Source organism: Eptesicus fuscus, chromosome 6 (assembly GCF_027574615.1).
Source record: "Eptesicus fuscus isolate TK198812 chromosome 6, DD_ASM_mEF_20220401, whole genome shotgun sequence".
Classification (NCBI taxonomy): Eukaryota; Metazoa; Chordata; class Mammalia; order Chiroptera; family Vespertilionidae; genus Eptesicus; species Eptesicus fuscus.
The window spans coordinates 107,726-248,782 of NC_072478.1; the positions used below are offsets into that span (position 1 = coordinate 107,726).

At 55.9% G+C, this 141,057-nt stretch overlaps 3 protein-coding genes across 3 annotated transcripts in view; 1 reads left to right on the forward strand and 2 right to left on the reverse strand.

The window, feature by feature from the left end:
* Window positions 1-15,837: 15,837 nt before the first annotated feature.
* ALPK1 (alpha kinase 1) lies at window positions 15,838-83,232 on the forward strand. The gene is made up of 14 exons (XM_028130211.2): window positions 15,838-15,949; window positions 45,977-46,148; window positions 49,024-49,178; window positions 58,127-58,325; window positions 67,356-67,415; window positions 69,161-69,247; window positions 71,055-71,131; window positions 71,849-71,944; window positions 73,318-73,422; window positions 75,110-77,114; window positions 78,767-78,920; window positions 79,459-79,621; window positions 80,179-80,365; window positions 82,446-83,232. The coding sequence occupies exons 2-14, from the start codon at window positions 46,025-46,027 to the stop codon at window positions 82,643-82,645; spliced, it is 3,612 nt and encodes a 1,203-aa protein (XP_027986012.2). The 5' UTR covers window positions 15,838-15,949; window positions 45,977-46,024; the 3' UTR covers window positions 82,646-83,232.
* Window positions 83,233-103,920: 20,688 nt separating this feature from the next.
* On the reverse strand, window positions 103,921-104,667 carry NEUROG2 (neurogenin 2). Its single transcript, XM_054718295.1, has one exon. The coding sequence runs from the start codon at window positions 104,665-104,667 to the stop codon at window positions 103,921-103,923; it is 747 nt and encodes a 248-aa protein (XP_054574270.1).
* A 13,013-nt stretch (window positions 104,668-117,680) lies between these two features.
* ZGRF1 (zinc finger GRF-type containing 1) overlaps window positions 117,681-141,057 on the reverse strand; it is a 59,795-nt gene continuing 36,418 nt past the window's right edge. The window contains exons 15-26 of the mRNA XM_054718296.1: window positions 136,051-136,194; window positions 134,662-134,776; window positions 133,190-133,452; window positions 130,577-130,736; window positions 128,754-128,831; window positions 128,406-128,553; window positions 125,066-125,193; window positions 122,877-123,000; window positions 119,629-119,805; window positions 119,368-119,502; window positions 118,447-118,708; window positions 117,681-118,301 (exon numbers count right to left, since the gene is read on the reverse strand). Of these exons, the coding sequence (XP_054574271.1) occupies window positions 118,126-118,301; window positions 118,447-118,708; window positions 119,368-119,502; window positions 119,629-119,805; window positions 122,877-123,000; window positions 125,066-125,193; window positions 128,406-128,553; window positions 128,754-128,831; window positions 130,577-130,736; window positions 133,190-133,452; window positions 134,662-134,776; window positions 136,051-136,194 (1,910 nt within the window). The 3' untranslated portion in view covers window positions 117,681-118,125. The remainder of the gene's footprint in view (window positions 118,302-118,446; window positions 118,709-119,367; window positions 119,503-119,628; window positions 119,806-122,876; window positions 123,001-125,065; window positions 125,194-128,405; window positions 128,554-128,753; window positions 128,832-130,576; window positions 130,737-133,189; window positions 133,453-134,661; window positions 134,777-136,050; window positions 136,195-141,057) is intronic.

Below are 141,057 nucleotides of genomic sequence, written 5' to 3' on the forward strand. Positions count from 1 at the left end.
AGAGAACCCAGTCTTTCCACCTGAGGGCGCCCCCATACCGCCCGCAACCGGGGTCGCCTGGCACCGGAGGGGAGGTGGGAGCTGAACTGCGCAGCCAGGTGCCGGGGCGCCCCTCCTCCTGGGTCATGGGAGGGGGAGCGGGTGCCCTGACAGATGGGTAAACTGAGACCCGGAGAGCGCTACCTCTCCTGACCTCTCACCTGACCCCCGCGGTCTGCGTGCCCGCGGTCCCTTCCCCTGGAGTGAGCCCTCCTGCAGCGCCCAGGGCCTGGGGTTCCGGGGCAAGGCGGGAGGGTGCCGGGGAGCCGCTCACCTGCAGGGAACGCACCTGTCTCCACGGAGAAGGTTGGGAAGACGGGGAGGGCTGAGGACGTGCGGAGAAGGGGACCGAGAGCCCGGGAGGTCGCCGCTCCACTCACCACGAGGGAACCTCTCCCGTTCAGGGAAAGGTCGGGGGGCCCTGCTGCTGGGGGCTGTGCTGGCTCCGGCCGGACAGCAGGGACAGGGCATGGAGCGGGGCCACTGGGCAAAGGGGTTCTGAACTCTCAGTCCATATCGTGGACATGGACTTGGGTCCTATCAATAAACTCGTACAATAAAAAAGTGTCAGAACTGGAGTTTCTGATCTCTAACCTTTAAAATGCAATATGTGACAATGCTCTATACGCTGCAAAGAACTGGTTAGTAGGTATGGATCTATATAGAAACCTAAGAGTTACCACCAGAAAGACCAGAACAACCCGTCTACCAGTTACTGTGATGGGCACTCACCACCAGGGGGCAGACACTCACTGCAGGAGCTGCCCCCGGGGTCAGTGCGCTCCCACAGCGGGAGTGCGGCTCAGCCAGAAGCCAGGCTCATGGCAGGCAAGCACAGCTGTGGCGGCAGCGGGGTCCTGCAGTCTGACTTCCCACAAGGGATCCTGGGTGGTGAGAGGGTGCGGGCCAGGCTGAGGGGCGCCACCTGTGCACGAATCCATGCACCAGGCCTCTAGTTAGTACCAACAGAGCAGGTGCTACAATTGCTAAAATGCCTGATGCTGTGGTTTTGTTTCCCTTGAGTGACCCGAAATGAGACTTGAATGAGCCTTCGATTCTAGATCGGAATCTAACCTCCCTCTGCGTCTCCTCTGGCAGCGGGGTAAACATCACGGGCCTCACTGAGAGCGCTCGGTGGCAGTTGAGAAACACCCAAGTGTGCAGAGCGGAGTTTCTGTTCCCTAAAGCCTTGAGTGACACTTGACAGGGTCTGAAGCTACTTGACCCTCTAGTCCCTCCCCCTTTTATCCTCACCCGAAGATATATTTTACTCATTTTAGAGAGAAGAGAGAAAGAGAGAAAAACATCCATTGGGGCTGCCTCCCACATGCGCCCCCACTGGGGATCGAGCCCGCCACCCAGGTATGTGCCCTGACAGGAGTCCATGCACAGGGTAATGCTCCAACCAATGAGCCACACGGCCAGGGCTTGTGTTCCCCTTTAAAACTCTGAGGCACAGACGTTCGCAGCCGTGGCTTCCCCAGCTTCCTGAAATGTAGCGGAAGGCCGAGGGCTTCTAACAGCTTGGAAGAGCCTGAGCCGAAGAGATGCGTGCCCGTTTCTTTCTGGTGATTTCTCTTTGTGAGTTTTCTGAAGATAATCAGGAAATATTTTTAAAAGAAGTGATTTTTAAATCCCTAATATCGAAACCAGGCAAAGTAATTTGTAACATGTGCTTTATTTTATTACTGTTTCATTTTGTGTAAAACCACTAAAAATATTTCAGCCTGGCTGGTGCGGCTCAGTGGTGGAGCATCAACCCAGGAACCAAGATCTTGCCAGTTCAATTCCCATCAGGCCACATGCCCGGGCTGTGGGCTCCATCCTCCATCCCTCGTTGATGTTTCTATCTCTCTCTCCCTCTGCCTTCCTCTCTCTCTAAAAATCAATAAAAATATATTTAAATAAATACATAATAAAAAGATTTTAAAATAAGATTATTTTGCAGTTTACTCACATTTTACTTGTTTTATTCAAGGTCGAAGTGTGAACATCTAGAGTGATGATGGCATCTGTAGGAGAACGTGCCCAGCAGCCTTGGGAATTGTGAATGTCTGCTGGTGCAGCAGCTCGTCGGACTTGGTTAGCAGGAAGTTCCTGGATGTGGCAGCCTTCCAGATCTGTTACCATCCCAGACCTGCTGAGGCCACAGGCTGCGGACACCCATTATGAAGCCCTATTTGCAAGTTTCCTTTTTGAAAAGGAACAACAACAACAAACCCTCCCCCCACCTGCCCCGGGTGGTGTGTGGTTGTATCATTTGACAAATCCATCCTTTGACCTGAAGTGGCAAAAGCTTTTGCACTCAGAGCTGCTCACGGGCCACCAGCATCTCAATCAGACAGCGCGCTCCGCCCTTTCCTGAGCTTTAACCAAGGCTCTGGGTGCTGTTGAACTTGGCTGCCTGCCTTTGAGACGGCCAGATGCTGTGAGGGTTGCGGGGACTATACGAAATCAGCTACATGCTTTCTCAGAGGTGTAAGTATTCCTAGGCTGCCAATTCAGGAAAAAGAAACCTTCAGAAAAATGCACCCCAAAAGTCCGGCGAGAACAGTTATCAAAGCGAAACAGAAGGAAACACCAGGCATATATGTTGTCGATACAAAAACAGGGGAATAAACTGTTTGAATTATCACTGATGAATCATTTAATTTGAAATTAACAAAATGCCCTCCTGCTGCCTCACGCCCACCACCCACGTGGATTTTAGGAAGTCAGCTTCCCAGGGTGCGGCCCGCAGAGTCCCATGGGCCCCGCACTTGGCCCCGTGCGTGGCTCCGCTGCTAATGTCTTGAAATTCTGAATGATTTTTGGACAAGAGACCCCACAAATTATGTAGCTGGTTCTGTTTTTGTTTTTCTTTTTAATATATTTGTATTGATTTCAGAGAGGAGGGAGAGAGAGAGATATTGAAACATCAGTGATGAGAGAGAATCATGGATTGGCTGCTTCCTGCACGCCCCCTACTGGGGATCAAGCCCGAAACCCAGGCATGTGCTCTGACCAGGAATCAAACCATGACCTCCTGGTTCCTAGGTCAATACTCAACCCCTGAGCCTTGCCAGCCGGGCCATCCCATTTTTTTACAAATAAATCTTTATTGTTCAGATTATTACAATTGCTCCTCCTTTTTCCCCCCATAGCTCCCCTCCACCCAGTTCCTACCCCACCCTCGGCCCTTACCCCCCCACACTGTCCTCATCCATAGGTGTGCGATCTTTGTCCAGTCTCTTCCCGCAGAGACGTTGTCCACCCCTTCCTCCCCGCCCCCGAGGATTGTCAGTCCGCTCCCTTTCTATGCCCCTGATTCTATTATGTTCACCAGTTTATTCTGTTCATCAGATTTTTTATTCACTTGATTTTTAGATTCACTTGTTGATATGTATTTGTTGTTCATAATTTTTATCTTTACCTTTTTTTTCTTCCTCCTATTCTTAAAGAATACCTTTCAGCATTTCATATAATCCTGGTTTGGTGGTGATGAACTCCTTTAGCTTTTTCTTATCTGTGAAGCTCTTTATCTGACCTTCAATTCTAAATGATAGCTTTGCTGGGTAGAGTAATCTTGGTTGTAGGTTCTTGCTGTTCATCACTTTGAATATTTCTTGCCACTCCCATCTGGCCTGCATAATTTCTGTTGAGAAATCAGCTGACAATCGTATGGGTGCTCCCTTGTAGGTAACTAACTGTTTTTCTCTTGCTGCTTTTAATATTCTCTCTTTGTCTTTTGCTCTTGGCATTTTAATTATGCTGTGCCTTGGTGTGGTCCTCTTTGGATTCCCCTTGTTTGGGGTTCTCTGTGCTTCCTGGACTTGTAGGTCTATTTCTTTCACCAGGTGGGGGAAGTTTTCTGTCATTATTTCTTCAAATAGGTTCTTCTGGCACCCCCATAATTCAGATGTTGGTACACTTGAAGTTGTCCCAGAGGCTTCTTACACGATCTTCAACTTGTTGGATTCTTTTTTCTTTTCCGGTTGGGTGTTTTTTGCTTCTTTGTATTTCAAATCTTTGACTTGATTCTTGCGATCCTCTAGTCTGCTGTTGGATCTCTGTATATTATTTTTTATTTCAGTCAGTGTATGCTTAATTTCTAGTTGGTTCTTTTTCATATCCTCGAGAGTCTCACTAAATTTATTGGCCTTTTCTAGAAAATTCTTGAAAAACCTTATAACCGTGGTTTTGAATTCTATATCTTCCATTTCTTTCATTTGTGACCTGTTTCTTTGTCTCTGCATTTTGGCTGCTTCCTGTGTTGATAGAGTGGCTTTGTGTGCTAGGTGTCCTATAAGGCCCCGTGGCTCAGCCTCCCCAGTTACCTGAGGTGGACACTCTTAGTGACCCCTTTGTGGGCTGTGTGCACAGTCTTGTTGTAGTTAAGCCTTGATTGTTGTTGGTATCACTGGTAGGAATTGACCTCCAGGCCAACTGGCTGTAAGGATCAGCTGTGTCTACACTGGGAGAACTTCTGTGCTGGAGACACCCTTATGAGACAAGACTTGAAAAAAGCCACTGCGCTCAGCTTGGATGGGGCTCAGTCTCAGGGAGGAGCAAACAACGATGGCTTCCCATCAGCCCTGCCTTAAGAGGCCCCTGGGTCTCAGTGTCCCACAGTAATCGCTGCAGGCACCTCTGAGAGAAAGCCGCCCTCAAGTTTCGCCTGCTGCCAGTTTCTCCCCGATTGAGTCTGGGTCCCCAGAGTCTCGCCCAGAACTGGAGTTCAGAGCAGTTGGGAGCTTTTGTCTTCCTCCCGGTTGAGAAAGCCAGCCGCATACTCAGTTGACAGCCCTCTCCGTGCGTGCGCCTCCATATCTTCCGCAGTTCCTCTGAGTGTCAGTGTGCTTTTCTATTTCCTGAAAGTCCCAGTTTCTCCCCAATGAGTCTGGGTCCCCAGAGTCTCGCCCGGAACTGGAGTTCAGAGCAGTCGGGAGCTTTTGTCTCCCTCCCGATTGAGAAAGTCAGCCGCGTACTCAGTTGCCAGCCCTCTCCACGCACACGCCTTTGTACCTCTGCCTTCTGCAGCTCCTCTGAGTCTCAGTGTGCTTTTCTCTTTCCTTCTAGTTGTAGAATGTCCACTCAGCCAGCCTCCTGTGGTTCTGGATGATGTCCGTTTTGTCTTTTAGTTGTAGTTTTGAAATTGTTGTGCGAGGCAGCAGTTCAGGTGTTTACCTATGCTGCCATCTTGGTTTTTCCTCAGGCCATCCCATTTTTAAAGCGTTGTTTTCTCTTGGTTTCTCTACTCCTGTCCTGGGTATTGTTTCCGCACCTCCTCTGTGGGTCTCTCTTTTTCTGCCTGAACCCTGGAATCCCACATTTGCTCTCTGTGGCCTTCCTTTCACACTCTGCCTTGGTCATCTCTCCTACAGGGATCGTCGTGTTACTGCCTCTCTGTCTCCCACCAGACACTGGTGAGAGATGTGCCTCTGCCGCCTACATAGTTCTCCCCTTCCCTTTATTTCTGACGTTTCTCGCACTAATTAAGCCTGGTCATTACTTCTGTCTAAATGATCGCAGAGTTTTCTCTCTCATTTTCCTAACTCCCCTCTTTTCTTCTAATCCATCCACCACCGTGATCTCTCCCAATACAAACCTTGTTCCATAATCCAACCTTCCTACCACAATGATCTCTTTCTAAAATAGTTATATGGTTTTATTATCATTGTTAGGGTTCGGCGGGTGATGCGGGCTGTGAAAGAAGTCACAACTAAAAGAAGGAAAGCAGCCGAAACCGGTTTGGCTCAGTGGATAGAGCGTCGGCCTGCGGACTGAAGGGTCCCGGGTTCGATTCCGGTCAAGGGCATGTACCTTGGTTGCGGGTACATCTCCAGTAGGGGGTGTGCAGGAGGCAGCTGATCGATGTTTCTCTCTCATCGATGTTTCTAGCCCTCTATCCCTCTTCCTTCCTCTCTGTAAAAAATCAATAAAACATATTAATATGTATATATATATATATATATATACATATATATATGTATTCTTTAAAAAAATAATAATAAAATAAAAAATAAAAGAAGGGAAGCAGCGAGGAACTTTATTTACAGGGCTGGCAATAAAGAGCAACCTGTCCTGACCGGTGTGGCTCAGTGGATAGAGCGTCGGCCTGCAGACTGAAGGGTCCCAGGTTCGATTCCGGTCAAGGGCATGTACCTTGGTTGCGGGCACATCCCCAGTGGGGAGGGTGCAGGAGGCAGCTGATCGATGTTTCTCTCTCATCGATGTTTCTGACTCTCTATCCCACTCCCTTCCTCTCTGTAAAAAAAAAAAAAAAAATCAATAAAAGAGCAACCTATTCTTTAAGTCGAGGCTGTTGCTAAGCAACAAGGAAGGGAAGGGAATTCTGTTAAAGTGGAACAGATATCTGGGGCTGCCTTGAAAAGTTACAGTTTGTTTGCTTTCCAGGGAACAATCTGGCAGATGTCCTAAGGACCTGTCTTATCAGTATTTTTTCCCAAGGCTATAAATCATGCTTAGAGCAAAAGAGTTTGAAAGGGGGGCTTGGATTTGAAAGGGAGGGGAAAGGGCACTTTTTGCTAATGAGAGATTCCTTGGTGTGAGTTAGCCCTGAGTCGTGAAAACAGCAGGGAGGGGAGGAGGCGGGTGCAAGAATGCGGCCTTGAGAGTAGCTGACCTTGCAGTTGGAACAGAGGGCTGTTGGAATCAGAGGAGCCAACAATCTTGGGGTTTAATTACCAGGAGCTTCTCATGAATTGTGGAAGGCTACAGCAAGGAAAAAGAAAGGCCCTTTTTCCTGTCCTTACAATCATATTCCTTCATATTTTCTATTTCCCCAGTGTTTTCAAGATAAAAGCCTCAAATCCTAAATCCTTCGAGTGAAACACAAAGCCCTGATATTATGAGCTCACGCCATTTTCTAGCTAATTTCTAGCTGTGTCTCCATGACCCACCCGTCACTGTGGTTTCTTCAAAAGTATTGCTTTTGTGGTCAGTCTGAATCCATGTAGCACTTGGCACAAAATAAATGCTCTCAACAGGAATGAATAATATCAGCTTGTTTCAGCAATTTATATTTGAGATGATAAAGCCTAGGAAATAAAAATGAATATGATGATGCAACCATGTTTTATTTTTTATTTAAATATATTTTTATTGATTTCTGAAAGAGGAAGGGAGAGGGAGAGATAGAAACATCAATGTTGAAAGACAATCATTGATCAGCTGCCTCCTGCACGCCCCCTACTGGGGATGGAGCCTGAAACCTGGGCATGTGCCCTGACTGGGAATGAAACCATGACCTTCTGGTTCATAGGTCGATGCTCAACCACTGAGCCACACTGGTCGGGCATGCAACCATGTTTTCTCAGTGGTCACAATGTACTTCTTTTATGCATGTGCATCTCAATTACTTATTCCAGCATGGCTTTGAGATATGTCTAGAGCTCAGCATTGTGATTCTAAGGGAGACATTCTTTCTTTGGGTTTCCATGAGTCTGGGGGCTCTCCCAGGCTGCTCTGCTGGAAGAGGCTCGACCGCCCATTGTCCAGATGGTAAGAAAGGTAACCGTCTCCTTATTGCATTTCCCAGTAAGGACAATGGCAGTACCAGCGCTCTTTCCCCTCCCTTCCCAGGATCCTCTGTGAGGCCATAGAACATTCAGCCCCACTCCAAAACCCTGAATGTCTAACGTTTTTGCTCACCAAACAGAATTTTACAAAACCAATAACTCACACATTTTTAAAGTTATTATTTACCTTTTATCATGTTTAAATAGTTGCAAAGGATCTAATTCAGTTGCTTAGTAACTTTTAAATGTATCCAAAGGAAGTTATATATGATAGTGATTTGCTGCCCAGTCATACAATATCTGTACAAATTCTTGTACACGTAAAAGTTTAACAATTGGGCCTATTATTTCTTTATCTCCTTAAACTTCTATTTTCATTCCACTTTCACCATAGAATTTTCTCATGATATTATGTAGATTAAATGCTTGTAAGTTGCTGTTTTTTTTACCATATTTTTAAAAATATTTTATTGATTTTTTACAGAGAGGAAGGAAGAGGGATAGAGTTAGAAACATAGATGAGAGAGAAACATCGATCAGCTGCCTCCTGCACACCTCCTACTGGGGATGTGCCCGCAACCAAGGTACATGCCCTTGACCGGAATTGAACCTGGGACCCTTCAGTCCACAGGCCAACGCTCTATCCACTGAGCCAAACCGGTTAGGGCATTTACCATATATATATATATTTTTTTAATTTCTTTATTGATTAAGGTGTCACATATTTGTCCTCATCCCCCCATTCCCATCCCACACCCCTCCCCACAGATGCCCCAACTCCCTGTTGAACTTAACCATTGGTTAGGCTCATATGCATGCACACAAGTCCTTTGGTTGATCTCTTCCCCCTCCCCCCACTCTCCCTTATCCTCCCTCTGAGGCCCGATAGTCTGATCGATGCCTCCTTGTTTCTGGTTCTGTTCTTGTTCATCAGTCTATGTTGTTCATCATTTCCCCTAGATGAACGAGATCATGTGTCACTAGAGATATACTTATAAGAACTGAATGTGAGACGAGCAATAATAGTTATGCTGACAGGCAAATGAATCAGTCTGTAGTGAGTTTCTTTCTGGACCAACAGTTCTTTTGAGACCCAATTTCAATGTCCACCAGTTCCTTATGTGTACATGTCAGCACTGACCCCTCAGCTCTGGATGGTGGACAAATGGTGGTAACGGAGGTCCGACTCCCTCTGGTTTGGTCTCAGCCGGACCCAGGGGTAGGGCTTCACCCGGACTCAGGGGCACGTGGCCTCACCCAGACCCAGGGGGCGCGTGGCCTCACCCGGGCCCGGGACCCAGCCTCACCCGGATCCAGGGGCACACGGCCTCACCCGGACCCAGGGGCACATGGCCTTTCCCAGACCCAGGGGCGCGTGGCCTCACCCAGACCTAGGTGCGTGCAGCCTCACCCGGACCTGGGACCCAGCCTAACCCGAATCCAGGGGCACAGGGCCTCGCCCGGACCCAGGATTCAGCTTCACCCGGACCCAGAGGCGCATGGCCTCACCCGGACCAAGGGGCGAGTGGCCTCTCCCAGACCCAGGGGCGCATGGCCTCACCCGGACCTGGGACCCAGCCTCACCCAGATCCAGGGGCACACGGCCTCACCCGGACACAGGATCCAGCTTCACCCGGACCCAGAGGAGCGTGGCCTCACCCGGACCCAGGGGCATGTGGCCTCACCCGGATCCAGGGGCACACGGCCTCACCTGGACCCAGGGGCGCGTGGCCTCACCTGGGCCCGGGACCCAGCCTCACCCGGATCCAGGGGCACATGGCCTCACCCGGACCCGGGATCCGGCTTCACCCGGACCCAGAGGCGCGTGGCCTCACCCGGACCCAGGGGTGCATGACCTCTCCCAGACCCAGGGGCGCGTGGCCTCACCCGGACCAAGGGGCGCGTGGCCTCTCCCAGACCCAGGGGCGTGTGGCCTCACCCGGACCTAGGTGCGCACAGCCTCACCCGGATCCAGGGGCACACGGCCACACCTGGACCCGGGATCCAGCTTCACCCAGACCCAGGGGCGCATGGCCTCACCCGGACCCAGGGGCGCGTGGCCTCACCCGGACCCGCGGCCTCACCCGGACCCAGGGGCGCGTCCTCACCCGGACCCGGGATCCGGCTTCACCCGGACCCAGAGGCGCGTGGCCTCACCCGGACCCAGGGGTGCGTGGCCTCTCCCAGACCCAGGGGCACGTGGCCTCACCCGGACCAAGGAACGCGTGGCCTCTCCCAGACCCAGGGGCGTGTGGCCTCACCCGGACCTAGGTGCGCGCGGCCTCACCCGGATCCAGGGGCACATGGCCTTTCCCAGACCCAGGGGCACGTGGCCTCTCCCAGACCCAGGGGCGCATGGCTTCACCCGGACCTGGGACCCAGCCTCACCCGAATCCAGGGGCACACGGCCACACCTGGACCCGGGATCCAGCTTCACCCAGACCCAGGGGCGCATGGCCTCATCCGGACCCGGGACCCAGCCTCACCCGGATCCAGGGGCACATGGCCTCTCCCAGACCCGGGGCGCGTGGCCTCACCCGGACCTAGATGCGCGAGGCCTCAACTGGACCCAGGACACAGCCTCACCCGGATCCAGGGGCACATGGCCTCACCCGGATCCAGGGGCACACGGCCACACCTGGACCCGGGATCCAGCTTCACCCAGACCCAGGGGCGCATGGCCTCACCCAGACCCAGGGGTGCGTGGCCTCACCCGGGCCTGGGACCCAGCCTCACCCAGATCCAGGGGCACACGGCCTCACCCAGACCCAGGGGCGCGTGGCCTCACCCGGACCCAGGGGCACGTGGCCTCTCCCAGACCCAGGACACAGCCTCACCCGGATCCAGGGGCACACGGCCACACCCAGACCCGGGATCCAGCTTCACCCAGACCCAGGGGCGCGTGGCCTCACCCGGGCCCGGGACCCAGACTCACCCGGATCCAGGGGCACACGGCTTCACCCGAACCCAGAGGCGCGTGGCCTCACCTGGACCCAGGGGCGTGCGGCCTCACCTAGATCCAGGGGCACATGGCCTCACCCGGACCCAGGGGCGTGCGGCCTCACCTGGATCCAGGGTCACACGGCCTCACCCGGACCCGGGATCTGGCTTCACCTGGACCCAGAGGAGCGTGGCCTCACCCGGACCCAGGGGCGTGTGGCCTCACCCAGATCCAGGGGAACACGGCCTCACCCGGACCCAGGGGCGCGTGGCCTCACCCGGACCCGGGGGCGCGTGGCCTCTCCCAGACCCAGGGGTGCGTGGCCTCACCCGGATCCAGGGGAACACGGCCTCACCTGGACCCAGGGGCGCGTGGCCTCACCCGGACCCGGGGGCGCGTGGCCTCTCCCAGACCCAGGGGCGCGTGGCCTCACCCGGACCTAGGTGCACAAGGCCTCACCCGGACCCGGGACCCAGCCTCACACGGATCCAGGGACACATGGCCTCACCTGGACCCGGGGGTGCATGGCCTCTCCCAGACCCAGGGGCGCGTGGCCTCACCCGGACCTGGATCCAGCTTCACCCGGACGCAGGGGCACGTGGCCTCATCCGGACCCAGGGGCGTGTGGCCTCTCCCAGACCCAGGGGCGCGTGGCCTCACCCGGACCCAGGACCCAGCCTCACCCGGATCCAGGGGCACACGGCCTCACCCGGACCCGGGATCTAGCTTCACCTAGACCCAGGGGCACGTGGCCTCACCCGGATCCAGGGGCGCGTGACCTCTCCCAGACCCAGGGTCGCGTGGCCTCACCCGGATCCAGGGGCGCACGGCCTCACCCAGACCCGGGACCCAGCCTTACCCGGATCCAGGGGCACACGGCCTCACCCGGACCCAGGATTCGGCTTCACCCAGACCCAGGGGCTCATGGCCTCACCCGAACCCGGAATCCGGCTTCACTTGGACCCAGGGGCGCGTGGCCTCACCCAGACCCAAGGGCGTGTGACCACACCCGAGCCCAGAGGCTCGCAGCCTCGCCCGGACCCGGGTCCCAGCGGGGTTTTGTCTTCTTGATCCCAATTCCTGTTGGTCAATTCCCTCTCAGCAATTCCTTCGGCCATTTTCTCAGAGCTCCAGGACGGCTGCCTCAGAACTCATTGGGCGGCGGCTCGGCGAAGCTCCGGTGTGCCTGGTGCACGGCAGCGGGCTGGTCTGGTGTCGCTGCGTCGGCCCTTGGGTCTGCAGCGGTGGCCGGTTGCCGAGCGTGCGCACCTGGCCGCTTCCGGGGCTTTGAGATTCTTAAAGGACTCGGAGGTCAGCAAGCGCGGAGTCTCCCACCCCATGTCTCTCAGGGGCTTGTCTGTCCGTGCTTGGCAGCGAGTGGAGCCGTCCCCTCAGCCGGAGACCGCCGGGGGAACTGCGCCGAGCACGTTCCAGGCCGCCATTGTGTCGCCTGAGCCGTAGTTCTTAAAGTGTGGTCTTTGGGTCACCGGCATCAGCATCATCCCGCGTACCCCTCTCTTTTATTCTAGTTGTAGAGCATCTACTCAGCCAGCCCTCCGGTGGTTCTGGATCGTGTCTGCTCTGCTCTCCCGTCGTAGTCTCAAAATTGTGGTAGGCAACAATCAGGCTTCCGCCCTATGCCTCCATCTTGGTCCTCCTTTGTATAGTTAAGTCTTGATTGTTGTTGGTGTCACTGGGAGGAATTGTCCTCCAGGCCAATTGGCCGTGAGGACCCTCTTTGTCTATATAGGAAGAGTTGCTGTGCAGGAGACATGTTTATGGGCCGGGTCTTGGTGCAGCAAGGCTTTGGCGCTCACTGAGTCTGCCTCTTGAATGTATCCCTTATGCGAGTGGTTGAAATCTGGTGTCATCTCACACCGACCACTAGATGCCCTCGTTTCTGGGTCTCCAATGTAGTGTAGGTCAGCTACTGCCTGAGGCACTCAGCAGGGAAAAGCCTCTGCTTGGATGGGGCGGAGTTTCAGGGTGGAGCCTACAACCTTGGCTTCCTGTCAGCCCGCCCTATGAGGTTCCTGTGTCTGAGTCCCTCTGCACTCCCTGCAAACACCTCTGAGAGAAACGCGCCCTGGAGTTTCGCCCGCTGCCAAACAGTCTAGTCTCTCCCCTAATGAATCTGGATTCCCAGATTCTCGCCTGGAACTGGGTTTCAGTGTAGTTGGAACTGGGTCTCAGCGCAGTCTGGCGCTTTTGTCTCCTTCCCAGCAGGGCAATTCAGCGGCACAGGCAACCGTCCCTCCTCTGCGCCCCTTCCCGTGCGCGCCTCTGGAGCTCTGCCTTCCGCCGCTCCTCTGTGCCTGTGCCCCACAGCCCAGATTCATTCCCCCAGCGTGCGCCTGGCTTCCCAGGGTTTCATCCAGAACTGGGGTTCAGTGCAGTTGGAGCTGGGGTTCAGCGCAATCTGAAGCTTTTATCTCCTTCCTGCTAGTGAACGCCGGCCAGGCCGTCAGCCGCCCCTTCCTCTCCGGCTCCGTCCTCCCCGCACGGGCGCGTGCTCGTGTCTCTGCCCGTGTCTCCATACCTCAGGCTTTTACGGCTCCTCTGATTATCCTTGTGGTTTTCTCTTTCCTTCTAGTTGTGGGCATTTCAGTCCGCCAGCTTTCCTGTGGTTCTGGATGATGTCCGTTTTGACTTTTAGTTGTATTTTTGAAATTATTGTGCCCGGCTGTAGGTTAGGTGTTTAACCTATGCCGCCATCTTGGTTTCTCTCTACCATATTTTTTTTACATTAAAAACATGTGGACATTGAAATGAAACATTTTTATTTCCACTAGCCATAGACTTTAAGTATTAAAATTTTTAAATACTGACTTATACAAGTATTATAAATTTGTAATTGAAAGACAGAAATAAATTACATATTTTTATGAATAACTATTTATGAAAAATGTATTTCTTTTTAAAAAAATATATTTTATTGATTTTTACAGAGAGGAAGGGAGAGGGATAGAGAGTTAGAAACATCGATAAGAGAGAAACATCCATCAACTGCCTCCTGCACGCCCCCTACTGGGGATGTGCCTACAACCAAGGTACATGGCCTTGACTGGAATTGAACCTGGGACCCTGCAGTCCCCAGGCCGAGGCTCTATCCACTGAGCCAAACCGGTTAGGGCTGTATTTCTTTCTTAATGAGATTTAGGGGGTTTAAAGAAATTACTTCCTGGGTGAATGTTATTGGTAGCTAAAATAAAACACCATCCACAGACACACATACAGACTTCACATAAATTGATGGAGAGAGTTTTGTTACAGCAATGCCATTTGGTTATTTTAACTTCTAAGGACATGTGTTAAGAATTACAAAGTGCCCAGCCTGTGTGGCTCAGTGGTTGAGCATCGACCTATGAACCAGGAGGTCACGGTTTGATTCCCGGTCAGGACACATGCCTGGGTTGTGGGCTTGATCCCCAGTGCAGGAGGCAGCCAATCCATGATTCTCTCTCATGATTAATGTTTCTTCTCTCTCTTCCTTCCTCTTTGAAATCAATAACGAATATATATTTTTTAAAGAGTTACAAAGTGCACTATTATAAAAAAAGTAGAGGCTGTAGTACTTCAGTGTTTATCCGTCCGCTCGCATACTTCCTTCTTTCTTTTGTTTGGAGGCAGAATTGGAAACCATCGGAATTGCCATAGGATCCGTCCCCGTTCTTAGAGTCGCTGGGGGAAATGTACCACAAAGCTTTCCCAAGACGTATCCCGTTTCCACAGAGCAACCCTCCTCCTCCACCAGAGCCCTTCTCCACCGGAGGCTCCACGGAAAACACTGTGGACGTCAATAACTCTTCCGTGGAGTGAAGACCCTGGAGGGGGTGTGGTGGGCAGTTAGCCACAGGCGAGCAGAGCAAGAGCGTGGACCAGGTACAGCCGTCACCAGGTGGAGAGCCCGGTGCCTAGCAACAGGCAAAACTGGGAAAACAAGGACCTCACCCCCATGTGACCTTCCCTCCCCTGACCTTTCACATCACTGTCATGGGGTTAGACCCTCCCCTGGCCTTTCACATCACTGTCACGGGGCTAGACCCTCCCCTGACCTTTCACATCACTGTCACGGGGTTAGACCCTCCCCTGACCTTTCACATCACTGTCACGGGGTTAGACCCTCCCCTGACCTTTCACATCACTGGTTACGGGGTTCAGATCCTGCCCTGACCTTTCCTCCCTGGCTTGTTGCTAGTCCTGTGGGTGAGACCCCTTAGGGTGGAACAAACAAGGGGGTGGAGGGTAGTCCTTAATCATCAAGCCCCAGGACATGAGGTTCTGACCCACATCAAACCCATCCGGGCCTCAGTTGTGTCTCAGCTCCAGGCCCAGAAAAGCAGCGAAGCCAGACGAGGGACGGCTGACCTCAGAACTGGTGATCCTGCCCTGGCGCCGACCAATCCGTCGAGACGCACCCTGAAAGGCACCCCTGAAGCTGCTGATGTTCTGCCTGAGGCCTCCAGGTAGATTCTCTCTCGATGGGGACCTGGAGCGGCTCTCTGTGGAGTAAGCCTGCCCCCTAATAACAAACAACTTTTCCAATAAAATGTGTTAAACTTATAAAAATATTTCCATGCACTTCTCCTTTTTTTGTCAAAATGTGGAGCTGCAGATTCAGACGGTTGGACTGGGGACCACGCCCACCATGTAACCCCGTCAGTCCTCCCCGTCTAGTCAGTTCAGTGAGATTTTTCATAAGAAAAATCCTGGCTTCATCGTTCAGTTCAGACACACCCGGTAGCTCGTGTGCCCTGTGCCATCGCGCTCCGGCCTGCACGCTGACTCCATTGTGTTCTGAAGCCGGGAGGCCCGACGAGCCTGCTCAGGGTCTGTCTTTTGTTTTTGTTTTTCGGTTAACGCTCACCCTCGGACATGTCCCATTGATTTTTGGAGAGAATGGAAGAGAGAGGGAAAGACAGAGAGAAACATTCATGTGAGAGAGACACATCGACTGGTTGCCTCCTGCACGAGCCCTGACCAGGACCCAGGCCGGGTAGAGACTGGAACTGAGGTACATGCGCTTGACCGGAATCGAACCCAGGACCCTTTAGTCCGCAGGCCAACGCTCTATCCACTGAGCACACGGGCCAGGGCCGCATGGCTCCGTCTTCTGATGATGCATCAGAACATGGTTCCTCACTGACACTCCGGGGCTCCCAGGGGACGGTTCTCTAGCCTAAGTCCAAATAAGGAGTTTTCTTGCACTTTTCTTTACCAGAAGGGATTTCTGTGGTAATACAACTCCCAGAATGCCCTGCACTGAGGGCTTCCACAGGGTGTCCAAGGGTGCCAAAGGCCGAGCGTTGCACAACCCAGAGACTGTGGCCGGCTTTGCTTTCTTTCCGTTTCCTCTTCCTGAAACGGAGGCCGTTTCTGAGAAACAGCGTTTCCCCGAGGCCGGGCCGGGCTGAACGTGCGGAGTCTCCGTCTCCTGCGAGGGCGGACGGTGAGTACCGGCCTTCGGCAAACGGAGCTGGGCAGAGGTGGGTGCCGAGAAGGAGGCACGAGTGTGTGACACACAAACACTGATGGCAGGCGGCTCCCTCCAGCCTGAAACGTTGCATTATGTGCTTGGTTTCATGTGACCTGAGTTACACTCCGTGCATAGCATCGGGGCGTCCTGGGTGTGGCCGCCCTGAAGGCCGCTGTCCCTGTGCCGGGAACGGAGTGATGCCGGCGGGGACGTGCGGCGGGGCGGCTGGGAGGGCGCCCGGGGGGGCTGAGGTGTGGGCACTGGTGTGGGAGGCGGTGTCTCTGGCCAGGGCGGTGGGGTCTTGAGTTCCGCTGTCCTGGGTTACAGAGCTTAGTTGATAACACAGTCTGTTGGGTTTCTTGATCATAGACATGCGACGTATTTGTAGATAACTGTTTTAGCAAACGGTCACTAGGCTGTGCTGCTTTGTATTTCATTACGAAATGTCACAAAATCGGAGGTGCAGACGCCGCCAACACTGTGAAATGAGGCACAGAGCAGGCGCTTGTCCCAGGTGACCCCACTCCTTCCTGCCGGTCGGCCGGCTCTCTGGACCTCAGGGAGCACCGAGGTCAAGGCCATCACGATCATGCTACGTGCCAACGGCCGCCAACACGCTCGTGCTCCTCTCGGGAACCCGTTCTAGGGAGGAGATGGTTGTGGGTCTGGAGAAAATCAGTCTCGTCACGAGGTGTGTGAGGAGAAAGAACTGCAGGCCTGACAGAGAGGAAAGGTGAGCAAACAGCGGCTCCCATGGGCGCGGCGGGAGTGAGACAGCATCGACACAAAAGGCGCTCACAGACCCAGCTGCCACTCTTTTTAAAATACATTGTCATTGATTCAGAGAGGAAGGGAGGGGAGAGAGAGACACCAGTGATGAGAGAGAATCATTGATTGGCTGCCTTCCGCATGCCCCACACTGGGGATCAAGCCCGCAACCGGAATCAAACCTGGGACCCTTCAGTCTGCAGGCCGGTGCTCTATCCACTGAGCAAAACTGGCCAGAGCTTCAGCTAGGATTCTTACAGCTACTCACGTGAAACGGGAAAGGTGTCACTCACAGATCTTCTGAAGTGGATGGCACGTTACAGTGGCAGGCTATTTCTCTCCCTCTGCTTCTCTCTCTCTCTCTCTCTCTCTCTCTCTCTCTCTCTCTCGTTACTATCTCTCTCTCTCATTTCTATCTCTCTCTCCCCCCATCTCTCTCTCCTCTATCACCTATGTCTATGTCGGTATGTGAACCTGAACCCAGGTCTTTGTCTATATACTGTGATTGGCTGTTTATATCACTACTAGAGGCCTAGTGCATGAAATTTGTGTACTGGGGGGGTGGGTGTTCCTCAGCCCAGCCTACACCCTCTCCAATCTGGGACCCCTCGGGGGATGTCCGACTGACGGTTTAGGCCCGATCCCTCTCATACTCTGGGACTGCTGGCTCCCAACCCGCTCGCCTACCTGCCAGCCTGATCACCCCTAACCACTCCCCTGCCAGCATGATCAATGCCTAACTGCTCCCCTGCCGGCCCGGTCGCCCCCAACTGTCCTCCCTGCCAGCCCGATTGCCCCTACCTGCCCTCCCCTGCCAGCCTGATCGACGCCTAGCTGCTCCCCTGCCAGCCCAGTCGCCCCCAACTGTCCTCCCCTCTCGGGCAGATGGGCGGAGTCCCTCTCCTTCCTCACTCTCCTTGGGGCACATTCTTTAAATATATTTCCACTCGGGAAAGTGACCTCTGCTCACCTTATCTAAACCAAAGGCTACTTTGTGGACTTCACCTCTCTCTCTTTCTGCAGTCTTCATGCTGGACGGGTCTCTGTCCCACTACACACCCTGACGTCCCCCTGCGTCTGGCTGCCGACCCTTCAGACCCTCTTCCTGTCTGTGGAACACAACACCTGTTCCAGGTGCCCTATCCCGTGTGGGGGAGCCCGGGGCGTGTGCTCTGCTGCCCTGTCTGAATCACCTCTGCTCCTTGGCACCCCTGAGCTCAGTGTTCACACCCCAACAGGAGGGTCAGAAGGTAACTATCCCGTGTGGCTTCTACAAAAATCAAATGAGCTTTCGCATGGAGGACCTCGTGCCAGGACTTGGTCATAACAAATGCTGCTGTTTTTAAGTCCTGCGGCATCTATGCAGATCACATGAGGCTGACCCGGTCCTTGGTACGTCCCACTGAATTTCAAGAGGGTGGAAGAGAGTGTCATAGACTCTGTGTGTCGGAAGGTACTCTAGAGACCTTCCCGTGTGGTTGGGAATGAATTGGGAATGAATAGGTCACGGGCAGGAGATTCACGGACGGGCAGGACTTAAAGGTTGAATTCATTGTGGTACTGATTTGGGTAGCGAACATGCCATAGACGGCCACGTGTAATTTTTATCATTGTTACATGGAAACATCACCGATTTTGAGATAATAGATTAGTGAATTTTTTTTCTAGAGTGAATTCCAAAAAGATTCATGTATTTTTACTGAAACAGAGTTCAATTTACTGGTCAGGCAAATAATATGCATCACTATTTCAATGTGTTTTTGTTTTGTTTTATTTTATTTTTTTTAATCCTCACCTGAGGGTATGTTTTGTTTATTGTCAATTTCAACGTTTCACAGAAGTTCTACATTTCCTTTGGTCATTACTAAGTCTTGTAATTTATTTAGATCTTTCTTCTGAAAACAAAACACTTGTTTTCCCTAATAAGTACCTTAAGCATATACAGCAAGGGTTTTCTCTTTGGCCTGTGCTGCTATGAGCCACCAGGAGAGGGCGGCAGAGAGGCGCTGGGAAGAAGGACAGATCACAGGCTCTTAGGTTGCAGGAAAGGGAGGAAGACCCTGATGAGAATGACGCAAACATTTGTCGGGCTGACACCCTATTTAACTCACTCACTTTCTGAGCCAGAGACTATGACGTAATCACAGTCACAGGGCTTCCAGAAGATCCGACGATGTCCTTGTAATGCAATCAGGTAATCAATGTGTGGAAATGTCTGCTAAGATAGAGGAGGACTGAAAACTTTGCATCAGTTTGAAGGTAAAAGATGAGAGGATGCAATTGTCACTTAGACCGAGAGCTTACTGCTTCGGAGACAATGAAGGCACCTCCTCCGTGGACAGTAGAGATACTGCTGGAGTGAAAGGAAGTGCTCCAGCTTATCAAACAGACGGTGAACAGTGCGAATGCGGAGGATGAAGCAATAAGAGAGGGCGTCCAGGTTCAGCCAGTGTCTCCTCCGTGTGCATCGAACAACAAATGCTTTTAGAGCTCAGCTGTGCTAGGAACGGCTCCAGATCCCAAACACTCCAGGTTTAGAAAAGGGAGCAAGGCAGACGCAGTCCCTGGCCTACTGCTGTTTATACGATAGCCCGAGAGACACACATTTAAAAAAACTCACCATCGCCCTAACCGGTGTGGCTCAGTGGATAGAGCGTCGGCCTGCGGACTGAAAGGTCCCAGGTTCGATTCCGGTCAAGGGCATGTACCTTGGTTGCGGGCACATCCCCAGTGGGGGGTGTGCAGGAGGCAGCTGATCGATGTTTCTCTCTCATCGATGTTTCTAACTCTCTATCCCACTCCCTTCCTCTCTGTAAAAAATCAATAAAATACATTAAAAAAAACGCACAAAACTCACCATTAATCCATTACCTTCAACTGAGGGGAAAATGGAAAGCAGTCTACTTCAGGGCCCCCAATAAATCAGTTTGGGTTCAACCCTAAAGTTGGAAATTCGGTGAAATTGAAAATAGGACTCAACTGACAATAAACAAATCACCTCCAAAAAGAACACTTGATGGTCTTCTCTTTTTATCTTTTTTTAAATCGTTGCCCGAGGACATTTTCCCATCGATGTTTAGAGAGAGTGGAAGGGGGAGGAGAAGAGAGAGAGAAATGGATGTGAGAGACACACATCGGTTGGTTGCTGAGGATGGAGCCTGCAGTGCCCTTGACCGGGAATGGGACCCGTGACCCGTCAGTCTGCCGGCTGATGCTCTCACCACTGAACCAACTGGCCAGGGCTTGATAGTCTTCTGGAAAGGCAGGCTCTGGAGTAAACAGGACAAACTCCAACCTGGAGACCCTCTGGGGAGAGGGCGGCCTGGGCGTTGCTGGTGGAACATGGCTGTACTTAAAAGGCACGGAGGGTCCGCGGTGGCAGGAGACACTTCCAAGCTCAGCGCTCGACGAGGAGGCGCCGTCAGCTCCACTGGACTCTGAGCTCGGCGGACACGGAGCTGCGGGGGCTCCGGGCTCTGGGGCCGCCGTGCCGTGTGCGGGGCCTGAGGGGAAAGGCCGTTCCCTCCCAGGGCAGCAGCGGGTCAGGTAGCAACTTCACAGGTGGGCGGGCGGTCAGGGAACGGCCACGGGCAAGCATCCAGGTTTGAAGATGAGGAAAGGAAACACTGGGAGGCAGTGGTGGGTCTGTCCGAGCACAGTCTGAGGGAGACAGAGCTGCCAGACCCAAACCCCGCCTGACGCTCCGACGCGTCCTGGCTGAGCTGCTGGCCCTGAGCCTCCGGTGCCGCAGGTACAGCGTGAGGGTGCCCAGCCTGACCCCAGCTGAGGACTCAGTTAGCACCAGGCCAGCGGCACATGAGATTAAGACTGCTCGTCCTGCCCTGGGCAGTGTGGCTCAGTGGATAGAGCATCGGCCTGGGGACTGAAGGGTCCCAGGTTTGATCTGGTCAAGGGCATACACCTAGGTTTCGGGCTGAATCCTCAGCTGAGGGCGTGCAGGAGGCAGGCGATCCATGATTGTCTCTCATCATTGATGTTTTTCTCTCTCTCTCTCCCTCTCTCTCTGAAATCAATTTACACACACACACACACACACACACACACACACAACTCTGCGTGGCTTTCAGACCTTAGATTATTAAATTAATGTAAATGCAGACGTGAGTTGTCTTGTAACCAGCAATGACCTTTGGGAGTGGAGACACAAGTTACCCTGTGACGTCAGCAAGGCGCCGGGAGAGGGTCTCGGCATCCCCCCAAGCACCCCCACCTTTCAATCTACATAAATAATCACCTCCCCGCGCTCACCCATCGCCACTGTGGCGTTTGCTGTGCGCAACCCAGACGCGCTCTAGGGACGGGTTCCCCTGCACCCACTGCGCTTCCCTGGCTGACGGCTTCTGGGCACCGCGCAGGCGCTCGGGATCCTGGGGATCTCTGTCCTCCTTGGAAAAACGTGTTTTTTCTTAAAATGCTACTTGGGGTGGGAGTTTCACTCCCAGACCACAGCCTCCCGCAGCATGGGGCGTGGGAAATCAGGGCTACGGCTGGGCTGCGCGTGGTTCCTTCTGTCCTGGAGACCGGCGAGGGGCTGCGGCCCTGCGGACCTGCTCGCTGCGCTGTCCAGCAGGTCGCTGTCCCCGGGCTCCCGGCCGCGCTCAGGCGAGGGCCACCTGGGCCGGCTGTGCCCCGTTCAGCTCCGGGCTGGGCCCCCTCCGCACAGCGGGCTCCGGACTCCGGGGGCTCAGCTGCTGCTCCTTCAGCGGAGCGTGTCCGGCACAGACTAGCTGCTCCCGCGGCGCGGAGCGGTACAGACTCAACACACGTGCTGGGGGGACAGCAGGCAGGACGGGGGGCAGACCAGGCTGGGGGAAGAAGAAGAAAAGCCGAGCACGAGTGAGGGCAGCACCTGACTCACACAAACCTCCTGGGAGGAGGAGAGGACGGGCCGCGTGGACAAGCCCGAAGGGGACCGTGGCCGCACGCTCACTCCCGCCCCGGCCTCGGCGCCCTGGCGTGGGCTGGCCTCGGGCGCGCCGCCCTGCCGGGCCTCGTCCTCATCGTGGCACCACGTCCAGCTCGAGGACGGGCAGCTCTGCCTTCGGGGGAGAGGCCACCTGAGATGTGGCCACTGGAGACGTTACCAGGAGTGTAAGATCGTCAGGTCTCAGCTGAGCGTGCGCTTGGACTCAAAGGGCCCCGCCCGTGAAGGGTGGCCGGAGGGCGGGAGGAAGAGCAGCTCCGGCCGCCGGAGGAGCGGACGGGGCACGGCAGCCCCTTGCAGGGACGGCCGGACAGCGGCAACAGGAGGCGGGGACGGCTCGGGGAAACCGGGGAGGGAGTGGGTCCTGTGGCCGAGCTGCTGGGCTACAGGCAGGTGTGTTTCCTCCACTCACAGGGGAACCTCAGTGCGTGTGGAAGGGCGTCGAGTAACACGCGTGATGAAAACGAGGCGGGAGGAAAGCTGCCGTGAGCAGCACTGACCAGGAGCCGCTCAGAAGGCAGCTGAGCGGCAGGACGGTCAGAGCCCGAGCTCCCTGGCGGCCGGTCCCCTGCAGCAGGGGCGCCCGCCCGGGGATGCGCCCTGGTCCCGCAGCTTCATCCTGGAAAGAAGCTGTTGCTCGGACACTTACCTGAGAGAAAGGAGAGACTCCATCACAGTTTTGTACAAGCTGCACACAGGGCGGGGCGGGGCGGGGCAGGCTTACAGGAGTGAGTACGCAGAATGGCGTTTACACTTTTCTTATGTATTTTCATTGATTTCAGAGAGGAAGGGAGAGGGAGAGAGAGAGAAACGTCAGTGATGAGACAATCATGGATCGCTGCCTCCTGCACGATCCATACGCCCAGACCGGGCATCGAACCGTGACCTCCAAGTCCATAGGACGCTCACCACTGAGTGTTACTATTTGTTGGTTGTTGTGTTCTTCTCCGTGGGAACCACTGTAACCTACTGTGCCCCGCCCTGTGCATGTCACTCACGGACTAGACTGTAAGGGCACCACCACCCAACAGCCTACGTGGCGCAGAGGGACAGGGAGGCGGGACGACTGGGGCCGTGCGTGCGGGCTGTGAGGCTGTGCTCTCAGGAAGGGGGGGGGCCCATCTTTCCTGCGATGTGTCCTTGGTGGAAACAACGCCAGGCTTTGGTTACTGATTTGGCGCAGATACTTTTCTCTGGGCCAGGACCGCCTTCGCGCACCCCCAGCGGCTCCGGGCTGCGGTGCGAACCGTGAGAGTGCCCAGCGCACCCTCAGGGCAAGGCCGTGTGCTGCTGCGGGTGAACGGAGCCTTGGGTACGTCCGCAGGAGGAGGCGTTGCCAATAGAAGCCTGGAAGGCGGCTCAGGCCTCCGGCTCAGGCCATCTCCCACAGAGACACCGGTCTCTCCCAGGGCCCAACACAAAAGCAGGGGCTTTTCTCAAGGAAGAGGTGTTTGTCCCAGAGGCTGCACTGGGCCGTCTTCCCAGAGCTCAGATCTGCGACCACTGTGCACACAGCACCCTGGGCCACAGCGTCTCCGTGACCACTGTGCACACAGCACCCTGGGCCACAGCGTCTCCGTGACCACTGTGCACACAGCACCCTGGGCCACAGCGTCTCCGTGACCACTGTGCACACAGCACCCTGGGCCATACGGTCTCCGTGACCACTGTGCACACAGCACCCTGGGCCACAGGGTCTCCGTGACCACTGTGCACACAGCACCCTGGGCCACAGGGTCTCCGTGACCACTGTGCACACAGCACCCTGGGCCACAGGGTCTCCGTGACCACTGTGCACACAGCACCCTGGGCCATACGGTCTCCGTGACCACTGTGCACACAGCACCCTGGGCCACAGGGTCTCCGTGACCACTGTGCACACAGCACCCTGGGCCACAGGGTCTCCGTGACCACTGTGCACACAGCACCCTGGGCCACAGCGTCTCCGTGACCACTGTGCACACAGCACCCTGGGCCACAGCGTCTCCGTGACCACTGTGCACACAGCACCCTGGGCCACAGCGTCTCCGTGACCACTGTGCACACAGCACCCTGGGCCACAGCATCTCCGTGACCACTGTGCACACAGCACCCTGGGCCACAGGGTCTCTGTGGCGGGAGAAGCTTATTCTCTAAACAGTTTTGATATATTGTTAAATCGGCTGCATGGCTCCGTGGCTGAGTGTCAACCTATGAGCCAGGAGGTCAGGGTTCGATTCCCAGTCAAGGCACAGGTCCCGGGTTGTAGGCTTAATCCCCCGTGTGGTGTGTGCAGGAGGCATCGGATCCATGATTCTCTCTCATCACTGATGTTTCTCTCTCTCTCTCCCTCTCCTTTCCTCTCTGAAATCAATAAAAATATTTAAAACAAAACCAAGAACTGAAGAAAAGCCTAAGGCCTAATTAAGACAGAATGTGAAAAGATTGCCTATTAATTGTAAGTCATGCTCCCCAAAGTCATCGACACCTTCAATAAGCAGTAAAGATGCCAACAGAATAGGGTTAGAGCTGGTAAATGTTTAACTTGTTTTTTTTAGAAGCAGATACGTAAGGTGGGCTTGTTCATTATAGTCTCACATCTTTCTAAGATCTCACCGGTGATGGCCTTTATCCCATTTTCCGCATTCTTCTCTCTCCTGTCATCCCTTAGATTTTCTTGAAAGCCAGCTCATTGGCCTTTTCAAATAACCACCATTTTGATGTATCTACTGTTTTATAAATCACTATTTTTTTAAAATATATTTTTACTGATTTCAGAGAGAAGGGGAGGAGGAGAGATAGAAACATCAATGATGAGAGAGAATTATTGATTGGCTGCTTCCTGCCCCGGGAATCCGACCGTGACCTCCTGGCTCATAGGTCGATGCTCAGCCACTGAGGCAGGCCTGCTGGGCATAAATCACTATTTTAAACAAGTTTTGCTCGTTTGCTCCTTCTGTTCCCTAAGGCTTGGTTTTTGCTGGTTTCTTCTTGGGAGGAAGTCGAGGCTCACACGTCCTTTTTATTGGTCTTTGCAGGTGGCCGTGGGCTCTGTTTGGGGATGAACTGGAAATGACTTGTGAGCACCGTGGACGTTTCCACGTGGGCTGATTATAAATGCTAACTTCTGGTTAACAGTTCAGAGCTTCTTAAATGTGTCATGGCCAAGTAATTTTCAAGCTATATTATTAATATTTATAAATGCTCAGCAGTAACATACATTTATTTTGGGTACGAGCTGAAGGGCTTGCACTTTTAAATTAATAAGCCATGTTGTGACTTTTTTTATTCTTCAGTATTTTAGCAGTGTGGTGTGTTTTTTTCAAGGAAGACAGATTCTTAGTACAAGTATCATACGTAATTGTAAGTATGTCCCACTCTCTCCATCGTCCCTGTCTTGTTTAAGTTAGAAGTGAGGGAAGAAGGTGTGAGAAGGACATTCACACAGAAGAATCCTATCTAATAATAGAGTAACATGTAAATTACCATCACTCCCCTACGCCCACGATTGGGCGGCGGGAGGCTGGGGGGGTGGGACCCGGGGTGGCCTATTCGGCCATTGAGAGGCACGGATCCGCTGCCACTGAGGGGGGCTACCCTGCTGTTGAGAGGCACAGGGGCGGGGCTCCCGCCCCCTGTGCCTCTCAATGGCCAGATCCCTGGCCACTGAGGGGGGCTGCCGCGGACACCCAGCTGCGCCTCTCAACGGCAGGGTAGCCAGGTGTCCGCGGCAGCCCCCCTCAGTGGCCGTTGAGAGGTGCAGGGGGCGGGAGTCCCGCCCCCTGCGCCTCTCAACAGCAGGATGGCCCCCCTCAGTGGCCGCGGACCATCAAAAGTGGGGGAGCTGGGTGCCTGTCTGCTCCGGCACCAGCGGACAGGCACCCAGCTCCACCGCGAAAAGCGAAAGTGTGGAGGGGACCCTACACGTGCATGATTCAATCATGCACTGGGCCTCTAGTGTTCTAATAACTTTTTTTTTAATCCTGACCTGAGGATATTTTCCCATTGATCTTTTGGAGAGAGTGGGAGAGAGAGGGAAAGACAGAGAGAAACATCGATGTGAGGGAAATACATCAATTGGTGGCCTTCTGCACAAGCCCTGACCAAGGCCCGGGCTGGGGAGGAGCCTGCAGCTGAGGTACCTTCTCTTGACCAGAATCGAACCTGGGACCCTTTTGTCTGCAGGCCGATGCTCTATCCACTGAGCCACACCAGCCAGGACTCTAATAACTTTTAAAGGATGGGGCCTGGGAGAAGCCCCCCCCCACCGGCACTTGCCAGCGCTTGGGCGACCGCATGTTGGCGCTGCTAGGCTGGAAGGGCACAGCAGATCTGACTTAGGGCACGAATGTGCCCGAGTGGCTCCGGCAAGAGAGAGAACTGGCCACCGGCCTCAGAGCCTAGTCCCCAGCCACATAGTAGGCGCCACGAATTCCAGCCTGCACCTGCAGACCCCGAGCTCCCCTCGCAGGCGTGAGGAGAGCGCCGTGCCGAGGGAGGAGCACTGCTGAGGTCTCACCTGGGCACGCCCCCAGAAATGTCTGAAGCGACCCATTGGCGACGCACAGGTGTGTCTAGAACTGTTACTACAGGGGCTTGTGCGGGGCTGGCCAAGCGAAGGCACCGTGGAGCCGACGGCAACATCCGGTTCCGAGTTTCCTGTGGGAACACGCGACGAGGGTCAGATGCTCATGACCTGCTGGCAGCGGGGGTCCGGGAAGAGCGTCTCACCGCAGTGCCACGAAGCAGTGACTTCGGGATTGCAAACCCGTGATGAGCCGGTGCCTTTCGTTACAGATGAATGATGAGGAAATAAAACCGGCTGGAGTCAGTGTGCTCACAGCCGAGCCTGCCTTTGGACACAGAACGTGAGGGGGTGTCTTCAGCAAACGCGGGAGCATTTGGTTTTAACAAAAAAAAGGACAAACGTTTTCCACGCTGCTGTGTAAGTTTTACTGTTTTTGGGTTTTGTTTTGAGTTTTTTGCATTTTATTGAAATTGGATGCTGGCTCGTCCACCTGCTGCTTCGTTGGGTAGGTCCGCGGCGTCTGCAGAAAATGAGCCACCAGAATGGCCGTCCCTAAGGGCCACGCTGTCCCGTGAAGATGCGGGTGAAGGAAGAGTCTGTGACCAGCCTCTGTCCTTGACGAGCGAGGACGCCATGGCGGCCGGCGTGTGGCGAGCGCCTGGCCCTCTTCAACGGAGCCAGGTGCGGGCCGAGCTCCTGGTCACCAACGCCCAGCGCCGGAGGGACACTGAGGAAGAGTGAGACCGGCCGGCTCTCCCTGCACGCGGGGACTCGCCTGGACGCGCGGCCTCCTGGTCCTGCCCCAACGGCAGCGGGAAGCGCCGAGGAGGCACCAGGAGACTCCGTTCCCCGCAAAGGGCGAGCGAGCAGAGCTGTGCGGGGGAGGGGGGTGAGCGGGGCTGGGCTCGGCCGGCTCCCTCCAGGGAGGAGGTATGCGAATGAGGCGGGCCGTCTAGGAACACTGGGAATATCCCCAATCCCCGCCCGCTTTGTCTCGCCCAGCGGGGGCGGCTTTCTCTCTCGGAAGGAGAGCAGAAAAGGAACAAGCACAAACGCAGCCGCCTCGCCTCACGGATCTGCTTCTGTGAAAAGTTCATTTAAATTTATGTTTATATTTTGACTACGTTACATTGCAAAGTTGGCAGCAAAACCAAAGCCCAGTCCTTCAAAAACCCCCGACCAGCTCCAGCCCCGGGTCGCTGCGGGACAGCTCGTCTTTGTGGGAAAGAATGCGCACAGGACAGGCCTTCTGAGCCGTTTTGGTGACAGCGTGGGTTTCCGCCATTTCACCCCAAAATTGCTTATTTGCGGTTTTCACTTTTTTCTGCACAATATGGGAAGCTCTGTGCCTTCATCGTAACGTCTGCCTCCTGTTTTTAACGCCTCACAGGAGGCGAGCGTGAGGCCTGATCCGTTTCTTAAAGCTGCGCGCGTGTTTAGTTCACGGGGGTGCTGTTCTCACACACTCAGAACCGCGTCGACCCGGGGCGGGGCTCACTGTCTGGTGTGTGATTTGCAGTTGGGATCCACACCGTGGCTCCCGAGCACTGAAATCCCCGTCAGATCTCCCTCCGTCGCCCGCAGCCGGCTGCGCAGCGTGTCCAGCATGACCTGCCCTCGGTGACCAGCACGTCAGCGCTCGCCGAGTCGCTCGGGTCCCGGGGTTTTGCTGGTCGGGGTGTGTGTGTCTTGTCTCTGGGATCTGGAGGGCCTGTCTCTTCCTGACAGAATGCACATCCATGACCCAGCGCACGCAGGCCCCGAGCGCGCACAGAGCGGGCGCTGCGGCTGCGGCTGCGGCTCAGGCCCTGCGCACAGCCAGCCCTGGCTGCTCAGGCCCGGCCTCCCCACACGTCCCCGTGTCAGGGTCGGTGTCACCGGGGCGAGGCTCCCGGTGGCCATGTCCAGATAAAGACAGTTGCCTGAACGTGCGTTTATTTGCCGATGGGCTTGCGGGCCGAGGGGAAGTGCCTGGTCGTTGGCGGATTAGGGTTTTGTCACTTCAAAGGCATCTTTGATCTAGAAATATGTGCTGTACCAAATTCATTATGTCTGTCCCTGGAGAGCTCTGAAATTTATGGGTCTTCCCCTCAATTACCCGCCTTTCACAGCCAGTGACGACGGGGGAGCGGGTGGTGTGGGGAGCCCGGGAGAGCGGGGCGCTGCCTGCGGTCACTTCTGAGGCCGCAGAGGGAACAACAGGTGCCTTTGTTCCGCGGCGTCTCCTCGCCCGAAGACAAAGGGCTCTGCCGCCTCGGAGACGCAGTGCCCTGCCGCAGCCTCGGGAAGGCAGGGCCCGCCACTGGTGAGAACGCGGTGCTTGCGCTTGCTTCATCCTCGTCCAGGCCTCGGTGACGGGAGGCTGGGGAGCGGGGCCTGTCTGTGCACCTGCTTCCCGAGAAGCAGCCTCACGCGGCACCAGGCTCCGCTCACTCACCGAGGCTCACACCTGGGTCCTTCGAAAGTCACAGAACCCAGCCTGCGGGGCTCAGGGCTGAGCGTCGACCTTGAACTAGGAGGTCACGGTTCGATTCCCGGTCAGGGCACAGGCCCGGATTGCGGGCTCCATCCCCAGCACGGGGCGTGCAGGAGGCAGCCGATCCATGATTCCCTCTCATCATGGATGTCTCCCTCTCTCTTCCTCTCCCTCTCTCTCTGAAGTCAATAAAAGGACATATTTTTTAAAAGTCACACAGAGCAGAGGATGCGGATGAGCGTCCATGTGGGACACTTGCCTTAACCCGCAGGGTGAGCTCCCACCGCAGGAGGGCCTTGGCGGAAGGCCTGCGCTGCTTCCTGCTGCCGTGGGAGCAGCTGTTGCACGAATTTCAGGACAAAGGCGGAGAAGCTTGCATCCAACCACTGTCTTCCAGAACTTCCATCGAGAGCCCGGCCACTCCCATTCTGCACCACAAAGAGAGGCTAAAAATGTGACTCAGCCCCAGCCGGTATTGCTCACTGGATAGAGCGTCAGCCTGCAGACTGAAGGGTCCCGGGTTCGATTCCGGTCAAGGTCATGTACCTTGGTTGCGGGCACATCCCCAGTGCCCGGGGGGGGGGGGGGTGGTGGTGGTGCAGGAGGCAGCTGATCGATGTTTCTCTCTCATCGATGTTTCTGGCTCTCTGTCCCTCTCCCTTTCCCTTCCTCTCTGTAAAAAAAAAAAAATCAATAAAATATATTTTTAAAATTATATGGCTTGACCCTCTCTTCTTCATCTAAATGTTTTATTAGCCTCTCAGCAGGCGATGGCATAACTTAGCGATACCCAGCTGCTTTTGATCATTAGCAAGTTCATTACAACAAATCAGTTTCATTATAAAAAGAATGTGATTTCTTCTTTAATCGTCACCCAAGGAGTGAGGATATTTTTTCCCATTGATTTCTTTAGAGAGAGTGGGCGGGGGAGAAACATCAATGTGAGAGAGACATTGATTGGTTGCCTCCCGCACGTGCCCCACCTGGGGGCGGGAACAAACCCGAAACCCAGGCACGTGCCCTTGACTGGGAATCAAACCTGAGACCCTGCGGTGCCCAGTCCGGCGCTCTAATCGCTGAGCAATGCTGCCGGGCTGGAAAGCATGTCACTTTAAAATATAGCCTCAGGTTCCCAGAAGCCAAAAAAAAGTTCTTTTGAAAAGTTCGTTTTCTGAATTTCCACGGACGCATGGAGCACAGTGCTGCTCGTTTTAAAAGACTGGGTGAGAGGCTGGGCTCTGCCCGGGGCCTCTGGACCCCTCTCCGCACAGTGAGGTGAGAGTGGCCTCGAAGCCATGCCAGAAGCACTTCCCCTGGGGCCCCGATTCCGGCCTGAGTACGAGGTAGACACTGCTTTGTTCTGGTCCACACCCCGGCACAGGCGCGCGGCCGCCCGCCGCCTCCCCAGCCCGTGGCCAGCAGACATGGGCACTTGAATCCAGAGCCGCGGTTCTTGCTGTCGGGGCTGCAGGCCTGGGAAGCCTTCCCTCCTCCCTCTGGGACTAGAGAGCACATCCTGGACCCCTCGCCTCGCCTCTCAGCATTCGCCCCAGGCCCACCCGTCCTGGTCCCTCACGGAGAGTGGAGAGGGCGTGTGGACGGGATGGGGTCGTGGCCTGGCCAGGCCGGGCCCGCCGCCCTCCTCTTGCCCGCCTCCTCCGTCATCAGGAGCCTCCCTCACCCCGTCAGGTGGCCTCTCAGCGTCGCCGTTGTCATGTCTCTGACTTGGTCTCAACCAGGAAATGGACTGAGACTTCCTCGTGAAGACGGGACGCCCCTTCGAGGAGGAAATACACAGATTTGGAGGAAGAATGTTCCTGGGAAGGGTCTCTGTGTTGTCTTGGCCACGCGTGAACGCACCCCACCAGCCAGCAGACAGCAGCGCCCGCCGCCTCGGGCAGGAGTGAGCCCCTCGCCGAGAGGCTGCCCTGGAAGCCGGTGTCAGCGCCAGGGCCGCTCCCCCGTCACACCAGCGGCATCGTCTCAGCTCGCTGGGTGCACACAGGCACGCACCACACGCTCCATCTGATGGTGACCATAGGGCCGAACCCCGCGGCCACGGCTCCAGCACACATGCACACCCACACCCACGCGTGTGCACTCACACCCACGCACGCACACACATGCACACACACGCACACCCACACACACACGCGCGCGCGCACTCACACCATGTACACACACGCACATACACACGCACTCACACCCACATGTGCGCGCACACACACACACACACACACACACACGCGCATGCACGCTCACCCAGCCCCCGCCCGGCAACCGGCCGCGACCACCAGGAAGTGGAGGCCACAGATGTCGCCGTGGCTTTCCCGGGAGCACATTCAGGCCCATCTGTTGCTGCCTCCGAGGCCCTCGTTCGATTCTCGTCAGAAAGTGATGTAAATCCCGTTACCGCGGGGCGCTGTGTGCCAGGCCCCCCCCCCCCTTTCCCTCTGCGCGGGGATGAAAAGGGCCCTTTCATGTGGCTGCGCGCACAGAGCCCGCCCTCCGCGGGGCTGGGGCCAGGCGGCCCTGATTTCAATGCAGCGACGCCAGTTGGTGCACTGAGCTTCAGAGAGAAAACCCTAATCTTCCAGCTGAAGTTTCCTCTTTGAGGAGAGGAATCCTGGGAAGTGCGTCGCTGAGTTTTTAATTATCTGTAGGAGGCAGACACCCCTCGCTGGAGAGGACAGAGTGGGGGTTCTGGCCCGAGTTACCGCTCAGGGCCCTGGAGACACGGTTGTCACCCACCCTGGGAACAGCGGGGTGCCGGCGGGATTAGCCGGCTCCTGGTCTGCGTGAGGAAATTCAAACGTTCCATTAACTTTCTTTGGCGCAGGCTGGGCAGGAACTGGTTTACTAGTGAAGTGAGAGAGGACATAGGTCATGTATGTGTGTGTTTACAGAATTGCTTTGCTGGAAGCTGAGAGTCCTGGGAACTCCATTCGGCCTGTCTTTGTGTGCACATGGATGTGTTTTGAAATATTCAGGGCTGTGTCGGTAGCTGGAAGGCAATGGTTTTAGAAACCCTGTGGGGTCTGACCCTGGCGCCCTCCTCTCTCCACGGGGAAGCCCAGAGCCTGCCCCTCCGAGTGCCGTGCACAGCCTCAAGCCCCGCAGGTGCTCCCACGGACAGTGCCCCCCCCCCCCCGCCTCCGCCTGCCCTGTGTCTGTGATGATAAACTGGAATTAAAATGTTACGGAGCCCTGGAGCCCTGGCCAGTTGGGCTCAGTCGCCTGTGGACCGAAGGGTCCCGGGTTCAATTCTGGTCAAGAGCGTGGACCTCGGTTGCAGGCTCCTCCCCGCCGGGACCCTGGTCGGTGCACATGCAGGAGGCACCAATGGATGTGTTTCTGTCACCTCTCTCTGTCTTTCCCTCTCTCTTCCACTCTCTCTAAAATCAATGCTAAGATATCCTCGGGTGAGGGTTAAAAAAACACACAAAACATGCAGTTTAACCTCAGTTCTTTAACATTTGGGACGGGGGCCTATTTCTTTAAGCGACTGGAACACATTTCTCTCATGGAACCCACAAGCCACCAAAGGAAAACACCTCTCTTCAGCGTGGCTGTTTGTTTCCTCTCCAAACGCCAGGACCGAGTCGTCTCGCAGAAAACACCGAGGGCAGGAGGTGTGGCGCTGTGTGACCGCCCGCTCCCCCCCCCCCCCCCCCCCCGCCCCGGAGCTGCCAGGGAACGTGGACAAATCACCAAACTTCTGACTTTGCACATCTTCTCCGGGGCCATACCCGTTGCCTCCTGCCTCAGTGTGACCTTGTAAACATAAGACAATCCATCCAATTCCTCCACCGCCTTTGGCCAGGACGGTTGGGCACGGAGGGAATTCTCCAGCTGGTGTCAGTGAGTCTGACGGGGGGCGGGCTGGGCGTTTCTAAGCTGACTTATCTGCTCCTCTTACTTCCCCAGAGAGGCTGTCTTTGAGGAAAGTCTGCTGTTTCCCTGTAGCCTGAAGGCACAGTGCCTGCCGGGTACCCGGGGACGCGAACCCCGCTCAGGAGTCTGCCATTCAGTGCCCAGTGTGTCCTAGTGCAAGCCCCCGCGTGAGCTGTTAAAGCCGAGTGTTAAGGAACCCGTAGAAAACAATGTCCTGTTTGCCGTAATAGATGGTGTAAAAGCAAATGTGTTTCACTTGCTATTTCAATTCACTGTCTTTAAAAAGTATTTCTGTGTCAGTGTTAGTTCTGTGCTGGCAAACGTGCCTCCATTCGCTAAAAGCAAAGAGTAGAATTAACAGCACGTCTCCGATCCCACCTCCTCCTTGGAGAACGGAGACCCGAGAGTCCTTCCGCTCCCGGAGCTCCCTGAGCCGTGCGTGCAGCGGCCCAAAATAACGGTTACCTGCCCAGCAGGCGAGCAACACTGAGCACATTCCCCGCAGCACCTGCCTCAGAAACAGAGCTCAGCAGAAGCACACAGTCCGCTCCTCAGCTCCTCGCTTCCACATCAGCCCCGAGAAACCGGGCCGGGCTCTGCAGTCCCGGAGAGCAGGGTGCCTGGGGGTCTGACAGAGTCTTTCCGGCCAAAGGAGCCAGGTAAGAGCTGGCAGGAGCAGGAGGAGCAGGAGGAGGAGGGAGGAGCAGGGAGGAGCAGGGAGGAGGAGGGAGGAGCAGAGAGGAACAGAGAGGAGCAGGGAGGAGGAGGGAGGAGCAGAGAGGAGGAGGGAGGAGCAGAGAGGAGCAGGAGGAGGAGAGAGGACGAGGGAGGAGGACCAGCGAGGAGGAGGGAGGACTCCGTGTGTGTGTGCACATAGGCTGCTCAGCAGCCAAGAGGTAGGCGAGCAAAACTGTAACCGCACTCTTTTCTTTTGCACACTCCCCCTGCGGTCACACGGGAGAAGCACAGTCCTCCTCGTGGGCAGAGCCTGGCTGTGGGTCTGGGCTTGGTGGTGAGGGTTAAGCGGTTGGCGTGTGGATGTTTGGCCCTAAATGTGTGGGTACTGAGCCGGCGTCCAGCACGGGGCTTCCACTCAAGGAGCCACAAGTCCCCACTTGTTCCCAGGCTGCGGAGGCCCAGCGGCCGGGACCTGCACACGGGACGCTATTGTCCGCCAGGAGTGTGGTCTGCAATCCCCAGCCCAGAGCCCCACCCGGCGCCTCTGGCACTTTAAGTATAAAATAAATAATGAGCTTTGTGTGTGTCTGGGAGCAAAGACGAGGACAAGGGCTGGCGTTTCTGTCTGGGCTGCAATCCCGGGAGCTGCCCTGGCCACTGGGGGGGGGGGGGGGGCGGGGCTCCCCACGCCTGTGGTGCGGCCAGCAGCTGACTAAACCTCGGAGGCTGGGTTCTCAGGTTTCATTTTCATGCAAATAACTCACATCTTTCTTCCTGAAAATGTCTTCCCCGGTCATAAGATTTCAATGCTGGGCTAGGATTTCTGTTCCTTAGTTGCTGTGGATCTGGAGAGTCGATTAGGGGGTGATCCCATTATTACAGGGCGATATGCTGGGAACAATAGCAAGAACCTGAAGACTTTGCACAGCTGAGCAGTTTCCTTTCTCAAACCCATAAATGCCAAAGAAGCCAGCCAGGCACCCAAACCCAAGCAAACTAAAGAAAAAATTGGATGATCTTTTTAAAAAGGAAATTTTATTTTCTGGAAAAAATTAACAATAATATCTGATCCTTACGAAGCTCTTACCGCGTGGTAGGCGCCTGCATTTGCACATGTTAACTCACCTTATAGAACTCTGTGAGCCCTGGCTGTGTTGCTCAGTGGATAGAGCATTGGCCTACGAACCGAAGGGTCCGGTGTTCAATTCCGGTCAAGGTCACATACCTTGGTTGCAGGCTCCTCCCTGTCAGGGCGCGTACAGGAGGCAACCAATCAGTGTTTCTCTCACATCGATGTTTCTCTGTCTTTCCCTCTCTCTTCTACTCTCCCTAAAAATCAAAGGAAAATTATCCTCCGGTGAAAATTTAAAAAATGAAAAAAAAACAACTCTGAGGTTGGAACCATTCATCTGCCTTTCTCCCCTTCCGAGGACACCGGGTCTGGCTGGCCCAAGGCCAGTGGGGAACAGAACCCAAATCCCAGCCCAGGGCCTGAGGGCAGGGCCCTGAGCTGAGCCTGTCCCCTTCGACGACTGACAGTGAAACAACAACTTTCATTTAACGTCATTTCTCTTCTCCTGTGATTCCGGAGCCCCCTCACCCCTTTCTCCAAGGCACACTGGCCCAAGGCAGGTGGCTCTCTGACGTCAAGAAATCCACAGGCTCTGCAAGCCATGGCCGCTGCGGGAGCGGGACAGACTGGAAAGGGTTTTGTTGCAAAATTAACTTTAATCCCCCATCGCTGGCCTCGTGAGAATCATGAGACAGGTCCCTGCCCTGGCGACTTCCCGCCGCAGGGGCTGTGCGCCTCCACGCACCTCCGCGCCGGCACGGCGGGCAGCGGGTCTGCTCCTCACTGTGAACCAGCTTCTTCATCACAGGGAGGCCTCTCTGTTCCTTCTTTTTTTTCTTTTTAAAAATACTTTAAAAAATATTTTTATTGATTTTAAAGAGGAAGAAAGGAGAGAGAGAAACATCGATGATGAGAGAGAATCGGATCTGCTGCCTCCTGCACACCCCACACTGGGGATTGAACCTGTAACCCGGGCCTGTGCCCTGATGGGAATCGAACCCGGGACCCTTCAATCTGCAGGCTGACGCTCTGTCCACTGAGCCACACCAGCCAGGGCTGTTCCTTCTTTTAAGGATGGACAGTTCCTCTTCCAGCAAAGCCCTCCCTGTGTTTTCCACCAGAACCGGCCTCTGTTTAGTAGGAAGCAGAGTGCGTCTGAGGGACAGTCAGACCCGGGATTCTCGTCCTGAGGCTCCGCCCTCTCCCTGGGTCAGGCGCCTGCCGCCCCAGCAGGCCTTCCCGACGGGCCTCCCTCAGAGGCGGCTCCTGCTCCGGCTGCTCCCTGGCTGAGGGCAGCCCTGGACTCGGGGCCACGTCCAGACAGCTGTCTGAGTGGGAGAGCCACCTCTCCTTTGGGGTCAGAGACACAGACAACCTCCCGGAAGAGTCACCGGAGCCTCGAGCGGGGCCAGATGGCAGCCGGGCTCACCTTGACCCGAGGTGTCGCTCTGGGAGCCGGGCCAGGCTGGCGTTCGCAGGTGTCACCGACTGATGGAGAGGTAACCGGAGCCGAGCGAGAGGCGCCGGGACGGAGGCCTTTTCTCCTTCCTCTTCTCCCCGAGGCGGCAGGTGCCCCGCCCGTGACCCGGAACCCTCCCGCCTTCCTGCACCCGCAGGTGTGACAGAGCCCACGGGCAGGGCCTCCGTGCTGGGCACCCGAGAGCCGGGCAAGAACTGCGGCTCACCTGCAGCATTTCCCAAGCCCTGTTTGAGAAATCACAGCACACGCTCTCGTGCTCCCGGCAAACGGACTGAAACGTAAACGGGACTTTGGCAACCAAGCGCAGGTCACAACCATGGCTCCCCACCGCCTCCTCACTGCTCCTACCACGTGTGCTCATCCCGGCTGAGCACGGAGAGGCCCTGATTTCCCGTCCTCACGTCTGTCCCCAGCGATTTCCGTCTGACCCGGGAGGCCCCTGCCCGGCCCCTGCCATGGAATCAGGGGCCACAGCCCTGAGGCAGAAGTTCATGTTTATAACTCAGCCACACTCGCGGGCCCGGTTTCCATTTAATTCTTTTTAAGGAGGTCACGGTTTGATTCCTGGTCAGGGCACATGCCGGGGCTGCGGGCTCGATTCCCAGTAGAGGGCGTGCAGGAGGCAGCGGATCAGTGGTTCTCTCTCTTCATTGATGTGTCTATCTCTCTCTCCCTCTCTGAAATCAATAAAAAATATCTTAAAAAATGAAGTCTAACAGATATCAAACAATTGTGAAATAGGTGTCTATGCACGGAGCACGATGGACACCCACAGGTAGACAATGAATGCACTGTGTGCAGGTCTCCGTGCTCGCCCCTTCCCTCCGGCTCCCCTCTGCGAATCCTCTGATCTGACCTTTCCTAGTTCATGTCCCACTTGACTGAACTCAACATGTTTTTTTCGTTTTATGTTGTTTTTTGTTAATCCTCACCCAAAGATATTTTTCCTATTAATTTTTAGAGAGAGTGGAAGAGAGGGGGAGAGACAGAGAGAGAGAAACATCGATGTGAGAGTGACACATTGGTCGGTTGCCTCCCGCACATGCCCTGACTAGGGCGTGGATTGAGCCTGCAACCGAGGTCCATGCCCTGGTACGTGCCCTTGACTGGAATCGAACCCGGGACCCTTCAGTCCACGGGCCTAAGCTCTACCCACTGAGACACACCGGCCGGGGCTCAACATGTCCTGACACATCAATTACCATTCCATTAGAATAGTTTCTAATTTCCTATTGATGACTTCTTTGGCCTGCAAGTGACTTAGGAGATTATTTCTTAATTTTTTTTATTGCCTTCTCTTGGAATTTTCTTCATTTTTTCTTCTACTAGTTTTAAAGTTATATGTCTTATCACAATTTTCTTAGGGATTATCTTAACACTAGAGGCCCGGTGCACGAAATCCGTGCACTGGGGAGGGTGTCCCTCAGCCCAGCTTGCACCCTCTCTAATATGGGACCCCTCGGGGGATGTCCAACTGCAGGATTAGGCCCGATTCCACAGGAATTGGGCCTAATCCTGCAGTTGGGCATCCCTCTCACAATCCGGGACCACTGGCTCCTAACCGCTCACCTACTTGCCTGATTGCCCCCTAACTGCTTCCTTGCTGGCCTGATTGCCCCCTAACTGCTCCTCTGTGGGCCTGATTGCCCCCAAATACCCTCCCCTGCTGGCCTGATCACCCCCAAGGCTTTTATTAGTATAGATATGACCCTGCACAGAAAATTTTACTAACCCTGCTTTACAATAAGGGCTTGACGATTGAATCATTAGGACCAGACACCAAGATTTCTTTTCTTTGAATAGTGGAGGGAATACTTATCTTGTCTTTAAGTTGCCTGGAAATTAAAATGAGATAATGACTTAGAAAAGTATAAAAGCACCATATAAAGACAACTGTCTTTTTAATGAAGTGGCAAAATGAAAAACACTTTTTATTCTCCCCTTCCTTCCTTTATAGCTTTTATTTAAACTTTGAAATTTATAAAAATTTCACTCCAATTTTCATTTCTTTACATTCAACATTATTTTGTATTGGTTTCAGGTTTTATATTAGTTACAGAATAGAGGTTAGACAATCATATACTTTACAAAGTGTTCCCCCGATATTTCTAGTACCCACCTGGCATCATACCATCAGTACAACACTACTGACTATATTCCCTATTTAAGTGACAATGGGTTTACAGGTTCCTTTCAGTCTTTCTTTTGTGTTTCTCATCCTTCCTTTTCTTTCTCACTTCTTCCCTCATTTTCTTTATATAGTATCTCAATTGGCCATCAAAGCTCAGTGAAGGCACTGGGACACGCTTCATCCATTTTACAGACCAGGAAACTGAGGCCAATTCCAGTTGACTGTGGAACTTGACTCAGCATACAGGAAGCCCTCAGAGCCATGCTCTTTGCGCTTCCTAAGGGGCAGCGGCCCAGCAAACAGAACAAACCTTCCAGTCAGGCTTCCCAGCCTCTTTCTCAAGCACCTCTTCATTGCGGATGCTCCACATTCTTTCCTCTCCCCCAATTCTTTACTGCCCCCCCTTCTCCGAAGCAGGTGGAAGGCTTCCCACTCACTGCCTAGGCATGCTCTGCCATGGGGCAGGGTGTAGCGAGCTTGCTTTTGGGTGAAGGCAGGAGCAGTAGTCACTGCCTCTGAAGTGTGAAGGCTGCCTGAGCGAGGCCCGTTAGCACTGGGAGCTTCTCTGAATCATGTCAGTCAGTCCAGTACCCTGCAGTGCAGCACCCCTTCACTGAGGTGGCTCCACCCCTCAACCCCCGCCTCAGGGGTGAGGGTCCTTGCCCCTCTGCCAGGAGTCCTTCCATGCCCCTTGATCCCTGGCTGGGCCCACCCACGTCTTGGGGGCATTGCAGAACCTCTGTCTCTCTGCAGGTGAGGCAGATCCCTGCCCTAGGTCTCCGCAAAGCTATGAATCTGTGGCCAGAGGCCTGGTCTGGGTCTCAGCAACCACATGCCTGCAATGTTCCCAGGGACCCTGGGAGGGGCTGGGCGAGTCCTGCCACGCCCCCCCAGGGTGGCGATCGCCCCCGGGACCCCCGGTGAGGGTCTGGCTCGGCCCGGCCACGCCCCCCCAGGGTGGCGATCGCCCCCAGGATCCCTGGTGAGCGTCTGGCTCGGCCCAGCCACGCCCCACCAGGGTGGTGATCGGCCCCGGGATCCCCGGGAGCACCCGGTTGGGCCCGGCCACGCCCTCCCAGGGTGGCGATCGCCCCCGGGACCCCCGGTGAGCGTCTGGCTCGGCCCGGCCACGCCCCCCCAGGGTGGCGATCGCCCCGGGACCCCCAGGAGCGGCTGGCTGGACCCACGCCCCCCCAGGGTGGCGATCACCCCTGGGACCCCCGGAACTAAGAGGATTGGGCGCCGCCATCTTGGTCTTCGCAACGGCCGGATAGGCCACCCGGAGTCCCGCCCCCAGCCTCTCGCAGGCCCAATCATGGGCATAGCGGAGGTGCGGTCAATTTGCATGTTTCTCTATTATAAGGTAGGATTTTTGTCGCAGTTCAAAGTTAATGTTTCCCCTCCTCCTAACCAACTCAAAGATCTGAGAACACTTTCCTGCCGCTCTCTCCTCCCGACGTGGATTCTGTTGGTGTTTGTGCATCATCCTTTTTCTTTTTGTTCATCCCACAAGACACTGGGACAGCTTTATGCAATACATGCTGAGAGTTAGCCAATGGCATCGTTTCTGTCTCCCCTTGAATACTGGGCCCTTCATCTGAGATCTCCTTCCTGTTAGCTAAAGTACTATGCTAGCGATTTGTTTAGAAAGGAGCTGTTGAGGTTTGTTTTAAAATATTTTTACTTTGCGGAGTTTGCCCATGTGTTGGAGATATCTGTCGTCTCCTTCCCATGGCTGTTCTGAGGGAACCAGCAGAAAACCATGCTATTTCCTTAAAGGCAGTCTGTCTTTCCTCTCGGCTATTTTAAATGTGTTTTCTGTGTCTTTGATGTTTCACTGTGATGTTTCTAGGCACGGGTTTTATTTATTTGTTTGCTTGTTTGTTTGTTCTGGCTAAGGTTATGGGCATTTTGATTGCTGTCTTTCTTCTGGTCTAAAAGTTTTTAATCATTATTTCTCCAAACACTTATTCTGCTTCCTTTTCTTCTTCCCATTGAGGACTCTGATTAGACATATTCTAGACTTTTTCCATCAATCCTTCCTATTTCTTTATTAAAAATATATTTTTATTGATTTCAGAGAGGAAGGGAGAGGGAGAAAGAGATAGAAACATCAATGATGAGAGAGAATCATGGATCGGCTGCCTCCTGTATGCCCCACACTGGGGATCGAGCCCACACCCCGGGCATGTGCCCTGGCTGGGAATCGAACCGTGACCTCCTGGTTCATAGGTTGACGCTCAACCACTGAGCCACACCAGTCGGGCTCAAATGTTCTCTTTGCACCTCTCTTTCTAGATGAAGTCCTACGGAACGACCCCAGGGATGAGCACCCTCTTCTCATTCTAATTTAGGACTTGAAGAAAAGTGAGGGTGCGAGCCCTCGCCAGTGTGGCTCAGTGGATAGAGCGCTGGCCTGCGGTCTGGGGGTCCCAGGTTCAATTCCGGTCAAGGGCATGTGCCTGGGTTGCGGGCACATCCCCAGTGGGAGGTGTGCAGGAGGCAGCTGATCCATGTTTCTCTCTCATCGATGTTTCTAACTCTCTGTCCCTCTCCCTTCCTCTCTGTAAAAAACCAATAAAATATATTAAAGAAAAGTGAGGGTGCAGCTTGCTCACTGCTCAGTCCTGACCGCTCACCTCCAGCTTATTCCTCAGTCTCCAAACTGACCTCCCAAGGTAGCCATGGCCCCCCGGTCCGGGGAGCACCAATCACCTCAGGCTCGCTCTGCTCCATTGACTGGCTCGCTCTGGACCCGGTGCTTTGCATAGAAAGGCAAGCACACGGCCAGCTTGTCCCACAAAACGCTTGAGCTTAAAGGAACATGGAAAACCACGTAGTCCAACAGCCCAATGCCCTACAGAGAAGAGAGAGGAAACTGACCCTGATCGCAAATGCTCTGGCCACTCCTTCCTCAGGGCCTCCCTGCCGTGGGCACCCTTTCCAATAGCCAGAGTGCTGTCGTCAAGAACTCTGCTTGTTCTTCCACACTTAACTGTTCCTGTCAGTGGACAAGCCCATGGCCCCCTACCCTTGGCTCAGTGCGTGCGTGTGTGTGTGTGTGTGTGTGTGTGTGGCGTGTGTGTATGGTGTGTGTGTGTGTGTGTGTGTGTGTGTGTGTGTGTGTGTGTGGCGTGTGTGTATGGTGTGTGTGTGTGTGGCGTGTGTGTGGCATGTGTGTATGGTGTGTGGCGTGTGTGTATGGCGTGTGTGTGGTGTGTGTGTATGGCGTGTGTGTGTGGCGTGTGTGTATGGCGTGTGTGTGTGGTGTGTGTGTATGGTGTGTGTGTGTGTGGCGTGTATGTATGGTGTGTGTGTGTGGTGTGTGTGTATGGCGTGTGTGTGTGGTGTGTGTGTATGGTGTGTGTGTGTGTGTGTGGTGTGTGTGTGTATGGTGTGTGTGTGTGGCGTGTGTGTGGCATGTGTGTATGGTGTGTGGCGTGTGTGTATTGTGTGTGTGTGTGGCGTGTGTGTATGGTGTGTGTGTGTGGTGTGTGTGTATGGTATGTGTGTGTGTGTGTGTGGCGTGTGTGTGTGTGTGGCGTGTATGTATGGTGTGTGTGTGTGTGGTGTGTGTGTATGGCGTGTGTGTGTGGTGTGTGTGTATGGTGTGTGTGTGGTGTGTGTGTATGGTGTGTGTGTGTGGCATGTGTGTATGGCGTGGCGTGTGTGTATGGTGTGTGTGGCACGCATATGTGTGGCATGTGTGTATGGTGTGTGTGTGTGGCGTGTGTGTATGGTGTGTGTGGCGTGTGTGTATGGTATGTGTGTGGCATGTGTGTAGCGTGTGTGTATGGCGTGTGTGTATGTGGTGTGTGTGTATGGTGTGTGTGTGTGGCGTGTGTGTATGGTGTGTGTGTGTGTGGCATGTGTGTATGGGGTGTGTGTGTGGCGTGTGTGTATGGTGTGTGTGTGTGGCGTGTGTGTATGGCGTGTGTGTGTGTGGCGTGTGTGTATGGTGTGTGTGTGTGTGGCATGTGTGTATGGTGTGTGTGTGTGGCATGTGTGTATGGCGTGTGTGTGTGTGGCATGTGTGTATGGTGTGTGTGTGTGGCGTGTGTGTATGGTGTGTGTGTGTGTGGCGTGTGTGTATGGTGTGTGTGTGGCATGTGTGTATGGTGTGTGTGTGGCATGTGTGTATGGTGTGGCGTGTGTGTGTGGTGTGTGTGTGTGTGGCGTGTGTGTATGGTGTGTGTGGTGTGTGTGTAGCGTGTGTGTATGGCGTGTGTGTGTATGTGGCGTGTGTGTATGGTGTGTGTGTGTGGCATGTGTGTATGGGGTGTGTGTGTGGCGTGTGTGTATGGTGTGTGTGTGTGGTGTGTGTGTATGGTGTGTGTGTGTGTGGCGTGTGTGTGTGTGTGGCGTGTATGTATGGTGTGTGTGTGTGTGGTGTGTGTGTATGGCGTGTGTGTGTGGTGTGTGTGTATGGTGTGTGTGTGTGGTGTGTGTGTATGGTGTGCGTGTGTGGCATGTGTGTATGGCGTGGCGTGTGTGTATGGTGTGTGTGGCACGCATGTGTGTGGCATGTGTGTATGGTGTGTGTGTGTGGCGTGTGTGTATGGTGTGTGTGGCGTGTGTGTATGGTATGTGTGTGGCATGTGTGTAGCGTGTGTGTATGGCGTGTGTGTATGTGGTGTGTGTGTATGGTGTGTGTGTGTGGCGTGTGTGTATGGTGTGTGTGTGTGGTGTGTGTGTATGGTGTGCATGTGTGGTGTGGCGTGTGTGTATGGTGTGTGTGTGTGTGGCACACATGTGTGTGTGGCATGTGTGTATGGTGTGTGTGTGTGGCATGTGTGTATGGTGTGTGTGTGTGGCATGTGTGTATGGTGTGGCGTGTGTGTGTGGTGTGTGTGTGGCGTGTGTGTATGGTGTGTGTGGTGTGTGTGTAGCGTGTGTGTATGGCGTGTGTGTGTATGTGGCGTGTGTGTATGGTGTGTGTGTGTGGCATGTGTGTATGGGGTGTGTGTGTGGCGTGTGTGTGTGTGGTGGGTGTGTGTGTGGTATGTGTGTGGCATGTGTGTGTATGTGGCGTTTGTGTATGGTGTGTGTGTGGCGTGTGTGTATGGTGTGTGTGGCATGTGTGTATGGTGTGTGTGTGGCATGTGTGTATGGGGTGTGTGTGTGTGGCATGTGTGTGTGTGTGGCGTGTGTATGGGGTATGTGTGTGTGGCGTGTGTGTATGGTGTGTGTGTGTGTGTGTGTGTGTGTGTGTGTGTGTGTTGGACATATGTTTTAAAACTCAGAGCAAATGACCTCTCCCATCCAGGTTAGAATGAAAAAGCCAAAATTTAGATTGCACAGTCAGCTCACCCTTCATTTCCTATTCAAAGAATAGAAAAAAGATAGAAAAATTCTTGCTTTCGATTTCAAATTTAAAACCAAGGTTTTTTTTGTTGTTAATCCTCATCTGAGGATATTTTTTTCCATTGATTTTTAGAGAGAGTGGAGGAGAGGGAGAGAGACAGAGAGAGAAACATCATCAATTGGTTGTCTACTGCACAAGCCCAGTGGATCAAGTCTGCAACCTAAGTAGATGCCCTTGACCGGAATCGAACCTGAGACCCTACAGTCTGCAGGTCGATGCTCTATCTACTGAACCAAACCTGCTAGGGCTAAAACCAACTTCTTTTTTAAAAAATATTTTTATTGATTTCAGAGAGGAAGGGAGAGAGATAGAGAGATAGAAACATCAATGATGACAGAGAATCATTGATTGGCTGCCTCCTGCATGCCCCCCACTGGGGAGATCGAGCCTGCAACCTGGGCATGTACCCTTGGCTGGAATTGAACCTGGGACCATTTAGTCCACAGCCGATGCTCTTTCCAATGAGCGAAACCAGCTAGGGCAAAAATCAACTTCTTTTTAAAATATATATATATATTTTGCATTGATTTCAGAGAGGAAGGGAGAGGGAGAAGAGATAGAACCATCCTTGATGAGAGAGAATCATTGATCGGCTGCCTCCTGCACGCCCCCTACTGGGGATTGAGCCCACAACCCGGGCCTGTGCCCTGACCAGGAATCGAACCATGACCTCCTGGTTCCTAGGTTGATGCTCAACCCCTGAGCCACGCCGGCTGGGCTGCGCCCAACTGCTTGCAATGAGACCATTGAGTGTGAGACCGCAGTCTGCCTGGCAGCACACAGTGACCCTGCAGCGCTGTCTCCACGCACGACAAGCTGGGAGGCGGCTGGCCCTCAGGTTTCCTCTCTTCCTTTCATACTCCATTGTCTGGTGATAAGATTCTACCTGCGAGGTGTCTATACCAGACTGCGGCTCACTCTCTTCTGGAAAGTCAGAAAGAGAGCAAGTTCGCTTGTGTTGTTTATAATACACACCAGTGGCCAGGTGCATGAAATTCATGCACGGTGCGGGGGAGGGGGGGTCCTCAGCCTGGCCTGCACCCTCTCCAATCTGGGACCCCTTGAAGGATGTCCTATTGTTGGTTTATAGGAATCGGGCCTAAGCTGGCAGTCAGACATCCCTCTCACAATCTGGGACTGCTGGCTCCAGCCGCTCACCTGCCTGCCTGCCTGCCTGATTGCCCCTAAGCACTCTGCCTGCTGGCCTGCTCGCCCCCAACTGCCCCCCATGCCAGCCTGCTCACCCCAACTTCCCCCCTGCTGGCCTGCTCGCCCCCACCTCCCCTCCTCACTGGCCTGCTCACCCCCAACTACACCCCCAGCTGTCCTGATTACCTCCAACGGACTCCCACTGACAGCCTGCTCACCCCAACTGACCCCCCTGCTGGTCTGCTTACCCCCAACAGCCCCACCCCACAACTGCCTGATCACCCACAACTGCCGTCCCATCCTGGCTTGATCAGTCCCCAGCAACCCAAGTTCCCAGCCCCTGCTTTTTTTCTTTTTTTTTTTTCAGCGCCTCCTTGAGAGGAGGCCAGTCCTGGCTGGAAGCAAGTATCTGGGATTTATTTATCCTCTATAATTGAAACTTTGTAGCCTTGAGCGGAGGCCAGGGCTGGCCAGGGGGGGCGGGAAGCTTGGCTTCCTCCAATGCCGGGGAAACCCAAGCCTCCTGCTCCCTCCAGCTCTGTGTCCACTGCCATCTTGGTTGGGTTAATTTGCATATTTGCTCCTGATTGGCTGGTGGGTGTGGCTTGTGGGTGTAGCAGAGGTACGATCAATTTGCATGTCTCTCTTTTATTAGTGTAGATTCTTCAACAAAGGGAAGATAGACAAAAAGGCTTGTTAATCAGATAACTGGTTGATATTTATTAGTCAGGCCTTTTTGTACTGTCAGTACATTATTTGTTCTTGAATGACCATGACTACAGTAGCTCCGGACAATGTAGTCATGTTGACAGAAGAGGCATGTCAGCCACACGTCTGTTAAGTTTCAGTGAGGGAGACCTGTTCATCATATGACAGAGCTAGAAAGCTAGGTTTTCTGAGCTATCATCCCCTCTTATTTGGGAGTGTGCCCAGCTGGGGAGAACTTTATATTCCACATCTGTCATTGACTATCTTAATGTATTATTGTTATTATTATTTTAAATCCTCACCTGAGGGTATTTTTCCATTGATTTTTAGAGAGAGTGGAAAGACAGACAGAAACATCGATGTGAGAGAAACACATCGATTGGTTGCCTCCTGCACGCGCCCCAGGGAGGAGCCTGCAACTGAGGTCCATGCCCTTGACTGGAATCGAACCTGGGACCCTTTCATTCACAGGGCTGTTGCTCTATCCACTGAGCAACACCGGCCAGGGCTATCATTGCCTATCTTACTCCAAATGCCACGAAGGACACACGTGGGGAATCAGCAGTGGGTTCCCATGGGCTTGTGTCTGTGTAGCAGGCGCGTCAGCCAGAAACTTCCTGGGGACTCCACGGGGGCAGGTGGTGTTGTCCCCGGGACCTGCTCAGAGGGGCTGCCGCCTGACCGGGCCCTGGAGGGAATTCGCACAGACCCCATAGAACCTCCAGGCTGTCTGCATCTTCCTGGTCTCCTTGAGTCTTACAGGTCATGGATGCTCAGCGAATCACCTCAAAGGGCCTCATTTACTGAGAATGGATGTCTTCACCTAGGTGGCTGAGCCTGTGGACCAGGGACGTGCACCCACGTGAGGGAGGGGCATGGACAGACCGGGCGAGGTGGCCGCACAACTGCAGGAGTGCCTGCACCTGCTGCAGCAGCTGGCAGAGGCTCCGGGAGCACCTGCACGGGACCAGCGCAGAGATGAGGACCAGCCGCACGGAGGTGAGGCTCCCCTCCCCCGCCCTCATCTCTCCCCAGGCAGGCAGATGACCCAGGGACCGTGGATCTGGGGCGGGAATGGGGGAGGGGGAAGCGAGGGCAGGAGGAAGGCCACTCTGTCGTAGTGAATCACTGTCAGTTCTCGTTTTAGGCTTCAGTAAACAGGAGGCCACCAGACACAGTGAGGTTCAAGGGGAACAAAGGCTCCAAGTGGGCTGGTGCCCGCACATTTCAATGATGAAGAAACGGAGGCAACTTCTCAATGGTAGCACGTACTTTCTCTCAAAGGGGGCTTTTGTGCCTCATCCGTTTCCATAGATGTCTCTGCTTTCCATAAATGTGTCACCGCATCAGGCCAACCTCTCTTGTCTGGATCATCAATACATTTCTTTCTTTTTTTGAAAATTTTTATTGTTCATAGTTTTACAGATGTCCCCCATTTCCCCCCATTGCCTCCCTCCACCTGGTTCGTGCCACATCCCAGGTCTTCACCACCCTATTGTCTGTGTCCATAGGTAATATAGGACATATAAGTTCTTTGGTTAATCTGTTCCATGTTTCCATGCCTCTGGTTCTATTTTATTCCTCCTCCTTTTCTTCCTCAAGAATATCCTTCAATATTTCATATAATCCTGGTTTGGTGGTGATGAACTCCTTTAGCTTTTTCTTATCTGTGAAGCTCTTTTTCTGACCTTAAATTATAAATGATAGCTTTGCTGGGTAGAGTAATCTTGGTTGTAGGTTCTTGCTATTCATCACTTTGAATATTTCTTGCCACTCCCTTCTGGTCTGCAAGGTTTCTGTTGAGAAATCAGCTGACAATCGTATGGGTGCTCCCTTGTAGGTAACTAACTGTTTTTCTCTTGCTGCTTTTAAGATTCTCTCTTTGTCTTTTGCCCTTGGCATTTTAATTATGATGTGTCTTGGTGTGGGCCTCTTTGGATTCCTTTTGTTTGGGGTTCTGTGTGCTTCCTGGACTTGTAAGTCTATTTCTTTCACCAGGTAGGGGAGGTTTTCTGTCATTATTTCTTCAAATAGGTTGTCAATATTTTGGTCTCTCTCTTCCCCTTCTGGCACCCCCATAATTTGGATGTTGGTACACTTGAAATTGTCCCAGAGGCTCCTTATACTATCTTCATATTTTTGGATTCTTTTTTCTTTTTGCTCTTCTGATTGGATGTTTTTGCTTCATCATATTCCAAATTGTTGACTTGACTATCAGTATCCTCTACTCTACTGTTGATTCCATGTAAATTATTCTTCATTTCAGTTAGTGTATGCTTAATTTCTGACTGGGGTCCTTTTTCATGTCTTTGATGTCCTCACTAATTTCTGTGGAATGTGAGCTGAGAGGGGCATGGCCCAGAGATCTGTGGGTGCTCAGGAGGGCACCTCAGGCATGGGAGGCAGGGGGGCTGACAGGAAGTGGCATGTTTGCCTTAAATGCTGTTGGTGAGCCTGAGCTTGACCTCAGAGGGGTTGGGAGAGAGCAAGCAAAACAGGGCCAGCAGGTGTGAAAACTATTAAAGAACTCGGTGCAGACCCATGCCCAGCCACCTGTGCTTCGGAAAACTAGGATCAACAAGGGGTGGGCGGACAAGACTGGAGGCAGTGAAAGTCATGGGAATTACTCCTAGTGAAGAGGGAAATGGCTTCAGAACCCACAGGATTTGATACCCGTTTAGACTCAGAGAGAAGAGAGAACAGGAAGTCCAGACTGATTCCTGGTGTCCGATCCAGGGATTCGGTGAGTGGGGAGCAGAGGGTAGAAGGAGACGCAGCTGGAGGGAAGGCGACAAGCTCTGTCAGAGGGATGCTGCATCTGCGGTGTCTGCACAGCTCACACCTGGAGAGGCAGAGCTGGTGACACATGGGCTCCAGGATCCAGAGGTTCCCAGATGTCTGGGAGGCACTGCGTGGCATGTGGCCTCTGGACACCCACATGCCAGCAGGAACTGGGCGGCGACCAGAGTCAAACAGGAATGTTTTTGCAGCAAAATTTTTGACTGAGCTCACTCCGTAGGATAAACACAACCACAAGTAGCCTCTCATCACTTTAAGCCGCTTTGGGCATCAAACTTAAAAGAACACTTTCAAATTTCCAGAGCTTTCTGAGTTCACTGCGTTTGGACAGAAGAGTGTAGATGGGTGTGCTAGTTATGTGTGGTGGCCATGGAGAGATTAAATAGCCTTGGCTGGTTTGGCTCAGTGGCTACAGCATTGGCCTGCAGACTGAAGGGTCCTGGGTTCGAATCCGATCAAGGGCGCATGCCCATATTGTGGGCTCGATCACCAGTGTGGGGTGTACAGGAGGCAGCAGATCAATGATTCTCTCTCATCAATGGTGTTTCTATCTCTCTCCCTCTCCCTTCCTCTCTGAAGTCAATAACAATATAAATGTATTTTAAAAGATTAAATAGATCTGCTCCATGAGGCAGGGCATTTCACAGAAGACTGATGCCATTTCACACTCCACTTGGGTTTCCATGTTCTTTTCTGCGTCCAAAGCCCATTGCAGTGAGTGCAGGCGAGGGAGGTGGGAGCCAGGGCCCAGGTGGTGTCGCAGCTGCAGCCCCAGGCGCGCCCGCCCGCACAGTCCCTTTCTCACGTTTCAGGGAAACGGTGTCTCTGCATCCTGTCCCGCTTCACGCAGAGCTGCTCACGGAAGTGCTTCGCTTCCCCCCAACCTTTCCGTGCCCCACTGCCCCATCTGCCCCGAGGGCAGGTCGCCCCTCGCTGTTATTCTGGGGGCCCAACCGCAGCTCCGACTGGCCCGGGGGGCTGGGGCAGTGTCTCTGCCACTGAGGCGCTTCATCACAGCCCAGGGGCACCGCCTTCCTCTGGGAGCCATTCCTCACCTGGGCTCTGACCTTTCCAGCTGCACTCCCCGATGAGCTGCGGACCCTCCTCCAGGAGGCCAAGGGCATGGCGTGGCCCTTCGTGCCTGAGAAGTGGCAGTACAAGCCCGCCGCGGGCCCCGAGGACAAAGCCAACCTGCAGGACCTGGTGGGCGCCGGGCTGCAGCAGCTACTGGTAGGACATCCCACCTGCTCCCCGACCCGCCAGGCATGTGGCCCTAAGCGCTGCCATCGATGGAGATTCTCTGAGGTCTAAGACAGCCCCTCCCCATGGCCCCTCAGCCAGCTGACTCATGGAAAAGAACCTTGAGGCCAGGCACCCACATACCAGGCCAAGCGAGGGGAGGAGGGCACACAGTGAGGCTATGCAGACCCCTGTGTCCTGAACGCTCACCTGCCCGCTGGCCAGAGCTGCGGTTTTGATTGCACCGTGCCGAGTTGCATTCTTGTTTGAAATGCTTCTTACTGAAAGTTGGGGTGCTGAAATGCCCAGCCAGCGAGGCTCAGTGGTTGAGCATCAACCTATATACCAGGAGGTCACAGTTTGATTCCTGGTCAGGGCACATGTCTAGTTTGCAGGCTCGATCCCCAGTGTGGGGCATGCAGGAGGCAGCCAACCAATCATTATCTCTCATCATTGATGTTTCTATCTCTCTCCCCGCTTCCCTTCCTCTCTGAAATCAATAAAAATCTATTATAAATACATAAATAAATAAAAGTTGGAGAGCTTAAATACGGGAGGATGGCAAAAGTAGGTTTGTATGGAAAATAATCCTATATAATAAAAACCTAATATGCAAATTGTCCCCTCAATTGGGAGTTTGACCCGGAGTTAAACCACTCATTATGATGTGTGCTGACCACTAGAGGGCAGCATGGAACAGGAGGGCATCAGCAATATGTGCTGGCAGCAGGTGCCAGTGGAGTCAGAGGAGCCCCTATGAGAGTGGGACTGCACTGGGATGGTAGAGCAGGTGAGCGGGCGGTGCCAGGCCAAGGCGGGTGTGAGTGGGGCCCAATCGCCCCACCGATCGCCCTGCAGATGGCGACCAGCGGCAGCAATGGGGGCTGGACTGCCGCAAGCTCCCAGGCACTGAGGGAGCCCTGGTGGGGCCTGATGACTCAGGTGGAGGGGGGCGTGCAGGGGCCTGAGGGCCCAGGTGCTACTCGGAGCCCAGAGGTCCCCTGGGACCTGCCCTTCCAAGCCAGACGCTCGCGCTGCCGTCACTGGCCAGGCCCAGGGGCCGCACCCACGCATGAAGTCCATGCGCTGGGCCTCTAGTACGTAAACAATAATACAAAGTGAGCTCTGCGTTCCGTGTGCGCACACTGTGGGCTCACGTCTGCCTCCCCGTGCACACACTCCCCACCTGTCATCAGGGCGACGTGCCGTCTGAGCTACTGACCCTGCAGGCTCCCCAGACTGGGGCCGTCTCCTCGGGACCAGGCCGAGGAGGGAGCATCGCACCAACGTCACTGACACGCTTAGTCCCGAGCTCACAGCCCAGGAGCTAATGACACCTCTGCCTCCACGGGGGACGGTCTGGGGTCGGGATTCAGCTGGTGTCGGCTTGCTTTCCAGAAAGTTTCTCACCCACATTGTCTCAGATGAGTGTCAAGGGAGAGACTGTGTGCACTTCTATGCATTTTTTTTCTCAAATAAAATATGTCTGGAGAGCAGGAGTTACAAGCAATGACAATACCCTAAACTTTTTACTTCATAGGCAAATAAATGTATAGACATTGTCTTTTTTTAATATACTTTTTATTGTTGATAGAATTACAGATTCTCCCATTTTCCTCCCTTTTACCCCCACCTCCCAGTCCCTACCTGCCCCCAGGTCTTCCCCACCCTGTGGCCCATGTCCAGGGGCTGTGCCTACCCTATATAATAAAAGCCTAATATGCAAATAGACCGGACAGTGGAACAACCGGTGGAACGACTGGTCACTATGATGTGCACTGACCATCAGGGGGCAGACGCTCAGCACAGGAGTTTCTCCCAGCCCACAGGCCCCAGGCCAGCCAAGGTGGGTGCCAGCAGCCCACCCCACCCCCCGCAACCTGCCCCCTGCCATCACCCCGCAGATCAGCCCTAATTGCCGGCCAAGCCTAGGGACCCCACGTGCATAAATTTCATGCACCGGGCCTTTAGTAAGTATATAAGGTCTTTGGTTTATCTCTTCTTGTCCCTCAGCCCCACACCAAGGATGTCAGTCTGGTCCGTGCCTCCCTGCTTCGGGTCTTATTTTGTTGGTCAATTCATTCTGCTCATTAGATTCCACATATGAGTGAGGTCATGTGATACTTGTCTTTCTCTGACGGGCTTATTTCATTCAGCATGATACTCTCCAGGTCCCTCCATGCTGTCCCAAAGGGTAAGAGATCCTTCTTTTTACTGCTGCCTAGTGTTCCATGGTGTAACTGTACCACCATGGGCCCCGGGAGCTGGAGGAAGCTTCTTTATCCAGTTGTCGGCTGATGGGCACTTGGGCTGTGTCCAGATCTCAGCTATTGTAAACTGTGCTGCCGTGAACATGGGGGTCCATGTATTCTTTCTGGTTGGGGTGGGTTTTTTTAAGGATATATTCCCAGAACTTACATATTGTCTTTGCCTTCAAAACAAAAACCCAGGAAAGATCCTGAGCTACATCACAGCCTCTCTGCAGTGTTAATATAAGCAGTAAATCCCCACCTTCCCACCCACCAAAGCCAGACACACAGACCCCTGGCCTAAGCCGACGGGGGTTGCAGCCCAGGGAAGCAGGTGGCTAAGAAGATGCGGGGAGAGGATTAAAAGCCTTGCCCGTGTCCGTGGCCACGAGGCGTGGAGGAGTGCCTGTCATTCATACATCCCTGTGCAGTTTGCAAAGTGCACAAGCGTCTTCTCATTAATTCTCAGAACTGCCTTTCTCCTCCTTCTCCTCCTCCTCCTCCCATTGTGACAGCGAGGACTTGGAGGACTGGACTCGGTGCAGGGAGCTGACCCGCCCGCCCGGGGACAGACCACTGAGGGGGCGGACTCACAGCCACTCTCGGTCCCCCGGGGGTCTCCCTAGGGCCCCGGGAGCTGGAGGAAGCTGGTCTGGCGGGCCTGGCTGCCCGAGGGGTCAGGGCCAGCACGTGGGGCTGGAGAGCCGGACTTCCTCCTGAGTGTGGCTGCACAACGGGCAGCGTGTCTGGAACTGTGCCCTCTCCCAGGGCGGGTCCCTCCCGAGATGCCGCCACTACTTGTTGCTAAAACATCTGTTCATTAGATTCCACATGGCAGCTGCCCGGGAAGGCCAGGTGCGTCCAGGGGCCGCGGGCTGCGGGGACCTCGGTCCTGCCTCACACCCCCGCTCAGGGGCACCCCCTCCCGATCCCGGGGGACCGCGGTCCAATTGCCCCACCAGCTTTGAAGTGCTCTTCCGTCTTCATGGTGATGCACGTCCCAGGCCCTCTGTGCTGGGGGTGGGGCGTCTGTGCTCGAGGGGATTGCCCCTCGCCTGACACGCTGACCTGTCTGTCGTTAGTGCTGGTCGGAGAAAGGACTCGCTCCCTCTCGCATTTAAACATGGAATTTCAAGGGAAAGGGAGCTCTCCTTCCGCTCCTTTCACTCGCCACCATGTGTGCGCTGCGCGGGGAGAGATGGAGCGCGGGGCGGCGCTGGGGTTCTGGGCGGGCAGCGGCCTGAGAGGCAGCGCGGCGGCGGTTTTCTCTCACACGCCCGCAGCATCTGTGACGGCGTGACCGCGGGCCGGGTCCCGGACCCGCCTGGGCGCGAGGCTTAGGGGACAGGCCAGACTCTGGATGCCACCTTTGCTTCTAGTAACGTTCACTTTTCTGGAAAGAACCATTTCTACACAGTGAGATGAGAATATGAAAATAAAGCTTTTCTGAAAGTATATTTTTTTATTGATTTCAGACAGGAAGGGGGAGAGAGAAACATCCATGATGAGAGAGAATCATGGATCAGCTGCCTCCTGCACGCCCCACACTGGGGATGGAGCCCACAACCCGGGCCTGTGCCCTGACCAGAATTGAACCGTGACCTCCTGGCTCCTAGGTAGACGCTCACCCACGGAGCCACGCCAGCCGGGCAGCTTTGGGGTTTTAATCAGTCGCTTAGATCTTTTCCATCAGGGCACAGAAAGCAAAGGGAATGCAAACTATAGGCCTTCCTCCATTCAGCAAAGCTTTATGGTCAGCGGCGTCCGGCTTTGAGTTCAAGCTCTGACATCAACTCAAAGAACCAGGAGCCTGCTCACCCCCGGACCCGCTCCCCGCGTGGAGACGGGCCGCCTGGTTGCAGACCTGCTTGTTGGAGGCCACCTGACTGTGGCAGGTGCTCCAACATTCCTCAGGCCACCCCGGCGTGGCCACGTGGCCGTCTCAGCTGGTGAAGTGGGCTCAGTGGTGACAGAGTCCTGTCCCCGCAGCTCCAGGAGCCTGGTGAGTCCGGCAATCAGACGCTCCCTCCCTCCACCTGGGCCTGGACCGAGGGTGAGAGACGCCCAATCTCAGAGCCGTGGCCGGCCTGCAGCCGGAGGGGCGGGGTGTTATTAAAGCTCGTTCTTTAGTAACATGACAGCGAGCCTGGCTGGTGGGTCAGGGCTGGAGTGTCATCCCCACACCAAAACGGCTGTGGATCCGACTCCCGGTCAGGACACAGAGGTTGTGGGTTCAATCCCCGGTGATATCTCTCTCTCTCTCTCTCTCTCTCTCTCTCTCTCTCTCTCCCTCTCAAATCAATAAACATATCCTTTGATGAGGAGAAATAAATAAAAAAAGAACATGGCCCTGGCCAGTATGGCTCACTGGATAGAGCATCGACCTACGGACTAAAGGGTCCCGGGTTCGATTCCGGTCAAGGGCACGTGCCTTGTTTGCAGGCTCCTCCCTGGCCCGGGCCCTGGTTGGGGCGGGTGCAGGAGGCAACCAATCGATGTGTTTCTCGCACATTGATATTTCTCTCTCTTTCCCTCTCTCTCCCACTCTCTCTGTAAATCAGTGGGAAATATCCTTTGGTGAGGATTAAACATGACGGCGGAGGGTGAACACTGTCGAGGCAACAAAACCATTTCTTCTGTCCACTCTCCATAGTTTAGTTGTCTGGGGTTTTTTAATGAGGTTTTATTAAAGCGAGGCTAACCCTTATTGATAAAACCTTATTTCTACTATTTGTATGAATGTGACTCTTGAATTAGAAAACTGTAAAGTGACAAAACAGTTTCATTGGTTTCAAGGTGAACCAATAAAAGGAAATGGTTTTAAATGACTGTGCTATGTTTTCAGAATTACCAGGACAGTGGGAAACGCCACAGGTCACGTGACTGGCGGGGTGACCGCCACCCCCAGGTGCTTGGGAGTTTGAGTCAGATGAGGGTCAGTAAGTGTCACTGGGTGGGGAGGTTGCCGGCACCTTAGGGTGGGCTCAGTGGGGATGAGGCAGGAACCTGTCACAACAGCCTTGGCAACTCCAGGGCAGAGGTCCTTCCTCTCCTCCTTCCCCCTCCTCCTCCCTCCTCCTCCTCCCCCTCCTCCTCCTCCCTCCTCCTCCCCTTCCTCCTCCTCCCTCCTCCTTCCTCCTCCTTCCTCCTCCTCCCTCCTCCTCCTCCTTCTCCCTTCCTTCTCCTCCTCCTCCTCCTCCCTTCCTCCTCCTCCTCCTCCACCTCCTCGCAGGCCAGAGCAGGAGGGAGCTAAGTTATGCAGCTGCAGGCCGGCCCTCGAGGGCTCCCTTCGGTTCCCACAAAGCTATTGAAGTGCTTATTTTCCTCCTGAAGAGACACAAACAGATGCAAACTTCTGTAAACACTTTAAAAATGAATCTGGCGCTTTGGCCTCTCAGCGGTGCTCAGTGGCCGACAGAAAAATGTCTAATTAGTGCAAGTGGGAAGAACGGCCCCTGGACCCCTGCCAATGCCGGCTCCCTTCCAAGGAGCTCAAAGGGCCTTTGTCCGCGGGTCGCCCTCTCTCGGGCTTTTGTGCTGGATCTATGGAGAGTGGGGGGCGGGGTGAGAGGAGGCTGTGTTCTCGCTTGGAGCCCCGATGTGTCCAGGAGGAACTGCGGTGTTGCAGCCTGGACCCAGGTGTGGGCCGGCGGGCCCCACGGACGGGCCGCGGGCAGGGACCTCCGCCCTTCTTCTCCCGTGCAGTGACGCGCTCCTCCGAGCGGGTGGACGAACAAGGTGTTAAAGCTGCGGAGGCAGACATTGCCTGAGATGAGCCTCCTGGGTGCCGGCTGCATGGCTTTTACTCCCTCTTTACCCCATTGAAACCCGGACACTCGCCGTTTCCTTACACACGGCATGGGAATGCATGAATTGCCTTTTCCCCCTATTTTCCCCTCGTGTTCCCTGTCATTTGCACGGCCCCACGAGGAGCTGGCTCCGTGCTGAGCATCCCCGCTCTCTCTGAGCCTGAAGCAGCTTGGTGCGTGGCAATGACCCTGAGTCTCAGATGCCAGGAAACCCGGGTGTTCACCCGCGGCCTGGGAAGCCGGCGGGAGGGTCTGCACACCCCTGTTCCTCCTGCATTCGTCACAGCAGCCGGGGCGAGTGGGCACCAGGCGTGGCCCGCCCCGCGGAGCGCGGTCCCAGCACAGACGGGCAGCAGGCCTGGAGGAAGCGCTGTGACCTCAGCCGGCACACGGCCACGGCCCCCGGGACCTCGCTTTTCCGAGGACCGGGAGGCGTCAAATCCGTAGAAACGGAAACAGAATGGTGGTTTCCAGGGCTGGAGAGAGCAGCACTGGGGTCATTAACGAACGTTTAGAGGGGTTTTTGGTTTGTTTGTTTTAAATGGATTTTTATTGATTTCAGAGAGGGAGAGGGAGAGAGAGACGGAAACATCAGTGATGAGTCACTGATCGGCTACCTCCTGCACGTGCACACTGGGGATCGAGCCACAACCCCAGCACGTGCCCCGACCGGAATAGAACCCAGGACCCTTCAGTCCACAGGCCGATGCTCTATCCGCTGAGCCACATGGGCTGGGGCAAGTTTCGAGTTTTGTATTTGCCGGATGAGAAGTTCTGGATCTGATCCACAGCCAGGTGACTGCACGCGACTCCACTGACCTGAAGACTTAAAATGGTCAGGAGGGTAAATATTATGTTCTGACCACAATAATGATAATAATAATAATTAATAATATAAAGAGGAAATATGGACTGAGTTTCTTCCTGACTCTGACCCCTTTGACTTTGTAACTTGGAAAGTCATGGAACCTCTCAGCCCGTTTCCTTATTTTACTTGGCCTTTTTAGTGACAAAATGAAAAGAGATAATAGTGGTAGAAGCCCGAAGTTCTGCAGAAAGTGTTTCTGTGCGCCCCGAGGAGCAAGGTCCCCCCAGAGACAGCTGGGCAGACACAAAACCATCCATTTCTTCTTCATCCTTTTTAACTAATCCTCACCCAAGGATCTGCTTGTTGATTTAGAGAGAGAGGAAGGGAGAGGGTTAGTGAGAGAGAAACATCCATCGGCTGCCTCCTGCACGAGCCCCAACCAGGATTGAACCCGCAACCTAGGCATGTGCCTGACTGGGAATCGACCCTCAACCTTTTGGGTTATGGGGTTGACGCTCCAACCAGCCGAGCCAGGGCTGTTCACCACCTGTGAGCTGACAGTTCACATGTAAACCGGTTCTTCAGACAGACGCTTTCCTGACCTGCCCCAATCTGAGTTCTGAACACCCGTGAGTTTGGTGGTTTCAGTTGGAAGAAAGAGGCTCAAGCAAACGCGTATCCTGGGTGTGTTTTATATGAAGGTACACACGCCGTTTGGATGAGAAGGCGGATTTGTGTGCCGTCCTCATTCCTGGATCTTTGGTCTGCTGTTGCCCATAAATCTGTTTCAGCTATACCCTCCTTCCTGCTCCTCTCCGTCCTGTCACTGGCAAGTTCTCTGTTTCTTAGCTCAGATTAATAGATTTATTGTTTTCAAGCCAGGCCAGAGAGCCGTGAGCCCAGCATTAGGTGGGTCCTCATCGCTTAGACGTGAGCTGCCTGTGGGGGGGAGAGATAGGGTCAAGGTCAGGGAGTCGGGGGTCAAGGTCGGGGAGGTGGGGTCAAGGTCAGGGAGGTGGGGTCAAGGTGTGCAGGCATAGAAACATTAATGATGGAGAGATCATCACTGATTGGGGGCCCCTGGATGGATGGGGGGTCAAGGTCAAGTAGCGACATCACGGCTGCTTCAAAGGGAGCATGTTCTCTCGGGCAGTGGTAACGATGGGGTCCTTGGGGGATCGGACAAATGACACCTCCTTCCCCTCCTGGGTTCCAGAGGCGGAAAGAGGTTCTTCAGCAAAAGGCTTAGGCGGACAAGGAGACTAAGTTTGACCTCTGGTTCTGGTACAGGCTGAGTTGGCAGAGAGAACTTTGTACGTAGTGCAGCACGGGGTCTGCTCCAGGAGCCCGGGGTCCTGTGGGCACCCTGACCCATCACAGGAAGGAGAGGATGGGCGGCTCTCCGGGTGAGACAGGTGCGCGAGAGGAATCCGCGAGAGCCACCAGGTCTCCCCCCACGTGGGGCCAGGGGCGGGGCAGAAAGGAGCGACATGACGGAGAGGAGGGTGGGAAAAGGGGGTGTATTCCATGTTCACCTGTTGTGTGATTTCAGGAATGGAAGGGGAAGGGAGGGAAGAAGTATTGTCATTCCCGCAGCTGAACTGGACTTTGCCTTGTTTTTTCTTCTGGCTCAGTTGCCTAAGACAGTCTTTCTTCCTCCCTTCCTCCCTCCCTCCCTCCCTCCCTCCCTCTCTCCCTCCCTCTCTTCCTTTCTTTTGTTTATTAATCCTCACCCAAGGATATTTTCCCATTGTTTTTTAGAGAGAGTGGAAGGGAGGGTGAGAGACAGAGAGAAACATTGATGTGAGAGGGACACATCCATTGGGTGCCTCCCACACATGCCCGACCACTGGAGCGAGGGATTGAGCCTGCAACCCAGGTACATGCCCTTGACTGGAATTGAACCCAGGATCCTTCAGTCCCTGGGCCGACACTCTATCCACTGAGCCACACCAGCCAGGCACAGTGCTCCTTCTTTGATGAAAACACCCGAAGACCAGGCTTCCTCCCAGCCGCCTTCTCTACAGGCAGGTGCCACGTCTCTCAAGCTCACTGTCCCTGCATGACCTCCAGGTGTCCCTGAAGGCCGCAATCCTCGACGGGGATGGTGCCACGGCAGCAGCCATCCTGTTCCTGAGCGACCGGCTCCTCTATGGGCTCGACGTGTCCCACCAGCTTCTACGGATCGCCAAGGCGCTGCACCGACTGTGGCCCGCCACGCCCATGGCTCCGCAGCTGGTCATCCGTCAGGCCCGCGTGGCACTCAACGCAGGTAGGCGCACCTGCCCGCCCGTCCTGGCTGACCTGACAGCCCTGCCACGCCCTCTCGCCTGTCCCCCTTCGCTCCCCAGGCACAAAGACCGGCTTGCAGGGCCAGAGTGCGGAGAAAATCATGAAAGGGTGGGAAATATACACTGAGTGGCCAGATTATTATGATCTCTGAGCGCATAATAATCTGGCCACTCAGTGTATATCCTATATAATAAAAGGCTAATATGCAAATTGTCCCCTTGATCAGGAGTTCGACCAGCAGGCAGGCCGGCCAACTGCCCATGTCCCCTCCCCTGGCCAGGCTGGCAGGACCCCACCCATGCATGAATTCATGCACTGGGCCTCTAATATTTTATATAATAAAGAGGTAATATGCAAATTGACCATCACTCCAACACACAAGATGGCTGCCCCCATGTGGACACAAGATGGCCGCCAAAGATGGCCAGCAGGGAGGGCAGTTGTGGGTGATCAGGCCAGCAGGGGAGGGCAGTTGGGGGCAACCAGGCCAGCAGGGAAGGGCAGTTAAGGATGACCAGGCCTGCAGGGAAGAGTAGTTGGGGGTGATCAGGCCAGCAGGGGAGGGCAGTTGGGAGTGACCAGGCCAGCAGGGGAGGGCAGTTGGGGGTGACCAGGCCTTCAGGGGAGGGCAGTTGGGGGTGACCAGGCCAGCAGGGGAGGGCAGTTGGGGGTGACCAGGCCTGCAGGGGAGGGAAGTTAGGGGCAATTTGGCCAGCAGGGGAGCAGTTAGGCATCAATCAGGCTGGCAGGGGAGTGGTTAGGGTGTGATCAGGCTGACAGGCAGAAGTGGTTAGGGGCAATCAGGCAGGCAGGCAAGTGGTTGGGAGCCAGCAGTCCTGGATTGTGAGAGGGATGTCCAACTGCCCTCAAGGGATCCCAGATTGGAGAGGGGTGCAATATTATTCTGTACTAGAGGCCCGGTAAACGAAATTTGGGGCGGTGTGCACAAATTTCGTGCACAGGGCCTCTAATATATATACAAACACACTGAGTGGCCAGATTATTATGCATTCAGAGATCACAATAATCTGGCCACTCAATGTAATTGGAGCCTTTGTCTCCTACAAAGCCGTCCCCCTGCTGTCAGACAGAGGGGCCTGCATCGCTGCACTTTGAGCAGCAGCCTGTAAGCATCAGGTTAGAATTCTTCTTCCCTGGGGCCTGGCTCCTTGCTGGAGGGCCCTTGACAAGCACACGGAGTAACCAAGGTTCCCACCACACACACGGGACATGGGACATGGGCACTGCCCCTGATTTGCTTAAAGCGCGTGTTTCCTTCCTGTCCCTGCGAGTGGAATAGAGAGGGAGGCTCGTCTGTAACTTTGGGGTATCAGAGGGCTGAGGGGAGGGGCTGGCCCAGTGGGGTCCCCTCCACAGGCTCTCAGTTAGTCTTTAATTCCCGACGACGTGAGGGTTAGAAACACATGGCCGCTGCTCTCGTGTCCATGAGTGGCTGTGCTGTGGCTGGGGCTGTGGCTGGGGCTATGGCTGTGCTGTGGCTGTGCTGTGGCTGTGCTGTGGCTGGGGCTGGGGCTGGGGCTATGGCTGTGCTGTGGCTGTGCTGTGGCTGTGCTGTGGCTGTGCTGTGGCTGTGTCTGTGTCTGTGTTGTGGCTGTGTCTGTGCTGTGGCTGTGCTGTGGCTGGGTCTGGGGCTATGGCTGTGCTGTGGCTGTGCTGTGGCTGGGGCTGGGGCTATGGCTGTGCTGTGGCTGTGCTGTGGCTGTGCTGTGGCTGGGGCTGGGGCTATGGCTGTGCTGTGGCTGTGCTGTGGCTGTGCTGTGGCTGTGGCTGGGTCTGTGGCTGTGGCTGTGTCTGTGCTGTGGCTGTGCTGTGGCTGTGTCTGTGTCTGTGCTGTGGCTGTGTCTGTGCTGTGGCTGTGCTGTGGCTGTGGCTGTGCTGTGGCTGTGCTGTGTCTGTGCTGTGGCTGTGCTGTGTCTGTGCTGTGGCTGTGCTGTGGCTGTGGCTGTGCTGTGTCTGTGCTGTGGCTGTGGCTGTGGCTGTGCTGTGGCTGTGTCTGTGGCTGTGGCTGTGTCTGTGTGTGTCTGTGCTGTGTCTGTGGCTGTGGCTGTGCTGTGCTGTGTCTGTGCTGTGTCTGTGCTGTGGCTGTGCTGTGGCTGTGGCTGTGCTGTGGCTGTGTCTGTGCTGTGGCTGTGGCTGTGCTGTGTCTGGTCTGTGCTGTGCTGTGGCTGTGCTGTGGCTGTGCTGTGGCTGGGGCTAGGGCTATGGCTGTGCTGTGTCTGTGCTGTGGCTGTGTCTGTGCTGTGTCTGTGCTGTGGCTGTGGCTGTGTCTGTGCTGTGTCTGTGCTGTGTCTGTGCTGTGTCTGTGCTGTGGCTGTGGCTGTGCTGTGTCTGTGCTGTGTCTGTGCTGTGTCTGTGCTGTGGCTGTGCTGTGGCTGTGGCTGTGCTGTGGCTGTGCTGTGGCTGTGGCTGTGCTGTGTCTGTGCTGTGGCTGTGCTGTGGCTGTGGCTGTGGCTGGGGCTGTGCTGTGCTGTGGCTGTGCTGTGTCTGTGTCTGTGCTGTGGCTGTGCTGTGTCTGTGCTGTGGCTGTGGCTGTGCTGTGCTGTGCTGTGCTGTGTCTGTGCTGTGGCTGTGGCTGTGTCTGTGCTGTGTCTGTGCTGTGGCTGTGGCTGTGCTGTGTCTGTGCTGTGCTGTGGCTGTGCTGTGCTGTGTCTGTGCTGTGTCTGTGCTGTGTCTGTGCTGTGTCTGTGCTGTGGCTGTGCTGTGTCTGTGCTGTGTCTGTGCTGTGGCTGTGCTGTGTCTGTGCTGTGTCTGTGCTGTGGCTGTGGCTGTGCTGTGGCTGTGCTGTGGCTGTGCTGTGGCTGTGGCTGTGGCTGTGTCTGTGCTGTGTCTGTGCTGTGGCTGTGGCTGTGCTGTGTCTGTGCTGTGGCTGTGTCTGTGCTGTGGCTGTGCTGTGCTGTGCTGTGCTGTGACTGTGCTGTGGCTGTGCTGTGGCTGTGTCTGTGCTGTGGCTGTGCTGTGTCTGTGCTGTGGCTGTGGCTGTGCTGTGTCTGTGCTGTGTCTGTGCTGTGTCTGTGCTGTGGCTGTGCTGTGCTGTGTCTGTGCTGTGGCTGTGCTGTGCTGTGGCTGTGGCTGTGCTGTGTCTGTGCTGTGGCTGTGCTGTGGCTGTGGCTGTGCTGTGTCTGTGCTGTGGCTGTGCTGTGGCTGTGGCTGTGGCTGTGTCTGTGCTGTGTCTGTGCTGTGTCTGTGGCTGTGGCTGTGCTGTGTCTGTGCTGTGGCTGTGTCTGTGTTGTGCTGTGTCTGTGTTGTGTCTGTGCTGTGCTGTGGCTGTGGCTGTGCTGTGGCTGTGTCTGTGCTGTGTCTGTGCTGTGTCTGTGCTGTGGCTGTGCTGTGGCTGTGGCTGTGCTGTGTCTGTGGCTGTGCTGTGCTGTGTCTGTGCTGTGGCTGTGTCTGTGCTGTGTCTGTGCTGTGTCTGTGCTGTGGCTGTGCTGTGGCTGTGGCTGTGCTGTGTCTGTGGCTGTGCTGTGCTGTGTCTGTGCTGTGGCTGTGGCTGTGCTGTGGCTGTGGCTGTGTCTGTGCTGTGTCTGTGCTGTGTCTGTGGCTGTGTCTGTGCTGTGTCTGTGGCTGTGGCTGTGCTGTGTCTGTGGCTGTGCTGTGCTGTGTCTGTGCTGTGGCTGTGTCTGTGCTGTGGCTGTGGCTGTGCTGTGTCTGTGCTGTGCTGTGGCTGTGCTGTGTCTGTGCTGTGGCTGTGGCTGTGCTGTGGCTGTGGCTGTGGCTGTGCTGTGTCTGTGCTGTGGCTGTGGCTGTGTCTGTGCTGTGTCTGTGGCTGTGGCTGTGCTGTGTCTGTGGCTGTGCTGTGCTGTGTCTGTGCTGTGGCTGTGGCTGTGCTTGTTCTGTGCTGTGGCTGTGTCTGTGCTGTGGCTGTGCTGTGGCTGTGCTGTGTCTGTTCTGTGGCTGTGCTGTGGCTGTGCTGTGGCTGTGCTGTGACTGTGCTGTGCTGTGTCTGTGCTGTGCTGTGTCTGTGCTGTGGCTGTGCTGTGGCTGTGGCTGTCTGTGCTGTGCTGTGCTGTGCTGTGCTGTGTCTGTGCTGTGGCTGTGGCTGTGCTGTGTCTGTGCTGTGTCTGTGCTGTGGCTGTGGCTGTGCTGTGTCTGTGCTGTGTCTGTGCTGTGTCTGTGCTGTGGCTGTGGCTGTGCTGTGTTGTGCTGTGGCTGTGGCTGTGCTGTGTCTGTGCTGTGTCTGTGCTGTGGCTGTGGCTGTGCTGTGTCTGTGCTGTGGCTGTGCTGTGGCTGTGTCTGTGGCTGTGTCTGTGCTGTGTCTGTGCTGTGTCTGTGCTGTGGCTGTGGCTGTGCTGTGTCTGTGCTGTGTCTGTGCTGTGGCTGTGGCTGTGCTGTGGCTGTGGCTGTGGCTGTGGCTGTGCTGTGCTGTGTCTGTGCTGTGTCTGTGCTGTGCTGTGGCTGTGCTGTGTCTGTGCTGGTGCTGTGTCTGTGCTGTGCTGTGTCTGTGTTGTGTCTGTGCTGTGCTGTGTCTGTGTCTGTGCTGTGTCTGTGCTGTGTCTGTGCTGTGGCTGTGTCTGTGCTGTGTCTGTGCTGTGTCTGTGCTGTGGCTGTGCTGTGGCTGTGGCTGTGCTGTGTCTGTGGCTGTGCTGTGCTGTGTCTGTGCTGTGTCTGTGTCTGTGCTGTGTCTGTGCTGTGTCTGTGCTGTGGCTGTGGCTGTGCTGTGTCTGTGGCTGTGCTGTGCTGTGTCTGTGCTGTGGCTGTGGCTGTGCTGTGGCTGTGGCTGTGTCTGTGCTGTGGCTGTGCTGTGGCTGTGCTGTGGCTGTGCTGTGCTGTGCTGTGTCTGTGCTGTGTCTGTGCTGTGGCTGTGCTGTGGCTGTGGCTGTGCTGTGCTGTGCTGTGGCTGTGCTGTGGCTGTGCTGTGGCTGTGCTGTGTCTGTGCTGTGGCTGTGCTGTGGCTGTGTCTGTGCTGTGTCTGTGCTGTGGCTGTGCTGTGCTGTGTCTGTGCTGTGGCTGTGCTGTGGCTGTGTCTGTGCTGTGTCTGTGCTGTGTCTGTGCTGTGGCTGTGCTGTGGCTGTGTCTGTGCTGTGCTGTGTCTGTGCTGTGGCTGTGCTGTGGCTGTGCTGTGCTGTGCTGTGCTGTGGCTGTGGCTGTGGCTGTGCTGTGGCTGTGTCTGTGCTGTGGCTGTGCTGTGGCTGTGGCTGTGCTGTGTCTGTGCTGTGGCTGTGCTGTGGCTGTGCTGTGGCTGTGGCTGTGCTGTGGCTGTGGCTGTGCTGTGCTGTGGCTGTGCTGTGTCTGTGCTGTGCTGTGCTGTGGCTGTGCTGTGGCTGTGGCTGTGCTGTGGCTGTGGCTGTGCTGTGCTGTGGCTGTGCTGTGGCTGTGCTGTGGCTGTGCTGTGGCTGTGTCTGTCTGTGCTGTGCTGTGCTGTGCTGTGGCTGTGCTGTGGCTGTGCTGTGGCTGTGCTGTGTCTGTGCTGTGGCTGTGGCTGTGCTGTGGCTGTGGCTGTGCTGTGCTGTGGCTGTGCTGTGTCTGTGCTGTGGCTGTGCTGTGGCTGTGTCTGTGCTGTGTCTGTGCTGTGCTGTGGCTGTGCTGTGGCTGTGCTGTGGCTGTGTCTGTCTGTGCTGTGCTGTGCTGTGCTGTGGCTGTGCTGTGGCTGTGTCTGTGCTGTGTCTGTGCTGTGGCTGTGCTGTGGCTGTGCTGTGCTGTGCTGTGGCTGTGGCTGTGCTGTGGCTGTGCTGTGCTGTGCTGTGCTGTGGCTGTGCTGTGGCTGTGTCTGTGCTGTGGCTGTGGTCTGGATAACCCTGATCTTTGGGAGGTTGATGCCTTCATTTCATTGTCTTGGACAAGGAGCTGCACTCACCACTGCCCCAGGCAGTGCTGGCTGCAGAGAGGGCTGAGCTGCTGGGACAGGCCACGGGCTTTCCACGCGCCAGGCCCTCAGTCCCCGTGCATGCAGCTGGACCTCCATGTGCCCATGTCTCCTTATTGACTCTGCTAGAGGGATGGCGGGGACAGCATTGACCTTAGGAAAAGCCCCTTTCTTTCCATGTCCCTGATCTGCAGCACTTTATAGCTTGTGGGGTCTGAGGGACCCCCATGGACCAAAGTCCCTGCTGATGGCAGCAGGTGGCCGTGCCGCGTGCGGAGAGCCCTGTAGGAACACAGATGGTGTGGCACCTTTGTGGTGCATGGCGCTGCTGTGGGGTGGTGTAAGGATGGGGGTGGGACTCATGGGGGTGGAGTCTTGTGGAATGGGGTCCAGTGGGGGTGGGGTCCGAGGGGTGGGCTCCCGTGGGGGTGGGCTCCCGTGGGGGTGGGGTCCCATGGGGGTGGGGCCCCGTGGGGGTGGGCTCCCGTGGGGGTGGGGTCCCGTGGGGGTGGGGTCCCGTGGGGGTGGGGTCCCGTGGGGTGGGGGTGGGGTCCTGTGGAGAGTAGATGTGCTGACAGCTTTGCTTTACGCGACCTAACTTTTGCCTTTTTAAAGGTTATTGTTATTGATCTCAGAGAGGAAGGGAGAGGGAGAGAGAGACACCAATGATGAGAGAGAATCATTGATCGGCTGCCTCCTGCACACCCCCACTGGGGATGGAGCCTGCAACCCAGGCCTGTGCCTGACACCTGATTGAGAATTGAACCCTGACCTCCTGGTTCAGAGGTCGATACTCAACCACTGAGCCACACCGGCCGGGCTGACTTTGGGCTTTTGTTTGTTATTTGGTTTTGCTATTTCTGTCCTGTCTCTGTAGAGCTGTGATCCATGGAGATTGTCTGGTGACGGCCAGCGTGGGGCCCCAGGAGCCATGCCCACAGGCCGTGTCCCAGCATGGGGGCCTCAGGGCAGGGCCCACAGGCCATGTCTGGGATGAGAATCCCATCTTCCTCCCCGACAGTTGGGCTGTTTTGCCTCGAGGACACTCAGAGGTGCCTGAGACCTCACAGCCCAGCGTTTGGTGCTTATGTCAACGTCTGCCCCTAACGTCCCTGGGGCCGTACCTGCCTGGGCGTCCCGCAAGGACCGAGGAGGCGCTGTCCTGGCTGCAGGCTCCATCCTGGGCCTCGGGAACCCGTGCAGAGGCAGGGTTATGCATTGTCACAGGGGGACAGGGATGGTGTGATGAGAGGAAGGCACGTCCCCCTGTTGTCCCCGGACCCTCCCTTCCTGGCATCCGCCCGAAACACACCCCAGAGGCCCAGTGGTCAGTGTGGTGGGGGTCGGGCCAGAGGGGCTGCCCTGGGCCCGCCCCGCTCCCAGAACCTCGGAGTCACGCCTCTCCCACCAGGTAAAGGGCCCGCTCAGCTCCCTCCACATGGAGGCTTGCACATGTGCACCTTCCCCGGCCACGGACACAGTGACTTAGCCGTCCAAGCGCCTGAGACACCGGGTTCAGTCAGAGCAGCAGACGCTGAGACACGAGGTCTAGTCCCAGGGAGGCCGGCCGCTCTCTGTGCGGGACAGAGACAGACCCGGGGGCCCACGAGGCGTGAAACACCTGCAGAAGCTGGGATCCTTCGAGGTCTGCACAGCCCCCCGCCGCCCGCCACGTGACAGGGAGGCGTGCAGGCTGCCCCTGCGTTGGGTGGAAGCCAAAAAAACCCCCCAAAAGAAGTGAAACCACCACGTCTGTGCCAGATGTGGATGTGGAGTCTGAGTCTGCCCTGAGCCCGCCCTGAGCCCGCCCTGAGCGAGTCCTGAGCCGGCCCTGAGTCCGCCCTGAGTCCGCCCTCTCCATGGGAACCCCCAGCAGCTGAGGAAAAACTACATCAGGACTGAAAGGTCCAGGGCCCAGCAGGGTGCGTGCAAACCTGGGCTCCAGAGACGTGTGCACAGGGCTGGGGGCAGGCGGGGGGGGGGGGAGGGGACCGCCTGCCAGAGGCACCTGAGGTCACAATTCACAAGCAGCACGCAAGGGCACAGCACAGACAGCAATCAGGGAACGCGGCGCCCCCAAACCGGAAAGGACAGAAATAAACACGAGAAACAAGTGGCTTATGAGTAGTCTGCCCGGCCGGCGTGGCTCAGTGGCTGAGCGTCGGCCTGTGAACCAGGAGGTCACGGTTCGATTCCTGTCAGGGCACAGGCCCGGGTTGCGGACTCCATCCCCAGTGTGGGGCGTGCAGGAGGCAGCCGATCCATGCTTCCCTCTCATCACTGACGTTTCTCTCTCTCCCTCTCCCTTCCTCTCTGAAGTCAATAAAAATATACATTTTAAAAATTAGTCTGCTTAAAGCACAGGGCAGAGCAGGGAAGGAGCATGAGTTTACTGGACTGGTCACAGCAGGTCCCGGGGACAGCTTAGCCAGAGGAGAAGGAAGGCACGCGAGTCCCAGCCCTTGGTGAGAGCTGGCAGGCCCCGCCCAGAACGGCGTGTGTGACCTGCTTCGGGGACACAGCGTAGCGCCTGGGGCACGGTGTGCAATGGAACTGAGGCGGGGAGGCCTTAGCGACCGTCACAGCCAGCCGGGGCTGAGGCGGGGCGGGGCCTCACCGAGGAGCGATGCGAGCACACAGAGAGGGCAGACTGCCAGACTGCTCCAGGGCCGGTCAGGAGGCCGCTGTGCCCGGGCAGACGGAGCCAAAGTCACTTCGATGACATCCGAGACGTCCCAGGGGCCGGATGAGGGGCCGGTGAGGTGGTGAATGGGCACGTTTCTGCTGACGGAGAAACAGCCGCGGGAGGTGAGGCCCCCACGTGGCAGCACCAACACCGGTGGGGAGTTTAGAAAGAAGCTCCCAGGCCCCTGGGAACCCTTCCTGACAGTGAGCCCTGCAGCCGCCCTGCGCGCCCGCGACGCTGTCCCACGGAGGTCGGCCACGCTCACACAGGTCGGGACCGGATCTGTCCTTACGCACGAGCCTGACCGTCATGTCAGACATGACGTCCCACCTCCCCAACTCCTGAGAGCCCGTCCTGCGCCCTGTGGGATGTGATGACGGCGTTGATGTTAGACGGACACGGAGCGTCCCCGCGGCCGTGGCCCTGCTGTGACGTGTTCAGGGTAGACTATGTAAAGCGTGTGCTCAGAGCTGACTGCGTGGCATCCGTGTGCTTCTTTTCAGGGAAACTTTTAAAAGCCGAGTACATCCTGAGCAGTTTGATCAGCAACGAGGGAGCAACAGGTGAGAGCGTCCACATGCCCGCCTCTACCCTCCGGCCTGCAGGGCTCCAGCTTCAAGCCGGTGGTTTTAATGTATGTTTTTATCCTTACCCGAGGATCAGTTTTTTTTTCATTGATTTTAAAGAGAGAGGAAGGGAGAGAAAAAAACATCAACCTGGGAGAAACATCAATCAGGTTGCCTCCTGTACGCACCCAGACTGGGGATCGAACCCACAACCTGGGCATGTCTCCTGACCAGGAATCCAACCCACAACCTCCTGGGGATACAGGACGGCACTCCAACCAACGGAGCGTGGGCCAGGGCGGACACTGCCTCCCCCATGAAGGACAGCAGTCCCGGGGCTGGGGCGCAGGAGCCTGAGGCCTGCGGGTGCGCGTCTGAACTCCTGGGCGGCGAGTGTGCAGCGAGGCGACGGCGATTCCCAGCAGCCTGCGCTCCGTCTGCTCAGCCGGGAGGCCCCGGGCCTTCCAACTGGCAGACGTTCCCAGCGGGGGGCAGTTTGAAGTACAAATACTGACCCCACACCCCTCCATGTGGCCACCGCCGCCAGCACATGGCCTGCACGTTTCTCATCTACTCACTGCACGCACACGTGTACATACGCATGCGTGCCCACACACATGCCTGCACAGACACACGTACACATGTGCATGTGCCCACAGAGAGACACATGAGTACACATGCATGCATGCATGCGCACAGAGAGACACATGTGTGCACCTGCACACATGTCCACACATACGCATGTCTGAACACAGAGACCCATCTGAACACATGCACATGTGCCCACACACATGCTTGCACACACAGAGACACACGTGTCCACACATGTCCACATGCACCCAGAGGTGTGTGCATGTGCACCCATGTACACGTGCATATATGTGTGCCCACACACATATGCCTGTGCAGGCACATGTGTATACATGCACATGCACGCACACATGCACACACGGGCATTAGAAGCTGGATGAACACAGAGGTGACATGACAGGCTAGTGAGGAGAGTGTCCCAGTGGGTCTGAGCTGGCGGCTTTCACGCCTGCCTCCCTCCTACTCTGCTCGTCCGGGAGCCTCAGGGGCCTCTCCCCAGCCCGTGCTCCGCAGAGAGAAGCCAGTCTCTCGCCCTGTCCCGCTCAAGCCCCGGGCGGTCCGCGTCCTGGCCCTTCCCTGCCTCCGGTGCGTGTCTGGGTGGACGGAACTAGCCCCACCTCGCTCAGGACACCCCACAGCCATGGTGTCGCTGTGGGTGAGCTCCCCAGGCAGCCCTGCAGTAACAGGATTGCACTGAGGCCCGGGGCGGGAAGCAGCCAGTCCCCTCGGAGCCAGGGAAGTGGTTCCCGCAGAGGACACGCCACTCTCAGAGGGGACGGAGGGGGAGGGGTGAAGGGGAGGAGGGGGAGGGGTGAAGGGGTGGAGGGGGAGGGGTGAAGGGGCGGAGGGGGAGGGGTGAAGGGGCGGAGGGGGAGGGGTGAAGGGGAGGAGGGGGAGGGGTGAAGGGGAGGAGGGGGAGGGGTGAAGGGGTGGAGGGGGAGGGGTGAAGGGGTAGAGGGGGAGGGGTGAAGGGGCGGAGGGGGAGGGGTGAAGGAGCCTAGGGGGGCGGGTGAAGGGACAGATGAGGGGGTGGCAAGGGAGCAGTGGTTCTGGTCGTGCACACAGGTGCCTCTCCATCGGTCCCAGGCCTCCTGGCCTCCATGGCAGTGGCTCCCCGGGTCCCTGTGCTGATCGAGGCTCTCTTATCGCAGGCTCCTGGCTGTACAGACACGAGAGCGACAGGGTCCTGGTGCAGTCCGTGTGCGTGCAGGTCCGAGGGCAGATCCTGCAGAAGCTGGGTGCGCCCCCTCCTCCCCCTACCTGCCCCGCGCCCCCACCGCGCCCCGCCTGGCCAGGGAGGGGTCTCACGCTGTGTCCGGTTAACCTGCCCCCCTTCCCTCGGGCCCGTTGGCAATCCCGGGCGCGGGGGGGCGGGGGGGCAGCCCTGCTGAGCCTGAGGCGACAGTGAGTTGTGAGCACTGGCCTGGGTTCTCAGTGTCATCCTGGGTCTGACCTCAGGCAGCAGGGCTCCCCGCCCCTGGCGACACCTCATTCCTAACCCCTGACCCTGACCCGTCCACCCCTCCAAACGCTCACAGAACCGGGTCGAACTTTAGAAGCCAGCGAAGTGCTTGTCAGTGTGGCAGCAGGAGGGCTGTTCCTGCGTGTGCCGGGGCTTCTCCGGGGGCTGTGTCCACCTCGCGCTCTGGTCACCCTGCTGCTCCCGGGGTGCGAACCGACCAGGGGCGGTGCTGTCTGCCAACCCCTGTTCACCCGATGACCCCTGTCCACCCGACCCCTGTCCACCTGACCCCGTCCACCCGACCCCTGTCCACCCGATGACCCCTGTCCACCCGACCCCTGTCCACCCGATGACCCCTGTCCACCCGACCCCTGTCCACCCGATGACCCCTGTCCACCCGACCCCTGTCCACCCGATGACCCCTGTCCACCCGACCCCTGTCCACCCGATGACCCCTGTCCACCCGACCCCTGTCCACCTGACCCCGTCCACCCGACCCCTGTCCACCCGATGACCCCTGTCCACCCGACCCCTGTCCACCCGATGACCCCTGTCCACCCGATGACCCCTGTCCACCCGACCCCTGTCCACCCAACAACCCCTGTCCACCCGATGACCCCTGTCCACCTGACCCCGTCCACCTGATGACTCCCGTCCACCCGATGACCCCTGTTCACCCGATGACCCCTGTCCACCTGACCCCGTCCACCTAATGACCCCTGTCCACCCGATGACCCCTGTCCACCTGACCCCGTCCACCTGATGACTCCCGTCCACCCGATGACCCCTGTCCACCTGACCCCGTCCACCTGATGACTCCCGTCCACCCGATGACCCCTGTTCACCCGATGACCCCTGTCCACCCAATGACCCCTGTCCACCTGACCCCGGTCCACCTGATGACCCCTGTCCACCCAACTCCTGTCCACCCGATGACCCCTGTCCACCTGACCCCCATCCACCTGATGACCCCTGTCCACCCGATGACCCCTGTTCACCTGATGACCCCTGTCCACCCGATGACCCCTGTTCACCTGATGACCCCTGTCCACCCAATGACCCTTGTCCACCTGACCCCGTCCACCCAACAACCCCTGTCCACCCAATGACCCCTGTCCACCCAATGACCCCTGTCCACCTGACCCCCATCCACCTGATGACCCCTGTCCACCCAATGACCCCTGTCCACCCGATGACCCCTGTCCACCTGACCCCGTCCACCTGATGACTCCCGTCCACCCGATGACCCCTGTTCACCCGATGACCCCTGTCCACCCAATGACCCCTGTCCACCTGACCCCGGTCCACCTGATGACCCCTGTCCACCCAACTCCTGTCCACCCGATGACCCCTGTCCACCTGACCCCCATCCACCTGATGACCCCTGTCCACCCGATGACCCCTGTTCACCTGATGACCCCTGTCCACCCAATGACCCCTGTCCACCCGATGACCCCTGTCCACCCGCTGACCCCTGTCCACCCGGCGCCTGTCCATCTGACTGGCCCTGAGGAAGCTCCTTTCTGTGGTTTTCAAGGTGTTCTCTGTCTCAGGGCACAGACTAGCCGGTCCCCCTCTTACAGGGATGTGGCATGAAGCAGCGGAGCTCATTCGGGCCTCGATTGTGGGGTTTCTGACGCTTCCTCAGCCAGACAAGAAGGTGGCGTGCCCGCGTCTCCGGTCCTGTGTCCTGCGTGTTCTCTCCTGAGCACAATCCCGGGGTCGCCGCTCAGGTTACGTGTGGCTGCGGACCCGCGGGCAAGCGCGGGGCATGGGCGCCCTCACGCAGGCTCCTGGCTCAGAGCCGGTCTCTGTGCTCACGTGCGACTCCCCACCCGTGTGTCACTCCTGCCAGCCGTCCTCGTCCTCCTCCGCCCTGGCTCCGTGACTCGGCACGAGCGGAGCCCCGTGCTCGGTGGGAGCGTCCGAGTCGAGGGCAGAGACGGGAGCTCACTGATTCCATCGCGTCGTCACTGGGGACACGAGAGCAGGGCTGCGTCCCTGCCCGAGGCCTCGTGTCTGTGACGCTCGTTCTCCTCGGATGTGGTCACACGCCCCGAGCTGCCCGCAAGCCCACCACCTCGGCAGGCACGGACCTGGCCCGTCAGGCCTGGGCAGGCCTCCCACGGACACGCTGGCTGCACACACACACACACACACACACACACACACACACACACACGCCGAGCCCAGCGAGCACACCGTGTGCTCCCATGGGCTCCTGGCCTCGGGTCGCAGCTCGGCGTCCCAGCCTCTGGCATCCGATCAAAAGCGTTTCCGGGTCGCGGCCGTCACACTGACATTAGCCGTGGTGGTGTGGGGGGCGGGAGGCCGGCCGGTCGGGAGCCCGCGCTGACGGGAACCTGTTTCCTCCCAGGGCATCTCCGCCTCGCTGGGGATACTGGCCGACATCTGTGTGTCCATGAGCGAGCAAGACTACGAGAAGTTCAAAACCCACCCCCACGTGGCCTTGGTAACTGTCATCTGACTCTCACTGGCAATCCCGGTGCCAAGTGGCAGCCCCTATAGCCGGTCCGCCCACGCTCCACCTGGGCGCCGGAGGGAGGTGGGGGAGCACAGTGCCGCCCCGTGGCGGGCCTCGGGGCTCCCAGTTCCCCCGCGACCTGGCGCTCTGGTATCCCAGCCCTGGCACTCTGTCTGCGCTCGGACAGTGACGGGCGAGGGAACCGTGGCCTCACCGCAGTGATACACGCCGGGAGCCCGCTCCGAGCCCTCACTTTCCAACCTCACCAAATGCAGCGCCCACACCGGGCCGTCTCAGGACCAAGTAAAGGGGCCACAGGTTTAAAGCTCATCATCGTCTGTTCACATGTGGAGCCCTGCCCTTAGCGAGAATGACTCCTAATAGTTACACGTGGTCACAGCTCAGAAAGGCTGTCTGCCTATGTGATCCCCAGGAGATCCTACGAGCAAAACGCGCCGTCCCCGTTAGAGAGGAGCGCGGCCGAGGCCCCCAGGAGGCAGGGCCGGGTCCCCGGGCTGAGCAGGCCCCGTGGGGACAGTGACCTGCTCCGTCCTGCATGGAAGTGGAGATTTTTAAAAATATTTTTATTGACTTCAGAGAGGGAGAGAGAGAAACATCCATGATGAGAGAATCATGGATATTCCACCTCCTGCACGCCCCACACTGGGGATCAAATCCACAACCTGGGCCTGTGCCCTGACCGGGAATCGAACCCTGACCTCCTGGTTCATAGGTCAACACTCAGCCATTGAGCCACGCCAGCCGGGTGGAAAGTGAGATCTGTATAGGATCGGCAGTCACAGCGCTCAGCGCTATGCCGCGTGAGGACACAGCTGTTGGCAGCAATCAGATCGGAATCGGAATCTAGCTGCCGCTCTTGCTGTCGGACAAACAGCACAGGGCTCTGTCCCTCCTCCCCGGCCCCTTGCTACAAGCACCTTTCCTTCGATGGTGTCTGATCCCCTCCCTCAGCAGGAAGGCAGCCCCTGTGTGTCCCTGAGCCTGACACAGTGCCTGACGCCCAGAGGCAAGCAGCACGTGTTTCCAGAACAAATGGGGACCCTGATTGCCATGAGTCCATAAACTGAAGGGCTCTCGGCCTAGATGCCTCGGAAACCGGCCATTAACATGGCTGTGAAGTGACCTAGTCCCTCCAGGGGGTCTGTGGGGACGAAGCCTCTGGTACCTGAGCCCCGCCCACATGGCCTGGATGGGAGGCTGGGCGTGGGGGGGGCGGGGGATACAGCCCCTCTCTGGGCACAGCTCTGAAACAGTTTGCTGGCGGCTGGGGCATCCCCGGGAATCTTTGGCTGATGGATGAACAACTGTGGGCACGGCCCGTGGCCCCCGCTCTCTTCCAGGGCCTGACGAGGGACTGTGCCCATCGCCTGCTGTTGGCCGCTGAAGCCTGCAAGCTGGCCGCCGCCTTCAGCCCCTACACGCCCCTCTTCGTGCTCACGGCCATGGTGAGGAGGGGGGGGCGGGGCGGGCCTGGTCAGACAACAGGGTCAGATGCCGTGTGGGAGGTGCATGGGGCGGGTGGTGCCATCCTGTGGGGGCTCCCTTCGTCCAGCCGGAGGCCCCGGGGCCACCTGCTCCGGAGCAGTGACCCCAGCACCCGGAACTGCCCTCGCAGCCTGTTGTTTGATTGATTGATTGATTGATTGATTGATTGTTTGTTGGTTTGTTAATCCTCACCTGAGGACATTCTTCCCATTGATTTTTAGAGAGGGAAGGGAGAGAGTGAGGGAAACATCGATGTGAGAGAGACACATGGATTGGTTGCCTCCTGCATGTGCCCCGAATGGGGTTGGGGATCAAACCTGCAACCCAGGTACATGCTCCCGAGACCCTTCAGTGTGCGGGCAGACGCTCTAACCACCAAGTGCGCCGGCCAGGCCATAGGAGCCTTTTTAAAACACACCTTCCCGGGCCCCTCCCTCAACCCTGCATATGCAAATTTCTGGGATTCCCAAAACCCTTCTTGAAACACTGCTCAGGTGACTGAAATGCACAGCGGGTGTGGAAGCACTAGCCTATCGTGTTATTATTGGATAAAGCATGTTGAAACACAGCAACTTTATTTGCATAGAGAAGCTTTCATGTCCATGTCCCTCGTATAGACTCTGCTAAAACCAACAGCAGCGACAAACGTAAGTGACACCTTTAATCAAAGAGTCTGGGGCTCTGGGAGCAGTGGTTCATAGGCAGCTCTGAGCAGCCACTCGGACCTCCTGGCCCTCCTCCCCATCACCAGAAAGACCTCAGGTTCTTTTTTAAGTATAAACTAGTGGCCCGGTGCACAAAATTCGTGCACATTAAAAGGGAATTAATTAGAGGGAATATTTTAATATTGCTATTTGCCCTTTATCTATAATAGAAGTGTCAGAAATGAAAGAAAATTAGTAAAATGTATATGAAAATCTTCCTCCTGTCAGAGTCTGGGGTACGCTGCAGGACCCAGAGTCAAGTCCCCACCCGCCCACGTGCACCTCGAAATAGCGAGAGCCCCAGACCTGGCTGGCCCCACCCATCGGACTTGATCTAGACCTGGCCGGCCCCATCCCTGTCAAGCCCTGCCGGGTAGGGGGTGCAGACTAAGGTCCCCTGCCCTGGCCCAGTGCCAAACAGCCTCAGGTCCCTGCTGATTGCTTGTTAAGGCTCCTTAAGGGAACTCAGCCTCTGCTGTGAGTGCAGCCATCTTGTGTTACGGGATCCCCACCTTTACTGCAGGTGCAGCCATTTTATTAGGGCATGGTGGTCAATTTGCATATTCCCTCTTTATCAGATAGGAAATAATGTTATGGATTTCAGAGAGGAAGGAGAGAGAGAGCGAAACATCAATGATGAGAGTCATTGATCGGCTGCCTCCTGCACTCTCCCCCTCCCCCCCGCCCGCCCCTGGAGATGGAGCCTGCAGCCTGGGCCTGGGCCCTGACTGGGAATAAACCTGACCTCCTGGTTCACAGGCCGACACTTACCGCTGGGCCACGCCGGCCGGACAAGACCTCGGCTCTTCAGTGTTCGATGGTGGCCCACACTCAGTGCTCATTTTTCCACATTTCTCACGCTGTCCTCCAGGAGTGAGAGGTTTTCCCGCTCCGCCTGCAGTTTCCAACTCCACGTCTATCTTTGTGTTTGGTGTTTTCCCAGAACGTCCGGGGCGCGTGCCTGCTGTCCTACGCCGGTGCCGGCGCCTGTCCCTCCGAGATGCGGACGCTGTATCTGCAGGACGCCAGAGAGGCCTTTGAGATCGGCCTCCTCACCCAGCGCGGGGACGAGCCGGTGCCCGGGAGGCAGGGCCTGCACAGCTTCCTCAGGGCCGCGCTCGGCCTCTGCACGGCGCACCGCAGGCTCCACGGGGACACGGGGCCGAGCCGCGCCGCCCGCCGGCTCTGCCGGGAGGCCGTGGGGAAGCTGTATGCCGTCACGGCGGCCGCAGCCCCGGAGCGGGCAGCGCTGTCTCGGGAGATCATGCGTGGGATCACGCAGGTGAAGGACCTGCTGCCGGTTCGGAGCTTCCCAGGTTGGGAAGACGGGGCGTACGTCCCTGCGGGCTTCATGCGAGGTCTGGACAGGCCCCTCCTGCTGGGGCGCGTGGCCTTCCCGACGGTCCTGCAGGCCCACGCCCGGCACCACACCGCGGTGTGTGGGGCGTTTGAAAGCATCTGTGGAAACAAGAAAAATGAACAGAAGGATCCAGACCCGGGCGTCTGCATCACGGCACTGAGAACGGACACACGGGGCCCGGACGCCGCGAGTGCTGAGGACGGGCCGTGCCTCCAAACAGGAGGGGGGCCGTCTCCCTGCCGGGCAGCTGAGAGGAGTCCGGAGGCGCCCCCGCGGGCGGGGAGGAGGGACTGGATCCGTTCGGACACACTCCGCGTCTCCCTGGACCCAGACGTGGAGACCGAGGCTGCGTCGCCAGTCCATGGCAGCGGGGTCGCTGCTCCGAGTGGCAGCCGGAGTCCCAGTCCCTGGAGCAGGCTGTCCGGACGCAGCTTCTCCTCCAGCTGGGAGGAGGTGGACACCCACGTGGACAGCAGGTCCCCCGGTCACTCGCCCGGCCGGGGACGCCCTGTGGACACTCGGGGGCCCACGGCCGGGGCGGGCAGCCCTGGGAACCGCGCAGCTGTGCGTGCTCTGTCCTCGGAGCTTCAAGGTCTCTCTTTCCCGGCGCCCGAGGACGGCCCTTCCGAGTCCTCTCGGAGCCACGCACCCTCGGCTGCCTGCCCTCCTGGGAGCACCGCGGGCGCTCCCGTGCCCTCCGGGACAGGGCTGGCGGAGGGAGGCCCAGAGGCAAGGCGGGCAGGCAGAGCCACGGGCCCCAGGGGCGCCTCTGCTCAGGCCAGGCCCTCACTGGGGTCTGCGTTTGGGTCTTCTGGTTCCCGTTGGCCCCAGAGTGTGGCCGCACAGCCTTCGTTCCAAGAGGAAGAAACCTCTGAGGTAATGGATGAGCTCCCAGCAGTCGGTGACGATGCCAAACGCGGGTCTGCAGAGGGGCCGGGGGCAGGACGCACTCGAGGAGCAGGCCCTGCATTTCAAGGGAGCCCCTCTCGGGGGACCCCAGAAGAAGCCGCTGAATCCCACAGAGTCCTGGGCGATTCTCTGGGCGCAAGCTCCGCAATGGCACGTCACTCTGCCACGTCACCGTGGCCCGTTCAACATCTGCAATCAGGACACAGCGGGGGCCCCGTCCAAGAGCAGGAGGCGGACCCCGATGCCTCCACTGTGGACGAGCGGGGGCAGCTGCTGGACCCCACCGGGCCGCGTGGCTGCCCCAGGCCATGTGCTCCGAGGCCGCCCCCTGCCTCCAGGAGCCACGAGGCCTGCACCACCACAGAGGAGGGGAACGAGCCCGCCCAAGTGCTCAGCCTCAGCGGCAGCGGGAGCTCCGGCTCCTCCTGGGGTAGCTGGTGGAGGACGCCCACTGCGTCCAGCGGGTCCTCCGAGGGGAGCAGGCCCTGGTCCTTCCTGAACTCCAGCGCGAGTTCCTTCATGTCGTTGGCGGGAGAGACGCGGCAAGAGATGCTCGAGGCTCGCACACTGCAGCCCCATGACCTGGAACGGCTCCTGGCGGGTGTGACACATGACTGGCTGCTCCAGAGGCTGGAGGGCACAGGGGTGTTTAGGCCCAGCCGGCTGCACCAGGCGTACGGTAAGTACACAGCCTGTGGCAGGTGCATGGCTGCGGAGGTGGGTACATGGCCCTGGAGGTGAGTACATGGCCCCGGAGGTGAGTACATGCCCGCGGAGGTGGGTACATGCCCGCGGAGGTGAGTACATGCCCGCGGAGGTGGGTACATGCCCGCGGAGGTGGGTACATGCCCGCGGAGGTGGGTACATGACCCCGGAGGTGAGTACATGGCCCCGGAGGTGGGTACATGGACCCGGAGGTGAGTACATGGCCCCGGAGGTGAGCGCATGGCCCCGGAGGTGAGTGCATGGACCCGGAGGTGAGTGCATGGACCCGGAGGTGACCGGTGATCAGGGGAAGGCAACGCCCCCATCACACCTCTGCTGCTGCCACTGCCGGCAGTGCAAGCCTCGGCCGGCCCTGGGTGGCAGGGGGCTTAAGGGACTGGGGGACTCTGGAGGCAGGCACCCTGGCAGGGCTGAGGGGACTGGGCACCGCCATCTTGTGGCTGTGGGTGCTGCCATCTTTGAGGGCAGGGCAATCAATTAGCATATTCCCTCCTTATTGGCTGTGGGTGCCACCATCTTTGCAAAGGTGTTAGGGTCAATTAGTATATTCCCTCTTTATTAGATAGGATTTATTGATTTCAGAGAGGAAGAGAGAGGGAGAAAGAAATAGAAACATCAATGATGAGAGAGAATCATGGCTGCCTCCTACAGGCCCCACACTGGGGATGGAGCCCAAAACCCAGGCATGTGCCCTGACGGAATTGAACCATGACCTCCTGGTTCATAGGTCGACACTCAACTACTGAGCCAGGTTGGCCGGGCTGTTCTTCATTCTTTAAGGTGAAGACGGTCCTTATTTCTTCATATCTTTCCCTTTTCCAGCTGAGTTCATATCTTTGTACAGTAGCTATATTTTCTCAAGTAAGTTTTGGGCTTTTCCAAATTAAACAAAACAAGGAAGAGAAGGTGAGGCTGTGCTACAACATGTAATCTAGGATCTCGGGAATGCCAGGACTCTGAGGTAAAGCGTTATGTATTCCTGTCCATAGCACCTGGCATAGGAGGAGCTGTTACCTGGAGCCCCCAGGTCATCCAAAGAAGATAGGTCTGTAGCACATGCTCCAGGGTGTCTCTGAGGTGTCCCCGTTTAGCCCGACCGGCGTGGCTCACTGTGTGAGGGTCGAACTATGAACCCGGAGGTCATGGTTCGATTCCCAGTCAGGGCACATGCCTGAGTTTCGGGCTCAGTCCCTAGTAGAGGGCGTGCAGGGAGCAGCTGATCAGTGATTCTCTCTCATCATTGATGTTTCTCTCTCTCCCTCTTTGAAATCAATAAAAATATATTTAAAAATAAATAAATAGCCCTTTATTCTCCTCTCCTTTCATCCTGAAACCCTGGCCTTATCTTCATGTTGTCGCCACAAACAAGATTCTGTGGATCAAAGGCTAGTCTTTTTCTTATTTGTGAAGCTCTGCTTGTTTATTGTACTTCCCTAACTTGTATTAGTCTCCGTGGCAGAGGCTAACCTTGAGAGACGTATACAGAAGCTGAAGATTTCAGATCAGCTGAATGAGGCCCTGAGCCATTTCAGCTGTACTCGTAACTGTGCCGTCCTGGCATAGGGGGGAGCCCAGATCCGTTTTCACCTGCTCTGTTTTTCACAGATGCTCTTTTGTTGAAATATTCCAAGAAATCGGAGCTGTGGACGGCCCAGGAGACTGCTGTATACCTGGGGGACTACCTGAAGGTGACGAAGATGGGCAGGCAGAGAAACGCCTTTTGGGTTCATTATCTCCATCAAGAAGAAACTCTGGGAAGGTACTGATCGACATCATTCATGTAAAAGGGCTGGTTATCCGGCTGGCGTGGCTCAGTGGTTGAGCATCGACTATGACCTAAGAGGTCAGGGCACAGGCCCAGGTTACAGGCTCGATCCCCAGTGTGGGGGATGCAGGAGGTAGCTGATCAGTGATTCTCTCTCATAATCGATGTTTCTATTTCTCTCCCTCTCCCTTCCTCTCTGAAATTAATAAAAATATCAACTTTTTTAAACATCCTTGAGCGAGGATTTAGAAAGAATATTTAAATGCTGGTAAAAGTCTAGTTCAACTCTGAAAGCCACACTCTGAGTAAACGAGTGAGCCTGCGAAAAAGGCAGGACAACCATCTTAGGCCGGAGACGAGACAGCCCAGGTGTGGACCTGAGCACGAACCCTGGACACCTGCCCAGAGGGCGGGGCGGGGACAGCGGCGAGGACGGTGCGTGGGAAGGGGACAGGTTCGGAGGCCCTGCGTGGAGCCGGACGCGGGGAGGCCGCCTCCTCGGGGACGTCACCTGTGGTTCGGTTTAATGCAGGTACGTTGGGAAGGCGTACAAGGAGCCGAAGGCGCTGTGGCTGCACTTCTCTGACGTGGAGCGCCAGGGGACCGCCCAGCACTACGTGACGGAATTCAACAAGCGACTCTATGAGCAGAAGATCCCCACCCAGCTCTTCTACGTGCCCGCCGCAGCGCTGCTGGTGAGAGGAGAAGCCAGGGCTGGGGACGTCCAGAGACCCCCATCAGGCTAGGTTTCCTTTTCTAAAGCTATTTTTATTGATTTCAGAGAGGAAGGGAGAGGGAGAGAGAGACATCAGTGATGAGCCCTGGCTGGTGTGGCTCAGTAGACAGAGGTCCGCCTGCACACTGAAAGGTCTCGGGTTCGATTCCAGTCAAGGGCACAGGCCCAGGTTTCTGGCTTGATCCCCAGGAGGGGGCGTGCAGGAGGCAGCTTATCCATGATTCTCTCTCATCATTGATGTTTCTCTCTCTTCCCCTCTCCCTTTCTCTCTGAAATCAATAAAAATATTTTTTTAAAAAAATAAAAAAGAAACATCACGGCCCAAGTTTGACACGAGCATTTCGGTGAAAGAAGAATAACTGTAGGTTCTATGGTGTTCCATCGATGTGACACACTTCACATGCAAATAAGGGAGCCAGGTCTGGTCGCCACTCTCCTGAGCGGCAAAGCCGAGGTTCACAGAGCCACGCCCGTGCCCTCACCGTAGGTCACGCGGCCTCCACTTCTGTTTTTCAGATTTTAGAGGACGAGATGATAAAAGGATGTGTCAGTGTGGAGCCTTACATACGGGGGGAGTTTGTAAAATTATCCAATAACACGAAAGTGGTGAAGACAGAGTACAAAGCCACCCAATGCGGCTTAGCTTTCGGCCACTTTTCCTACGAGTTTTCCAACCACCAGGATGTCGTCGTAGATTTACAAGGTGCGTGCACAGGAGCGTCCTCTTCCCTTGCAGTGCTGTTTACGTGCAAGTGGGAGGCTTTGCAGCTACAGATTGTGCAGTGCCTGCTTGGAATTAAATCAATCGATTTGAGCCCTGGCCGGTTTGGCTCAGTGGCTAGAGTGTCGACCTGCAGACAGAAGGCTCCCGGGTTCAATTCCCGGTCAGGGCACAGGCCTGGGTTTTGGACTCAATCCCCAGTGCGGGGCGTGCAGGAGGCAGCCGATCAATGATTCTCTGATCATTGATGTTTCTCTCTCTTCCTCGCCCTTCCTCTCTGACATCAATTTTTAAAAAATATTTAAAATAAATAAACAAATGTGCATCACCGACTTAAAAAAACACACACAAATGAAACGTGACTTGGCTTTAAAAATGTTAATTAATTGATCGATTTGACTCTAGGGAGCAAATGCTGCCTGAAAAGGGGCCTCGAGGTTCTGCAAGTCTCTAAGATGTCGACTCATCCGTGAAGAGATGCGGCTCCCCTTCTGTGAGGCTGAGTCCCCTGCCACACACCCCCACTTTCTAAGTTTCCGAGTGAAAACCCTCCCACTGTCCTCCCTCCGCCTTTGCCTCCCGCGCTGTGCGTGGCTGAGGCACCCTGAGGTGGGAGCTGTGGGGCAGAGCGGGAGCCCGGGACCTGCGTGGCCTCCTCAGGGGACAGAGCTGCGTGTACTTCAATCTGGCTTCCTTTATGTTCTCTGCATTCAGATCGTGAATTTTTTTTAAATATATTTTATTGATTTTTTACAGAGAGGAAGAGAGAGGGATAGAGAGTTAGAAACATCGATGAGAGAGAGAGACATCGACCAGTTGCCTCCTGCACACCCCCACTGGGGATGTGCCCACAACCAAGGTACATGCCCTTGACCGGAATCGAACCTGGGACCTTCCAGTCCGCAGGCCGACGCTCTATCCACTGAGCCACACCGGTCTTGGCTATTTTATTGATTTTTTACAGAGAGGAAGGGAGAGGGATAGAGAGCTAGAAACATCGATGAGAGGGAAACATGGACCAGCTGCCTCCTGCACACTCCCCACTGGGGATGTGCCCGCAACCAATGTACATGCCCTTGACCGGAATCGAACCCGGGACCCCTCAGTCCACAGACCGACGCTCCATCCAGAGCCAAACCGGTTTCGGCTGCATTCATGTCTTAATTCTGTTTCTGTTCATCCCTATATTATTTATCAGAATTTATTAGCCAATACTCTGCACTTGCTTTTTAAAAATGTTTTTATTGATTTCAGAGAGAAAGGGAGAGGAAGAGAGAGATAGGACCATCAATGATGAGAAAGAATCATTGATCGGCTGCCTCCTGATGAGGATCGAGCCCGCAACCCGGGCATGTGCCCTGACTGGGAATCGAACCCAGGACCCTTCAGTCCGCAGGCTGACGCTCTATCCACTGAGCACACTGGCTCGGGCTCAAGTTTGTTTCACTGATACATGAGATTTATTATCATTATTCCTATGACCACCCCTGGTCCTCTCTGTCTCCCACAGTGCCTGTCCTCACGCTCTGTCCCTCAGGTGGTATAAATGTTAATTAATTGATCGATTTGACTCTAGGGAGCAAATGCTGCCTGAAAAGGTCGCTTAGCCACCTGCCCGTCCGCAGCGTTAGCCCCGCGAGCACTCCGTGGCCACAAGCTTGTCCATCGCAGGCCGGCCGAGGCTGTGCTCTCAGGGTCTGCGCCCGCTGACTGTCCTCACACACATGAAGATGCGCGTGAATGACGGAGGCGCCAAACAAACGTGTGAGCCACGGAAGAGTCAGTCCTGTGCTTTAGTCGTGATGCGGGTGCATTTTACTGCTCTCCGGGGCCTCGGACACCGCTCCTTCGGGTGTGCGACAGGAGACAGGGTTAATCATCCAATACCAACTCTCCTCAAGCCACCATTGGCGCGTAACACCCAGTCGCCCAGCAGAACTTGGTTACACGTGAAGCCCCGGACGGCAGGGCTTTCCGTGTTTTGCTAAGCATGTAACTCTTTTTCTGGGACGCGTCGCGGACGCCCCAGCGGCCTGGTCCTCAGACTTGTGCTTCTCCGCAGGCTGGGTGACCGACGACGGGAAGGGGCTGCTCTACCTGACGGACCCCCAGATCCACTCGCTGGGCCGCAGAGGGGTCACCACCAACTTCGGGGAAAGGGGCATCTCCTACTTCTTCAACCACCAGCACGCGCAGTGCAACGACATCTGCAGGCGCCTCTCTCTGACAAGACCGCCCACTGAGACACGAGACAACCTGTAGGCTTTCTGGGGATGCAGCAGCCACGAGCCACCCTTGGGGGCGGGTCCCCCTCAGGTGCGCAGGGTCAGCACAGCCTGGGCCCAGGGCCGGGGGCTGGGGCTGGGCTGGCCAAAGATTGCGAGAGGAGCTGATGAGTCCATTTCAGGCTCACACTTAGACCCGTGCCAGACCTGGGGTCTCTCTCCCTCTTCCACTTACCCCTCACCGCCATCTCCCCCAAGGAATGTCTGCACGTCTACCCCCTTCTTGGTATTTGCTTCTTAAGAACACAAACTAACACGTTTATTAAAGAAATGGGCCCTAACCATTTTGGCTCAGTGGACAGAGCGCCAGCCTGCAGACTCAGGGGTCCCAGGTTCGATTCCTGTCAAGGGCATGTGCCTTGGTTGTGGGCACATCTCCAGCAGGAGGCAGCTGATTGATGTTTCTAACTCTCTATCCCTCTCCCTTTCTCACTGTAAAAAAACTCAATAAAATAAAATACATTTTTTTAAAAAAAGAAATGGGAAAAAATAACCTTATTAACAAAATAAAGGGGGAAATCATATTATAATATCAAATGATACAGAAAAAATACTTATAATTGAAAATGGATTCATAGTAAAAAAACAAATTTAAAAAAAGCTCTTTGTGCCTGGCTGGTGTGGCTCAGTGGTTGAGTGTTGACCTATGAACCAGGAGGTCAGGGTTCGATTCCCAGTCAGGGCACCCGGGGTGCGGGCTCAACCCCCAGTGTAGTGCATGCAGGAGGCAGCCAGTCCACGATTCTCTCTCATCGTTGATGTTTCTCTCCCTCCTCCCTCTCCCTTCCTCTCTGAAGTCAATAAAAGTATGTCTTTTTTAAAAAGCGAGGTGTGAAGGGCGGGAGGTCAGGGAGAGCGGAGGAAAGGAAAGCTCGTGGTGCAGAACCGCAGGAGAGCGAGCTCTGCAGCTGCGCGGAGCACGGCTGTGGCCGCCTCAGGCGAGTGTGGCTAATCCTCTCGGCGAGGCTTTGTCCGGGGCTCAGGCACGGCCCTCAGGGCGCCCGTTCCCAGCGCCTCCGTCTGTCCCCAGGGCACTCCCCGTCCTGACTGCTGTTCAGCGGGAACAAGCCATCCATCACCGGACTGGGGGCCGCTTCCCCATAGAAACGTCACATCAGCATGGGACACGCCACAGCCGCGTTCCGCCGATTATCAGACGTGTGGGCGCTCGCGTGCTCCGAGGGAGAGGAAGTGGGGGAGCTCCCTGTGTGGCCCAGACAAAGGGCGCCCTCGCCGCCCGTGGGGACGTCACAGAAGCTGAAAGATGGAAGCAGAGACTGACAGGAAAGCAGCCCTGGACTGTCACTTCCGTCCACACGGCTGCCCTGGAGACGACCGGCGACACAGTCCACCTGGAGAGGGGCCAGTGTGTCGCCGGCGATGGACACTGACTTATTGTCTCCGGCCACCGACGAGCAGCTCACCCCTGGGGCCGGTCGGAAGCCCTGCAACTGCTGAGAGCTGTTTCCGTGGCTCTTCGGGGCGCCCTCGCAGGGATCCGTGTTCCTGACTTGCACACAGAAATGAGCTCACCGCGGAGCCGGAGCAAATGGTATATTACACAGAATCGTGTTTGTGCTACGTTTGTTTTTAGAAGTGAATTTCAAAAGCAAGAAGAAAACGAAGTCCACTGGGTTCCACTTTATGTTGAGTAAGTGCACTGATTAAAATGAATGGAAGAAAAATGCCTTCATAATCACATTTTTAAAAGGTAAAGTAACTTCTGGGCTTGATGTGTGCTGTGCCTGGGAGCCGCGCTGCGCCCCGTCCTGGTGAGCTGCAGGCGGCGCGCAGTTCCTGGCATTGCCGTCACCGGGTGCCTCTGGGCGTATTTTGACAGGCCGCCGTCTCAGAGGACAGACCGTTTTCCACTCCCAGGGACTGAGGAGCAAAGAATGCCGTTTTGTTCCTTGTAACCACATCGCCAGCCCTCGGTCACTGTCCCTCGCTATCAGTTCTCCACTGTTCTGTGGCCGTGACGGGAGGGGAGTGTGTTCTCGGCCGGACTGAGCCGGCACCTGCCTCCTCGCCCTGCACAGACCCCCGCCTGCCCCCCAGCACAGGGGCCGGGAGCCCTTTTGTGAGCTTTTGACATGGTCTTCTCCAAGTGACAGCGGGCCCACGTGGCTGCTGGCGGGCACGTCCTCTCCGGCAGCACCTGGGCGTGCGGCGCTCCCTTGGGCTGGACCGCAGCCCGAGCACCTGCACGGCGGCCGGGGCGGGACAGCCCGGCAGCTGCGCCTTCCGGCTCCAGGGCGTGTGTGCGCTGGAGCTGCCGGCCTGGCGGACACAGGCCCTCCCAGCAGCCGACGCCGTAGGAACGCTCTTCAGTGGTATGAAGGCTCGGCGCAGTGGAGGCCAGGAGCCTTGTGCAGACTCAGAGCCATAAATTATTCCGACAAAGGAAGTTTAAGACATCAAAGTCCGCCCGTCCGGCGTGGCTCCGTGGTTGAGCGTCCACCTGTGAACCAGGAGGTCAGGGCACAGGCCTGGGTTGCGGGCTCGATCCCCAGTGTGGGCCGTGCAGGAGGCAGCTGATCCAGGATTCTCTCTCATCACTGATGATTCTCTCTCCCTCTCCCTGACTCTCTGAAATCAATAAAAGTATATGTTTTTTTTTAGAAGATGAACTGAAAAGACCCTTGAAGAAAATTAGCGTTTTATAAATTCTAAAACTCAACCCAGCTTTCAGGGAAGGACTGTTTTCAGGAAGCATCCACAGCCGGTCCGACCGCAGGAAGAGGGCGCTGACGCCTCCGCGGTTAGGGGTGTGACTAACTGCAGTCCCCTCTGCTGGAGAGGAGCCCCCTCTTCCCCAATGAAACAACTCCACTTGTTTCTCTTTCAACAAAATTATGTTTCCTTTTTTAAATATGTTTTTATTGATTCCAGAGAGGGAGAGGGAGAGAGAAACATCCATGATGAGAGAGAATCATCATCTGGAGGACCGGCTGCCTCCTGCACGCCCCGCACTGGGGATGGAGCCCGCAGCCCGGGAATCGCACCCTGACCTCCTGCTTCATAGGGCGACCCTCAACCACGGAGCCACGCCGGCCCGGTGACGTTGTATTTCTTGATCACACATTCCTTCCTGTGCTCATTTGAGGGGAACCAAGAGACTGTCTTCATCGTGAGCTGTTACCCAGCTTTACGCAGCCACGGACGGGAAGTAGTTCCCAAGCGCCTGCGGCGGGGCCCAGGGGGCGCTGTGGAGCCGGTGGGGCAGAGAGGAGAGGTCACCCCAACCTGCTTCTTGGCTACCCCCTCCCTCCCTCAGGCCAAAACACTGACGTGGAAAAGCAAGGACTTCTGGTGCACTCACAGACCCGGAAACGGCGGGCGGGTCTCTTCCCTCTGCGCCATCGCCATCGTCAAAATGAGGTTCAGTCCCTTCGTGACTTCTGACCGGAGCAAGGACCGCAGGAGGCATCTCAGTGCACCTTCCCACATTCGCGGGAAGATTATGTCGTCTCCTCTTTCCAAAGAGCTGAGACAGAATACCATGTTGGATCCATGCCCATCCGAAAGGATGATGAAGCTCAGGTTGTCCGAGGACATTACAAAGGGCAGCAAATGGGCAAAGTAGCCCGGTTAACAGGAAGACATCTGCCGGGTACACTGAACACGTGCACCGGGAAAGCTAACGGTGCCACCGTCCAGGCGGCAACCGCCCCAGCAAGGCGGTGATCACTAGACTAAAGCGGGACAAAGACCACAAAGAGATCCTCGAACGTAGAGCCAAATCTCGCCAAGTAGGAAAGGAAAAGGGGAATACAAGGAGGACACAGCTGAGCAGATGCAGGAATAAAGCGATCTTACATACAACTTCCATTACAAACTTAAAATGGAAAAGCAGCAAGGACTTCTGGCCCGGAAGTGACTCCTGGGGCCACCCCCAGTTTCTGGCCCCACCTCTCCTCTCTAGGCCAGGGTCACCAGGCCCCCGAGAGCCCAGGAATGCGCCAGGCGCTGCTGCCACAGAAGGTGGCCCTCCCCCTGCGCTCCCAGGCGGCAACGGGAAGGACAGCCACCCGGGGCTCCCAGGCTCAGCACAGGCGGCACGTGGGCTCAGGGAAGGACAGGGCTTTCCCTTCACTGCCATCCAACCGCGTTCCCCCGCGTGACCCTGCAGAGCGAGCTCCCGCGCCCACTCGCAAGACTCCGGTCCTGCCTGTGTCCTCAGAGTGTCCCCGGAGGTGCTTTCTGAGCAGCGGGGAGTGGGGACGCGAATGGTACGACAATAAGGATGCCGCCGTGTCCCAGGACTCCCTCATGACCATGTCACCTGGAGACATTGTGGACACCCGAGCAATTCACCGTTTTCTGAGTCAAACCAGTCTAACGTTGGCAAGTTCATGTGGATCAGCCTACGTAGCATCCAGCATGGCTCCCCGTTCTCTGTCGCTCCGGCCTCACCTCCAGGTGCCCCCACCCTCGCAGCCTCCCTGAGCGCAGTCTCCCAGGGGACATGTTTGCCACGGCTGCTTCCTGGCCTGGAGTGCCCTCCCCTCTCCTGGAGCTCCCACGGCCCTTCAGGACTCAGCCCAAGTCCCACCCCTTGGGCCCTCTGCTCCTATTTTACTCCAGTAACACACACACGCACACTCACATGCATGCATATACTTGCTCACACACTCACAACACATGCTCTCACACATGTATATATACTTGTATGCACACATGTTCACACATGCACATGTGCTCACACAAGTGCACGCAGATACCTACCCACGTGTGCTCAGAGAACTCACATGCTCACGCATACACAGTCATGCACTCATGCACATCTATGTGGATGGTCATGCACACATGCACACACACTCATACACACATAGCCACACACATGTACATACGTACATGTATACATGTGCTCATGCACCCTGGTGCACACAGACACACGCATGCACGCACACACAAGCTCATGCACACACCTTGGTGGTGGGACTCAGTTGCACAGTAATCACTTGTCTATGTCTCTCCCCACTCGACTGTGAGCTGGAGAGCAGAGCTGAGCTCAGTGCGTCACCCCTGGGGCAGCCCAGCACTTGGTTGTTAATAAGGCCTCGTTGAATGAAAGAATTAAATCATTAAAAACCACAAGATTAATTAAGAGTGGGTTTTATGAGCGGCCCAGTGTGCGCGGCTCCTGTGTAATGCAGTGCTCAGCGCACGCGTTCCATGGATGTCGGAGGCCTGAATGAGTGGCGACGGCAGGTGAGAGTCTCTTAATTAGATCCAGAGGGTCCTCTCTGTTTGTAGAATCAAACAAGAAAGGGTCCCGGGCCCTGGGGAGAGCTGGGCCCACGTCTTTGTTTCTCAAAAGGCTCATCTGAATGATAATGAGTGTGGAAACGGATTAGCTCCTGGCTGGACAGGTTTTTTGTTTGTTGTTATTTGTTTTTGGTGTTTTGTCTGGAGAAAGAAGTAAAAATGTTGAGGGCTTCATTGCTTAGGGACATCCAGTCCTCTCTTGTTTTCTGTGATTTTTATTTTAGTGCTTATTTAATTAAGACAATTAAACAATTTGGGGTACCCAGATTAAAATTGGTAAAACACACACACACACACACACACACACACACACACACACACACACACACACTTGTTCCCGGTTCGGTATTGATGTGCAGTTTTATTATTATTTCATGCATCTGCGAATCTGATGACTCTGGCGAAAGTGCCTGCCCTCTGCCCTTGGCCTCCGAGAGGAGGCATTGCTATCCCAGGAGCACTCGCTGCTACGTGGCCAAAATGTGTCAATACCTCATTTTTTAGATGATGGATAAACGTTGCTAACCTACATCATCTGTATCATTTCATCACATGCCCCAGCTAAAGCACCAGCTACTTCAACTATAAGAGCTAAAGGAGGCCTCAGATAGGTCGTGGCTGGGAAAGCAGGTGCTTTTAAGAGCACAAATAAGGGATGTTTTGCAAGTTTCATGAATTAAAGACATGCTCTTTTTAAAATTTACCTTTATTGTTGGAAGTATTACAAATGTCCCCTTTTTCCACCATTGACCGCCTCCTCCCCACTCCCATTCCTCCCACCATTGTCCCTGGGTGATGCATAGATGCACACACGCTCTTTGGTTAATCTCTTCCCTCCCCCGCTTCCCTCCCAGATTCCGCACTCTGTTCCCTGCCTCCATGTCTCTGGGTCCACTCTGTTCACTTTATGTTGTTCCTTAGATTCCATGTATGCGTGAGATCATGTGATACCTGTCTTTCTCTAACTGGCTTATTTCGCTTAGCATGATACTCTCCAGGTCCCTCCATGCTGTTGCAAAGGGTAAGAGATTCTTCTTTTTTACAGCTGAATAGTATTCCATGGTGTAAATGTACCACAGCTTCTTTATCCACTCGTCTACTGATGGGCATTTGGGCTGTTTCCAGATCTTAGCTATTGTAAACTGTGCTGCTATGAACATAGAGGTGCATATATTCTTTCTGATTGGTGTTTCTGGTTTCTTGGGATATATTCCTACAAGTGGGATCACTGGGTCAAATGGGAGTTCCATTTTTAGTTTTTTGAGGAAACTCCATACTGTTCTCCACAGTGGCTGCACCAGTCTGCATTCCCACCAGCAGTGCACGAGGGTTCCTTTTTCTCCGCATCCTCGCCAGCACTTGTCGTTTGTTGATTGGGTGGTGGCAGCCATTCTGGCAGGTGTGAGGGGGGCCGCATTGCCGTTTAATGTGCCTCTCGGGTGACCAGTGACTTTGGGCATGTTTCATGTGTCTCCTGGCATCTGTATGTCCGCTTTGGAAAAGTGTCTAGTTAGGTCTCCTGCACATGTTTTGGTTGGATTGTTTGCCTTTTGCTGAGTTGGATGATACTTTATATTTTTGGAAATTAACCCCTTATCAGGTGTGTCACTGGCAAATACGTTCTCCCGTACAGTGAGCTCCCTTTTCATTTTGATGCTGCTTTCTTTTGCTGAGCAGAAGCTTTTTACTTCAATGTCATCCCATTAGTTTATTTTCTCTCTTTGTTTCTCTTTCCCTGGGAGATATATCCAAAAACGTGTTACTACGAGAGATTTTGCTGCCTATGCTTCTTTCAAGAATTTTTATGGTTTTGTGACTTACATTTAAATATTTTATCCATTTTGGGTTTATTCTTGTGTATCATGTAAGTTGGTGGTCTCGTTTCATTTATTTACATGTATCTGTCCAATTTTCCCAACACCATTTACTAAAGAGACTGTCTTGACTCCATTGTATGCTCTTGCCTCTTTTGTTAAATATTAATTGAGCATAATGCCTTGGATCGATTTCTGGGTTCTCTGTTCCATTCCATAAATCTATATGCCTATTCTTGTGCCAGTACCAGGCTGTTTTGCTTAACAGTGGCTTTGTAGGATAACTTGATATCTGGTTTTGTGATCCCTCCAACTTTCTTCTTATTTCTCAAGATTGTTGCAGCTATGTGGGGTCTTTTTGGGGGATCCATATAAATTTTTAGAGAGTTTGTTCTAGATCTGTAAAATATGCTGTTGGTATTTTAGTAGGGAGTGCATTGAATCTATAGATTGCTTTGGGTAGTATAGATATTTTGATGATGTTAATTCTACCAATCATGAACATGGTATATTCTTAACTTGTTTATGTCTTTCTCTATCTCTTTTTTCAACATTCTATATTTTTCTGAGTACAGGTCTTTTACCTCCTTCGTTAAGTTTATTCCTAAGTATCTTAATTTTCTTGTTGCAATTTTTAAAAATATTTTTATTGATTTCAGAGAGCAAGGGAGAGGGAGAGAGAGATAGAAACATCAATGATAAGTGAGAATTATAATTTGCATCTCTCTGATGATTAGTGACATTGAGCCTTCTGCACACTGCCCACTGGGGATTGAGCCCAAAACCCAGGCATGTGCCCTGACTGGGAATCGAACCATGACCCCCCTGGTTCATAGGTCAAAGCTCAAACACTGAGCCACATTGGTCAGGCTTTTGCTGTTGTTGTTAATCCTCACCATGTTAATCCTCAATATTTTTCCATTGATTTTTTTTAAACAGTATAGGTAGTGACTTTATTTTTTTAATTATTTTGAATCAAAATGTCTTTTTTTTTTTTTATCCTTCATTGTTTAAAGCAGCGGTCGCCAACCTTTCGGACCTCACAAACCACCGGTTGGCAACCGCTGGTTTAAAGTATTACATATAATATTATATATGTCTCCTTCCCCGCCCCCCCCCCATTTCCATTGATTTTTTTAGAGAGAATGGAAGGGAGAGGGAGAGACAGAGAGAGAGAAACATCGATGTGAGAGAGACACATCGATTGGTTGCCTCCTGCATGTGCCCTGACCAGAATCAAACCACGACCCATTAGTCTGCAGGCCAATGCTCTAACCACTGAGAAAACTGGCTAGGATGCAATTTTAAATGGGATTATTCTTTAATTTATCTTTCTGAGAATTCATTATTGGTGTATAAAAATGCCAATGACGTCTGGGTGTTGTTGTGTATCCTGCTACATTACCAAAATCACGTATCAAATCCAGTAGTTTTTGGTGGAGTCTTTAGGGTTTTCTAGGTACAATATCATGTCACCTGCGAATAATGACAGTTTTATATCCTCCTTTCCCATTTGGATGCCTTTTATTTCTTCTTCTTGTCTGATTGCTGTGGCTAGGACTTCCAGGACTATGTCGAACAGGGCAGCTCTGTTCTGTTCCTGTTCTTAGGGGAAAAGGTTTTAGTTTTTGCCCATTGAGTATGATGTTGGCGTAGGTTTGTCATAAATGGCCTTTATCATGTTGAAATATGCTCCCTCTATTCCCTCTTTACTGAGAGCTTTTATCAAAAATGGAGCTGGGCCCTAACCGGTGTGGCGCAGTGGCTAGAGCGGCGGCCTGCGGACTCAAGGGTCCCAGGTTTGATTCCCGTCAAGGGCATGTACCTTGGTTTTGGGCACATCCCCAGTAGGGAGTGTGCAGGAGGCAGCTGATCCATGTTTCTCTCTCATCTATGTTTCTGGTTCTCTATCCCTCTTTTCCTCTCTGTAAAAAATCAATAAAATATATATTTTTAAAAATGGAGCTGGGTTTTGTCAAATGCTTTTTCTGCATCTATTGATATGATCATGTGATTTTTTTGTCTTTCGATTTGTTCTTGTCATGTATCACATTTATTGATTTGTGAATATTGTACCAGCCTTGCAACTGTGTAATAAATCCCACCTGGTCATGGTGTATTATCTTTTTAATATATTGCTGGATCTGATTTGATATATTGTGAAGGATTTTAGCATCTATGTTCATCAGGGATATTGGCCTGTAATTCCCTTTCTTTGTAGTGTCTTTCTCTGGTTTTGGGATTAGGATAATGCTGGGCTCGTGGAAAGAGCTTGGAAGTGTTCCTTCCTCTTGGATGTTGTGGAATAGTCTGAGGAGCGTAGTTGTTAGTGCTTCTTTGAATGTTTGGTCAAACTCCCCTGTGAAGCCGCTGGACCAGGGCGTTTGTTTGCTGGGAGTTTTTAAATTACTGCTTCTATTTCCTCAGTTGTCATTGGCCTGTTCAGGGTTTGATTCTTCCCGGTTCAGTTTTGGGAGGTTGCATTTTTCTAGGCATTTGTCCGTTTCATCCACACTGTCCAGCTTGTTGGCACGCAGTTGTTCATAGTGTTTGCTTCAGTCCTTTGTATTTCTGTGGTGTCAGTGGTTACTTCATCTCCTTTGCTTCAGATTTTATTTATTTGGGTCCTCTCTCTGTTTATTGATGAGTCTGGCTAATGGTTCATCAATCTTGTTTTATCTTTTTAAAGAACCAGGTCTTGGTTTCATTGGTCTTTGTATTGCTTTTTAAGTCTCTATGTAATTTATTTCGGCTCTGATCCTTATTATATCCTTCCTTCTACTCACACTGGGTTCTTGTTGCTCTCTTTCTGGTTCTTTAAGTTATAGGGTTAGTTTATTAGCAATTTTTCTTATTTGTTGAAGTAGGCCTGTAGTGCTATGAACTTCCCTCTCAGGACAGCTTTTGCTGTGTCCATAGTTTTGGGTTGTAACTAAATTAATAATTAAAAAACAAGCCAGCCCAGCCAATGTGGCTCAGAGGTTGAGCATCGACCTATGAACCGGGAGGTCACAGTTCGATTCCTGGTCAGGTCACATGCTCAGGTTTTGGGACCTGATCCCCAATAAGGGGTTTGCAGGTAGCAGCTGATCAATGATTCTCTCTCCTCAATGATATTTCTCTCTCTCTCCCTCTCCTTCCCTCTCTCTAAAAATCAATAAAAACATTTAAAAAAGAGAAATGTTTTAAAAAACAAACAAACCAAAAACCACACACAAGCCACAAGTGTGTAAAGGAAAAAGGTCCTTTTTTCACTCGGCCCCTAAAGCCTCTGGCTCCCGGGACAGCCACAGCTCCTCGGTGAAACGCCAGTGGCTCTGCTCCGGCTGGCTGAGGTTGGTGACAGGACGGCCGGTTGTCCAGCCAGGCATCGCTCAGACCGATGCCAGTTCCCGGGAGGGAAGGAGACTCCACACCCCCGCGCTGGTGCCCGCCCCTCAGCGAAGCAGACCTCACGTTAATGGCGTTGGTTTGTAAACAGCACCTCCCCCCACCCCTCGCTCTGCTCAGTGCACAGATGCAGCTTTGAGCTGACGGGGCGGGCGGGTGGCTGGCCGGCCCAAGGAGGGAATTAACGAAGGGGCGAGGAATAAAAGGGCTCGGGACGGCCTGGCTCCCCCCCTCCCTCCAGCAGTAATTAACTTTTCTGTCTTTCTCTTTTAGCTCAGGAAGATAAACATGCCCGCGGCACTGGCCCAGCCCAGCTCTTCTTTATTGGAAAGGAGCCAGCAGAGGGGTCCCCGGAGCCGAGGCTTAATCCGTTTCCCCCAAGAAGAGCAACTTCCAATTCCTGTGTGCCCTGGGCAGACTGGAGAGCCCAGCGCAGACTCCTCAGCGGACCAACAGCAACAGTCATCCTCAGCCTGAAAGCAACTTAAAAGGTCTTTTAAGGGTTTTTAAATCTTTTTTAAAAGTTTGCTCTTCTTCTTCCCAACACAATGAGCTCCTGTTGCACACGGCACCCAGCACCCAGCACCCAGCGCACAGCACCCAGCACCCAGCGCACAGCACCCAGCGCACAGCACACAGCACACAGCGCACAGCACCCAGCACCCAGCGCACAGCACCCAGCACCCAGCACCCAGCGCACAGTACACAGGGCACAGCGCACAGCTCACAACTCACAGGGCACAGCACCCAGCACCCAGCGCACAGCACCCAGCACCCAGCGCACAGCGCACAGCACCCAGCACCCAGCGCACAGCACCCAGCGCATAGCACCCAGCACCCAGCGCACAGCACCCAGCACCCAGCGCACAGCACCCAGCACCCAGCGCATAGCACCCAGCGCACAGCACCCAGCGCACAGCACCCAGCACCCAGCGCACAGCACCCAGCACCCAGCGCCCAGAACCCAGCACCCAGCAGTGAGTTCCAGCGCACAGCACCCAGCACCCAGCACCCAGCGCCCAGAACCCAGCACCCAGCAGTGAGTTCCAGCGCACAGGCCTCTGACCCCATGTCGGTGGGGCAGGACAGCTCCGCTTTCTCAAGCCGCCGGCTCCCAGGGTTGGAGACTGGGTCATGAAGGCGCCTGACGATGTGGCGCTGCCATCTCTTGTTGACACAGAAAAGGGGGGCAGGGACGCGGCCTGCTTTCAAAATAAAAGCACTGGCCCTGGCAGGTTTGCCTCCGTGGATAGAGGGTCAGCCTGCAGACTGAAAGGTCCCGGGTTCGATTCCTGGTCAGGGCACATGCTTGGGTTGCAGGCTCCATCCCCAGTACAGGAGGCAGCCCATCAATGATATACTCTCATCACTGATGTTTCTGTCTCTCTCTTTCTCTCTCCCTTCCTCTCTGAAATCAATAAAATATATTTTTTAAAAACAAAACAAAAGCCCACCTGTTAGTCTGTGAGGTACATGAGATGGTCAAGTTCACAGGCACAGAGACGCCGCGGCTGCCACGGGCTGGAGGAGGGGCGGTGATGGTTTTATGGGCACAGAGTGTCCGTTTGTGAGATGAAAAGTTACAGAGATTGTGAACATACTTCATACGCCTGGACCGCAAACTTAAAAATAATGCATGGTGACTTCTTCCAAGTCACTTTAGGGTGGCGATAGCCTTCGGGCATGAGGCTTGTGCTGCGTGGCCAAAACATGAAATGGTGCTCATGGCCGAGTCTTCACACTGTTCAGAGGTGAAGCCCTTAGTCAGTTCTAAGACTTTTTCTGCTACAAATACGTTGTGTAATCCTCAGATAAATACGCATCCATATTAATTTGAGTGTGACCTTATGCACTGACAGTCATCAAATCTTAGTGGCTTTTATTTTTTTATTGATTTTTCTGTTTTTAGAGAGAGAGGAAGAGAGAAGGAGAGACAGAAACACTGATGAGAGTATCACCGATCGGCTGCCTCCTGCACTGCTGGGATCGAGCCCACAACCTGGGCCTGTGTCCTGACCGAGAATCAAACTGGAGACCTCATGGTTCCTAGGTCGATGCTCAACCACGGAGCCACGCCAATGGGCTCTGAGTGGCTTTTAACTCACACGTTTGTCCCCCTCGGGCAGCGCCCACGGGAAGCGGGTGTCCCCGGGGCCACTGCTCCTCACAGGGTCACTCAGAAGCCCACGCTGCTTTGATGCTCTGACTGAGGGGCTGGGCATGCCCAGTGGGTGAGAGCCTCTGACAGGGAGACTGGACATCGCACCGGCGGCTGCGAGGCGGTTCCGTGGCGGCTGTGAGGAGCCGCAGAGAAGGTGCAGATGGGAGTGATGAAACATGTCTCCCAGAACACACACGCGTGTTGCCTTGTGTGTGGGGGGGTGCTGTCAGGACAAGGCATGTTCTACTCCCACAGGGATGCAGAGCTGACAACAGCCCCCCACAGCCGCCAACGACACAGGTCCAGGACACAGTGAGACCAGACCCGCCGTGCTCAGTTTTGCTCAGAGACTCCCAACCCTTCCAACATGCTGACAACATTTCTAAAATCCCAAACAGGCCATCTGCGAAGCGCAGGGAGCGCCGCGCGTCGGAGATGCTGTAACAGCCCTGGCCCTTGGCTCAGGGATAGAGGGCTGGCTTGCAGAGGGGCTTCAGTAGAAGTAAATGGTTGTGGCGGGCCGAGTTCAATGCTGGGGGTCTTATCCAGCATCTAGAAGGGTTCAGGAATCTGGAGAAGGCGCTGTCTGTAAATTAATCAAGAGTCCAGAGACTAAACATAATTTTGGAAGGCATTTGGGGGGCCAGAGGAGCTTGGCTAAAGAAACCATATTCTCTCATCTCTCTGGACCCCTTGCTTTTTATTAACACAAATTGTCCTCAGGCCAGGGTTTAGTATACAGAATCCATTGTCAGACTGAAGAAAAACTGCCTTTGGCTGTTCAGGTGTTTGGCCAGAAGGAGGCAATAACATGTAGATTGAAATGCCCTCAGCTGTCTGGCAGCAAGCAATAATTTATGCATTCTTTTCAGATTTGGGGAAATGCCCTCAGCCATTTCCAGATGATTTAGCCCTGCTGACATACTGGAATTGGCTTCCGGCAGGAGTTCCTTGAGCACTGACCTATGAACCAGGAGGTCATAGTTCAATTCCTGGTCAGGGCACATGCCTGGGTTGCAGGCTCCATTCCCAGTGGGGGGCGAGCAGGAGGCAGTTGATCCACGTTTCCCTCTCATCATTGATGTTCCTATCTCTTTCTCCCACTCCCTTCCTCTCTGAAATCAATAAAGATGTATATTTTTTAAAAAGAAGCAAAGGTTGAAAAAACATAAAGTCAAATGATAGTTCTCTCAGGAGCCCTCATTCTTAAACTATTTCCATGCACAGCCAGATCTGTGTGCAGTGGGAAGAAAGCAGTGGTGGCGTCCAGGTCTCCCCCCCCCCCCAGACACTGCACAGGGAGCCACAGACACTGCACAGGGAGCCCACAGACACTGCACAGGGAGCCACAGACACTGCACAGGGAGCCACAGACACTGCACAGGGAGCCCACAGACACTGCACAGGGAGGTACAGACACTGCACAGGGAGCCCACAGACACTGCACAGGGAGCCACAGACACTGCACAGGGAGGTACAGACACTGCACAGGGAGCCCACAGACACTGCACAGGGAGCCACGGACACTGCACAGGGAGCCACAGACACTGCACAGGGAGCCCACAGACACTGCACAGGGAGCTGCAGACACTGCACAGGGAGCCGCAGACACTGCACAGGGAGGTACAGACACTGCACAGGGAGCCACAGACACTGCACAGGGAGCCCACAGACACTGCACAGGGAGCCCACAGACACTGCACAGGGAGGTACAGACACTGCACAGGGAGCCCACAGACACTGCACAGGGAGCCACAGACACTGCACAGGGAGGTACAGACACTGCACAGGGAGGTACAGACACTGCACAGGGAGCCCACAGACACTGCACAGGGAGGTACAGACACTGCACAGGGAGCCCACAGACACTGCACAGGGAGGTACAGACACTGCACAGGGAGCCACAGACACTGCACAGGGAGCCACAGACACTGCACAGGGAGGTACAGACACTGCACAGGGAGGTACAGACACTGCACAGGGAGCCCACAGACACTGCACAGGGAGGTACAGACACTGCACAGGGAGCCACAGACACTGCACAGGGAGCCCACAGACACTGCACAGGGAGCCCACAGACACTGCACAGGGAGGTACAGACACTGCACAGGGAGCCACAGACACTGCACAGGGAGCCACAGACACTGCACAGGGAGGTACAGACACTGCACAGGGAGGTACAGACACTGCACAGGGAGCCCACAGACACTGCACAGGGAGGTACAGACACTGCACAGGGAGCCACAGACACTGCACAGGGAGCCCACAGACACTGCACAGGGAGGTACAGACACTGCACAGGGAGGTACAGACACTGCACAGGGAGCCACAGACACTGCACAGGGAGCCCACAGACACTGCACAGGGAGGTACAGACACTGCACAGGGAGCCCACAGACACTGCACAGGGAGGTACAGACACTGCACAGGGAGGTACAGACACTGCACAGGGAGCCCACAGACACTGCACAGGGAGCTACAGACACTGCACAGGGAGCCACAGACACTGCACAGGGAGCCACAGACACTGCACAGGGAGCCCACAGACACTGCACAGGGAGGTACAGACACTGCACAGGGAGGCCACAGACACTGCACAGGGAGCCACAGACACTGCACAGGGAGGTACAGACACTGCACAGGGAGGTACAGACACTGCACAGGGAGCCCACAGACACTGCACAGGGAGCCCACAGACACTGCACAGGGAGCCCACAGACACTGCACAGGGAGGTACAGACACTGCACAGGGAGCCACAGACACTGCACAGGGAGGTACAGACACTGCACAGGGAGGTACAGACACTGCACAGGGAGCCCACAGACACTGCACAGGGAGGCCACAGACACTGCACAGGGAGCCACAGACACTGCACAGGGAGCCACAGACACTGCACAGGGAGGTACAGACACTGCACAGGGAGCCCACAGACACTGCACAGGGAGCCCACAGACACTGCACAGGGAGCCACAGACACTGCACAGGGAGGTACAGACACTGCACAGGGAGCCACAGACACTGCACAGGGAGCCACAGACACTGCACAGGGAGGTACAGACACAGCACAGGGAGCCACAGACACTGCACAGGGAGCCACCAGACACTGCACAGGGAGGTACAGACACTGCACAGGGAGCCACAGACACTGCACAGGGAGCCACAGACACTGCACAGGGAGGTACAGACACTGCACAGGGAGCCCACAGACACTGCACAGGGAGCCACAGACACTGCACAGGGAGCCCACAGACACTGCACAGGGAGGTACAGACACAGCACAGGGAGCCACAGACACTGCACAGGGAGGTACAGACACTGCACAGGGAGGTACAGACACTGCACAGGGAGCCCACAGACACTGCACAGGGAGGTACAGACACTGCACAGGGAGCCCACAGACACTGCACAGGGAGGTACAGACACTGCACAGGGAGGTACAGACACTGAACAGGGAGGTACAGACACTGCACAGGGAGGTACAGACACTGCACAGGGAGGTACAGACACTGCACAGGGAGCCCACAGACACTGCACAGGGAGCCCACAGACACTGCACAGGGAGGTACAAACACTGCACAGGGAGCCACAGCCACTGCACAGGGAGCCCACAGACACTGCACAGGGAGCCACGGACACTGCACAGGGAGCCCACGGACACTGCACAGGGAGGCACAGACACTGCACAGGGAGCCACAGACACTGCACAGGGAGCCCACAGACACTGCACAGGGAGGCACGGACACTGCACAGGGAGCCACAAGCACTGCACAGGGAGGTACAGACACTGCACAAGGAGCCACAGACACTGCACAGGGAGCCCACAGACACTGCACAGGGAGCCCACAGACACTGCACAGGGAGCCACAGACACTGCACAGGGAGCCCACAGACACTGCACAGGGAGGTACAGACACTGCACAGGGAGCCACAGACACTGCACAGGGAGCCCACAGACACTGCACAGGGAGCCACAGACACTGCACAGGGAGGTACAGACACTGCACAAGGAGCCACAGACACTGCACAGGGAGCCCACAGACACTGCACAGGGAGCCCACAGACACTGCACAGGGAGCCACAGACACTGCACAGGGAGTCCACAGACACTGCACAGGGAGGTACAGACACTGCACAGGGAGCCACAGACACTGCACAGGGAGCCCACAGACACTGCACAGGGAGCCACAGACACTGCACAGGGAGCCACAGACACTGCACAGGGAGGTACAGACACTGCACAGGGAGCCACAGACACTGCACAGGGAGCCCACAGACACTGCACAGGGAGCCCACAGACACTGCACAGGGAGGTACAGACACTGCACAGGGAGGTACAGACACTGCACAGGGAGGTACAGACACTGCACAAGGAGCCACAGACACTGCACAGGGAGCCACAGACACTGCACAGGGAGCCACAGACACTGCACAGGGAGGTACAGACACTGCACAGGGAGGTACAGACACTGCACAGGGAGCCACAGACACTGCACAGGGAGCTACAGACACTGCACAGGGAGCCCACAGACACTGCACAGGGAGCCCACAGACACTGCACAGGGAGCCACAGACACTGCACAGGGAGCCACAAGCACTGCACAGGGAGCCACAGACACTGCACAGGGAGCCACAGACACTGCACAGGGAGGTACAGACACTGCACAGGGAGGTACAGACTCCTCTGAAAGGGAAGGAGGCCCCTTGTGCACAGGAATTAGGCTTTTTGCCAACTGCTGCCGTGGGAACCGCCCTTCCTCCAGGCTGATTTGTAAAGTCCAGTGTCTATTCTGCTTGGATCTCAGCGCTTTTCCTCCCTTGTTTTTCCTCAAATAAACTAGGTGAGAGGTACTGGTTCTTAGGATTTCCCTCGGCGCCCACGTCCCTGGGGACAGGGAGGGAGAGGAGAGGGGGTGTGGTGGGAATCCTGGGAAAGGGCGGAGAAAGAAGACCCTGGAGACGGAGTCTGCCCTGAATCCACCAGGATTGGGAGGCACTGGGCCCTGGGCCCTGAGCCTGAGGCCGGCTGCCCCTGGGCCCTGGCATTCGTGTTCCCGACAGTGACCGCTGGAAACGGGAGTCCAACCAACAGGAACCGGGGAAAGTGTGCTTCCATGGGGGGGGGGGGCGGGGAGTCCTAGACCCCAAGTCCTTCTGTTTCGTAAGAAACGTGGTGACTGGGAGACACTGGACACAAAGAGAACCGAGCGGCAGTTACAGCCTCCAGCAGCGACAGGAAGGTGAGGACAGGGACCCCGCGGGACGGCTTCGGGAGGGAGGGGGAGGCGGAGAGAGAGGGAGGCGGAGGCGGAGGGGGAGGGGAGGGGAGAGGAGAGGGAGGGAAGGGGCGCTGCCGCCTCTCCCGTCCGTCCTCCCAGCGCGTGTCCCGCAGGTGAGCGAGGAGTTGGCCCTCCGCCCGGTCCGCGGAGCCCCAGCGGAGGGCCCAGCGCTGCGCGGCTGTGGGAGCCGCGGTGGGGCGCAGAGGGCCTGCCGCCGCCTCCCGCTCCGCCACCCGGCACCACGCGGACCACAGCCCTTCGCCGCCCGCCCGGTGCCCCACTCGGGCCCCAAACGACCGCCCGCCCCCGTCCTACGGGACCCTGAGCGCTGCGGTGCCTCCCCGGACCCGGACCCCGAGGACCGGACAGAGCAGCGCGCACCTCGGAGCCCACACGCGACAGCCCGTCCGCCGGGAGGACCCAACCGGGAGAGGAGCTGGTGGGGCAAGGGGACGCCGCCTCCGGGCAGCCCCCCAGGATGCGCACCCGCTGGCCTCGGCAGGCCTTGGAGCTTCCGGAAGGGAGGGGACAGCCCGCCTCCGCCGGCTGCCCGCACCCCTTGGGGAACTTTTCTTACATTAAAGCGGGTCCTCGAAGGAAAGGAAGCGGCGCCGACCGCTCCAGGGCCCGCGCTGTGCCCGGCGCCGCCGGAGCCGATGGTGCGAGCACCCGCTTTTTAACCAGAAAGTGGGCGACTGTTTCTCCCAGGAGCCCCCGCGGGGGGCGCGGGGCCGCGGTTTCCTTCCGGGACTCGGACGCCGGACCTTCACGCTCCCCGAGCCGGGCGTGGGCACAGCCAGGGCGCGGGGTTCAGTAATGGGGGGGCGGGGCCGGCCAAGGGGGTGCGCCTGGGCGACGCCGGCCCGGAGCCCGCGGGGGGTGCAGCCGAGCTCCTCCCGTCCCTCGGCGGCAGCCTCCCCCCCCGCCCCGCCCCCGTGGACCCGGTGAGATCCGCCGAGAGAGGGCCGCTCCGGGCCGGCCCGAGACCCGGCACCGCCCGCGCCGCGGGGACACTCGGCGCCGCGTTAGGGGCGAGTCCGCACCGGACAGGCGGGGCGGGGCGCCGGGAAGCGCCACTCCTGCCCGGAGGGACCGGACGGGGCCAGCGCCCGGGGAGGCGGGAGCCTCCTTCGTAGACGCTACCGGTGACCCCAACGGCACCGCCCGGCGTCCGCGGTGCGCTCCCGCGGCGGAAGGTCCGGGCAGGCCACCGGCGCCACCGGCTCAGGTGCGTTTGGGAACCTGCCTGCCTGCACGCTCCCTGGACGTGGGGGTCGGTGGGCCCCCCCCCCCAGGCCTCTCCCTAACCCTCAGGGTCCCCGGAGGCGGTGGCCACAGACCTGGGCCCGGACTTTCTTCCCAAAGGACGGACCGTCGGCGCGCCCGTCGCCGCCGCCTTAGAACCGCGAAGTGTAACGCTCACCCCGCCGCTCTGCGCGCCAGTCTGGCCTCGTCATCCGCCCGGAAATGTGAGGGAAGGACACAGGTCGCCTTCTCCTCTGGCAGCAACAAGACCGCCCACGAATGGGACAACAGGGGCTGAGCTCCGGCCTGGGGACCAGAGGCCACGGTTCGACCCCGCAGGGCACCCGGGTGCGGGCTCCATCCCCGGTGAGGCGCGAGCAGGAGGCAGCCGGTCCGTGACTCTCATCACTGATGTTTCTCTCCCCCTCCTTTCTCTCTGAAATCAATAGAAACATATTAAAAAATAAATTAGAAGTGATTTTTCCAACAGGTCCCTTAGGTCCAGCCATGGAAGCCAAGCAAACCATGGTTGGTTCTTCCTTGGACAAAACGGAGTTGCTCCAGGAGAAACAGGCCTCCACCAGTTTCCCTGCGGGGGGAGGGTTTGCGGAGACGCCCGGGGGGGGGGGGAGGCCCTGGTGCGGAGGAGGGTGGGCCGGGCCGGAGCAGAGAGGAACGCGGGGCAGCGGAGGCCACTCTTCTCTGCAGACGGGATTTACTGCCGCGGTGTTGCCATGGACACCCTCCCCGGAGGGCTCGGACCTCCGATGTGGCCAGCCTTCCTGCACCGGCCATCTCTGACCCACGGCCAGTCAAAGGTCATGTGTTCCTGCTTCGGGACTGCGGTGCCGGGCAGATTCCGTGTCCAGGAGCTTAGGACGCCGTGTCTGCCTTGGAGACACTCCCACTGGCGGTGACCTTCACAAACCGTCCTCCCGGCTCTGAGAGTGGCCTTCCGCCACCGGCCGGCGGAGATGGCGGAGTTACAGAGCGGCAGGTATTGGGGTGCCCTGGGCGCAGGGGCGGTGGGGGGAGCCCAAAGAGGGACGTGAGCAGCCACACCCCCCACACTCCACCAAGAACCTCACCTCCACCAGGTTTAGAGTCGGGCGTTGTGAACTGAAGCTCACTGTGACTTCGGTATTCAAACCGCCCCCTTTCACCGGCTTGTTCACCCCAAATCGCCCCTTAACACCCCCGTGTGTTTGTCAGTTTCCAACGTGACCCAGGCTCTGCAGCCGCCGCCGTGTCACCGCGCACACACGTGGTGCGAACGCAGGACTCGCTCTGACATGGAAACTTCCAGAAAAATATGACGTGCTCTTCTTAAAACCACACGAGCAGGAACAAGTTACCACTCTATAGACAGATTATGAAAATTAGATATTTTATTTATAGTTCAATCGCAAGAACAATATACATACTAGAATAAACTCTGTAGGATATACAAAAAATACATCGTTTTCCATGAACAGTTTCTTTATAATAAATAGAAGGGAACGCGGGTGACGGTCCATCTCCTCAAAGAGCGGAGCCCCCGCCGCTCTCCTCCGCGTCCTGTCCTCCCGGCGGCCGCTCGCAGCGGGCACAAAGCCTGCAACGGCACTGACCGCTCACCTGGCCCCGCACCACGGCCCCCTGTGAACCATCCGGGCAGATGGCGACGCGGGGGAGCAGAAGGGAGGGGACAATGGCGCCGCGACGAATCTGGCCGCAGAACAAAGTGCACGTCAGGGCAAGTGGGTCTGACAGCGACGTTCCCGCCGCCGGCCGAGCGCAGGTGCCGGGCGCCGCTCCGCCCTCGCCATTAACATCTCTATGCGGACCCCGCGCCCCCGGGACGCGCCCGGGGCGGGAGGGGGAACAGCCGCCACAGCCGCCCCCTCCCCGCGCCCACCCTCCTCCGGACGTGGGCTCCGTCTCCGCTGCAGCCACCCGGAGCCCGTCGGGATGAAGGAAGTCCCTCGCTGGGGGCGCCGACAGACCGCCGAGCGGCCGGGCGGACTCGAGCGGGTTTCCCGGGCCGAGACGTGGGGCGGAGAGGGCGCTGCGTGACGGCGGGGTTGGCACCGGGAGCGAGGCCGGGCGCGCGGCCTAAGCGCACCCCCCGATCGCGGGGCGGCGAGGCGCGCAGCAGCGCCGGTCAGGCGGCGCCGGCGGCCAGCGATCCGGGTCCGAGCCGGCGGGGCTGGCGGGGGAGAGGGCGCGGCTGTCCGGGGAGGTGGATGCGGACGGCGCGGAGGAGGGCGGCGCGGGGCTGTCGGTGCCGCTCCACGTGGACGCGGGCGACGGGCTGTCCCCCACGCTGCCCATGGCGCCGCCCGGGCTCGGCAGCGCGGGCTCGGGGCGCAGCGGGCCGGGTGGGCCCCCGCCGCAGTGGTCGGCCAGGCGCAGCGTCTCCGCGAGCGCCCAGATGTAGTTGTGCGCGAAGCGCAGCGTCTCGATCTTGGTGAGCTTGGCGTCCTCGGGGAACGTGGGCAGCACCTCGCGCAGCGCGTCCAGCGCCGCGTTCAGGTGGTGCATGCGGTTGCGCTCGCGGTTGTTGGCCTTCAGCCGGCGCGTCTTCTTGAGGCGCTGCGCCGTCTCGGCGGTCCGGGCGCCGCGGGGAGCGGCCCGTGCCCGGGCGGGACGCCGCCGGCACTCGTGCCCCAGGCCCGGCGGCCGCGTCCCCGGTGCGGCCCGGCGCGGCCGACACGCCCCGCCCGGCGCGCCCGGCTCCCCGCGGTCCTGGTCCGCGCCGGACCGAGGCGGGGTCCGCGCCGCCGCCGGGGAGGCCACGCCGAGCAGCGCCAGCGCGCCCGCCTCCTCTTTCACCTCCGACGCCTCGGACTTGACGAACATCCTGCCGGAGGGGGCGGGAGGGGGCGCCGAACTGTCGGTTACGCGGAAGCCAGGTCACGTGCGTGGGGTCCCCGGGACGCGCGCCCGAGAGAAGCTCGGCTGGGAGGACCCCCGCGCCCCTCGCGAGCACCCGCGGCCAGCCCGCCCGGCCCCGCGTCCGCCCGGGGAGAGGCAGAGTCCCAGCCCCGAAGCTCGGCGCGGGCCCAGGGCGTGTGCGCACCGCGGGCTGCGGAGCCGCACCGCCCTCCGAGCGGGTCACTTACTTGGCTGGGTTTCCAGCGCGTAAGGCGGGTCCCGTGTGTGCTCCGGGGTGCGTCTGTCACTCAGCCCCCGCCCGGCACGCGACCCCCGGGCACTCCAGTTAAAGCGAAGCGGCTTGGGGTTCAGTGGCTGCGTGTCTGGCACACGACCCTCTTTAAACCCCTTATATACGCCCCGGGAAACAATCGGATCGCCCCGGCCTCCCCTCTCCCCCCTCCCGCTTCTCCTTTCACGGCTGCATCCGCATTCAGTCCTTTCTCCCCGCGCCCCTCCCCTCCCCGCCTGCCCTCCGGCCTTTCCCACCCCGCACCCCTCCACCTCATCAGCATAAGATGGTTCCGGAGCTCCCGGCTGCGGCGGGTCCGCGAGCGCAGACCCGGAGGTCGCCCCCGCCGCGCGCCCTCATTGGCGCTCGCTCGCCGGAGCGTGCCGCCGCCACTCCCGGCGCCCGGACCTCGGGAGGCCCGCGAGCCACGCGCGCGGAGCTCGCTCCCTTTCAGCGGCTCCGCGGGGGCCGGGCCCGGGGGCGGCGGGACTCCCCGACCCCTAGGCGAGGGTCCGCACCCCGGGAGAGCGGTCGGCCCTGGTGCCGCCGGGCCCTCTGGGCAGAGCCTCCTGGGAGCCGTTTTAACCATCACTCGGTTCAGGGAGGAGCGGCGTCTGCGTAGCGCTCTGTGGGAACGGGGGGGGGGGGGCGCGCTGTGGGAACGGGGGGGGGCGCTGTGGGAACGGGGGGGGGCGCTGTGGGAACGGGGGGGCGCTGTGGGAACGGGGGGGCGCGCTGTGGGAACGGGGGGGCGCTGTGGGAACGGGGGGGGGCGCTGTGGGAACGGGGGGGGCGCTGTGGGAACGGGGGGGGCGCTGGGGAAGGGGGGGGCGCTGTGGGAACGGGGGGGCGCTCTGTGGGAACGGGGGGGGGCGCTGTGGGAACGGGGGGGCGCTCTGTGGGAACGGGGGGGGCGCTGTGGGAACGGGGGGGGCGCTCTGTGGGAACGGGGGGGGGCGCTGTGGGAACGGGGGGGCGCTCTGTGGGAACGGGGGGGGCGCTGTGGGAACGGGGGGGGGCGCTGTGGGAACGGGGGGGGGCGCTGTGGGAACGGGGAGGGCTGTGGGAACGGGGGGGGCGCTGTGGGAACGGGGGGGGCGCTGTGGGAACGGGGGGGCGCTCTGTGGGAACGGGGGGGGCGCTGTGGGAACGGGGGGGGGCGCTGTGGGAACGGGGGGGCGCTCTGTGGGAACGGGGGGGGCGCTGTGGGAACGGGGGGGGCGCTGTGGGAACGGGGGGGCGCTCTGTGGGAACGGGGGGGGCGCTGTGGGAACGGGGGGGGCGCTGTGGGAACGGGGGGGCGCTCTGTGGGAACGGGGGGCGCTGTGGGAACGGGGGGGGGGACGCTGTGGGTTCATGGGGGCGGCGTGCCCGGCTTCTCAGAGACCAGCGCCAGAGGGTGAGACACGTGGCGGGATTCCCAGGCCCTGGAGAGGGGCGCGCCGGAGGGGCTATCTCAGGGCGCGTGACAAACCGGCTCCGGCCACGACACGGACCCTTTTCAGGGCGACCTCAGTAGCCGGCGGGGGGCGGGGGGCGGGGGGACAGCAGGAGGCAGCAGCCGAGCCCGGGAGCCGCCGCCTCGCCCTCCGAAAGCGCGGCCTGCGCGGACGCTCCGTTGACCCCCGCTCCGCGCTGGGGGCGTGGGGGGCCCGGAGGCCCGTCCTCCCGGCTTTTCAACAGGAAAAAGGGCTCAAGGGCGCCGGGATCCCGGGAACTTGTCCGCAATTGCTCGCCCGCTCCTTGCTGCTCCGCCCGCGCTCACGCCCACCCTCCGGCCGACGGGGCTGACCTCGAGGGACCGGCCAGAGCCCCAGAGGAGCGGGCGGGCGCCGGGCAGCCCGAGGCCCCCCAGACCGAGCGGAGGCGGAGCCCGGGCGGCGGGGGGACAAGGTGTGTGTCCGCAGGCAGAGGGGAGGTTTGATGGGTGTGGCGTTGTCTGCAGGGAGGTGACAGCAGGGCTGGAGGAGCAGAGAAAAAAGTGAAGATTAGAACCACCCGAAGCAGATCTGCAACCTCCAGACTTCCTTCTGTCTTTTTTAAAAATGTTTTATTGATTTCAGAGAGGAAAGAGAGAGAGAGAAACATCACTGATGAGAGAGAATCATGGATCCGCTGCCTCCTGCACGCCCCCCACTTGGGCTGGAGCCTGCAACCCGGGCCTGTGCCCTGACCTCCTGGTCCTGAAATTCTGTGAGAACTGCCAGGATCTCCACTGAGCTCCTCGATATTTGTGTTTCACCTCCCGCACCTTTTAAAACAAATCCCCTGAGTGTGAAAGCACTAGCCCCGCCCCCTCTGTACCTGTCACAGCAGCTGGCTTCCCTGGGAAGGAGACACGCCCAGTGTCCCCTCTCCCTCCCTCCGGCTGCATCGAGAACGTGAGTCAGAATTTCACAAAAGCCTCGGATCCAGGGCGAGACCAGACACCAGAAGGGCCACTGGGCGACACGCACGCGTCCGCACTGCCTTTACCGGGGTGACCCCTCCGGACAGCCCCCCAAGCCCTCCGGGGTCTTGGCTCCCGGGCACAGATGGAAGGAGCACTGGGATTGCACAGGACTTTGTGTTGATTTGAAGTAACAGAAGGAGAAAGCGGCTCGGGAGGACTTGCTGGGAGGAACCGTGCACCTCCGCCTCCCACCGCCCGCAGCACAGAGCACTGGGCCGGACCGGTGGTGTGAGCGGAGCCTGGTCCAGCCGAGGCTCGGGGAACACAGGTTCCCTTACTTGACTGCTAACGCCCTGGGGCTCACCGCCCCGCGGGCTCCCTCCTCTCCGGGCTGTGTGTCTTCAGGGTGCCCTGGAGGGTGCGTGCTGTCCCTCTGAGGTCAGCGGTCACAGTGACGTGTGTCCAGCCATGAACGGTGAAGTATTGTCCGGGTAAATCGCACGTTTCTGATTCCAGAGAGTTCCTTCGAAAGGAACAAGTTTGCCAAGAAACGTGCGACTTCAAACCTTGACGTGAGTCACTGACTATAAAGACGGGGGAGCCTGTGACCTTGTGTGTCAGGAAGGCCTCCTGGGGGCTGCAGGGCAGGTTCCGGGAAGCACGGCCTTAGAGAACCCACCGGACCGCCCCGCTGAGCCTGAGACGGTGGCCCTGTGTGCTGTAGCTCTTAGGAGAAGCCGCACCTCTGATGCCAGGACACTTCGGGGGAGACCTCCTGCGGTGAGGGGTCATGACAGGAGAAACGCCACCCCAACAGGCTGAGAACCTGGTGCTGCGACCCTCAGCCACCCGCGGGTTTTGCTGGAAGGAAGCGATGGGCTTGCCGCCCGCCCGAGGGGCAGGATCCGGCCGTCCAGGCCCCTGAACTGAAGTGAACTCGAGGCGCTTGTGTGGTCCCAGATTGTCTGGGTGCGAAGGGGCTGAACGGGGAGGCGGGGCGGACGGCTGCAGCCAGGGCGGTGACCAGGGCCTCTGTCCACCGCGTGACCTGTCCCAGGGGTCACACTGCTCATGCCCAGCCCCTTGCACGGCGCTCCCCCTTTAAGGGAACAAAGGCTCCGGCGGGGAAGCCGTGATTTACACCCGGCTCGCTCCGGGAGGCCTGCGCGCAGGGGCAGCGAGGACGCCTCGTAAAGTCTTTGTTGCTCTGAGGAGCCCACACTTCACCTCACAGATGGCCAAGGGATCCTCCAGGCTGGCTGTGCAGGGGCGGGGGCGGGGGGGGCTTTACCCAGAAAGTACTGTGGTCCCCGGAGCCAGTCCCCAGCCCCAAACCTGCAGGAATCGCCCTCCCGGGGCTTTGTGGCCTGAGTTCTGGCCCTTCGGAGGGAGGGGAGCAGAGGGGAGCAGAGGGGAGGGAGGGAGCAGAGGGGAGGGAGGGAGCAGAGGGGAGGGAGGGGAGCAGAAGGGAGAGAGGGAGCAGAGGGGAGGGAGGAGAGGGGAGGGAGCAGAGGGGAGGGAGGGAGCAGAGGGGAGGGGAGCAGAGGGGAGGAAGGGAGCAGAGGGGAAGGGGGAGCAGAGGGGAGGGAGGGGAGCAGAGGGGAGGGGAGGGAGCAGAGGGGAGGGGGGAGCAGCAGAGGGGAGGGAGGGGAGGAGAGGGGAGGGAGGGAGCGGAGGGGAGGGAGGGAGCGGAGGGGAGGGGAGGGGAGCGGAGGGGAGGGAGGGAGCGGAGGGGAGGGGGGAGCAGAGGGGAGGGGAGGGCAGCAGAGGGGAGGGAGCAGAGGGGAGGGAGGGAGCAGAGGGGAGGGGAGGGACAGAGGGGAGGGAGGGGAGCAGAGGGGAGGGAGGGAGCGGAGGGGAGGGAGCAGAGGGGAGGGAGCAGAGGGGAGGGAGGGAGCAGAGGGGAGGGAGGGAGCAGAGGGGAGGGGAGGGACAGAGGGGAGGGAGGGGAGCAGAGGGGAGGGAGGGAGCGGAGGGGAGGGAGGGGAGGGAGGGAGCAGAGGGGAGGAAGGGAGGGACAGAGGGGAGGGAGGGGGCGCAGGGGAGACAGAGGCGGAGGCGTGGCGGTGGCTGGGCCCGCTGGTGCTCCCCCACAGGCGGCCTCCCGCTCAGGGGGCAGGTGTGGCTGCCACAGGAGCCCCCTCTGCCGCGGAGGGGACGCCGCCCAGGGAGGCGGGAGACCAGCCCTGGACCCGGGGACCAAGCCGAGGATTTCGGACGCTCATCGGCCTCTCTGCGGCTCACCGGCACCCTGCGGGGTGGAGGGGGTGGGGGGGCTCCCCGAGTCAGGAAGCCCCAACAGGACAGCCGCCCCTCGTGTCCCCGCGGCCCCTCCAGCGCCTTCCCGCCCAGGACCTTCCTGCTGGTGGGGACAGCGCGGTCCGCGGGGAAGGCTGTGACCTGCCCTCGGACACAGGGCGCCGTCACAGGTGCCCCCCCACCGGGATGGGCGCAGTGGCCGCCTCCCCCCGCCCCCCAGCCACGCGCCATGGTGTCCGAGGAGGAGGTGGGACCGGCGGCAACGGGTCCGAACATCCGGGCCCCTGGCAGCGGAGCACGTCTTCCGGAGGCCTGGGCAGTGGGGGAGATGAGCCATCGCTGGCGTCTCCCTGGTGAGATGACGCCCACGGGACGGGGGGCGGTGGTCCAGGGCCGCCAGGGGCTCCCGCACACCAGGACGCCCGTGGGAGTGCCCGCAGCCCAACACGGGGCAGCCCGGACCCCCAGCCCTGGCGGCAGGCGGCCTGGCCCAGACCTTGGCCTGGGGGGTGCCTGCCAGGAGGGTGCCCATTGGCCTGGCATTTCTGTTCTGCGAAGTGGCAGGCGCCGCCGTCTCAGCGTGAGGTCATGCGTGTCAGATGCAGGCCCCCCCCCCCCAGCCCGTTTCCATCGCTTTCCCCCAAAATTTACTCTCCTCCACGTCCTCAGGCAAATTGTGCTTGCTTTCTTTTTCTGTTTTTGTTCATCTCAGAGAGGAAGGGAGAGGGGAAGAGAGAAACATCCATGATGAGAGAGAATCACGGATCGGCTGCCTCTTGTGCACCCCGCTCTGGGGATGGAGCCCGCAACTGGGCATGTGCCCTTGACCCTTCTGTCTACAGGCCGCCGCTCTATCCCCTGAGCCACACTGGCCAGGGCCTGTATTTTACTTTCTTGTCCCAATCTTCCTTTGGCCTTGGTCTCGTGAAATTTGCTTCAGCAATGCTTCCTTTTCCCCATTCAGATGTTTGGAAACAAGTCATTTGTTCAACATAAGCTAAGTAAGGAATAGTGTCTAATTAAAATAACAGCCTCCCCCAACCCAAAAGCTCAGCGCGGTTCCCCTTCCTCAGAGACAGGATGAAGGAAAACACGCCACAAAGAATTCTAAGCCAATAACAACCACAGTGTGAGAGGAAGTCAGTCATGTCCCGGTTCCAGGCATCGGCCCCGGGGCACCTAGCGGTTCCCATCAGCTTGCTGGCCATCGGATCCCTCGAACTCCGTGTGTAGAGGAAGTAAATCCGGAACTCGGACACGGTCGCCTTCATCCCCACAGGGCGGTCAGCACTCAGGCAGCGTGGCCGCTGCCGGGCAGGACCCGGCCGGACCCGGCTCTCCCTGTGCCAAGGACGACAGCACTGCCCGAGGTTGGGCTCCTGCCGGCATGCCTGTGCCTTCTCTGGAGCAGCGTGTCGGCCTTCCGAAAGGGCAGACTCCGTGGCCCCTCCGTGCAGAGGCCACGATGGTTCCCCGAGACCAGACATGAGCCTGTGTGAGCGCCTATGCCTCTCTCTCATGCAGCCACGAGCACCCACAAAACGTACATGGACACAACACACGATGCATGAAGGCAATCCCACCCGAAGTGATACTGACCTGAGTGGCAGGTCATGCGCACACACAGGCACAGCTACTCTAAATACCTGAGACGCTCACGTCTGGGTGCCGCTCCCGGCACTGGGCATGGTGTGATGGCGGCCAGCGCTTTGCTGTCAGATGCTGGGAAATCTAGTGTCACCGGCTGTCATCAAGTGTCAACAAGTGACGTCCATACTAAGTTGCCTTTGTTTCCTTCTTATTGGCTTTTAAGTCACTTTCCATCGTGATCAGAAACATTAAGTGCAAACAGGTCACAAATATCTCCCGTGACCAGTGGCCACGGAGACCCCGTGTCCTCGCAGACCCCTGTGCTCCGGCATGGCTCCACACACTGGGAACACCCTGAAATAATGGAAACACCTCACCCGAGTCCCAGACATTCCGGGAAACGGGCCCCTGAGGGCACAGCGAGGGCGACGGCCCTTCCCCACAGGCCGGGCCCAGCTGTCAGCGGGGTGCCTGCTGCCCAAGGGGAGTGGTCAGCACCCAGTTCTGACGAGGAGGTGGAACAGAAGTGGTCTATGCAATTGCAGTCTTTTTCGTTTGTTTTTAAAATTAAGTATATTAGGGTGGCATTGGTTAATAAAATTATGTAAGTTTCATGTGAACATTTCTGTGATACAGGATCTGTACATTGCATGGTGTGCCCACCGCCCAGTCAGATCATCTGTCACCATAGAGTTGGCCCTCTTCCCCCTCTCCAACTCCCACCTCCTTCCTCTGGTAACCACTGCACTGTTGTCTGTGTCTGGTCACACACATACACTCATACACACACACACACTCACCTACACACACACACACACTAACCTACATTCTTGCACACACACACTCACCTATACATACACTCACGTTCACGCACACATACACACTCACCTACACATACACTCAGTCACACACACACTCACCTACATTCATGCACACACACGCTCACCTATACATACACTCACGTTCACACACACATACACACTATACATACACTCACGTTCACACGCACACTCACCTATACATACACTCACGTTCACACACACATACACACTCACCTACACATACACTCAGTCACACACACACTCACCTATACATACACTCACGTTCACACACACACACACACACACACACTCACGTTCACACACACACACACACACTCGCCTACACACACCTTCATTTGCTGGGAAGTTGGACCAGGCTGCCGGTCAGAAAGGCACGAGCATGGAAATGGGTAATGAAGAGAGCAGAGCTGCCGGATGCCAGCCGCACTGTTTCCAGAGGGGCTCGCGGTGGCGGAGGCGGTGGCGGTGTCCCTTTACTTTGAATGACGGCGAGCTGACATACACCGAAGCACAATACAATTCACTCAGGACTAGCTATAGAGCAGGCATTTCACATCAGCGTTAACGTTTTTAGAACAGTTATTTAATTTTCAGGATCCAATATCTGTCAAGTAAATCACCAATTTCCGTTGAATTCCTGTTGAATGTGGAAGACTGAGTTAGCACCCAGCTATTCACAGCTGCCTTTAACGGGTGCGTCTCCAGCTCACTCTTTTGTTCAAATAGTAAAGAACTCCCAAGCTTACATTTTATTAGGAGTTTAGGTTCCATCTCAGACTTTCGGCTGGTTTTTCACAAGTCACTCCAAAGCTGAAATGCCTGTTCATGAGGAGAGGTTGGCTGGGAGCTGAGAAACATATTTCCTAATGGACTGTTGATGTGAAAAGAATCGCCAGCTTAGCCGTTAACACATTTCTGTTACCAGTTTTCCTCGCAATAACTAGCAAACTGGATCTTCTCATAGAAAACGCAGACCTGCACACACCTCCAAAGGGAAGTCAGTAATGCCACTTCTCTAGTGAAATCCATTTCCAGGAAGGTGGAGGGTCAGGAGCTGAGGACGATGACGGCCCCGCCCCTGTGCCAATGAGTAGACAGGCCCGTTGGGAGGGAAGCTGTGGGAACGTGGGCGGGGTCGGGGGCCCAGGCGTGGGGCTGCGCGCTCACCGCCAGGTGCAGGCGGCAGGCGAGCTGTCAGCTGCTCTCCGGCAAGTCAGGTGGGTCTCGCTTCGATGTCAGACCTTGGCCTCATCGGTCACAGCGGGAAAGTGCTGTCCTCCGCCCTCGGGGAGAAGGCCTGGCCCCACCCTCTCCATCTCCCCTTCACCCATCCACTCGCCTTGGCCTCTTTTCTGCAGGGCCTGATGTGGCCGGCACACCTGGCATTTCAGCCCAGAGCGATCCTGGCCATCAGTGCTGTTCCGTCCATTAGGCTTTGGAACAACATTGGTACATAGATCGCACTCACCAGAAATCACCAGCTAGCGCCCATGTCACCGCGGCGTCCGTCACTCACCATAAATCACACAGCTAACGCCTGTGTCACCGCGGTGTCCGTTACAGTGGCCAGGCGTGAGCACTCCAGGTGTCCGCTGATGGGTGAGTGAATAAAGATGTGCATCTACATCATATATGTACACACACAATGGACTATCACTGAGCTATAAAACAGAATGACTGGGTCTGGGAGAGGCCACGCACCCCTGGGTCCGGGGGAGGCCACGCGCCCCTGGGTCCGGGTGAGGCCACACGCCCCTGGGTCCGGGTGAGGCCACATGCCCCTGGGTCAGGGTGAGGCCACGCGCCCCTGGGTCCGGGTGAGGCCACACGCCCCTGGGTCCGGGTGAGGCCACACGCCCCTGGGTCCGGGTGAGGCCACAAGCCCCTGGGTCCGGGGGAGGCCACGCGCCCCTGGGTCCGGGTGAGGCCACACGCCCCTGGGTCCGGGTGAGGCCACGCTCCTCTGGGTCCGGGTGAAGCCGGATCCTGGGTCCGGGAGAGGCCGTGTGCCCCTGGATCCGGGTGAGGCTGGGTCCCGGGCCCGGGTGAGGCCGTGCACCCCTGGGTCTGGGAGAGGCCACGCGCCCCTGGGTCCGGGTGAGGCCACGCAACCCTGGGTCCGGGTGAGGCCACGCGACCCTGGGTCCAGGTGAAGCTAGATCCCAGGTCTGGGTGAGGCCGTGTGCCCCTGGATCCGGGTGAGGCTAGGTACCTGGTCCGGGTGAGGCCGCGCGCACCTAGGTCCGGGTGAGGCCACACGCCCCTGGGTCTGGGAGAGGCCATGTGCCCCTGGGTCCAGGTGAGGCCTTGCACCCCTGGGTACGGGTGAAGCTGGATCCTGGGTCCGGGTGAGGCCGTGTGCCCCTGGATCCGGGTGAGGCTGGGTCCCGGGCCCGGGTGAGGCCGTGCACCCCTGGGTCTGGGAGAGGCCACGCGCCCCTGGGTCCGGGTGAGGCCACGCAACCCTGGGTCCGGGTGAGGCCACGCGACCCTGGGTCCAGGTGAAGCTAGATCCCAGGTCTGGGTGAGGCCGTGTGCCCCTGGATCCGGGTGAGGCTGGGTACCTGGTCCGGGTGAGGCCGCGCGCACCTAGGTCCGGGTGAGGCCACACGCCCCTGGGTCTGGGAGAGGCCATGTGCCCCTGGGTCCAGGTGAGGCCTTGCACCCCTGGGTACGGGTGAAGCCAGATCCTGGGTCTGGGTGAGGCCGTGTGCCCCTGGATCCGGGTGAGGCTGGGTCCCGGGCCCGGGTGAGGCCACGCGCCCCCTGGGTCTGCGTGAGGCCACGTGCCCCTGAGTCCGGGTGAAGCCGTGCCCCTGGGTCCGGCCGAGACCAATCCAGAGGGAGTCGGACCTCCATTACCACCATTTGTCCACCATCCAGAGCTGAGGGGTCAGTGCTGACATGTACACATAAGGAACTGGTGGACATCGAAATTGGGTCTCTAAAGAACTGTTGGTCCAGAAAGAAACTCACTACAGACTGATTCATTTGCCTGTCAGCATAACTATTATTGCTCGTCTCACATTCAGTTCTTATAAGTATATCTCTAGTGACACATGATCTCGCTCATCTAGGGGAAATGATGAACAACATAGACTGATGAACAAGAACAGACCCAGAAACAAGAAGGCATCGATCGGACTGTCGGGCCTCAGAGGGAGGATAGGGGAGAGTGAGGGGAGGGGGGAGAGATCAACCAAAGGACTTGTGTGCATGCATATGAGCCTATCCAACGGTTAAGTTCAACAGGGGGTTGGGGCATCCGTGGGGAGGGGTGTGGTATGGGAATGGGGGGATGAGGACAAATATGTGACACCTTAATCAATGAAGAAATTACAAAAAATAAAATAAAATAAAATAAATAAAATGAATAAATAAAACCGAATGAAATGTTGCCATTTGCGACATGGATGAGCCGTGAGGGCCTTACACAGTGAAGTACGTCCGAGAAGACAGACCTGTTTGACCTCACTGGTGTGTGGAATCGGAAACAACAGACAAAAACAAGCACAGACACAAAGAACGGGCTGGTGGTTGCCAGGCCTGGGGTAGAAATGGGTGAAGGGGTCAAAGGGTAAAAAGAAAAAAAACACCTGAACGTCAACTTATCAAAAATGAAAAAAAAAGATTTTGCCTTAAAGAAAACAAATATGTACATATACTATAAATAGAAAGAAAAGTAGTCGTGTAAGACAGAGCCACTCCCAGGCAAAATAGTCCTGTCCGCCTCCGAGCGCCTTCCATGCCACCACCTCTGGACCCATGATGTTCTCGGAAAAGCATCACTGAAGACGGGAGTGCTCTCGACGCCCAGGTGTTCCCGCCCCTGCAGCGCCCGAGGCGCACGGGGCGGGAGTGCGGCCGGCTGGCGCCCGGAAGTGGAGGGTCAGGAACTGGGGACGACGGGCCCCCTGCCCCGCGCCCTGTGGGGCCAAACCTCAGCTGGATGCCGACCCCTCTGGGTGCAGCTGCCTCTTTGGAAACAGGTGGGAGGCTGGGCCCAGCTACTCAGGACACGCGGCAACGTCTGGGGACATTTCTGGGTGTCACAACGTGGCAAGCACAATGGCACCAGTGGGCAGAGGCAGAGGGGCTGAGGCCCAGGGCAGCCGCCCAGTGTGGGACGGGACACGGCACCTCCCCTTGCAGCAGAGAGCACTTTTCTTGGAGACGGGGCGATGAGGCGTGTGGGTGAACTGATGACAGCACACCGGTGTCACCAGACTGGACTGCGTCATCCAGCTGCACCTGAGAAGGGGCTCAAGTGTCATCAGATGTCAGGTGTGGCCAGGGACTCCCGGGCGGGCCCTCAGGCTGCTTCCTGTGATGCCACAGAAACACCCCTCCATGCAGCCTCCAACCTGTTGTCCACTCTGCTTGGGACAAAGTCCTGGAGACGCAGGTGCCCCAGGCGGCTCAGAACGGACTCAAAGTTAAGAAGTACATCGGGGAGGGGACTGGGCAGCCGCACTCGGGACCAGGATACACGAGTCCTCTGGACGCCAGCTCGTGGGAGCGGCTGTCAGCCACCCCGCTGCGTGGGCGAGGGCTGCCAGAGCCGTGTCCGTCCCAGCAGACACACGCTTGGGACAAGGAGGGGGTATGAAACAAGTCTTGTTTGTCGGATTTAAGTTGTCTCCAAATATAAAAGATGAGTTTTAGAGGTTGACTGGTCATTTTTATTGCAAAGTAATCCAAGTAGCAATTTTCTGCATCTTTACAATGAACAGAGCCCCAACATCGGCTGGTGGTTAGTGCTGGCGTGCAGCCTGAAGAGCCGCGGGCTGTATCCCCAGCCCGGTCGGGTGTACGCAGCAGCCAACCGATGTCTCCTCACATCCATGTTTCTCTCGTCTCTCCCCCTCCCTTCCACTCTCCCTAAAAACCAATGGAAAACATATTCTTAGGTGAGGATTAACAAAAAATAAAAAGATAAATGGCTCTAGCCGATTTGGCTCCGGGACTGGGTTCGATTCCAGTCAACGGCACGTGCTTCAGTTGCAGGCTCTATCCCTGGCCCTGGTCGGGGTGCATGCAGGAGGCAACCAACCGAAGTGGTCTCTCTCACGTCAATGTTTCTCTCACTCCGTCTCCCTTCCCCTTTCTCTAAAAATCAATACTCTGGTGAGGATTAACATAAACAAGTAAATAAATCATGACAAATGGTTTAATTTACTCACACACACACACACACACATATAGAACATGAGCACAGAAAAAGGATGGAGGCAGTAAGTTAGCAATGGTTTTCTATAAGCAGGTGAATTCTTTTTATAATAAATATTTTTAAAAATCGATTATATATTATATACACCAATAACGATATTGGGCAAATAAATGAAGGAAATAAGCCCAAGGCAGGCATTCCTTCCTTCCTCCACTGTCCACCCAGGGACACGCCTGCCCGGCCTGCGCGCTGCCTCTCCACGAGCGAACTCCACGCTTCTCCTCAGGGACATATCGAGCCTCATCGAGAGCCCTGCTTGCTTCTCGCGTGGCAGGCGACGGGTTCAGGCTGACGGAGCCATCACTCGGGAGGGTGCCGGCAGAACCAGGCACGTGAGAGGTTCGCTCACTTTTTTTTTTTTTTAAATATATTTTATTGATTTTTTTACAGAGAGGAAGAGAGAGGGACAGAGAGTTAGAAACATCGATGAGAGAGAAACATCGACCAGCTGCCTCCTGCACACCCCCCACTGGGGATGTGCCCGCAACCAAGGTACACGCCCCTGACCGGAATCGAACCTGGGACCCTTGAGTCCGCAGGCCGACGCTCTATCCACTGAGCCAAACCGGTTTTGTCAGTTCACTCACTTTTGAAGCAACACTGAAAAGCCATGAAGGCTTCCCCTGCCCCGTGTAAAACTTATTTTTAAGCAAATTCTTAATTTTTAGAAAAAAATGCTCATAAGCTTCTATATCACCATCACCAGCTTATCTCAGTGTAAGCACTGTGGACTCGTGCGGAGTGTTTATGTGCATTTATCCGGTGTGACTCCAATAGCATGAGTCCTTCTGAGAGGGGTCTGGGGTAACAGGAACCGAGTGTGCGGGGGCCTGTGCCCCTAACACAGAGGCCCCACTCCAGGCCCCTTCGCTGGAGAACGAGGCGCATCCTGACGTCTGTCTCTCCCGCTGGCTGTCCTCTGCTTTTCTCCCGCGCGTTTCTCGGCGTGCTCCTCCAGGAGCCGCCGCAGCTGCGGCTCGCACTGGCTGGCCTGCTGCAGCCCGTCCTCCCTCCCTACGAGGCACACGAGAGGCAGGTTACGGCAGCCCCAGCCTCAGCCACTCCCGCGGGGCAGGCGAGCTGCTCCCCCAACCCATCAAGCTCCAACCCCGAGGCGGATTTCATTCCAAGGGCGCAGGTGCCCTGTCCCTGCACCTACCTTGGCAGTGCTGGATCACGCGGCCCCACAGCCGGTTCCTCCGCAGGCAGGCCAGGTGTCCCACGATCAGCAGGTGCCGCCTCCCTCGGGTCAGGGCCACGTTCATGCGCTGCTCTGAGTCGATGAAGCCCACCTGCCTGGTGCGCACGCAGGACAGAACGACCACCTCCTTCTCGGCCCCCTGGAAGGCGTCCACGGTGGACACCTGCACGGCCGCGAGGTGCGGGCGGTCCAGGTCCACGGCCCCGAGCAGGTGGCACAGCTGTGGGGAGAGACGGGTCACGCATGCGGGAGCCGTGGGGAGGCGGCCGAGCCCGCACAGCACGTTTTAGCCCGAGTGGAAAGTTCACTGTCTTCTGTGACGCGCACGCACCTGCCTGGTTCTAAGATAGTACGTAACTCGATGACCACATAAATCGCGAAACAATGAATAATGATTTATCTATTGCGGGGAGCTCATCTGGATATGCTAATTTCGGGTTAATTAATAATGAAACATGGAAAGTACTAAAAAATTAAAAATTAACGAAAATGTTATAAGTAATGGACTCATATGTACATGAATATCTGGTGTCTATCTTTTATTTACTGGTAAAAGGTAACAATAATGAGAGAACAGTTTGGGAAACAGATCCAATCTCATCTGTCCCAAAACACAAAGCACACGCCACATTTCCTTCCCTCTAATTTGTTTATTTGCATTTTTGCCCCAACAGCTGTAAAGGGAATTTCATTAAACCTTGTTAGGTTTACATTTAATTATACAGAAAAAAAGCAGACAGACAAAACTCAGAATGCTTCTTCTGAATGCATTAATTACGGTCCCAAAAGATTTTCAAGCACCAAGTCAAACCCTTACAAATATAACGTCAAACGCTGTGATAGAAAACGATAATATTCGGGACACGATGGGACACAAACCTTGCCCAGCTGGGACTTGTACAGCGTTATCACCCCGATCATGGTGCCTGGGATTCCACCTGCAACCAGAGATCGAATCAGCATCAGGGTAAAAGCGGCTTCCGCCTCATTATGAAAGCTGTTACCTCCTTCCATCTGGAATGAAAAACAGACCCAAAATTACATTTCCCAGAAAGGCGAGGAAGGACCGAGAAAATCACACCACCACCACCACAGATAACAGGACACGGGGCTGTGCTGGCTCCCGCGGACGGCACGCGCCTGCTCCTGCCCCGGGACGTTGTAGAAGCACAGGGTGGGCAGCCAGGCGAGCAGCGGGCCCCTCTCAGCCTGCGAGACGCCGTTCCTGAGGCCGCCGCCGTAGAACAGGTCGTTAGCCACAGCAGCGATGGCCGGGTGGCAGCGGTACTGGGTTCTCAGCAGGACCGGCTTGTGGCCCTAAGAAGTTTAAATGAAGAAAAGTAAAAACTTAAAACAGCACTTTTTTCTTAAGGGAAAAAAATACAATATTTTAAATGTTAAAAGTATTGCCGCCTCTCACTCCAACAAGAATTGTTTGAGTTGTCTTGTACCCATGTTGTGGGGAAGTGGGTTTACAATATCTAAATCCAGCCTACCACCAGGAATGCTCAGGACCTACTCAAGAAGGCAAATAATCCCTTCCACCAATATTTACAGGGTAAAATAAGATTGTTGCTAGAGTAATAAATTTGACAGTAAAATAGTAGTCAAGTTTTCAGGCAAATTTAAATTGGCTAATTGAAACAAGCGAATATTCTAGAAAAATTAATTGTACTGGACAAAAAGGTGTTCCTAAAGTGTCAACTAAAATTTTTATTGGTACTTCATCTCATGACAAAATTGTGCACCATGTAATGAACCTAAAACAGTAATATTATAGTGCAAAAAATTAAAATTTAAAAGCCATCAAGACTACATTATAAAATTTTCAAAAGCCTCTTAACATTTAAATCAAAAAAGGAGAGGATAGTAGAGGAATATCATGTAAGGAAAAATATCCTGTAAGTAAATTACATCTAGAAAATTAATACTTTTGAAAATTAATTGTAAGGCTAAAAGCAAGACACCCATGAAAAACACACAAGGTGACAAAACAAGCCAGAGGAAAATCATTTGGGCAAAAAATGAAAAAGGATCCCCAGTCAAATTTATAGAAAATATTCCTTTATTAACTTTTGGTCGAGAATATGTTTGTATATTTTCAGAAAACAACTCGGAGAGCATGTGGATTCCAGCAACAGAGAGGAATCGACAGGACTACTCCAGCCATGAAGACAGAAGAGAAGCAGTCCAGAGACGGAAGACGCTGATGTGGCCTTCCCATACTAGCAGTCAGCAGCTGTGCATCACTGCAGGTTGCCCAGGACCAAACCAGACAGAGTCGGACCTGCATTACCACCATTTGTCCACCATCCAGAACTGTAATGTCAGTGCCATGTACACATAAGGAACTGTTGACATTGAAATTGGGTCTCAAAAGAACTGTTGGCCCAGAAAGAAACTCACTACACACTGATTCATTTCCTGTCACCATAACCATTATTGCTTGTCTCACTTTCGGTTCTTATAAGTGTATTTCTAATAGCACGTGATCTCACTCATCTGGGGGAAATAATGAACAACATAGACTGATGAACAAGAACAGACCCAGAGACAAGGAGGCATGGATCAGACTGTCAGGCCTCAGAGGGAGGGTAGGGGAGGGTGGGGGTAAAGGGGGAGATCAACCAAAGGACTTGTGTACAAGCATATGAGCCTAACCAGTGGTTAAGGACAACAGGGGGGTGGGGGCATGTGTGGGGAGGGGTGTGGGATGGGAATGGGGGGATGAGGACAAATATGTGATACCTTAATCAATAAAGAAATTAAAAAAAAAGTATTGCCGAATTGTGCTCTTACTAAATGAATTAGAAACATGATAGTGTAGACCAGTGGTCGGCAAACTGCAGCTCGTGAGCCACATGCGGCTCTTTGGCCCCTTGAGTGTGGCTCTTCCACAAAATACCACATGTGGGCGCGCACGTACAGTGCGATTGAAACTTCGTGGCCCATGCGCAGAAGTCGGTTTTCAGCCTGGGTGAGTCTATTTTTAAGAAATGGTGTTAGAAGAAGTTTAAGTTTAAAAAATTCGGCTCTCAAAATAAATTTCAATTGTTGTAACTGTTGATGTTTGGCTCTGTTGACTAATGAGTTTGCCGACCACTGGAGTAGACAGTAAATAACATTTTTTAATTACTAAAAATATTCTCGTGGTAAATAACTACCACACCACAAAATCATAAAATATAAAACACGTCAAACCTTAGACTCATGATCTAACAAGCAGGGTGAGGAAATCTTCACCTCCGATCTGCCCCGCCCGCCATGAACCAGCCCTTCGCTCAGTGGGTCCCCCTGCGGACACCGCCCGCCCAATGGGCTACCATAGTGCCACGGGGCTTGTGCTCATGTCACCCCGATTCCCTAATAATGGCCCCAAAGCACAGGATGCCGGCAATCTGCACATGCCACAGAGGAGCCGTAAAGCGCATGTGTGTGCAGGAAAAACACGGTACGCGTAGGGCTCGGATCGCAGTGGCAGGCATCCCTGGGGACTTGGGGCGTACCCCCTCAGCTAAGGGGAGACCATAATGTAACAGTACGACATGTGCTACAATGTGGAGGAGCCTCAAGGATGTGCTGAGTGGAAGAAGCCAGACGCAGGAGGTCACATGTGTATGGTTCAAGCTGCCCGGTGTGAGGGTGGGGAGCGTGAAACAGGAAGCACCCAGAGTAGACAAGTCCACAGACAGAGCAGACGGTGGGGGGGGTGGGAGGGAGGCGGGAGGGAGGGCATGTGTTTGGGACCAGACAGAGGACTGGGAATGTAGTGAATGCCACTTACGTTAATGTGGCTAATTCTACCTTATGTGAACGTCACCTCAGTTACAAATAGATAAATGATTCATTTGTTAAACTTTTAATGTGAAGTAGAGCTCTAAAACAGGGCATGAATAATAGAGCACAGCTGTTTCTTTTTATTTTAGAGCAAAAGCTATATACTTTCTTCCAACTACTAAAATATACAGGAAAAAGGCTATTTTATAAAGGAGCTCTTAAATTATGGGGTTCTACTTTTCTTTAGGATGAGTGCTTTATTTTTATTTCTAATTTTTTTTAAATTTATTTCAGAGAGGAAGGGAGAGGGAGAGAGAGAGAGATAAAAGCGTCAATGATGAGAGAGAATCATGGATCAGCTGCCTCCTGCACACCCCCTACTGGGGATCAAGCCTGAAACCCGGGCATGTGCCCTGACGGAGAGTCGAACCCTGACCTCCTGGTTCATAGGTCGACGCTCAACCACTGAGCTACGCCAGCTGGGCGAGATGAGCGCTTTCTAAACAACTCCAATCACAATTGTTTTAGGACAGAGCTCGGTCTTCTTTCCTATCAGCCTGCGCAGTTAGACCAGGACGGGATCATGCTGTGAGTCTGGCGGCAGTGCCTACCATTAAGCAGAGTCGATCAAACAGAGTTTGCTCCAACCCGTTTTTATGAGCTGCGTCCGATCCCTGGATGGTGGGGGGAAGCTGCTTGGGATCCCCAACGAGAACCAGCTTTTCACACCCAAACCTAAACACAGATCCAAAAGTTAGATGGAGAGACAGGAAGCGCTGACATATTCTGTTTTCTAAAATGCATTTTAAGGAATCTGAGGTCCATGCCGCTCCAAGAACAAGGCTTCATGGTGCTCAGTGTATTCAGAGGCCCGAGGCTCTGAGTGAAGAAACGCTTATATAACTTTATTTTCCCACATAAGCTGCTTAGTGTCCCCTCCTGTGCACAGAACCAGCCTTTCCTAGAGCGCGCTCTGAGAAACAGTGATTTCAGAGTCTATAACGTAGACTTAGGAGCTTTCCTTGGGAATAATCTGGTTAAACTACTGCAAGAAGATATTAGGCTCTCGGGCTTAATGCCCTTCCAAATAGGAGTAAAGCGGGGAGACGGGAAAGGGGGGGGATGCCCGCGTTTTGTGGAAAACCTGCGGTATTGTAAATTACCAGAACCATGTGTGTGCTCACTCAGAGGACCACAGTCTGTCATACGTGTTTGGTCTTGCCCACAATTCCTGCTCGCGCCCCAGAAACCCTGGAGTTTCCCCAGAGGTGAAAGGGATCAAGGTCCTTTGTTCTGTGTATAAGGCGACCTTAGCACAGCCCCGAAGGTGGGGCTGGTTGCCAGGGGAACCCTGGGATTGGAGGGATGGAGCTTCCAGTCCCAGCCCCACTCCCCCACCCCCAGGGAGCTGACTGTCCCAGTGGTCAGCGAGCTAATCCGTCACGTGCAGGTGAGGAGCCGGCAGGGGAGCAGGAGGGCTGGAGCTGGTGGGGAGCGTGGAGGAATGGGGAGGCGAGAGAGGGTGAACTGGGGATCAGGAGATAACATGTTTCTCTGAGTTCTGCAAATGCTCTGGCAAATTAATGGAACCCCAGAAAATCAAGGGAACCTCTGGTTTATGGCCAGTCGGTCAGAAGTCCAGGGACCAGCCTAGACCTGGGACCGGCACTGAGTTGGAGGTCACTGGAACCTCTATCTGCACCCAGTTGGTCAGCAGCCTAGCCTCGCCCTGGCGTCGGAAGTGGGTCTTGCAGGACAGCCCTCACCCTGCGGCTCTGATGCTGCCTGTGGGTGATCATGTCAGAGCTGAGGGGAGGTTTTGGTCCCCCAGCTGGTGTCGGAGGGCTGCTTGCTGGAGGGATGGGGAACCCTCCCCCGTCCCGCAGCATGTAGGAACTGGGTCTGGGAACCCCTATTTCAAAAACCTACATTCACATCCCAGCTCTATGACCCTCTATGGACACGGCAGGTTATCTAAGGTGAGCATGAGCACTCTTCAGTGACCTGGATGTGACCATGCCTTGTATGGCTGTGGTGAGGACGTAATAAAGCACATGGACAATGTGTTAGTATTCAGTAGGCGCTCCAAAGTGTGACTCCTCCACCCTCTATGCGTGGCCTTAGCGCTCCTCTGTCCCTGGCTCCTGGGTGGGGAGACTAACTCATCCTCCTCCATTCAGGACAGTCCCAGTGCAACAGTGAGAGCCCTGGATGCAGGAACCTGCCAATCCCGGCCAATCGTGATGCAGGAACCTGCCAATCCCGGCCAATCGTGATGCAGGAACCTGCCAATCCTGGCCAACTGTGACAACTGGGGACCAACGTCCCCCTCACCCAGGGACAGGCCTGCTGAGTCCAAGTGCAGGCCTGCTCCCGCCACCGCGGGATTCATGAGTGAGAGATGCTTTAAAAGCACCATGTTTCGGTGGCTGAGATAGTTTAGAAAATGTCAGTCTTCTACATTTTAAGACAAATTGTCATTTTTAATTTATTTTTATCTCCTTGATATCCTTTCATAATCTAAAAGCTATTTTCAGAAACCAAGCATGGGAGTGAGATGCAGGGAGGCACTGAAGCAGAGCCTAGAGCTGGGTCCTCAGATGGCGGCTAGAGGCACCTCCACAGTGAGCTGTCCTCCGGGGCCTACATGCCCCCTAACAAAACATTAACCCCCAAGTCCCCGCCCCCCCCCCCCCCCCCAGTCCCCTCGGTTCTTTAAAACGTCAGTGTAGCACTTGAATTGCCAAGGATTTCCACCAGAGCCTGGAGGGAGTGGTGCTGAGCCGTGCCCTGCGGTTACCTGGCGATGGGGAGGAGGGAGGAGGGCTCTGTCATCTGGCTGCTCTCGTCCAGCACCACCACGGGGAACCGCAGGCCGGCCATGCAGGGGAACGGGCAGGCTGCGCAGGTGGCGCCCACCACGCGGACCTGGGCACAGGGATGTGAGCGTCATCAGCTACTTAGAAAACAAGAGGCGTATCTACCAAAGAGCCTGCAGGTGGAATCAGAACTGAAGGGGGAATCCCTGCACTCAGAGACCACAGGCCACTATGTCCACTCCCCTGTCCCACCTGAGAAATGGGAACACAGCACAGCTCCCAAAGCACAGCCTACGGGCAGAATACAGGCACACGCGGACACTCAGAAGGAAGCTGCTACAATACAGGGTCTTACATGTCAGGACCACACACTTTATCCTCCAGCTGAGGCTGAATACACAGCACAGCCGCGTTCTCCACGGATGCACTGGACATGCGGGCGAACGGACCTGCTCACGGTCAAGCACACTCCTAACCTGACTCGCTAAGAAGGAAAAGGCAGCTGACTCATTCCAACAACAGTACATTCCATGCACTGGTAGTTGTAAGTGTATTTGAGTCTCACAGACTGAGATATTACACCAGAATACCATTATTCCCCAGGCAAAATGCCTGATAAAAGCTGGTATTTAATCTAGGGATATAAACATAAAGGAGAGGAAAACCAATGAATTTTCCAATTGCATGTGGTCACTAGCTTTCATCAGCAGGAATAAGAGGAACCTGAGGTTTCTGGAAACTCAGACCAAAGTGAGGCTGGTTCCCGCCCTCACCCCAGCAGTTCCTCCCCTGCCCAGCAGTCCCCTCACCCGCCCAGCAGGTCCCTCACCCGCCCAGCAGTCCCCTCACCCGCCCAGCAGTCCCCTCACCCGCCCAGCAGGTCCCTCACCCGCCCAGCAGTCCCCTCACCCGCCCAGCAGTCCCCTCACCCGCCCAGCAGTCCCCTCACCCGCCCAGCAGATCCCTCACCCGCCCAGCAGTCCCCTCACCCGCCCAGCAGGTCCCTCACCCGCCCAGCAGGTCCCTCACCCGCCCAGCAGGTCCCTCACCCGCCCAGCAGTCCCCTCACCCGCCCAGCAGGTCCCTCACCCGCCCAGCAGTCCCCTCACCCACCCAGCAGGTCCCTCACCCGCCCAGCAGTCCCCTCACCCGCCCAGCAGGCCCCTCACCCGCCCAGCAGTCCCCTCACCCGCCCAGCAGGTCCCTCACCCGCCCAGCAGGTCCCTCACCCGCCCAGCAGGTCCCTCACCCGCCCAGCAGTCCCCTCACCCGCCCAGCAGGTCCCTCACCCGCCCAGCAGTCCCCTCACCCGCCCAGCAGGTCCCTCACCCGCCCAGCAGTCCCCTCACCCGCCCAGCAGGTCCCTCACCCGCCCAGCAGTCCCCTCACCCGCCCAGCAGGTCCCTCACCCGCCCAGCAGGTCCCTCACCCGCCCAGCAGGTCCCTCACCCGCCCAGCAGGTCCCTCACCCGCCCAGCAGGTCCCTCACCCGCCCAGCAGGTCCCTCACCCGCCCAGCAGTCCCCTCACCCGCCCAGCAGGTCCCTCACCCGCCCAGCAGGTCCCTCACCCGCCCAGCAGGTCCCTCACCCGCCCAGCAGGTCCCTCACCCGCCCAGCAGGCCCAGCAGTCCCCTCACCCGCCCAGCAGTCCCCTCACACGCCCAGCAGTCCCCTCACATGCCCAGCAGGTCCCTCACCCGCCCAGCAGGTCCCTCACCCGCCCAGCAGGCCCAGCAGTCCCCTCACATGCCCAGCAGGTCCCTCACCCGCCCAGCAGGTCCCTCACCCGCCCAGCAGGTCCCTCACCCGCCCAGCAGGTCCCTCACCCGCCCAGCAGGTCCCTCACCCGCCCAGCAGTCCCCTCACACGCCCAGCAGTCCCCTCACATGCCCAGCAGGTCCCTCACCCGCCCAGCAGGTCCCTCACCCGCCCAGCAGGCCCAGCAGTCCCCTCACCCGCCCAGCAGTCCCCTCACCCGCCCAGCAGGTCCCTCACCCGCCCAGCAGGTCCCTCACCCGCCCAGCAGGTCCCTCACCCGCCCCGCAGGTCCCTCACCCGCCCAGCAGGTCCCTCACCCGCCCAGCAGGTCCCCCACCCGCCCAGCAGGTCCCCCACCCGCCCAGCAGGTCCCCACCCGCCCAGCAGGTCCCTCACCCGCCCAGCAGGTCCCTCACCCGCCCAGCAGGTCCCCACCGCCCAGCAGGTCCCTCACCCGCCCAGCAGGCCCAGCAGTTCCCTCACCCGCCCAGCAGGTCCCTCACCCGCCCAGCAGTCCCCTCACCCGCCCAGCAGGTCCCTCACCCGCCCAGCAGGTCCCTCACCTGCCCAGCAGGTCCCTCACCCGTCCAGCAGGTCCCTCACCCGCCCAGCAGGTCCCTCACCCGCCCAGCAGGTCCCTCACCCGCCCAGCAGGTCCCTCACCCGCCCAGCAGGTCCCTCACCCGCCCAGCAGGTCCCTCACCCGCCCAGCAGTCCCCTCACACGCCCAGCAGTCCCCTCACATGCCCAGCAGGTCCCTCACCCGCCCAGCAGGTCCCTCACCCGCCCAGCAGGCCCAGCAGTCCCCTCACCCGCCCAGCAGGTCCCTCACCCGCCCAGCAGGTCCCTCACCCGCCCAGCAGTCCCCTCACCCGCCCAGCAGGTCCCTCACCCGCCCAGCAGGTCCCTCACCTGCCCAGCAGGTCCCTCACCCGTCCAGCAGGTCCCTCACCCGCCCAGCAGGTCCCTCACCCGCCCAGCAGGTCCCTCACCCGCCCAGCAGGTCCCCACCCGCCCAGCAGGTCCCCACCCGCCCAGCAGGTCCCTCACCCGCCCAGCAGGTCCCCACCGCCCAGCAGGTCCCTCACCCGCCCAGCAGGCCCAGCAGTTCCCTCACCCGCCCAGCAGGTCCCTCACCCGCCCAGCAGTCCCTCACCTGCCCAGCAGGCCCAGCAGGTCCCTCACCCGCCCAGCAGGTCCCTCACCCGCCCAGCAGGTCCCTCACCCGCCCAGCAGTCCCTCACCTGCCCAGCAGGCCCAGCAGGTCCCTCACCCGCCCAGCAGGTCCCTCACCCGCCCAGCAGGTCCCTCACCCGCCCAGCAGTCCCCTCACCTGCCCAGCAGGTCCCTCACCCGCCCAGCAGTTCCCTCACCCGCCCAGCAGGTCCCTCACCCGCCCAGTAGGCCCAGCAGTCCCCTCACACGCCCAGCAGTCCCCTCACCCGCCCAGCAGTTCCCTCACCCGCCCAGCAGGTCCCTCACCTGCCCAGCAGGTCCCTCACCCGCCCAGCAGGTCCCTCACCCGCCCAGCAGGTCCCTCACCTGCCCAGCAGTCCCCTCACCTGCCCCAGGAGGGTCCTGTTGGTCCCCAGTTTATGCTGCTCGATGCTTCTCCTCACATAGACTCTTTCCATGGGAGTCAGGTCTTCTTTCATCAGCGCGTGGAGTTCCTTCAATTGCTCACTGGCATTTTCTGAGCCAGCATGCAAGCTAAGCAAGAATGACATAAAATACCCTTCTTCATTCCATTTCCAAAGCATTACAAAACAGTGAGAAACAGATTTCCTAAGTTAACCAAGAAAAAGATAAAGCTTTCTCTCTTCTTCCTCAAAATACATTTAAGGTAAGAGTTATAGAAAATTACTGTGTTTCTGTGAGCACGCTGTGACTTTGGAAGTATGATTTCTTACCTGTAAGGTAGGACCGGCTTGGCAATCTTCCTAACACTCCCCACTCTGACAAACTTTTCAAATCCAAGACTGAGAAGCCTTTAAACAAAACAAGGTAAAAGAGAATCTGGTTGTTTAGAAAGCAGAGTATAAAACAAAAGTTTCATGTAATATTTATTAAAATTAATTTTGTGTAACAGCATCTTTTAGTTTTGTAATTCAATGTGAAATGCTTAAACTCAATGTAAATGCAATATGGCTGAAAGAGTTTTAATATAACACACTCTACAGAGGACTTAAAACATGCACTCTATTACCTTTACTCAGAAAGTCTGGATGAAGTGTAAGCTTGCACAGTATATTCCTATCTTTTATTCTAGGCTGAAGACTTTTTCCTCAGAGAAAATCAGAATCGGAGACAAAGACTTATGTTTGAGGATCTTTGTCACCATGTTATTTATAACTAGAGGCCCGGTGCATGAAATTCGTGCACAGTGTGTGTGTGTGTCCCTCAGCCCAGCCTGCACCCTCTTCCAATCTGGGACCCCTTGAGGGATGTCTGACTGCCCATTTAGGCCCGCCTAAACGGGCAGTCAGACATCCCTCTCACAATCCAGGACTGCTGGCTCCCAACTGCTCTCCTGCCTGCCTTCCTGATTGCCCCTAACCACTTCTGCCTGCCAGCCTGATCACCCCCTAACCACTCCCCTGCCAGCCTGATCGACACCTAACTGCTCCCCTGCCGGCCCAATTGCCCCTAACTGCCCTCCCCTGCCAGCCTGGTCACCCACAACTGCCCTCCCCTGCTGGCCATCTTGTGGGTTGCAGTGACAGTCAATTTGCATATTACCTCTTTATTATATAGGATGGGGAACACTTGGAAAGAAGGACTGACTATTGTTTAACGTGTGATATAAGCAAATCACTGCATATACTAGAGCTATCAAAAGTATGTTTTCTAAGATTTAAAAGCAAGACACAAATATATATTGATCATACCAAGTTTGGAAAACAAAGTATGTATGTATAAAACATTTGTAAAGAAATATAATATCTGTACAAGACAGTATATTTTCACCATAAAGTTGAGTTTTTTAAAAGTCTACATTTATATATAAAGAATTATTTCTCCTAATCAAACTTTTCATTTATGTTGAAATTCAGATCATTAAACATGGGTGAACGCATATGTAATCTTTGTTTGGGTTTTCAATAGAATCTTAAAACAACCACAAGCACTTTGCAGAACAGGCCGTGCTATTGCTTCCTCAGAGCCTCTCGCTGAGTCAGAGGCGTAACTCAAGCTATTCAGCTCTGCACCGTCGTGTTCGTACACCTGCACTTCAGCTCCTTCCGGTCACAGACCCACAGCACAGGCACTGCCTCCGAGTCCTATGAGGGCAGGGTGTCCCGGGGGAGCCCGCACATGCAGCAGCCTGGGCTGTGGGAGGAACAGGAGCGTGGGGAACCCCCAGTTTAGACGTGACAAGCAGTGGGCAGGCTCTGTCCTGGAGGGAAGCCCCAGCTCCTCTGTCAGGGTGCGGACGCCTGGCATGACCCTGAGCCGAGGCCTGCCTGGGGTTAGGAGGTCAGGGCCCCGAGTCCACCTCTCAGCCCCTGTGCTTCCTGCTGTACTCGTTTTGACACGGGCGGACATCCTATCCTTGTGCCAAGGCTGTCAGGTCTGAATCTGATTTCCTGACAAACGAGCAAGGTAGCCTGTGACTGTCTCATGGACATGGCTCGCGTCAGAGACAGAGGTCTCACACCTGGGCCCAAAGTAGATGGCACCTCTCAACAACAGACCCCACCACCAGCTCCTCACGCTCACGTGTCATACCCACCCGAGGAGCACTCTGTCCACAGCTACGTTAGTGGAAGAAGAAACCAGCACTTTCCATGGCCGTGCACTTCCTGCGGTGGGAGCGTCACTCTTTTCAAACAGCTGCACCAAAAACAGAATCACCACTGCCAGCAAGTAGCTCTTTCCTGCTCCAAAAACTCCTACTTGTTTGGAAGGAAGGGAAAAATAAAGGCGGAGTCATAAATAATTTCTGAAAGCACAAGAAATAATGTCACCATCTCCCTCTCTCCTTCATTTAACTAATTCATTAAAAAAACACCATGAACAGAGTGCCCAGGTTGTGCTCAGCACCAGGATAAATAGATGAATAACCCAAAGACCTCTTAGTGAGACCACGGTGTACTTGGAAGACAGCCAGGGAAGGAACAGTAATGACATGACATGTGGGGAAGAAGTGGCCAAAGGGGTCAAATGAGTGTGATGGGAGGAAACTGGACTCAGCACACAGATGTCAAGTGCCAACCTGTACACCTGGACCGTCTGTCCTGCTCTGAGTGTTGCCCATTTATCTAATAAAAAGTAGCTAACCTGGGAAGTAACACCGTGACTGCATCGGAGCGGGAACACCTCTCTAATCTGGTGGAGGTGGGAACGCTTCCCACAAACAAGCAGAACTAAGTCGCCCGGAGTAAGACACGCAGACCCCGGAAGCCAAGGTCCTTCCAGCAGAAGCTGGAGAAGCTCACAGGCCAGAGGCGAGGCTGAGAGGGAGGTGAGGGGCAAGTCCCAGAGCTCTGCTTGCTGTGGGTAAAAAATGAATTTTGTCCTGAAGACAGGGGAGTCCCTGCAGCATCTTAAGCAGGGGACCTGACTTACTCAGAGTGCTTTGGTAAAACTAGTTGAGTGGAAATGTGAAGTGTTAATCCTGAGAAAGAAAACAGCTACTAAGAAGTGCTGCTGGCGGCTAACTGGCTCAAAAAAAGAACAGGGGAAAAAAGAGCTTTGCAGCCATTTCTACAGGGGCTTTCCTGAGCACTGCCCTTCAGGGAGCAGCCTGCCCTGGGCCCTGCATCTGAGCCGGCCCTTAGAAAGTACTTTCTGGTGTCCGATTTCAACCGATAGGACTGAGGCTCTCCCCATCCAATCAGAACTGAGCAGCTCTGACCAACCAGTGTGGCTCTATTCTGACCAATCAGGACAGTACCTTTTGGACCAATCACACTTTGAGGATTTGAGTCCTCATTTGCATGAGAACGAACCAATCAGGAGCTGGGGTGGGGGGGATTCTGTCCAGAGAAGTCGCTTCCCCTCTGGCTCTGGGAGCCCCTTTCCCTGTCCGCCCAGCACAGACCAGCGGCTCCCTGGCTGAGCCAGGACTCTCAGGGAGCAGAGCAGAGCTGCTGAGCCAGAGGGCCGGCCCAGGGCTGCCTCGAGTCACTGTTCTCACAGCCCCGCTGTGTCACCATGGGGCTGTTCTCCCTGAAGGAGGTTTCCTTCCCCACCGCATCCCCAAGTGGGGATTCCTGTTGGCACTGACTTGGTACCAATGACCATGGGCTGACAGAGGGGTAAAACTCAATTAGAGCAGTGTGAGGGGATCATGGTGATAACACATGCCCACTTTACCAGGTGCCTCCCACATGCCAGGACGGGCCCAAGCCTCTACCTAAGTCAACACGTCAATCCTCCAACCCGATGAGAGAGAGGCTCTTACTAACCCGTGTAACTAGCCACACAATAGAGTAGGAATTAAAGCTACGAGGTGAGTAACCTGCCCAAGATCGTAGCGCTAATAGGTGAAGGAGCTGAGACGGAGTCCAGGATTCCAACTCCAGGGCCCGGTCTCACTCACTAGGAACGTGAAGGTAGGTGGAGGCTTGGATTGAGGGGTGCACGTGACCTGATGGGAATTACCATAAAGAAACAACACATCTCAGTGACTCATCTGATGGGGAGGGATGAACAAGAAGGAGGGTTGAGAGAAAGTCACTTCATCAGCGAGAAAGACTCACTGAGGATGGATCCCCGGTGTCCAACTTGGTCCACAGGGTGAATGTGATACAAACCTCAGAACAGGACAGAGAGTCGGACCACTTCGGGGTGCAGGTCTGAGAGGGAAAGGGTTAAGCGGGGACAGAATCCAGATGGAGTGTTAGCTCTGAGGCAGAGAAAGTCAAGCTCCTCATGAGGACGAAGCCCAGAGACAAGAACAGGGCAAAGGTAGGTGCGTAGGAGTCTGCTTTGAGCTGCATGTCCTGTTTCAGGGCTGGGGCAGGGGCCAGCATGGCCAGGAAGGAGGAAGGTTTGGGACAGCTGATGGGAGGATGGGGATGAGCTGACCAGGAGTTCATAACAGCTTTGCTCATCAAAACTGACGCCCACCATGACAGCCACAGGCTGGCATCGCTGTGACGGCTCCAGGCCGATGTCTGGGTCAAATCTGAACACACCAGTGATGGGCAGTGCTACTCCTGCCCATGCTGCTCTTACAGCTTCTAACGTGGGTCCAAACACCTACAGACCTTCTGGGATCGCATTTGACTAGCAAGGGCGGAGGAGCAGACCCAGTCACAGAGACTTGTCTATGACCAAATGCTGGTTGCAGGGGTTCCACACAGCCAGGTGTTGCCCGGCACCCTCCCCTGACCCTCACCGTGGATGATGGTGATGGGGAGGGTGCCGGCGGGCAGCCCCTTCCCTTCCTCGGCAGGCCCAGGTGATGCCACCATGCATGCTATCTGGGTGAGAGCTGAAGCTTGGTCCTCGTTCAGCTGGTGTGCCTGGATGAACTCACTGGCTAACTGCAGGGCTGCTCCTGGGCCGGGCAACTCACAGTTCATGTTGGTATTTGAGAAGGCTGGTGGGACAAATTTTCTTTTATCCCCTCTCTTATTGCTAACTGTGGTTGACGAAGGCCTAGTAAAAAGGAGCAATAAAATCAAAGAAAAATGAGGGGCTTTTGAAACAGGGAAGTAGACCTGTCTATAACTTAACCTTCACTTTACCAGCACCTCAGAGAACGTCCTTTTGTGAGCACAAAAGAGAAAAGAAGGAACATTTGTTGAATACCTACTATGTGCAGACACTATGCTGAGTACTGCACATATTCTTTATTGGGATCTTCACAACGCTAGGAAGCAGTTAATCTACCCAAATAGAGATACACAAATAGTAAATGTTTCTCCCCACAAGTACCCAGCTACCGAGTGGTGTACTGACACGGAGCCCAGGCTTCATTGTGCCAGCTGGCTCAGGAATTAATACAGCCTCTACTTCAAGTAAAACTGTTAGAGATCAGTTGGCTTTAGTACTATAAAGACTGAGTTCATTTCAAAGTAAAAAAATAAAATATTGAAAGTAGGTACATGAATTTTTTTAAACCCAAGACGTCATTGTGGTAAGAAGAATGAAACCAAATAGACCATAGCATTCCAAATTCAAAACTAGTTTTGTCATTTTAAGTAATTTAATAATATCATTTCCAATTTTTTTAAAGAAGGCATACTTGAGAAATTAAAAATGAGATAAAGATGTCAAAAGTAAAACTAGTACCAATGTACATACTGGATTCAAACTGTAAATAATTATTTAAAAGTTTAGTCTGGCTGGTGTAGCTCAGTGGTTGAATCGATTCCAGGTCAGGGCACAGGCCTGGGTTGTGGGCTCATACCCAGTAGGGGGCGTGCAGAAGGCAGCCAATCAATGTTTCTCTCTCATCATTGATGTTTCTCTCTCTTTCTCTCCCCGCCTCCATCTTCTCTCTGAAATCAATAAGATTTTTAATTGAATAAATCTGACATATAACATTGTAAATTTAAGGTGTATAACATGATACTTTGATAATGTAAAATTATTCTTTTAAATGTTAAATAATTTATGGAATAAAAATACATAAGAATAAAAAATACTCCAATGACCCTTAAGAAGTTATTCCGACATGGGACAATAATAGCATCTATTAGCCCAACCACAACGGGCGACAGAGGAGCGGGTGGCTGACGGGGAACAATGTGTGCCTCCCGGGCAGGCCTCTCAGAGAGCAGTCCCCGAGAGACAATGACAAATTTGTGGCAAAATTACGGGATGTACTTTTCCTGGGTGCCCCCGGCCACGGGAAGGACTTACATGGCCAACAGGTGCTGCGCCAGAGGCAGGGTCGCGGGGCTGAAGTGCTCCTGCATGTTTCTCAGGGTGGTCAGCTCGGTGCTGGCGTTGCAGACCCACAGCGCGTGGACGACTGCTGCGGAGGGCGCGGGGAGGGCGTCAGTGCACAGACCGTCAGCACCTGAGTGTCCGCGCAGCTCAGAGCCGTGAACAGGCCCAGGCTGCAGCGAGCCCTCGGCACAGGCGCACTGTGTGCGGGTCTGTGACTGTACCCTGAGGGGCGTGGGCCACACACAGCAGCCGATGGACAGACGAACAGACACTGGATCACGTGGTTGACATGCGCAGCTACCCAGCCAGCACCCCGCCCTGTCCCTGCAGCATTGTGTCATATCTGAGCACGTGGCTGCATTTCTTCAGTGACTCCACAGAGCTGTATGGGAAGCAGATGAGCCACTGACACTGGTGAGGACTCTGAAGTGAGCAATGTTCACTTCACTAGACAACTCCAGCTGTCCACTCAGTTCCCGCAGGAAATAGGGAGTTAGCCTGGCCCACAGCTTAGTGCTTGGAGGGTCGGCCTGCGCACCACAGCGTCTTGGGTGCCATTCCCAGGCAAGGGCGCGTACCTGGGGTGCAGGTTCCATCGCACCCCTGTGGGGCGGGTGCAGGCGGCAACCAATCGATGTGTCCCTCACATTGATGTTTCTCTCTCACTTTCCATCCCCCCTTCCACTCTCTCCTCGGGTGAGGATTCACACACACACACATGCACACATTAAAACATATATGAAATACTTGAATGAGTCACTAAATGTTATGTCTTTAGTGAGTCACAGGCCAATTCCCGGACGTCGGAAATTATGCCAGAGCTGCCAACGCGGGAGACGCCCAGGTTCACCACCGGGCGGCACCGGCCCTTCGGTGAATGAGGCTGGCGGCCCGGCCTCAGCAGGAGCTTCCCAGGGCCAATGGCAACATCCCTCCACATAAAACACCCTCCGCTCAACTGCTCTCAAATTCCTTGCAAAATCTGAGAACTTCTTGATGTGAAAGTAAATGATCTGTTTATAATGTGCCTGACTAGAATAAGGGACCAAGGGAATTAAGTAAACCAAGAGAATAAAACTTAATACAAGAAATTATTTGACAAAATTCTTATTTAAAAATCAGACATATGCCTTGTAAATGCAACCTCAACCAAGTACCTCAGTGAGGGTCAGGGTGTTTAGGCATCGACAGCCCTCTGGGGCTTGAACTGCAGAAACATTTACAGCGTCATCTGTCACACACGTTTCCAGGGACACAACGCAGGAGGCAGAAGTGGGTGCTTTTTCTTGGCTCTAATCAAAGAAGCCCACCGCCTCACGCCTGTCCTCTCTTTGGTAAGCGAGGCGTGGCCACACTCACCGTCCGTGGGCCACCGGGAGGGGAAGTAGCCTTTCAGAGGAAGCAGCTCCACCTCGTTGGCGGACGACGGCCCGAAGAAAGCGCTGCAGGCAATGAACGTGTCCAGCTGGAAGTCCAGGGTCTTGGAGACCACCCACAGGTCGTCTGAAAGCAGACACGAGCGGCCTCGGGACTATGCTCAACCCAGAGCTCCTTAGATTTCTTAGGTGCCTCGTCCGACACTATTTTTCAAAAAACAAAACTGGTTATTGACATCTGCAAGATTCCACCCCAATGAGGACCTGAACATAGACCACTTCACTGCCATGTTTCTAACTAGATTACTCTCATGGCTTTAAAGTTACTATAAAAGAGTGTAAATAAAGCAGACATCTACCTCAGCTCTTCTAGAGCAGCCTTACAGCGACGTCAGACTTCCCGCAGGTAGACCATTAGTCTAGAGCAGCGACGTCCAGCCTTTTTCATCTCACGGCACACATACACTAATCACTAGGATTCGGTGTGGCACACACAAAATATTTGTTGCTGATCCACACCAAACAATAGGTTACAATTTTAAATCACTCACCCCGGGGGCTATTGTCGGTGGCTGTTGTCAGTTTGTATCTGACGGTCGGAGGGGGAAGAGGTCAGTGCCCCGGCTCAGCGGGCAGGGGCCGCCCGTTTCAAACATTCTCGCAGCTCACGGGTGAGCGCCGCTGGCCTGGAGGTGCTCTGCGGCAGAGTGGCGTCCACGCTCACAAAGGCCGGCAGTCCGTGGACGGAACGCAGGCTCTTCCCGGCCTCCGAGAGCCTGAGGCTGCGGAGGAGGAGCAGCCCTTCTCTCCGTGGAGCTGCGCACCCGCCCCGCGCGCACTGCGGCCCCGCAGCCAGCGGCCACCGCGCCAACACCTGAGCGTTAACCACCGGGAGAGCTAACCCTGGCAAAGAGCCAACTCCAGCCCTGGCCGGTGGCTCAGCTGGTTGAACGTCACCCTGTGCACTGAAAGGGCAGCTATTCGATTCCTGGTCAGGGCACACATCCAGGCAGCGGGTTTGATCCCCAATTGGAGTGCGCACGGGAGGCGGCCGATGAATGTCTCTCTCTCACGTCGATGTTTGTTTCCTCGCTCTCTATCTCAAATCAATAAAAACATATTTTTTTAAAGAAAGTTAAGAAAGAGAGTCAACTGTATTTGTCTTTTTTTAAACTGCATTTGTTCTAAAACTTATTTATACCAGTTGTATCTGTTATTATAATCAAATAATTTAATCATGTATTATTTCAACCATTATGAATATGAAGAAAAAAACTGTTTTAAGAAAACCTAAGCGAACAATTTAGAAAGACTTAATTTAAAGGATTTGCTAAAGAAAGGGACCCAGCCCTAACCGGTCTGGCTCAGTGGATAGACCGTCGGCCTGCAGACTGAAAGGTCCCGGGTTCGATTCCGGTCAAGGGCATGTACCTTGGTTGCCAGCACATCCCCAGTAGGGGGTGTGCAGGAGGCAGCTGATCGATGTTTCTCTCTCATCGATGTTTCTAACTCTCTATCCCTCTCCCTTCCTGTCTGTAAAAAAAAAAAAAGCAATAAAGTATATTTAAAAAGAAAGAAAGGGACCCAAAACACAAAAAACCACTTCTGACTCAAGTACAGAGGAGATCAGTGTACAATATGAGAAAAGAGAGCGAGCAAATGGAAACTGCTCTCCACTCAGACTGCTTCCAAGGTGTCTGCGTCCTTGCCCAGGTGGCGGGTCAGACGGCACGTTCGTGGGCGGTGCACTGTGGGGATGGTTTATACGAGAACGATGAACGGATCTCCAATCAAAAACCCACATTCTGAACAAAAGCCTTGACTTTGTCAAAATCTCATTAAATAAAAATGTTCATCTATTTTAAGATAAAATGCTTACTGTTCATATGCATTATTTATAATCCTGACTCGAAACAACTTCTACGATTAACTGATCCAGGCGAATCTCATCTGCCTCCGCAAAGACAGCTCGCGGCACAGTCCCATCCGGGGAGCCCCGCGCGCACCTGCAGGCCCGGGCGGAGCCGGTGTCACTGGCCCCTTCCCGTCTGCCAGCCACAGGCCCTTTCCTTCCGGCCACTCACCAGCGCCCCTGAGCACTGCCGTTTTAGTGCATATGCTTAGGGAACTACTCTAGAAAAGCTGAGCTACACTACGGTATATGTTATACCTAATTTATTTACAAGTATTTTCCACTTGAGGTGACATATCTAAATTTATTCCCATTTGCTAATATTTACTTTCTTCAACATTTGCCACAATTTGTAGAAAGATGTCCAATTCCCGACAGCTGACAGGAGAAGTGGTTCCCGCTCCGTTCGCCTACGTCCCACTGCAATGACCGTACAGACCAGGACGGCGCGGGCAGGCCACCCCCACTTCTAGGAAGGGAGATTCTTACGGAACGATAAAATCTACAAAGCTTGGAAACTACTCATCCCTGCAGATGATAGGAGGAAATTCTGGGAGGAAAAAGAAGAGACAGAGAGAGAATTTTCTCGGCGACTTCAGGAAACCCCCAAGCTCAGCAGCCACGGGAAGCTGTGGCTGTGGGAGTAGGAGTGAGTGGGGCATCACTCCTGAGCCGCTGACTCCAGGGTCTGTCCTGAGACTGAAACTGGCATGTGACCCTCAACACAGAGGCTCAGGGCCAACTCCGGGGGCAGTGCCAGGGAGGGATCTGAGTGAGGCGGGGTGGCCACGTGCATGAGCACTGGGCACCATGACCAGGGAGCCGAGCCGTCATCTGCAGGTCTCAATCGACGGGGGTTTGATGTTGGGAAGACACAATAGCCTATGTTGTATTCTGGGCCAACAGACATGGTAAATGTCAGGTAGGAATGATTATTATGATTCTCTGGACAGAGACGTTAAGTAAATTATCCACAGACAGAGGCCATAAACGGAGGCCTGGGACTGAGCCACCTCCGAGTCACGGGAGCACCGAGCCCGGCCGGCCTCCGGATGCACTGCCAGAGAACAGCTGAGATCCCGGGGAGCAGGTCACAGGCCAACACAATGACCACTGAAGGGTACAGGGACCTGATAGAAACCCTGGGCCTCGGAGTCCTTCAGAGAAGGAGACGTCAGACACATGGACAAGGCAGGCGGTGAGCCTGGGGAAGGGGGAAGGGAGGGAAGGTGCAGCAATGCAAACAGGAGCAAGAACCACTGAAAAGGAAAGGAACAACAGTATTCGTGTGGAAAAATATGGTAATTAAAGTAATAATCAATGGGATAAAGAGAATGGATACATTAGAAAAACAAGCAATTTAGAAGGAAGACAGAACAAAAACGCAGACAATGTAAAAGAAATGTGAAGAGATTTAGAGATTAGATTCAGAAGTGCTGACATCTGAATAATGAAAGTCCTAGTGAAATAAATAAAAAGAAGAGGGAAATCACCTGAGGAAATAACGGGATCAGATTTCCCGATAGGCGCACACGTCAATCTGGCCTCCCGCCGCACTTACCACGAAGGCGCAGCATGCAGTGACTCGGTGAGGAAAACAAAGACCAGGCAGCCAAAATACCGGCCAAGAAACCAAGAAATAATTCAAAAGAACAACAGCCAAGATGGAGCCTGGACCCGAAGCCATGGCCATTCCAAATCCCCCACTTAAGCCTTGGACAGGACTCCGAGTCCCCTCTGAACCCCAGAAGGCACTGCTGACCCAAACGGACGTGGGGCATCACACACAGAGGAGAGTCCGGCAGCTCCCGGGGACATGATGGAGAACTGCCTGGAGGGGAGGGTGTGGTGACAGCGCAGAGGGAAGGCTAAGCCGGCCTCCCTGCCTGAGACAGTGACCGTGGGACGTCTTCACTGCGAACACCAAACAGACATGAAAAAGGAAAGCAGTTGCCAGTCTTCGGTTTTGGAACAAAAATCCCCCTAAAAAGTGTTCCCTGAAGGAGACACACTGAAACCCATCCGGGTATAAGAAATGACCAAAACAAGCCAGTGAAGAGGCGAGGAAGTTTGAATCGGAGCTTTTCCACTCACCTGGATCTAAAAGATCGGGAAGAAATCAGAGAACAGGCCTGACCGGTGTGGCTCAGTGGATAGAGTGTCGGCCTGCAGACTGAAAGGTCCCAGGTTCAATTCCGGTCAAGGGCATGTACCTTGGCTGCGGGCACATCCCCAGTAGGAGGTGTGCAGGAGGCAGCTGATCGATGTTTCTCTCTCATCGATGTTTCTAACTCTCTATCCCACTCCCTTCCTCTCTAAAAAATCAATAAAGTATACTAAAAAAAAAAAAAAAGAAATCAGAGAACAGGCTCTGAAAGCAAAACCCAGGTTTTCAGGAGACGGAACCTCAACTCAAGCATCAGCTTACCAGGAGCACAGAGGACCTGGACACTCAAAACAGACACAGCTGCTCTGCCCTTGCTGGGGCCGCCGGAGGCGGGAGGGACGGCATCAGAACTTGCTGTGTTCCCAGGGAAAAGCCACATGTGATGACTGACCTTTACCATCTAAAAATCCTTTTTCTGTCTTTGTTTTTTAACCAGCCCATTATTTAAACTCGTATTTGAATAAATCTCTTTTGAGAATAGAAATATTTTACTTTTTAAAGCTACTCATGTCTTAAAAATATATATTTAATTAATTTTAGAGAGGAGAGAGAAACATCAATGTGAGAGAGAAACACCTATCGGTTTTGCCTTCTGCACACAACCCACCATTGGGCACTGGGGATCGAACCCACAACCTGGGCATATGCCCTGACCTGGAATCGAGGCAGTGCATGAGCCGACGCTCAACCAACTGAGCCACCTGGCCAGGCAAGCTTGCTGTCTGTTTCTTTTTTAAGTGTGTTCAAGTTAGGTTTACTACATAAATTTTCCATAAACCAACGACATAAACTTTTTCCATTTCCCTTTTTATTAAATTTATTGGAGTAGCATTGGTTACATAAATTGATTTTTAAAAATATGCCCAGACTGTTCCCTTTATAAAAGAATTATGAGGTTATAATTCTGATTT

Coding starts and splice junctions, on each gene's coding strand:
- ALPK1 (XM_028130211.2), top strand. CDS start 46,025: ATGGACAGACCGGGCGAGGTGGCCGCACAACTGCAGGAGTGCCTGCAC. Junction 71,132..71,848: donor TTCCTCAGCCAGACAAGAAG/GTGGCGTGCCCG, acceptor GTTTCCTCCCAG/GGCATCTCCGCCTCGCTGGG. Junction 77,115..78,766: donor CCGGCTGCACCAGGCGTACG/GTAAGTACACAG, acceptor TGTTTTTCACAG/ATGCTCTTTTGTTGAAATAT.
- NEUROG2 (XM_054718295.1), bottom strand. CDS start 104,667: ATGTTCGTCAAGTCCGAGGCGTCGGAGGTGAAAGAGGAGGCGGGCGCG.